The sequence below is a fragment of the Acomys minous genome (assembly GCF_964271855.1).
Source record: "Acomys minous genome assembly, chromosome: 9".
Lineage (NCBI taxonomy): Eukaryota > Metazoa > Chordata > Mammalia > Rodentia > Muridae > Acomys > Acomys minous.
In genome coordinates, this window is record NC_140490.1 from 55,451,365 (window position 1) to 55,593,131 (window position 141,767).

The 141,767-nt window shown below is 44.0% G+C and overlaps 2 protein-coding genes across 5 annotated transcripts; both read left to right on the forward strand.

The window, feature by feature from the left end:
* The first annotated feature begins 40,126 nt into the window (after positions 1-40,126).
* Positions 40,127-53,726, forward strand: EEF1E1 (eukaryotic translation elongation factor 1 epsilon 1). 2 transcript variants are annotated; one of them, XR_014781929.1, is made up of 5 exons: positions 40,127-40,263; positions 43,766-43,966; positions 45,024-45,119; positions 48,245-48,329; positions 53,149-53,287. XR_014781929.1 is itself a non-coding variant. In XM_084795898.1 (4 exons), exons 1-4 carry the CDS (start codon positions 40,177-40,179, stop codon positions 53,287-53,289), a joined length of 525 nt encoding a protein of 174 aa, XP_084652024.1. In that variant the 5' UTR covers positions 40,127-40,176; the 3' UTR covers positions 53,290-53,726. The 2 variants fall into 2 exon arrangements, 1 of the variants encoding a protein (XP_084652024.1); XM_084795898.1 differs by lacking the exon at positions 48,245-48,329 and having other exon boundaries at positions 53,149-53,726.
* A 14,988-nt stretch (positions 53,727-68,714) lies between these two features.
* Positions 68,715-120,204, forward strand: BLOC1S5 (biogenesis of lysosomal organelles complex 1 subunit 5). 3 transcript variants are annotated; one of them, XR_014781722.1, is made up of 6 exons: positions 68,715-68,881; positions 72,468-72,550; positions 86,922-87,051; positions 97,418-97,476; positions 107,037-107,919; positions 120,064-120,204. XR_014781722.1 is itself a non-coding variant. In XM_084795098.1 (5 exons), the coding sequence occupies exons 1-5, from the start codon at positions 68,770-68,772 to the stop codon at positions 107,214-107,216; spliced, it is 564 nt and encodes a 187-aa protein (XP_084651224.1). In that variant the 5' UTR covers positions 68,715-68,769; the 3' UTR covers positions 107,217-108,992. The 3 variants fall into 3 exon arrangements, 1 of the variants encoding a protein (XP_084651224.1); XR_014781723.1 differs by lacking the exon at positions 120,064-120,204 and adding an exon at positions 108,016-108,992; XM_084795098.1 differs by lacking the exon at positions 120,064-120,204 and having other exon boundaries at positions 107,037-108,992.
* Positions 120,205-141,767: the final 21,563 nt, after the last annotated feature.

The window sequence follows — 141,767 nt, forward strand, 5'->3', positions numbered from 1 at the left end:
GTTTTCCATGGCTGAAGAACTCTTGCTTGATCACAAGGGAACTTAGCAAGAAAATATGTCAAGTAGGATAAAAGAGAAATTGCAGAAGAAAAACAGATCAGAGTAAGCCTCAGATGAACTCCTCTGCGTCCAAGAACTAGTTAAATATAGAAGAAATATAAATCCGAGAAGCTTAAATGTGGCCAAAGCATGTTTAAAGCTTGAGTGTGTCTTAGGAGATGCTGAAGGCGAAGATGCCATCCGACAATAACACTGAGCCTGAAAAGGCAGGTTTAGGTCACCTCTCCCATCAGCCGACCTGGAGCTGATTACCCATGGCAGATACACGTAATTGCTCTAATCATCCCAGTGAGTCCTTTACCTTGTCCCAGCAAAGAAGCAATGCATTAGCCAGCTTCAGAGGCCAGGCACCCCAAACCTGACATCTCTAAGAAAGTCACGTCTATTCTAATGAAAGTACTCCTGGATGCCGTTCGCTGGGGAACAGCTCTGTAATGGCTCCAAAGCCAGCAGTAGCTAAGGGTCTCGTTAAATGAGTTGAGAATTTGTCTCTGCAGGTTGAGCTGAGACGATGACCACTGGGTGGAGGCTGATAACAGCAAGAAAGGCAAAGACATGTCGCCCAGAATTGTGTTAAGGATTCAGTCTAGCAGAGATCAGAGGATAATTAGGGCTTTGTGTCCTTGGAACTTTTCATGTCAACAACGAAGCACCCTCTCCCTAAATAAGAAACTGTCAGATCCTGTTGAAGGCAGAAGAAGTAGGGACTGCTTTCCAACCTGCACCTCCTCATTGGATATGACAACTTATTTTAGCAGGCTAAGCAACGAGGTGCAGTGTGTGTGTGTGTGTGTGTGTGTGTGTGTGTGTGTGTGTGTGTGTGTGTGTATTTAATGCAAAACTTTTTAACTCTTGAGAAAATCGTCTACAGCATTCCTTAGCATATAAACACTTGCTCAGATAATCTCGACAAATCCAAACAAGGCATTCTGAGCCTGAGCACGAAATTATCCAAGCAGCGCACATGATGACAAGGGATTTTTCACAGGGAAAGAAGCGTTATGGGGAAGGCTCTCCAATGTGGTAGACTAGTACTGAACCAAATAGAGCTAAACTCCAGCCACTGCTTCCATGTGACACCGGTGTCTCTTCACTGACATGCAGCTTTTTACCCACATGGAAATTAGCAGATCTTACTATACATACTTGCTTTATGTCCACCTCTCAGTGTAAAGCTGAGATGCTGGAAGGCTAAAAATGATCCACCCATTTTCTCCTTAAAGTCTAAACCCAGTAATGGCCACTTAACTAACATTGAACAAATGTTGTAAATGGATTTTTCTCAAAAGTCTGAATCAACTGCTGATAGTTATTTTAACTAAAGATGTTTTTTCTGAAGTAATTATCATTTTATATACCAGGACACCTATGGCCACTTAAAAATGCCCCCAGGTGGAAGCAGGCCATGTTGGAAAATGTTTACAAACTCTGCTGCAGAAAACTGTGCACACCTGCACAGAGCCTTTGCCTTTTCCCTAGGGCACATGTAGATCCTAGTTGCTTTTGTAGAGGAAAGGCCATGCGATTAAGGAAGGAGCAGGACCCACATTTTTATTCTGATAAATCACTAGCCCAGGAGGAAAGCTTCGCTGGGCCCTTCTCAGTTTAGCCATTCGCCCACCTACAAGGCAAATCTCTGCTTCCAAACTTTCTGCATCTTCCTATGGGGATTCACCTTTGGTGTCAACCTGACTGGGCTGAGAAACATCTAGAAACTGGTCAAGCATTAGTTGTAGGTGTGGCTGTGTTTCCAGAGATGATGGCATATAGGTCAACAAACTGAGAAAGCGAGAACTTCTCTGAATGGTACCACCCAATGGAACATAAGTTAGAAGGAGAAATCTTACACACACACACACACACACACACACACACACACACACACACCATGCATGCATGCACGGCTCCTCCTGAGAAGGTACCTTTTTACTCCTGATGCCAGTGGACATCAGACTACAGTTCTCAGCCTTTGAACGTCAAGTTACGCCAGACAGCTCTCTATGAAGCTTCTAGGCTTTTACCTTCTCACTGGATCCAAGGCTTGGTGCCTCTTATTCTGAAGTTTCCAACTTCCGGTTTCCGCACTTTTGCTCGGCACACCTCCATTGTGGGACTGTCCAGCCACTAACCATGAAAGCCAAGCTAATACGTCCCCTCCTCCGATTAGAAATATAAAGGTAAGTGATTGAGTGGAGTGCTTGCCTACCGTATACAAGGGCCCTGGGTTTGATCGGACTACCACATAAAGTGTATGGTAATTCACACCTGAAGTCTCAGCATGTAGGAGGTTGAGGCAGGAAGATCAAGTGTTCAAGGCCATCTTTGGATAAATAGAGAACCTGTCTCAAAAATATCCAAATGCTCTGAGTTCTATATGTGTATAGAATGCTGACGAATTCTTATCCCACTGCTCTTAGCCATGACTGACTATGGTGATCATGGTTACCATGGTCACTATGACCTTTCTTGACTTGGGCCCAGTTTCATTGTCAGGCTATATCTCTCTCTCTCTTTTTTTTTTTTAAATATATTTTTAACATACTATTTTTATTGATTCTTTGGGAATTTCACATCATGCACCCCTATCACATTCAATTCCCAGTCCTTCCATATCCTCCCCTCCAACCCTTGTGACTCCCCCAAAAAAAAGTAAAGAAAGAAAGAAAAAACTTTAAAAAAAAAAAAAGTCCAATTTGTTTTATCTTTATACACACCCAGAGCATGGTCAAATTCTCAGTGGCCTGCCACTTAAATAGAACCGAGCCACTCCCCTTCTGCGCCCTCGCTGGAAGCCATCAATTGTGGAGATAACCTCAGCATCCGTGTCTCATCCTTTAATGTCTCCATCTCCACCCACACACATCTTCCTCTGCCTGCCAATGAGCCCTCTCACACCTCCACATACAGAGATGTGCACAGGCCCCATTTACCTGTGGTCTCAGTTTGCATGATCTTAGTTACCCAAGGTCAGCTAACTGTCTGAAAATGTTAAATTAAAAATTCAGAAATAAGCAACTTATATGTCTTATTTTGGATAACATTCTGAGCACACTATGAGCTCTTGCACATTTCACTCTATCCAGAGTAGGACTCGAGTCACGCGTTGGTCCAGCGCATCCACACTGTACCAATTACCTACCTGTTTCTCTCTGAGTAGCCATGTTCCACACCAGAGCAACTCATGGAATTGCAGTGCTTCTGTATCAGCAGCCGGGTTTTCCCTAATAATGATCCCAGAGTACAAGAGTAATGATGCTGGCAATTCAGATGCTCCAAGTGAAGCTGAAAATACATCCTTTAGACAAAAAGATGGAATTTTGTGGTTTAAGAAGAGGCCAAAAAGTGGGGGGAGGGGTGCATGCTTTTAATCCCAGTACTTGGGAGACAGAGGCAGGCAGGTCTCTGTGAGTTCAAGACCAGCCTGGTCTACAGAGCAACTCTATCTCAGAGAGAGAGAGGGGGGGGGGGAAGAGAGTGCATCTCATGCTGAGAACTACAGTACATAAGAGATTCTGAAAGACTGAGGGTACACTCACATAAATTTATTACAGGATATTGTCACAATTGTCCTATTTTACTGATACTCTTACTATGCTTAAATCATATATTAAACTTTATCATAGGTATTTGTATAAAATGATGTTATCTGTATAATATACACATTATATGTCATATGTGAAGATTACATAATATATATTATATATCAACATATATATTACATACATACATACATACATACATACATTTCCATTCTAACCACAGCTTCATGCTCCATAGGGGCATCTTGGAATGTGTCTCCCATGAGTAGGGAGTATCCACTCTATCCATTGCCTGTTACATACATTCCTTCCTTCCATCACCAAATCACCAACTCTCAGGAAATTCACCATTCTTGGCTTGGCCAGCTATTTCCTACTTATCTCTCAGGTTACAATTTGAGATCAGTCTCAGAGACAATCTTACTCCGGGACCAGAATTTGGGCTCAGTACCCCTGATGTACACACTGATGTTTGGGAAGAATCTATTTCTCCCAGAATTGTCAAACTTCCAGAAGCAGCAAATTACCTACTATTTACGGAGCTTCGTGTTCACAGACATGGCTCTTATGCTCAATGTCCCCTCTGTCTGTACTCATGCACTTTATCCTCACCTCCTTTTCCATCATCTGGCTATTTCATCAGGCTCCTCTTTTGAAGCACTGGGGGAACCAATGGCCCTTGGAAGCTTCTGGAAAGATCCAGAAAGTACTTGGTATTCTGGGAGGATGTTATTCCCTAGCTGGCATTGGAAGGATGACCAGAAACCATGCAGGACCTAACATAGCATGGCACTTCTGCACTGGGTACAAAGTGACCAGGAAGACCAGAACATCTGAGTTCCCAAGATATTCATGAACATCTCTTCCCAGCTTGTCTTGGGGGAAAAGAATGGGAGGAGGAGAGAGAATTTGAAATTTTTTAATTGACCCAATTTGTCCAAAAGGGACCATTTTTAAAGAAAAAAAAAGACCATTATCTTTAGATGTCAAATGTAAGTCTTTTGAAAATCAATGGAAATGGAATTTCTAGAGTAGTGCATGTCCTAGTTAAAAGCTATAAAGAAAACTTCAAATTTTTTTGCACATCTCCATTATAATATATTAAATTGCCCTGGTTTTATCAATGAAACAAATTACTAACCCAACACCTCTGCCAAAATTATTATGTGTGAACATGATAGATATTTAGGGAGTCAGTAAATAAAAACTATAAGAAATATTTAGCATTCTTAGCTTAGTGGTGGCACATGCTGGCAATATAGCCATCCAGGCTGCTGGGGTTCAAGGACTGAAAGTTCAAGGTCAGCTAAGCCACATAAGAGGACCCTTCCCCACGTAAGAATTTAAACAAAAAGAGGCTTGAGAAATGGCTCGGTCTGTAAGGTGTTCACTGATTAAAAGCAATCTCAGGCACTGATGTAAATGTGGAATGCGATGGTGCGCATCAGTAGCCCTGACAGTAGGGCTAGGCGAAGCAAGGTATGGAGGCAGCCTAGATGAATCGGTGAGCTCCTGGTTCAGGAAGAGAATCTATCTAAAAACACAAGGTGGAGACAGATTGAGGAAAACGCCCAATTTCAACCTCTGCCCTCCACAAGCATACATACAAACACACCACATAGATAACACATACACAGAGAGACAGAGACAGAGAGACAGAGACAGAGACAGAGATGGAGACTTAAGCAAAAAAGAAAAGAACAAAAAAGAAACACTTAGAATCCCCCCAAAACAACAACTAAATCCCTTCATTGTGGTTAATCCACACATGATACTTAGAACAAATTACAAAAGGATAATATTTATGGAGTAGAGGCATTTTCATATTGTAAGGGAAGAATATTACACAAGGTTACACCAGAAGCAGAGGCTTCAAGCCTGTGTGTATTTCACTTCTCAAAATATTTATAACAAGACTTAACTACCTTTAAGTCACTGTAGTTAAAAAATGTATAATACAAGAATGTTCTATAAATATGGAATACCATATATAAATACATAACATTATTTCCTTTTTTGTTGTTGTTATTATAGTATGTAGGTGAAGCAGTCCCCTAAAAGGCTGGTCTATTGAAGCCATGACCTCTTGCAACCAATGCCCAGAGAGGGGCTTTGGGGAAGTAATTGTATCATGAGAGATCTGATTTCATGAAGTGACTGCATTGGTGGATTCAGATTTTTAACTGACCACTGGAACATAGGAGGTGCTGAGAAGCCGGCCATTGAAGCGTGAGTTTGAAGGGTTCCTGGTACTGACCACTTCCTGTCCCTGTACGCTGCCTCCTGACTACCATAGGATGAACAGCCTCATCCACCAGTTCCCGAAGCCATGATGTCTTTCTCCTTTAACCCACAGTCACGGAACCAACCTACCACCAACTGAAACTGTGAGCGAAAACAAACCCTCTCTCACTTAAGCTGATTGCACCAGATAGTCTGTCACAGGGGAAAAAAACTATCACAAACGTGCTAGAATTTTATAAATCAAAAGTGGAGCTATCTTACTCATTAGCTACATATCAGCTATGACAAGCAGAGATAAGTAAGACAGCGTGAAAGGGTTTATGTTGGCTCACGGTTCCAGAGATTTCAGTTCTCGCTTGTTGGAACTGTTGTTGGTTTGGGGCCCGTGGCAAAGCAAAACATCACAAGTGGGAGCACAGACCTTTCTTCCCAGAGAAGCCAAGAGAGAAAAAAGGACCTCAACATTCTCCTCGTGGGCACACCTCTTATGACCTGACTTCCTTTTTAACCAGACTCCACCTCATAAAGAGACCACTACCTCTCAAGCCCCGAAGACCAAGCTTTCACACGGGGCCTTTGAGAGATACTCCGCGTTGTATACTACAGCTACAACATCTACGTGACGTCAGGCATGTAATTTAGCCATTGGATTTCAGGGCTTCCTCAAACGTAAGGTGAGAGAACTAATTCTGACACCAAAGGAAATACCTCAAGCATAGTAAGGTGACAAGAATCTGAAGTCCCTTTGCCTTTGGTTTCCATATGGAAGTCTAGAGGGAAAAAAGGGGGAATTAAAGAGAATGGAGGTTCGAGGACTTTGTCCGAGAACAGGATGGCCGCCCCGTCCAAATTGCACGGCGTCTGCTCAGACTGTTGAAATGGTTGCTTCCAACTCAAAGAACAGTCTTTCCTTCATTTCTTCTGCTCTCTTCTCTTCGCCTGTAAAAGGGGCAACAATAGATCATGTCTTCCCCAATGGCTGCTCCACAGTGAAGCACAAAACACTAGAGTGATCCTGGCTGCACATCCCTAGAACTAGAGCTACACACACGGTTCTTCCCTGGTTCTTTCTGAGTCTTCCAGGTACGAGAACGACTGCACAATGGGTCCCTGGTCCTCGAGTAACAGGGAGTAGGACGGGGAGCAGGGGGAAGAACACACACACACTCTGCAGCAGAATGGTGCAGGAGATCAAATGCCGATGTTCCTGAACCTCAGCTAACAGGAAAGTGACGTTATCTGATCGTAGTTCACTGTGAAAAACATACGTTCCCTACACTTCACATCGAATTAAGCCGACGATGATTTAAAAAAAAAAAAGTGGTTGCGCAGATAATGTGAACCAAGCCTGAACCATCATAAATATGTGTCGCTGTTCTTCAGCACGTCAGGCACTGCCTGTTGGCGAGGATGCTGTCAGCCAGCGTTAATAGCAAAAAGAACAAGAAGACTTCTTTATGTACTTTTTAGAAAGGTATCCTTCAGGTTAAGCCAAAAACTCATTTTTCTTTAAAGAAAATGATCGTCAAGCAGGGCTAGGGTGCACACCTGATTTGCATTTCCTCTCCGCATTCCTGTACAGGTTCTCTTACACACGCCTGACTCCGGTACATACATAGCATCCTGCCATTTAATGCACATTTTAAAATTAAAATGAACGAGCCATTTTGATAGGTTAAATATGAATAAAGTTGTCTGGAGTTAAAGTTACAGTCTTTGCTCTTTCAAAAGGAAGATTTGCTTAGAAGATAAATTTGAACTGGACAGCTGTGTAATTTTAAAAAAAAAGAAGAACTGAGTAACTAATAAAGGCTGGGGAGATTGTTCAACAGTAGAGCATTGGTCTGGCTTATGCAAAAATCTAGGTTCCATCCATAGCATTGTGTGTGCAAACACAAAAAGAAAACAAAAACAAAAACAAAAACTCCTAGTAAGTATATTTAGCACTGCTAGACAGCAAAGTTAGTGGCCATGACTGCAGTGGTTTTAGTTAACCTGCACAGTCCCTGGAAGATGGTGGGATTGGCAGGTTACATTCCTTATTTTCTGATAATTATCTGAAACTCGTATCTTTTTAAATCAGTTATTTTCCCAAAGTACTGTTCCCATTAAAGCAGGAAGCATTTAGGAAAAATTATATTCTGGTTAAGCCTATGTCAGTCATTTACTCCTCAGGGTAAGTTCTCTCCTAAAAGCAAAATGTTGACAAGATGAATGTGTAGGGAGGTGAAGGCAGCAAAGATGGGGGAGTGGAGAAGGCGCTCATCCTTAGGCGACCTCTACAGCACTGGGAAGAAACCCCTCAAAGTCTTGCCTTCCCTCCCGAAGGCAACTTCTCTGACTCCAAATTCTACTGCTGAGTGACTTAAACAGCTCCCTGGTTACCTCCACAGGCATGTACAATCCCTTCTTTAATGTCTGTTTCTTTCTAATTCTTTGTATACAAATGATTAAAGGGCTCACGTGGTCCTGTCACACTAAATGTCACCCTTGATGGGTTGGGCAAGAAAACCAGAAGGAAGGAGGGGGGGAAGAAGAAGAAGAGGAGGAGGAGGAGGAAGAAGAGGAGGAGGAGAGGAAAGGAGAGGAGAGGAGAGAAGAGAAGAGAAGAGAAGAGAAGAGAAGAGAAGAGAAGAGAAGAGAAAAAGTATATGATCCACTCTCCGAGGGACTGGAATGCACTCTCTCTTCTCAGTGTTGTATTCTCAGCACCAGGAACAGACCTACTAGACAGCCCTGTGTGATCATGGGCTGGCCATATGAACACATATCAGGAGACCATCGTTTCTACTTTACCCAAATAGCCAGGATAAATAGGATTTAGCCGATAAAGAAACTGAGGCTGAGAAAAATTGAGTCCCCAAATTCATGCAGGAACTGTGTGGGAGAGGCAAGGAAAAATAAATGGGGTTTTCATTCTGTTGACTGGCCAAACACCTTGTTCTCCAGGTGCCCTGAAAATACAGGGGCTTGCACGGCTCCTTCGATGATATAGCTTGGTCACTTCTCTCTACATGATGCACCACCATACATTACTACCTTAGAAACTATCAGCTGGGACATGCACCTCGGTTTTGTGTACACTAAGAAGAAAACCATGCTCTCATCCTCACTAAAGGACCTTCATTTGATCTACTAGGCACAAGTTTTATCCTGTATCATACACATCTTTGTGTAAGCATTTTAAAGGCAGGAACTTAGTTAAGAGAACTGAAAACATTTGCATTGAGTTCCACCTGTCTGAATCAGTTTTTGATCTGATCACAGCTAGCTCATGATTACATTTTTTTGCACACATCATTTTTGGTCCCTTAAGGCCATCAATCATGCAGCACTTCTTAAAGCCATAAGAGACCACAATCCCAAAGACGAGGGGCAGAGTGGGCCGGACAGATTCCTGATAGCAGAAAGATGCTGCACCTTTGGGGATGTCATGGCTGCCACTTCTGTCCTCTAAACATTTGCTCATAGGGATCAGAGGAGTGCTTCACACTGTTGCTGGAATTTTCTTTCAGGATGCTCAGTGACCATCCTGAATGATCATATCTCATGGTTTGGGCAGTGCTCACTACAGATCAACAGTGATGTAAAATGCATTCCACTATCACAGAGTTTTTAATGTGTATGTATTTGAAATCGATACAGGACAATGTGCGTCGATTTTGCTATCTGTGTCCTGTGTCTCCCCACGGGATGCAGGGGCAGGTTTTTTGTCTGGTGTCTTCACTCCTCTGTCTCCAGTCCCAAACAGAGCTGAACAGAGGCAGTCAACTCACACTTACCACAAGCAAGATTAAATTAATTCATAAAGCCCATTGAGTTTCTAATTTGAGGGCCTTTGTTTACAGTTAACATTGTCTTCTCCAGGCTAGGGCTACACTATAAAGTGCTTACCCAGAATTCACAAAGCCCTCATTTCAATCTCCAACACTAAAATAAAAGCATGGGAGGAAAAACAATATTTAGAGGGTCAGTGTATATCTCAGCGATAGAGTATGTGCTTAGCTCTAGATGCAGTCTCTCTTTATCTCTCATACATGCAGAGAGACAGACAGACACAAAGGGAAAACAGAAAATAGGGTTGAGAAGATGGCTCCAATAGAAAGGTGTTTTCTCTGCACACACAGTGACTTGAGGTTAAGCCCCAAGAATTCATATAAAAATCTGGGCTTAGTAACATTCCTGTCATCTCAGCACTGGGGGAGGCAGAGACAAGTGTAATCCTTAAGACTCACTGCCCAGTCAGTCTAGCTGAATCAGTGAGCTCCAGGTCTAATGAAAGACCTTGTCTCTTGGGCTGGAGAGATGGCTCAGAGGTTAAGAGCACTGGCTGCTTTTCCAGAGATCCTGAGTTCAATTCCCAACAACCACATGCTGGCTCATAACCACCCTTAATGAGGTCTAGTGCCCTCTTCTGGCCTGCAGATGAACATGGAGTACATGCAGGCAGAACATTGTATACATAATAAATAAATCTTTAAGAAATAAAGAAAGACCCTGTCTCAATAATTAAGGTGCAACGGAATTGAGGAAAATATCTCATATCAACCTCTGGACCTCCACATGTGAGTATGCACACACAAACACACACACACACACATACACATGCACACATACAAACACATACACAAAAAGTAAATGAAACATACATTTAAAATAATATTATAATACAATCTCTGTCTTTTATAAAGTGTATTGATAACTAGATAGAAATAAAGAGGCGTGGCAGTGGTGATGCCCACCTTTTATCCCAGCAGTGGGGAGGCAGAGGCAGGCGATCTCTGAGTTTGAGGCCAGCCTGGTCTATAGAGTGAGTTTCCAGGAAATCCAGGGCTTCCCAGAGTAATCCTGTCTAAAAACCCAAGAAAGAAAAAAAGAAAGAAATTTAGTTCTATAGTAAATTATTCATAGTTGATTTTTCTTTTTATTTACCTTTACTTTCTACCACAAGCCTTATTGTTTATTACTTATAAGGCCATATTAGCTGCATGTTATTTAAATACATCTGCCTTGTTTTTTATGTGTCAGAAGGTCAAAGCTTCATACTACAAGCAAAAGCATCCCGTCAATTATTTTTGCGTTGACTTTTCAATAAGCTAATTTAAAATGCTTTCTACAGCCCTAAGATAAATGAGAAGAAACCAAGCTACCGTGCATTTGGACTCAAAGAAAAGCTTCCCACAAACCACAGGTTTGGGCTCTGGACTCCCAAGTTAAACCCTTGTGCAGAGGCCCTCACCAGGAAGGAACAGAAGCTCTCTCTGATCTCAGGACTCTGATCGGAGGCACTGTGGGCTTCGGCTCCTCTGCCTGTTTTAGGCAACTCACAAAAGCACAGCCAAGCTAGGAAAAGTGGAGATCAGCGAGTCAGTCAGCGAGTCAGCATCTCAGAGGGGTCACCTTCAATCTAGACTAGGGAGAGGGCTTTACCGGTTACTTGGTTAATTTTTTTTTTCCTTTTTTTTTTTTGTCACTGCGTCAACCTGTCTGACCGAAGCAACTTATGGGAGGAAAGGTGCATTCGGATGATGGCTCCACAAAGATCTCAGCTGTGGTGGTGGGAGGCAGGCGTGGCGGCAGAAGCAGCTCCACCTGTGGTAGCAGAAGTGCTGAGGGAGCGGCTTGTCACATCACGGTGCGCCACCAAGGGATGGATATACCTGCCCAGGTTCACCAGCAACGGCCCACTTCCTCCAACTAAGCTTTACCGGCGAAGATTACAGAGCTCTCATAGGCGCAGGCTAGGGGACATACATTTCAGAAGAGGAACCTGTAGAAAACAGTTTATATTCAAAGCGTAAAGGTGGGGGGCTGTTGTTGTTGTTGTCGTCGTCGTCGTCGTCGTCGTCGTCCAAAATCCAGAAGGAAGCTGGGTTTACAAAAGGGTCTGTAAAGAGGGAATTCAGCTAAAGTGAGCACCAGTGTGGACCTTCATCAGAAGCGATAGCACCTGTGCAAGGCGGGCTTAGGATACAGACACAGGGAGAAGGAAGACCACGTGAGGGCATGGGGAGATGGCCACCTATAAGCCAAGGAGAAATTAAGACTGTGGATACCTTGATCTTAGACTCTCAACCTCCAGAGCTATGAGGAAGCCACCGTGCCTGTATGTGGCACTTTGCTATGCCACCCAAGCCGACTATTAGGCATGAGAGCAAAGAGAGTCTCCGCTCATGTCTGGGAAGGCTCCTGGCACATCACATGACTCGGGAGAACATAGCTGTGTGTTGGACACCATTAGCGTTCGGAGTCGACAGGACCCTTCTTTTAACAGACTTTAAACACCAAACGGGTTGTCTGGTTCCCTGTGACCTGCCCCAGACGTTTGGCTTACAGTAGAGATCAAATAGGGAGGCAGTAAATTTGTCTAGGAAACATTAGTTTCAAAAGTCTTAGCCCTGCTTCAAGTGCCTTGCCTACCAAGGCCCTATAGTTGCTAGAATTTCCAGCTAGAAATTCTAAGGCCAACCATGGCTCTTCTGGTGATCTAAATAAATGAGAGACGGCAACAGAAGAAGGAAATCAGATGCCTGGAAATTATACCACCTTGTTAATTGGCCCTTTTATAACTGGTTCTGAGCTTGTGGTACCTTACAAGATGGAAATGAAAGTGCATAACAGAGGAAACGGAAACTGGCAAATGATTAGCCTGACACCCCCTATTTGCTATAGATAATAGATGCCTTACTTCAGACCCACCCCCCACCCCACCCTCACTTAGCAGTGTGGGTTTGATTGCCCGTCTTCCCTACAGGTAAATCTATCCACGAGTTCTCAATTTTATAAACTACGCAGGCAGGGAAAGGCATGAGGTCAGACAGCTGTAGGGAGGAAAAGGGTTATCTTTCCCAGGACTACAACACCAGGCCCAAGTTGGTTTAATTTTTAACCTGGATGTGGCTGTATTCATGGTCCCATAGTGACATCAGCTGGTCAGATCCCCAATAGCAGCCTCTGAGAAGAGGAGCTGGCTCTCTTGGAGCAATGCACTCACTGCACTCTCTCACTCTGTCTTTTTCTTTCTTTTTTAATATTTTATTAATTTATTCATATTACATCTCAATTGTTATCCCATCCTTTGTATCCTCCCATTCCTCCCTCCCTCCCATTTTTCCCCTTACTCGCTTCCCATATGACTGTGACTGAGGGGGACTTCCTCCCCCTGAATATTCTCATAGGGTATCAAGTCTCTTCTTGGTAGCCTGCTATCCTTCCTCTGAGTGCTGTCAGGTCTCCCCATCCAGGGGACGTAGTCAAATATGGGGCACCAGAGTATGTGTGAAAGTCAGACCTCACTCTCCACTCAACTGTGGAAAATGTCCTGTCTTTTGGCTAGATCTGCGTAGGAGTTTGAAGTTTACTGCCCGTATTGTCCTTGGCTGGTGCCATAGTTTGAACAGGACCCCTGGGCCCACATCTGCCTATCATAATGTTCTTCTTGTAGGTTTCTAGGACCCTCTGGATCCTTCTACTTTGCCATTCTCCCATGCTTCTCTCATCTAGAGTCCCAATAGGATGTCCTCTCCTCTGTCTCAGTTTTCTGGTAAATGAAGACCTTCATGGGACATGCCCCTTGGACTAATATGCAGATATAAGTGAGTATATACCATTTGAGTCTTTCTGCTTCTGGGTGAACTCACTCATTATGATCATTTCTAGTTCAATCCATTTGTCCACAAATTTCGGGAATTCCTTGTTTTTAATAGCTGAGTAGTATTCCATAGTGTAAATGTACCACAGTTTCTTTGCATTTTTCGATTGAAAAAAATGTGCTGCAGAAGACACAGGTATTTCTATGTTTGTGACACGTATGTGGCAGATTCTCAAATGCACAGCTCTTTGACTTTTGTGTCTGCTTCATTCCTCAAAACTTAGTGATACTGCTGATGCTTAATTGTCGACCAGCCTTTTTCTCCAGGACTACTCTACACTCAATTCTGTCTCCTGGAGTTAGGTCAGGAACGCTACCCCACACAGCCAGGGGATGCAGCTGTGAGACAGCAAGACCCAGGGGTTCAGTCTGTGTACAATAGGTGAAGAGAAGAAACCAAGCAGGCCAAAACATGTCTGGGCTCTCTCTTCAGTCTCAGGGCTACTTTGTCTCCAGAATCCTTTTCTTGTCTGAGCTCAAAAAGTGGCCTAAAGATTCCTCTACAAATGCATTCACTTTTGCACCCATAATCTTACAGGATAGGCTTTTTTGTTATTTTTTGTTTGTTGTTTGTTTTTTCTTTCTTTCTTTCTTTCTCCCTCCGACTGTTTAAGCTTTAGATTAAAAAAAAAAAATGAAATCCATGCTATAGCACTGTGTGGGCTGGTGTAGCTGTGGCTACTCTGCCCAGTGCTGGACTAGACACTGTGGAAAGCACGGAGAAAATCAGCTTTGTCAAGGAGCCGCAGCAGCACACGCAACAACTAGGACTTAATTGATGACCAGCCCGTCTGGTTCAGATGATAGACAGGTTATTACCTGGGAACTCGACAGACAACGATAGCAGAAGTTAGTGAAGAATCGGAGCGCCAGGTGTAGCGGTGGATTCCCATAACCCCAGCCCTTGGAAGTGGCGGGTGAGGATCAGGAGTTCAAGGTTACCTTCAGTACAGATTAAGAGGCCAGACGAAGCGATGAGAAAAGGTCTTAAAGTATATAATATAGAATAAAGTGCTGCCGTGAAATTAGGAGCAATAAGGAGAAGGAAGCATTTAAGAGCTTGAGTGGAAGTCGCAGAATGCTGGGGAAGAGGCGATTTAGAATAAAGCACAGAGCAACCTGGCGGCGGGGGTGGGGGGGTGGGGTGGGGTGGGGGGCGGAGCCAGGCTACATGTCGGAAGTCTGAATGGCATTGGGTTAAACGAGATGTGCCTCGGATTATTGAGAACCAGAGGAGCCTCTTGAGAATGTAGCCTTGAGTAAGCAATCTCAAGCTCGAATGACCTCAAGGATGACCAATGACACTGGGCACAACCCCCTACATTTTCCTAACAACCGAACAGTAGCAACATGAACATTGCCGTGCCATGAGAGGCTGATCCAGTAGGGAGAGTCGGACAGTGCCCTGGTCTTCAGTGTTAGCAGTAGCAGCGGGCGTCTAGTGGCCAGGTCTGAAGCGTCAGGTCATTAACCCCTCCTGCTGTACAGCGGAGTGGCTTATGCACAGGGACCGCAACCTGCAGCCTTCAGGAAAGGCCAGCAGGCGCTGTCTTCAGTGCCCGTGGAACATCACTTTAACTTATCACGACGCCCGCTCAGATCTCGGAACAGTGCACATTCCCAGTCTTCAAATACCTATAATATGTGCTGGAGTTTTTTAAAGATATGTTTTTATGTCTCCGCAAGCCCCTCTGGGCCCTGGTTAGTTGGCCCTGTTGGTCTTCTTGTGGAGCTCTTGTCCCCTGCGGGTCCTTCTATTCGTCCCTCCACTTTTCCACAAGACTCCCTACCCTTCACCCAATGTTTAGCTGTGAGCTTCTGCATCTGTTTGGATCCGCTGCTGGGTGGAGCCTCTCAGAGGACAGCTATGCTAGGCTCCGGTCTGTGAGCATAGCAGAGTATCATTTATAGTGTCAGGGATTGACTCCCTCCCATGGGGTGGAGGGACTTGCAGAGACTGAAGTACCAACCAAGGACCTAGCAGATGGGCCACTCAGGCTTCCTGTGGGCCCCCTCATAAGGGGGAGGAGACTGTCTCTGACATGGACTCAGTTGCCTGCTTTTTGATCACTCCCCCCCCTGACAGGGCCACAGGGAAAGAAGATGTGCTCAGTCCTGATGTGACTCCATGAGCTGGGAGCAGAGTTCCCTTTTTCTGAGGAATAAGCGGGAGGAGGGGGGCTTGGGGGGAAAAGGAGGGAGGGTGGGACCAGGAGGAGAGGAGAGAGGATGCTACTATCAGGATGTAAAGTGAATAAATAAATAATTTTTAAAACTTATTTTTACTATGTTTTAAATGTATGTCTCTGTGTGTGTGTGTGTGTGTGTGTGTGTGTGTGTGTGTGTGCGTGTGTGTGCGTGTGTGTGCGCGTGCGTGCGTGCGTGCGTGCGTGCACGCACCTCTGAGTGCAGGTGCCCACATGTGCTGATTATTTTTTAGTTTTTTTTAATTTATATATTCACTTTACATCCTAATCATAGCACCCTTCTTCCTCTCCTCCTGGTCCCCCTCTCACTCTCTTCCCCTTACCCCCTACCTTTCTCCTCATAAAAGGGGACGTCCCCCACCAACCCACCCCAGCACATCAAGTTGCATCAGGACTGAGCTCCTCCTCATCCACTGAGGCCAGGCAAGGCGGCCCGGCTAGGAGGAAGTGATCGAAAGCCGGCAACAGAGTCCATGTCATAGACAGCCCCCCTTCATCTTACTAGGGAACCCACATGAAGATCAAACTGCCCATCAGTTACATATGTGTAAGGGCCCTAGGTCAGTCCACGCAAGCTCTTTGACTGGTTTGCTTCCATCTCTGCAAGGCCCCATGGGTCTAGGTTAGTGGACTCTTTTGGTCTTGTGGGATTCTTGTGCCCTCTGGGTCCTTCTATTCTCCCCCTAAAGTCTTCCATGGGATTCCTTGAGTCCATATAGTGGTTGGCTGTGAGTCTCAGCATCTGATTCAATCAGCTGCTGGGTGGAGCCTCTCAGAGTATGGTTGCGCTTCCCTGTGCTTCCAGGGAAAGTACCCAGGAGCTGGGTAGTTTTTGTTGACTTGACAAACATCATCACCAGGGAGAGGGCAGCTTCAGCTGAGGTACTGCCTCCATCAGGTAGGCCTGTGAACACTGTCTTAGTTACTGTTCTATTGCTGTGAGGAGACACCACAACCAAGCCAGCCCTTATGGACTAAAACATTTAATTGAGGGACTTGCTTACAATTTCAGAGAATTAGTCCATGATCACCGTTGGCGGGGAGCAGACAGGCGTGGTGCTGGAACAGAAGCTGAGACCTTTACATCTGTAGGTAGCAGAGGGGGTAGAGAGAGACTAGAAAGTCTGATGATGGCTTTTGAAACCTCAAAGCTTGACCCTAGTGACACACCTCCTCCAACCAAGCCGCACCTCCTAATCCTTCCAAACAGTTCATCAACTGAGACTGAGCACACAAATATATGAGGCAACAGGGGACATCCTCATTCAAACAACCACATGTCTGTGATTCATTTTCTTGATTATTAATGTGGGAAGGCTCCGCCCACAGTAAGCAAAGCCATTCCTGGGCAAGTGGTCCTAAGTTGTATAAGAAAGTAGGCTGAGCAAACAAGCCATGGGGAGCAAGCCAGGGTGCAGTGTTCTCCCACGGTCCCTGCTTCAGTTCCTGCCTCTAGGTTCCTGCCTTGAGTTCCTCTCTTGATTTCCTCTGGTGATGGACTATAACCTAGAAGTGTAAGACAGATAAACCCTTTCCACTCCAAGATGTTTTGGTCAGTGTTTTATCACAGCACCAAAGAAGCAAACTAGCACACCTAGTGCACATCCATTGCCCAGCACGTAGGCAGATGTTTGCTGTGTGGACAGATGGATCTAGAACAGCTCACACATAATGAGAGGCTGGGAAATCTTCATGGGGATAGTTCTGATAGGTGAGAACCCATCTATAGTAAGGATCGAGACCACAAAGACATTGAGCAAATGGGACCAAGAAGAGAGGATGACCGTCAAATACTGGCAAAGGTGACCAAATGCCACAAAGGGAGGATTGCTGAGGCCAAACTGCCCTTCTCTGATTGGCTAAGGTGCCAGTCCTACAACCACCAAGGCCCTGCATGAAATCATGTCATCATTGGGCTACCTCTTGGGCCCAGAGTGCAGTGGTGAATGCATTAGTAGGTCCACACCCAGTACTCAGCACACAGTGGGGCAGTGTGCTCTGACCCATCCCATTAACTCTTCACCTGCCAGGCTCTGTTCTCAGTGCTCTGTATATATTCAAGCTTCTATACCCACGAGTTTCACACCCGCAGATTCAAGCAACTTTGGTTTGAATATATTCAGAAGAAAACAACTGAATCTGTACTGAACATGTACAAACTCTTTTCTTTTTTTTTTTAAATAATTTATTTATTCTTATATTTTTATTTTATGTGCATTGGTGTTTTGGCTGCATGCATATCTGTATGAGGGTGTCAGATCTGATGGAACTGAAGTTACAGACAGTTGTGAGTCACCATGTGGGTGCTGGGAATTGAAGTCAGGTCCTCCAGAAGACCAGCCAGTGCTCTTAACCACTGAGCCATGTCTCCAGCCCCACAAGCTCTTTTTCTGTCGATAATTTCTAAACAATAAGGTATGGCAACTACTCTCAAGGCATTTGCCTTGTACTAGGTATTACAAGTAATCTAGATGTGGCTTAAAATGAGCAGAAGGATACACAGAGGTTATGTGCAAACGTTAAACCCTAAGGGACCTGTTTGTCTCTGGATGTTGGTTTCCAGGCAGGTGAGATGTTGGATCCCAGGAGGCAACTGTATTAACTCCTTTGGTCCTTGTGGCTAATACTGTTTCAGAACTATCTCACTGTACACATGAAAAAAGCTAAGTGCAGAGATGGGAAGTAAGTTTCTCTGGGCTCCGTTCCTAATAATCAGCAGGAAGACTGTGAAGCAACATAAGTCGGATGCCAGGAAGTTATTTCCTAACACGCGAGTGGAGGAAAGTGTGGCACACACATGCAAAGGAACGCTACCAGCAATAAGAAGAAACAAAGTAATGATACGCAGGACAGCAGAGGTGAATCTCAAAGAATTTATGGGGAGAGAAAAAAAACATAGATTTCAGATCATTCTAGTTAGGTCAGATTCTAGCGAACTTTAATGTCTAGTGGCAGAAAGCAGATCACCGGTGGCCTGGGGAGAGACGTGGAGGGTGGGGAAGAGAGCAGATGAGAGGAGTTTAGGAGTGATGGCTATGTTCATTATCTTGATTGTGGTGATGGATTCATGGGCATATTCATATGTCAAAACACATCAGATGGCACCCTTTAAATACTCAAGATGCAGTGGGTGTCATTAGGCCTAGATAAAATGTTAGAAATGTTTTAAAGATTTCTTAGCATGCGATGGTGTTTGAGAAAGTTTCGGCAGCAGAAAAAAAATTAATAAATGGGGTTGGAAGTCCACACAGTGGTTGGCTCCTCTTGGGCTGAGTGACTGGAGATGCAGGTGTTGCCTCCCCATCCAGATGCTGCTGCCTAGACAGGGTGCTCTGTGGAAATCCATTGAGTTGAATACTTATAGTGAATATACTTTTCCATGTTCATGCTTTCCATCAATAGAAAGATTTTAAGAGCTGGAGATATGGTTTGGTGGTTGAGAAAACTTTCTGCCCTTACAGAGGAAATGAGTTTGGTTCCCAGCACCTACATCATGCCTGACAATGATCTGTAACTCCAGTCTGAGGAAATCCAACATCCTTTTTTGGCCTCCTGGGGTACCAGGCACACACATGATGCACAGACATACATATAGGCAGAACACCCAGACCTATACAATAAAAATTAAAAATTAAAAAAACAAGAAATGGAAGACGAGCAGTGGTGGTACACACCTTTAATCTCAGCACTCTGGGAGGCAGAGGCAGGCAGGTCTCTGTGAATTTGAGGCCAGCCTGGTCAACGAAGCGAGTCCAAGACAGCCAAGGCTACACAGAGAAACCCTGTCTCAAAAAACCAAACAAACAAACAAACAAAGAAAACAAAATAAAGGAAAGAAAGGAAGGAAGGAAGGTCCCTAGACAGTTTAAAAAAGAAAACATCACTTTTACAATTTAGTGTTTTTTCAAAGAAAACCCTATTTCCATCAATTGATTAACATGTGAGCATCACGTACCCAAACACAAACCAGTAGGAAACAAGTGAAAAGTTATTCAGCTACGAACCAGAGCTACAGGATTGAGGCAAGGATCACATTGAATCTTCCTCAGGTATTAAAACTGAACCTTAATCAAGAACATGGCAACATGTTTTGGATTTCACCCTTGTGTTCTTATGGTGTGTCTTTACCCTTTCTTTATAATTTAAATTTTACTTATTTGAATTTCATTCATTCAGTGTGTGTGTGTGTGTGTGTGTGTGTGTGTGTGTGTACACAAGTCTGAGGAAAACTTTTGAGAATACATTCTTTCTTTCCACCTTGTGGGCACCAAGGATCAAACTCACCCAAGTCATCGAACTTAATGGCAAGTGTCTTTACCCACGGAGCCAACTCACTGGCCCTCTTTTTAATTTTTAAAAATATCTCTGTAATATACTTAACATACCCAATTATACTGTTTAAATTGCACAATTTGATATGTAGCAATCATAAGAAATTAACATATACATCCTATAGCAGTCATTGCATGAGTCTTTGTCATAAAGATACCGTATCACTTCTTCCACTCTGACGGACTTAATTTCTGCCTTCCTGGTGCATCCACTGAACTCTCACCATCCTTCCCTGATGGTTCATGTATTTAAGCAGTTAGGTGCTGTGATGATTAACCTCATTATCTATATGACATTTAGAGTCTATGGAAACAAACCTCTGTTTGTGTTTGTGAGGGAGTTTCCAGATCACGTCAACTGAGTTGGAAGACGTACCCTAAAAATGGGCAGCACTATTCCATTGCCCAGGGTCATGGACTGAATAAGAAAGAAGACTGAGCACCAGCATCCTCCGCTCCCTACCTCCTGACTGCGGGCACAAAATGGCAAGCCTTGTGCTCCTGCCACCATACCTTCCTCACCATGATGGGCCATGCCTTCCTCACCACGATGGGCCGTGCCTTCCTCACCATGATGGGCCATACCTTCCTCACCATGATGGGCTGTACCTTCCTCACCATGATGGGCTGTACCTTCCTCACCATGATGGGCCATACCTTCCAACTAGGAACCAAATTGAATTCTTCCTTCCTTAAGTTGCTTCTGCTACATGTGTAGACACAAAAATGAGAAAACTAATTGTCTCTGTCCTCAAAGCAGACAGCTACTTTCAAGGGAATGTGGCTAGGCTGCCCTGGCAAGGGGGATTAAAAGCCACAAATGACTGAGGCTCCCTCTAGCCCTGTCCTCACCAATACTATTAGAAAGAATGTTACCTGCTATCAAAGACCTCTGATTTACAATGCCTATGCTTTGTCTCTTGACATCACGCAAGCTGATGCAGTGTTCTGTCTCCAGGAGAGAGAGCAAGAAAGAAAGTTAAGAACTAGCTTTTTATTACTTTCTATCATTTTTCTAAACACAGATTTTCCTGACAATAGAATTTTTGGTTCCAACAGAGGTTGGACCATAAAAAGCCATTACAATGAACTTCTCCTTTCAGAGCAAGCTAAGTTTACTAAGGATGCCTTAGAGGTAGACTGTTTTAAAGAGTCTCTCACTCTGAACAGACAGGTCTGTGGTGTCCTGCCCTCATGACCACTTCACCATTCCATGTTAGAAGAATGAAGTTCTTCTCACTAAAGAGAGAAGCTTTCACTCTCACCGCAGGTCATCCAATTATAATACATAGCTTTTTAGGAAGAGTTAGGAAGGACTGACCCTGGGAGAGACCCATCTCCACTTGGGCCTAGTTTAAATAATGGGTTCCTGGACATTGAGGAGGCACCTCAAATTAAAACAGGACTCAGCGTCAGGACAAATGCACTCCACATGTCAGCGCCTACACGCCCTTCTAGGGCCTTCTATCTCTCTTCTACATGATGCTGAGTGGTCTTGATAAATAGGACATGATAGAAACGTCGCTGTGAGACTTCTAGTCTGGGCCACTTTAGAAGCACAGTCGCTGAACTGTATAAAAGCTGCAACTCTCTTCCCCTACATAAAGCTTTAAGATCCCTCCAGGAAACCCCACCAGGAACAAGGACAAATGTAGAACATAACCATGAGCAGTGCTTGAAATGAAACAGAAATGAAAGGAAAGACTATGTCAAAGACAGATTTGGATATTCACCGTTTGTCTAGAATTGTGATCAAACTAGCAATGACAATAATTTCTTCCTTCATTAGTTCACTAGATCTACTTTCATTAGTTCAGACATCAGAGATATAGTCTAGCTCACTGATAGAGCATAACTTAATAAATAGAAAGATGTTTTCATGTAATGCTTTAGACAAGAAACAAAAAAGCAATTTTACTGTTGACAAAGCAGTAATAACTCTATAAAAGGTAAACAATATATTTGAGTTAACTGTTCAAAAATAAATAAGAATTTGCCCAGTAGGCAAGGGACAGTCAAATAAATAATGGCTAGGGTGGCTATCTAGGTGATGAAGAAGCATTCAACCCACCAAACAATGATAAATAACCAAAACAAGATAAAATGTATTATTCTGTCACATAGAACCATCTAGAACCGACACTGCAGCCTGCAATCATTAGCAAGCTAGGCTCCTTGTTTTCCTGCTCTGATCCTATCTGGATTTCTCCCATGTTCCTTTGTGGTTAGTCTAGTCTACATTTTTGTTAGCAGAAGAACAGGAAGTCAGAAAAGGTACTGTCACATTCTTTATATAACAGTAAGCCTAAATTCTATTCACTGCAGTTTAGCTCCCTGGAAAATGTACCCTTCGTTCTTTTCACTCATGAGTCCACATGAGAACCAATGGCTCTATAACTCAGGAGGAAGCAGGGGGAGGGGCCCGAGAAGGTAACATTGCTGGGAACTCAGCCTGTGCAGAACCCTATATGGGTGGGGATATTGGAGTTTTGGCAACTGGTCCTGAGCATCCTAGGGGCCAAGACATATTGCCATATTGTTGCCCAACTCTGTTTTCTTCAAGAAGACTAACAGATAAGTTTTCCTGCTAAGAGAGATGGCATTCACTGACAAGCACCTTGTCTCTTTGGCCTTCATCTCAATGCAGAGGCAATGGAGAAATGGCAGCCATCTTCCAACCATGAAGACAAGAAAGCACTGCTGCAGTGATGGGACTGGAAGGCAGAACTAGTCCAAGCTCTGAAGGTTAGAATGGCCATGAGTTGCTATGGACAGCACACAATAGGCTTCTTGCTACGTAACGAACTCCCCTGCTAAAGAGAGTGTTCTTGAGTTTCTGTTATAATCAACCAAATATGATCTTTCACGATTGAGCAAGCTTTCATAATCATACTTTCAATCCATGTGGACCCCTCTACACTTATTTCCCTACTACTGTTCATGTGCTCTGCTATCTCTTTCTCATATCATGTGGCTACTGCTGTGTTCATTTAAGATAAATGTCCAACTACTCATAAGCCTGCTTAAAGCTTCTGAGAGTTCCTTCATGTGCTGGGAATGCTCTACCATGATCTAGGACAGCGGTTTTTAACATGTGGGTCTCCAACCCCTTAGGGCTGCATTTCAGATATCCTGCATATCAAATATGTACATTACAATTCTTAGCAGTACCAGCATTATAGTTATGAAGTAGCAATGAAATAACTTTATGGGCGCGGGTCACCATAACATGAGGAACTGTAATAAAGGGTAACAGCATTAGGAAGGTTGAGAACCACCAGTCGCGGATGTCCTGGTCTTTGCAAATCACTCTGCACTCATCACCTTCCTCTCCTCTCGCTACTGTTCAGGGAAGAGCTGTTGTTTGACTGGAGGATTTTTGCTCACTGTGCCAAGGACTCTTTCTCAGAACTGGCTCTCACAGCCTTTGGGTCTCATTTCAAATGCCACTTCATTGGCAAGGACTTTCCCAGACCCACTTCCTGATTTCTTTATTTACAGCCATTGAGATATGTAAACGGTTTGCTTTAGCTTGTTTACTGTTTCTATCTGAAGACAAAGGCACAGAGATGAACTTACTGTTTTAAGAGTGAAGTTAAAGATTGTGTTTTACTTCAGAGATCCCAGAAGAAGCTTAGTCATAGACAAGTTTACAGGTAATCAAGCCTTTGAGTCACTCACTTCCCTGCCTCTTCCACGTATGGAGCTCAGAAGTTGTCTTAGCTAAGACATTGAAGAAGCCACTGCAAAGTCTTGTTCACTTAGGGACTTACAAAGATAGGTAAGTCATCTAGACATGAGCCTTTTAATGTATTTTTATTATAATTTATTCATATTACATCCCAATTGTTATCCCTTTGCTTGTATCTTCCCACCCCCTCCCTCCTCTGATGTTGGGGGGGAGCTTCTCCCCCTCCATCTGACCATAGTCTATCAGGTCTTGTCTGGAAAGGAGCCTTTTAAATCCATCTTTGAAAGACTTGGTAAGGCGAACTTGAATGCACAGAGTAGAGGCATAGAGATGGGCTAATGCTTCTCTTATAATAAACAGAGGCCAGAACTGAGCTGTTATCAGGTGGACAGGAAAACAGTACTTGTCTGTGTGAGTTTTTATCTGGGGCCACACATTCAGGTCCCTACAGAGGCCACCTAAGAAACAGAAATGGGAAATATGAGCTAGTGGGGAAGAAACATGGCAGCCAACCCCCAGCCTCAGCCATGGGGATGGTAGAGAGAAGCTGGGGGTATTGGTGGTCCAGGAAGAGGATAGTATCTTCCAAGGAAGATGGATATTTCCAGTTCTCTCCTTGGCTCAAGCAGGAATGGATGCTGCCCTCCAGGAAAGCTAGTCTGGGTTTTTTATGTTACACCCCTGGGCTGACAGTGAATTCAAATTTTTTTTATACTGTCTAGGCCAGTAGTGTGACAAATTAAATAGAAAATGGATGGATGGATAGATAGAAAGATAGATAGATAGATAGATAGATAGATAGATAGATAGATAGGATATAGATAGATGGATGGATAGATAGATATGATACAATACGAGATGGATGGATGGATAGATAGATAGATAAATAGATAGATAGATAGATAGATAGATAGATAGATAGATAGATAGGTCTGAGCCAGAGCCAGGCTCACTGGCTTCAAATTTCTGACACTCCCACTTCAACTCTACAACACTGAATCAAGATTTGATTGTTTATCTTTATAAAATAAATAATGAGTTTGCTTGCCCAGTTACTCATTGGCCAAAGAGGAGAGTGGCTGCACTGGGGAGATGGCCATGTCTTCCTTAAAGCCCACAACTACATTAGCAGCATGAAGCTAAAAATGGCATCAGTGTGGTGCCTATCCCCCAGAGTGATAGCCTAGCCTGGAGAATTCAGACTTGGAGAAATGCGCTAATGGCAAGAGGACAGCCCCAGTGACTATCAGCTGGGCTCTGGGACGGCCAGGGGAAAACACATCACAGAAGTTACAGGTAAGAAGCACACCTCGGGTACCTCCCCGTAAACCTGTGGGAGGAAGAGGGATGAGGAACTGGGAACGAGCTTTCCCACTTCCAGAGTGGAGACTGATGCTTTAAAAAGATAGAGAGTCTAACTCAAAGAGCCTTTTTAGCTTCTTTCTTTGTTGTCGTTTCTCGGTTATCCCCACTCCCTGGGAAATTCTGATGACATAGAAGAAGGCAAATGATCAAAGAGAACAGAAGAGGAAAGTGGTACCTGCCCCCTTCATCCCACCTCCCCAGGGACTGGAAAGAAGGAGAGAATTCAGGAATTACACGCACTTCTAGACAACGATCAAGAGTGGGACAAGAAAGTCTCCTCACTGAAGCTAGGAGGATGCGTGAAGAGGGTGGTGACTAAAAGTACAGTTAAATAAAAAACAAATCAAAACCTCCTACACTTTCTATTAAGAAACTGGCCCTTTAGCATCCTTTGGCAGGTGAATACAGAAAATGTGATCTATAAACAGCCGACTATTGCTTTGCCACAAAGAAGAAGGAGGTCCTGCCATTGGCTCCAAGATGGCTGAACCTGAAGAATACCATGCTCGTCCGCAGAGATGGCTCAGTGGTTAAGAGCACTGGCTGGTGCATCAGAGGACCCGAATTCAACTTTCAGCACCCACATAACTGCCTTCAGTCCTGGGGGATCCAATACCCTCATCCGGCCTCTGTGGACACCAGGCATACTTACTACCTGGACATATATGTGGGCTAAGCACCTATACACATAAAAATAAAATAATCAGTTAAAAAAGAAAAAGAACAACACAGCGTTGGATCGCCACACTTATTGAAATAGTTCGTGCACAGAAAACCAAACCCCTAATGATGTAACTTATGGGCGAAATCTAAAAAAGTTGAACTCACAAAAGTAAGGTAAGAATGGTGGTTACTAGTCACTGGGGTGGGAGACAAGGGCTGGAGGTTGGATAATAAGCATCAAAACACGATTCGAGGTAAGCTTTGGTGATATATAGGGTTCTTTTTTTTTTTTTTTCAGCAGTATTTGGGACTGACCTTTGAACCTCACATATGCTAAGCATGAGCTCCATTACTGAGCTACAATGCCAGTCTGATGGTAGTATAGACTTGTAATGTCAGCACTTGAGGCAAGAGGATTGCAACTGCAAGGTTGGCCAGGATTACATGAGTTCCAGACAACTGGCCTAACTGCACACACACACGCACACACACATACAAGCACACTCACACACACAAGAACATTCATGCTCGCACTCACACTGGGAGAAATAGGGGAAAAATATCTAGTGTAGCTTCAGAGCAATAGGATGAATGTAGTTTGCAATAACCTACTATAATCCTTTGAAGAAAGAAGAGCTTGAAGGCTGTAGACACTGAAAAAATATAAATGTACAAGGAGACAGAAGTGATTATTATCCTGATGTGGTCATTATACATCATAGGCATGCACTGGAATAGTGACACTGTGTTCTATATACAGATGCAATTATATATCGGTTAAAAAAGAAAAAGCAATGGCCGTTAAAATGGGTTAACTGTCACTCTCATCATAAAGCTGAATTGTGAGTAGTTTCTAAATTGGATTTTAGCTGTAGCACTCTCTGGATTTCTATTTCTTCTCTTACACTCTAGAAATCATAATCAAGTCTGATGAAGGATTCCACACTTTTGTACCTGATTTTTTTTTTTTGTTTTTGTTTTGGTTTTTCGAGACAGGGTCTCTCTGTGTAGCCTTGGCCGTCCTGGACTCACTTTGTAGACCAGGCTGGCCTCGAACTCACAGCGATCCGCCTGTCTCTGCCTCCCGAGTGCTGGGATTAAAGGCGTGCGCCACCACCGCCCGGCTTTGTACCTGATTTTTAAAAACTAATATGTTTTTGCTTTAAAAAATATATATGGATACACACACACACACACACACACAAACACACACACACACGAGATGCAAAAGACTAATTCCTCATGGAACCTTTGTGTTATTCCCTCTACTTCTCTATGTGTGTATGTTTTTAAGAAAATTCTTCTTGCTGTAGGTAGTTTATATGTGTGTAATAATATAAATGTATATGTAAAAATATTTAATAAAATATTAAAAATAAAAAACAAAAAAAGAAAAAGAAAATGCCCACAGTAAATATTTTCAAAAGTTATTACATTGACTTTTAATGTGCAAAGCAGATCATGTGCAGAGTTTAGTTTGTCAATCATCCTTCCAGTGTTTTGTATCCTTGCTAAGAATCATCTCCAAGAAATCTTTGGTGTGTGGTTTGCAGTTGCCTGAACACTTCTGATGTGTTTTGAAAGCAGCCATAGCTGTCTTCAAGAAGTTTATCTGGGTCCCCAAAATACCCACTTGTAACTACAAGAGAGAATGAGATGCTCCTTAATTCCATGAAAGTATTTTTGCCTCTTCATTTTATCTAGTGCCTTTTCAAATACTTCCACATAAACTTCAGAGTCTAGTCTTCTGCATCACATCAATGTGTAGACGCTGCAGAGTCAGCTAGCCATGTGCTAAGGGCTATGTTTCCACCCTCTGGGTTTAAAGACGTGAGCAAACTGTTTAAGCAAAATTAAGACACCTACAGGCAAAACCTGACAAAACACTGCCGCACACTAAGCTACATAATAGATTGAGAATTTTTTAATATCACGACACTCTCCATCTTCACCTGCCTGTCAGCTCCGCATCAGTTATTATTAATTTAACACCAGAGAGCCTGGCGAAAGCTGCGAGCTAGTGAGAGCTCACAAATCAGGAGCGGAGGTGGCGAAGCCTCCTCAGAGATTCTGGTTCACAAACTTTATGGGAATTTGAAAAATGCCCCTCAATTTGCAGAATCCTTGATGGGAAATCAAATAAAGATTGGAAACACAAGTTTCAGTTGCCAAATTTTAAAGCAGAAATCGCTTTAAGACATGGCCAGAAAGGTCATCTGTCGAGTTCCAAGCAGCAACACAGGTACACAGACCTGCCTCTCCAACTCCTGTTAGCATCACCCCCTTTTAATTAAAAGTCCCTTTTCTAGCATCAGCTCGTTCTAAGACACAGTCACCCAGGTGCAGCTGAGCTGGACAGATGGAGGGGGAAATGAATCTACTGTACTGCAAGCCAAGTTTCCATAGGACTAAGGACCACTTTGGGCCTTTCTATGATTTAAGCATGGATAGTGTCCCCCCAAAATGTTCATGTATTACAGTGTGATACTGTTTGGGGACAATATGATTTTTAAGAGGTAGAGAGCCTAAATCAGGTCTGGTGGCAGTCTCAGCCAGCACTCAGGGACGGAATGGCCATGTTCTTTCCAGCCACTTAGACATGGGTACTGAGTTTCTGGCTCAGGTCATGAGGCTTATGAGGAAAGCCCCTTTATTCACCAAGTCATCTTGCAGGCCTAGCTACCTAGAAAATCTTTCATTCTTCTAAGGGATGACTCTCTCTGGGACAAGCTGAAAATCTGTCACCCTTCTTTGAGTACCAATCTCCTCTTCTGTAAATGGAGATAATAATAACAGAATTTACTGCCTGGTGGTAGTGGTGACGCACGCCTTTAATCCCAGCACTCGGGAGGCAGAGGCAGGTGGGTCTCTGTGAGTTCAAGGCCAGCTTGGTCAGGACAGCCAAGACTATAAAAAAAAAAATCCTGTCTCAGAAGGGAAAAAATGATGATGATGATAACTATGCTAAATGGAATTTGTTTCCAAGCCTGTTCTGAGAATTGATGTGTTGATACCAATAAAGAATTGAGAACAGAATCCAAGACAGCAATGATCAATATGTGTTTGGTAAGCCAATGATAATGATGGTGAGGAAAAGGGGAAAGAGGAGGAGGATGGGGAAGAGGACCATGATGATTGTGTAAGCTGATGCATAACCATTCCTGAGTTCAAATGTAGTTTGAGTGATCCATGAGTGGCTAACTTGGGGGGTTGGTGGAAAGGACGAGTTCTTTGGTAAATTGGTTGTCAACTCCTAGCTTGTAGTTTTCTGAGACACTTTTGTTTGCCCTGCTCTACTTCCCAGGAAAATACTTTGTACTTTTGGTTTCTGTTGTTTACTCAAAGATAAGACTCAATATCTGCACAGTTCATCTCCTCATCCACTCGTGACTGTTCTGTGTCTTCCCATGTTTCCTTGTTCATTCAACAAATGGACTTACCTAGTGCCCACTCTGCTCCAAACGAGGTGCCACGTGCTGATGACTGAGTGACAAACAGGATGCTGTGTGTGTCCTCGGAAATGTATAAACCAGAGGCAGAGAGGCCATATAGGTGGTCTCAATGGATTTGGGAAAATGGATGTAGCTCCATGTGTGTCTGGAAGGCATGTTGGTCAGCTTTTCATTACTGTAACAAACACCTGAGATAACTTTCTTATAAAGTTGGCTAATTTTGGCTCTTTGGTTGTTGTTGTTGTTGTTCGGAGGGGGAGTTGTGTTTTGGTTTTTGCAGCTCAAGAGTATAATAGTCTGTTATGGTGGGGAAGTCAAGGCAGCAGATGCTTGACATAGACGGCCATGTTGCACCCACAGTTGGGAAACAGAGTGTTGAACGCACGCTGGCGTTCTGTTTGCTTTCTCCATTTTTAGTCAGTCCAGGATCTCCTGGCAGGGAATGTTCCCAGCAATAGTTGAGATGGGGTTTTTCACCTCACTTAATATCATCAAGATAATGTCCTATGGGCATGTTCAGGGGCCAGGCTCCCAGACGATTCTTAGTTCTGTCAAATTGACAAGCAACAGGTACCATCATAGTCAGTTTTTGTGGTTTTTTTTCTGCTAAAGAGTTCTCCAACAAGACCTGAAACATTATAGGAAAAGTGTTGTATAAACCTGCCAATATTTTGACAATTGGAGTTAATACTGTGGAAGCACACACATGTTAAATGGACAAAGGAGGGAACAAGCTAGAGACTGACACTGAAGCCATCCAAGAGAGGTCATGACTTCTAAAATGTGTGTGTGCATCTATACACAGGAATACTGTGCACGTGGTACATACCTATATGTACACATTTATGCACAGCTATATATATATATAAGGAAAACAACTTCATGTTAAAATCTTAAATGTGTTCTTTTAGGCCCAACTCTAGATAAGTACAAAGCCTTTCTAGTAATTATCATGGAGTAAAACTAAAAGTTGGCTCATCATTTCTACCGTGGGTTCAAGTCTGAGCAGTCGGTCCAGAAGGAATGAGTATGCCATGTGTGGGAGCATTGCCAATGGCTGCCATGACAACACAGGAATGCTGCTCTAAGAGAGGAATAGAGGAAGCTAGTCCTGGTGCAGAAAACATACATAGATAGTCCCAGAGGCCTGAGAGCACCTAACGCTTCCAGAAACTGTAAAAAGACAACCAGGACCGAGACAGAATGTGCCAGTCAGGAAATAAAATCACAAGAAGTAATATGCAAAAAGACAAGCAGGACCAAGACAGAATGTGCCAGTCGGGAAATAAAATCACAAGAAGTAATATGCCGCACAGTAGTGGCGCACGCCTTTAATCCCAGCACTCGGGAGGCAGCGGCAGGTGGATCTCTGTGAGTTTGAGGCCAGCCTGGTCTTCAAAGCAAGTCGAGGACAGCCATGGCTACATGGAGAAACCTTGTCTCAAAATAACCAAACCAAAAAAAAAAAAAAAAAAAAGAAAAGAAAAGAAAGAAAGAAAAAAGAAAAAAGTAATGCAAACTTCTTGATGAACTGCATAATCAAGCTAAGGTCTCTCAACTAGATTCTAAGCCTTATAGGGGAGCTCTGCCACCTTTTCCTAGATGAGAAATAGAACAGTAGATTGGTGGCCTGAGACATCTGGGTGGAAAGAAGACGGGAAGGGAGCATGGTGGCTACTGGGACCCTGAGAAACCACAGAAGAATTTCACCTATCCTGTGTGCTAAGGCACCAGCAACAAGTAACGGAGAGGTAGCACTAAGGATAGGTATGAAAGAAGTGTGTTTCACTACATTCTATTGCTACAACCAACACCTGAGATAACCAAGTCATCTGGCTCAGAAAACAACCAACTTCTAAAGAGGGGAGGTTCGTTTGCGTTCACGGTTACGGAGATTGCAGTATGTGTCTTATCGGACTTGTTGCTTTGGGTGTGTGATAAGGCAGCACATTGTGTTGGGACTGTATGGTAGAAGAGGCCTGGATACCTTGTGACAGGAGAAGATAGATAGATGATAGATTGATAGATAGATGATGATAGATAGATAGATAGATAGATAGATAGATAGATAGATAGATAGATATGAGAGAGAGAGAGAGAGAGAGAGAGAGAGAGAGAGAGAGAGAGAGAGAGAGGTACACATCAATGTCCAACCTCTCAAGAAGCTGATAAGAGAAAACAGGAAATTTGAGGCCAGCCTGGGCTACATAGTGAGATCTGCCTGACAGAAATAAACTGAGTGGGAAGGAGGTCCTGACAATTTTTTAAGGGCATTACCTCAAGTTTCCAATGACTACGACTAGTGAGCCCAACTCTTAAAGGGCCTACCACCTCCCAAGAGCAGCTAGCTGAGGATTAGACCTTTAAACTCAGGGACATTTAAGGAATATTCCAGATCTAAACTAGAGATGAACGACAAGTAACCCCAAAGCAGTGTGGGCCCAGACACAAATCTAACTTCCCTCAAAACACCTAAGCTTGACAGATGGTTGCTCATTCCTGTGTCTCCCATGCTTAGAACAGTGCCTCGTACATAGAGATGGCTCCATAAGCAATTGGGATAGATACAAGACATGCCCAGACCCAGCAGGTGCCCGTGACAGACACAGTAGCATCCAGAGCACCTGGACCATGCTCCTTCTATCTAGCCACACATCTGATGTCAGTTTGGCCCTAACTTTAAAGCCTAGCACAGCCTGAGACAGAAAAATAATCATGTAAGATGGAGCCTTGTCAGATGGCAGTGTTGCTAAGAGCAGCCCAGTGCAGGGACAGGTTCTGGCACACACAGCTCATTTTAACAGACACTGGGATGACATGCAGAGAGCTGTCATGTCTGCTTCAAGGAGCAAACCGTCCAGTTCGGGTTCCACTTGCCAAATTAATTTCATCTGACGTTTCCTTTGTATCCTAAGGTGCCGTGGATTTCAAACTTGATGGTGACAACGGCGCATTAGAGCAGCGTTCCATTTGGCAAAATCAATCCATCAAATGATCTTTATTATAAGGAAGGCTGTCCTGATCACCCCAAATCAAATAGACAGAGCAGCTAAAAATACATTTATTGATTCTTTTAAATAAAATATAAGCTTCCTTTCTTTCTCAGGCTTAATATTGAGTGAAGTAGAGCGCGCATCAATTCTCCATTACAAAAGAGAAAGAAAGCCAAGGAAAGCAAGGCTCTGTGGGCTTGAGAACCAAAAAACTAGATAAAAGTTCTAGATATTTTGTAGTGGGTCTCAAGTCTGGCTGTATATTAGAATTGGCTAGCTATTTTTTGCCCCCCTTAGGGTCCAAGCCTAGCCCCTGACTACATAAAATAAGGTCATTTCTCTAGGGCTGCATGGCATCTGCAGCTTGTAAAACCTTCAGGTGCCTTATGTACAGATCTATTATCTATGTGTGCTGAGCAAATAATTTAATGTTATTTATATAAAATGAAATATGGCCAATAGTCCATGTTATGGGACTGTAATATGGATCTAGAATGCATGCGCGCGCATGCATGTGTACACACACACACACACACACACACACACACACTCACACACTCACACATTCTATGACAAGCATGTTGCTGTCATAATGGGTAAACTAATATATATGGCTACCAACTTTTTTTTTCAATTTTACTAGTTTATTAGCATTAGAATTGAAAATAAAAATCAAACCAAATTAAAAGATCCTGTCTTAGGATTTCTATTGCTGTGAAGAGACACCATGACCATGTCAACTTTTATAAAGGACATTTCATTGGGGCTGGCTTACATTTCAGAGGTTTAGTCCATTATCATGATGGTGGGAAGCATGGGGGCATGCAGGCAGACATGGTGCTGGAGAAGGAGCTGAGAGGTCTATATCTGGATCTGCAGGCCACTGAAAGAGAATGAGACACAGGGCCTTGCTTGAGCTTCTGAGCCCTCACAAGCCCACCCCCTAGTGACACACTTCCCCCAACCACACCACGCCTACCCCAACAAGGCCACACCTCCCAATAGTGCCACTACCTATGAGCCTATGGGGGCATATTCATTCAAACCAGGACAGGTTCACACACTGTAATTCACTGTGTCCCTTATTACTCTCAATCTATATAGTATGCTTTCCTACTGTCTTGTTTTCTCCCTTGAATTTATTAGGTAAGACAATCAGAATGTATGCTTGTTTTCAATGAGTTAGAATTTCCTGTTTGCATCTCACTTAACATATTCCTCCTTTTATATGAAATTTGTTAGATGAAAAGTCCCGGGCAACCTAACCTGATGACTTGGGAGTCTTAAATGGGATGTCTTTATCAGGCCCCTCCCCTCCAGGCTCAGGGATCTATGCTGAAGAGGCCTAGAGGAGGAAGAACTGTAAGAGCCAGACAGACGAGGTGATGACTCAGAGGAAACAGTGTCTTCCAGACACACCAGGACAGAGGCACGTATGAACTCACAGAGATGGTGGCAGCACGCACAAGACCCGCACACATTCAAGTCAGAAGGGGGTTCTGCACTGAGAGGGGGAAGTGGACCCAGAGCCCCACTCGCCCTCCGACCAAGAAGCCATCTGCAGCTGACACACACTGGCAAAAGGACAATCAACTTTCTCCGAGCACTCTCAGAAGCACGCTGTGTTAGTCAGGAACGTCTGAGGGTCACAGCTGGCAGAATGAGCACGTGCTGAGCCAAGTGGTGGCGCAGCAGGTAAATGAGCCTGTCCCCAAGCCTTCCATGCTGAGTTCCAGTCACAGGTCCCAAATGGTAGGAGGAAAGAACTCATTCAAGAAAGTTGTTCTCTGACACCCACACAAGTACACCAAATATAAATACATACATACATACATACATACATACATACATACATACATACATACATACACATAGCATTAAGATGAATATATATTATGGGGTGTTTATTATGTTCGCATAAACAATACTGCTATCTGCAAATTAGAGAAGGTGGGCGCCCGGTGGCTGTTTAGTACACATGGCTGGATGCCTCAGCAGTCCCAATATGATGCTGACAGCTTGAAGGCTCCTCACCCCCCACCCCCACCCCCCAAAACCCACCAGCTTTTAGACCACAGGGGAAAGCTGAAGGAACTTGGTTTCCTACACTAGCAAAGCATGGCAACAGCAGAATAGTAGTAGATGCACTCACCAGCAGAGGGCAAGAGTGAGCAGGCAAAGCCCATCTCTTTCCTCTCTTAGAGTTTATGTATAGGCTACCTAGAGAGAATGCAAGCCCCCAAAGTGATCCTTCTATAAAGTAGTCTCACAGACTCTTCAGTTGATTGCAGATCCATCAAGTTGATAACCAAAATTAATCACCATACACATTACAGCTATCTGTGTTGGGAGTGTGGGGGGGGGGGGTATGCATGCATATGCATATAAGGAGTGTGTTTGTGCCCATGGATGCACATGCAGAGGCCATCAGAGGAGGCCAGGTGTCTTCCTCATCTCCTGCATTTCCTGCCAGCATCTAGAAATGGCCAGTCTCCAAAGAGCCCCCATACCTTCTTGTGGGAATGGCCCTTGAGCCCAGAATCTGGTGGATTGGGGGATGCCCTGTGCCACTAAGCTGTGTTTGTTTTGAAGCCCTGTGAATACACATAGCAATCCAGGAAATGCTTTTTTATCTTTCCTAAGACAAAAGCATCCTAACTTCATCTGGATCTTTTCATTAAAATTCAGGGCCAAAGAGTTTGATCTAACCTGACCTATCTGACACCTGCAAGTCAAAACCCCAGCATCCAATACCTACTCCATACCTCTTCCTTGGCTTTATCCCAGAGCGGACATGCAGTCCTGCCAGTACAACACCAAATGCCCTGACACTGTCAGGAGGCTGGACAAACAACATCAGCAACCAAAGGCAGAAACACTTCCCACCGAATTTGTTTCCTTCAAGTATATGCAATTAAGAGCGCACTAATGGGACTGGGGAGATGGCTCAGAGGTTAAGCACTAACTGTTCATCCAGAGGTCCTGAGTTCAATTCCCAAGCACCACATGGTGTCTTACAAATATCTATAATGCCCTCTTCTGGTGCCCTCTTCTGGCATGCAGGTGTTACTTGCAGAAAGAACACTGTATACACAATAAATACATAAATCTTTTTCTAAAATGCACTGATTATATATTTATAAAGTCAAACTAGACTTTCCCCTCACTCAGGGATGGAGAGATGGTTCAGTGATTACAGCCCCACACTGCCCTTTCAGAGGACCTGAGTTCGATTCCCAGCAGCCATAGCAGTAGGCTCACAGACACCTGTAACTCCAGCTCCAGAAGATCCGACGCCCTCTTCTGACCTCTGTGGGCACTGCACTCATGTGCACATATCCACAGACACATATATATACATAATTAAAAATTAAAATCTTTTTTTAAGGGCTTCACACTCTGCAATCATCTCACAATCTAATGTCCAATATATCTTGCTTTGCTTTTCTGGAGATTGCTTTTTCAATCTGATAAATTGATAATGCCAAATCTAAAAGAAAGGGTACAGCCTCTCAGCCTGGCTCTATTTCTCCTCTTTCCACCCTTTATAAAGGTTTTCATACATAGTTTGGTGTTGAAAACAGAAAGTGCTTATATTCACATCACACAAAACTTGCTTAGATGGATGGTATGCTGTAAATTCTTTCTTGCCTCGCTTTTTCCACTGGCATATCCTAGAGGCCTTTGGCCTCTGTCCAAGACACCTACACACACACACACACACACACACACACACACACACACACACACACACACAATTACAAACAAAAATAAAAGTTTCAGTCCATTTGAGGCTGGCAGGTAACAGCACTTAACTTCAAATCTCATGGCCTGAGCTTGATCCCCAGAACCCATGTGGTGGAAAGAGACAATAGACTCTTCAAATTGTCCTCTGACCTCCACACCCATTCTGTGCACTGGAGTATCCCCACACACTAAATAAATAAGTATGTAAACAAATGCCTCTGTCGAAAAAGTCTCTCTCAGGACTCGGGATATAGCTCAGGGTAGAGCACGTCCCTATAATAGATGAGGTCCTGAGTTTGCTCACCCCACACAAAGACAACAGCAAAAACAAACAAACAAAAAACATGCAATGTAACAGCTATATGGCACCGCTGTCCAGTTATGTAATTGCATTTTTGAAGCTTTATGCATGTATACCATTAGTCCCTTAACCAGTTAGCATAGGTTAAATTGGAGCATGATTTTTGAGACTCTACATTTAAGCCTAAGTAGTATCTTCTCTCCTTTAACTTCTTACTATTGACTTGCAAATACTGTTGTCCTGTTTGCTACTTTTCTGAATCTTCTTACTGTTTTGTGAATCCCCCCCCCACCCCCCATGAGTGAGTTCTCAGAATAGGACACTACACAGTCTGTTACTGGAGGAAGTTTGGCTTCTTGTTTCAAAACACGTGCTTCTGGCGATTATCTGCTTTGGTTACACACAATTTGGGGGGAAGGGGCTTTTTTTCTTTTTTTTTCTTTTTTCCAAGATAGAGTTTCTCTGTGTCACCCTGGCTGTCCTAGATTCACTTTGTAGACAAGGCTGGCCTTGAACTCACAGGGATCCCCCTGCCTCTGCCTCCAGAGTGCTGGCATTAAAAGGGTGTACCACCACGCCCAGCGGGTTGTAACACAATGTAACAAAGTGGGAGGCCAAGGGACTTACTTTGACAAGGATACATTAAAGATTTTTCCATTAAATAAAAAATAAATGATTATCTTTACTTTTTTAGGTTTTAAATTGCCATTTATTTTCTTTGCTGTGGGTATGTGTGACTACGCTGGGTGTGTCACATCGTCCATGAGAAGGCCAGAGGACAGCTTGTGGGTGTCATAGCTCTTCTTCCTCTATGTGAGTTCCAGCAAGCAAACTCAGACCATCAGGGCCCTGGCAACAGGAGAACTTCTCCTCTGAGCCATCTAGCCCCTACCTTTGCTTTTTAACTGACGGGGTTTCTTTTTTTTATTATTATGAGTGAGTCTTAAAATAATGTTGAGTGACTTTTCTATATCTATAGAAATGACTGTATTGTCTCTTTTCTTCTATTTATATGATGAATTATGTTAGGCTTACAATATTGAACTTTCTTGAGCACTCAAACTAAATTCCATTTAGTCATCATGTGTTCTGTGTTTAAATATGTTATTTGATTGTCTTTATTAATATTGTCCATATTTTTAATGTTTAAACTCTCTCTCTCTCTCTCTGTCTCTCTCTCTCTCTCTCTCTCTCTCTCTGTCTCTCTCTGTCTCTCTCTCTCTCTCTGTCTCTCTCTCTCTCTCTCTCTCTCTCTCTCTCTGTCTCTGTGTGTGTGTGTGTGTGTGTGTGTGTGTGCGCGCGCGCGCGTGTGTGCGCACGCCCAAGTACACTGAAAGCCAGGATGTATATGGAGGTCAGAGACAACTTGTGGCACCATAGTCCCCTTCCACTATACGAGTTCCTGGGTGTCTTAGTCACTGTTCCATTGCTGTGAAGAGACACCATGACCACAGCAACTCTTATGAAAGAAAGCCTTTGGTCGGGGGCTGACTTACAGTGTCAGAGGTTTAGTCCATTATCATCAGGGCAGGAAGCGTGGCAGTATATAGGCAGACACTGACACCTACATCCTGATCCAAAGGTAGATAGAGAAAAAGAGGGAGGGAGGGAGGGAGGGAGGGAGGGAGGGAGGGAGAGATACTCCGGGTTTGGTATGGGTTCTTAAAATCTCAAAGCCCACTCCCAGTGACACACTTCCTGCAACAAGGCCACACCTAATAGTGCCAGTCCCTGTGAGCCTAGGGGGCTATTTTCATTCAAACTACCACATTGTCCAATATCAAAACACTCTTCAGATCTCTAACTCCTTGAAGCTGTGTTGACTGCAGCACGTTTCTCTTTCTTAGGCTGTTTCCACAGCTGGTCTGCAATTTCCCCTGCCAGCTCTCTGACTCCAGCATCCTGGAGTCTTACACAATCCAAGCTTAATCTTCAGAGCTTCATGCAGTGGCCTCTCTGGGGCCTCCATGCAGGGATACCCCTGACATATGCCTGGCCTCTGTAGCTTTCGTTAACTACAGAGGAGATTCCAGAACCCCTTTCTTGTATCTTTGACTCTAAAGTTAGAACTGGGTGGTGAAGCAGTCACATTCTGCTGTTTGCTGGGCTGGAACTTGCCCCCCTCACTCAAATACATGTGCATCAGCTGTCTTTTTTTTTTTTTTTTTTTTTTTTACGATTTATGTATTCATTATATATATAGTGGTTTTGCCTGCATATACTCTAGCAGGCCAGAAGAGGGCACCAGATTTCATTATAGATGGTTGTGAGCCACCATGTGGTTGCTAGGAGTTGAACCCAGGACCTTTGGAAGAACAACCAGTGCTCTTAACCTCTGAGCCATCTTTCCAGCCGCCCCCCCCCACACACCCCTTTTATGGTTTTCATCATTGTAAGCTTTTCTTTATTTTTTTTTCACAAGTTGGAAGTTTAGCTGGGTGAGGGTGAGGGTCTTACCCTGAGGTCACCACTCCCTCTATTCCATTTAGCACCAGGCTTTTCTCTAAACTTTTTTAATCTTCTTGAGCACTGGACTTGCCTCTAACATTATCCATCCTGGTCTCCCTTTCTCCTCAAACTGTATCCTTTTTACTTGTCCTTGCGCAGCTTGTTCCTTTTCATCATAGATACGCATGAGCATGACCACATGACACAATCCATACTGGGCTGCCTTGACATCTCATCTGGCAGCGACATTAATCCAAAGTCTTCAGTTAGCTTCCGCCAGCTTCTTAGGGCAAGGGCACAAAAGGACGACATTCTTTGCCAAAAAATTAATAGCATAAGAACGGTCTCTAGGCCCCTTACTAACATTCTTCCCGTTTGAAACTTCTTGAGCTGGGCCCCCGTGATTCAAATCACCCTCATCCCTGTCTTCCGTGCTCCTGCTAGGATGGCCCATAAGCTCCACTAAGGCATCCAACCACACTTTTACTCCAAAATCCTCCGTATTCCTCCAACAAGCAGCATACTCAAGCCTGTCATAGCAGGACCTTGCTCCCTGGGACAACCTCTGTCTTGGTCACTGCTGTATTTTCCCGTGGGGGCCATTTTTATTCAAGCCACCACGTCAGGATGGAGCTTGTCTTAGTCAGGGTTTCTATTGCTATAAAGAGACACCATGACCTCAGCAACTCTTATGAAAGAAAAGATGTCATTGGGGCTGGCTTACAGCTTCCGAGGTTTAGTCCGTTGTCATCCCAGTAAGAAGCGCGGTGGCACACAGGAAGACGTGGTGTTGGAGAAGGAGCCAAGAGCTCTGTATCCAGATGGGCATGCACAAAGAAGAGTGACACTGGGCTTGGCTTGCACATCTGAAACCTCAAAGCCCACCCCCAGTGACAAATGTCCTCCAATAAGGCCACACCTACTTCAACAAGGCCCCATTTCCTACTAGTGACACTCCCTATAAGCCTATGGAGGCCATTTTCAATCAAACCACCAGAGAACCCAAGTCGCCTTGCAGGGTCACTGGCCCTTATTTATATTCTTCACTGAGATTGTTGTATAATTTTCTTATTTGGAGAACTCTTTGAAGAGTTTGGGAACGCATGCTTTCTACTCATGAAACAACCTAAATTTTTCTACTATGTTCTACATAGTTTTATAAACATTGCAATGATTCAGTCTTTAACATTCTGATACACTGTTCTCTGTAACTATCTGGATTTAGTGCTTTCTGTGGGCGGCTTTCACTACCCTAAAGAAGAAATTTGCAGCTCGCACAAGCAATCCACAGTCTCAGAACATTTTGGCCCCGCCCCCTGTCCTGCGCTGACCCCCGCCCCTCTGCGGAGGCGCGTTCGCGGTCCGTCCAGCCAATCGTGGAAGACATTTGTGGGGGCCGGACTTCCTGCTCAATCAATACCCTAGCAGTTCAGGCTCCGCCTCCTCCCGCCCGCCCCCCCCCCCACTAGGAACTGGGCCAGAAGATGGCGGCGGCCGCGGAACTCAGGCTGCTGGAGAAGTCTCTGGGCCTGAAGCCGGAGAATAAGTACAGCGCTCAGGGAGAGCGACAGGTGAGGCGCGGCGGCAGGAAAGCTGCGGGGTGGCGGGGTGGTCCCGGAGCCTACGCGACCCTGCCGGGACTCGAGAGTGAACCCAACTCCCCCACGTGCGTGCGGGGCGGGCCGCGTGTCTGGACCTCCAGGCAAATGTCATCATCCTCTCTGGGCGCAGAAAGCCAGTCCGTGGAGGCGTGGGCAGAGCCGTGGGTTGAGATCCCTCTAGGAGGCCGTTGGCCGTGACTGCTCCTTTCATTCAGCGACCACCTAACGAGCCGTAGCGGGAATGGGGCGGGTAGGCAGCAGGGGAATTGCCCTCTTGGCGGCTGGTCAGCCCCGGGCCAGTTGAATCGTACAAAGCGATTCCTGGAAGCCTCCTGGTGGAGAGAACACGGAATGAGCCCTGTTCATTCTGGGGACTCACCGACTTGGATGCGCAGTGTGCAGAGAATTGAGGAAGTTACCGGGTTTGGAGCTGTGGAATGCCTGGTGAGATGGAAGGATTCCTATTTCTTAGGCGTGGAAAAGGAATGTTTATCATTTGCCGTGGAAAGAATATACTAGAGAAAGAATGGTAGTGGGAAAACTACTATGAATGATGGCTAGTTCTTGTTTGGGCCCTATTGTTTTTTTTGGGGGGGGGGTTCTCCCCCGCGTTGGTACTGGCTAAATTTTTGTCCAAATCGAAGCAGTGTTGTAGGGTTTACGCTAACTTAACGTGACACCTGGAAAGGTTAAGCGACTTGCCTATGGTAGGCTGCAAGGCCAGCCTTCCCAGAGCTGATGTGCTTTGTCTTGGCCCTCGTTTGGCATAGGACAAACCTAAATCTTGCTTTCAAGGCTTTAGGATGAGGGACAGACACCAGCAATTAAGAGCCGAACAGAGCAAGCACCAGGGGAGGCACACCGTGAGGAGGTGTGGCACAGAGGAAGTGGGATTTAAACTTGAGGGAGAAACTGGTTGTCCAAGGGGTTAGACTTTGAAAGATGTGGAAAACCAATGAATTATGAAAGTTTGGGTCCAGTAAGTCACCCAAAACAAAATGCAGTAGAAAGTAAAACTCAAGTTCAGTTTGAGACCAAAACGTGAGGACTTTGGAGGACAGAGTACAGTTTTAGTCTTGTTTAGTTAAAATATTTTACAGCGAGTCATAGTTGGAAGTTTCTGTTTATGTGAATACAGAAAAAATGATAGGGATGAAATGAAATGAAGCTTTCATTGGTTGGAAGCTAACAGCAATAGACCAGCAGTAAGAGGTACTTATCAGCACTGCCAGTAATAATTACAGAGTGAAAACACTCCAAGGCTCAAGCCGTAGGAGGGGGATACATTAAATTATGGTACGACAATACATAAGAAAATTGCCCATTCATCCATTAAAAATGGCTCGTGGCTGGCTTGGGAAGCTGAGATAGGCAGATCACCAAGAGTTCTAGGCCAGACCAGGCTTCAGAGTGAGACCCTGCCCCACTCCCCCAAACAGGGTAACTGAAGACTATGGCACCCCAAGGTTAATGTGAAAATAATGTTTCTCTTATTTAAACTTGTATTAAGACTATATTAAAGTATATGGAGGAAAGAGAATGCCCTATTCAAACCTTGTGAAATCTGCAATTCCAGAGTTAATGGTTGTGAGTGGCCATGTGGCTGCTGGCGATTGGAACCAGGTCCTCTCAAAGAACAGCTAGTGCTCTTAACCTTCAAGCCATCTCTTCAGCCCCCATATTTATTTGTTTTGGTGGTTTGGGGCTTTGTTTTGGTTTGTTTATTTGTTTGTTTGTTTGTTTTGATTTTGGAGACAGGGTTTCCCTTGACTGTCCTGGACTCGGATTTGTAAACCAGGCTGGCCTCGAACTCACAGTGATCCGCCTGCCTCTGGGATTTAAGGCGTTCACTGCCACAGTTTGGCTGTTTTGTTTTTGATACAGGGCCTCACTGTTGAGCTTTGGGTATCTGCAAACTCACTATATAGACCAGGCTGGCCTTGAACACAAGGAGATCCACCTGCCTCTGGGAGTCCAGGAATTAAGAGTGCAACGCCACACCCAGCTCTTACTTAATACTTTATAGAGTGTGGGGTTATTTGGGGGGGGGGGGGGTTGTTGTTGTTATTGTTGTTTTCCTTGAGACTGGGTTTCTCTGTTGTAACCTTGGCAGTCCTAGATTCTTTGTAGACCAAGCTTGCCTCAAACTCACAGCAATCCACCTGCCTCCCAGAGTGTACCACCATGCCCAACAGGGTGTGGTTTTAATTTTCCAGAGGATCCAAGGTCACCTTTTGGTCTCCAAGGCATGACTGTGCTGCACAGACATACATGAAAGCAAAATACCACTATATATAAAATAAAAAGTTTAAGTTAAGAAAACAGACAAGTAGTCCTCAATCTTGTAGAATCTATAGCCTATAAAGGGGGGAAGAAATCTGATTCCTTTGTCTTATGTAAGAATTCCAGCTGAGTATGGTGGTGCACGCCTTTAATCCCAGCGCTCAGGAGGCAGAGGCAGATGGATTGCTGTGAGTTCAGGCCAGCCTGGTCTACAAAGCGAGTCCAAGACAGCCAAGGCTACACAGAGACACCCTGTCTCAAAAAATAAAAATAAAAAAGAATTCCAAAGTTGCTTGTATTCTCAGAGCATGTCTAGTCAGTGCATGAGGGTCACATTTCCCATAGCATCAGTCCTTGTAGTTCTGAGTGGCCTGAGTGAGTCCGGCTGCATGAAGAAGTGATAAGCCTTCCTTCCAGCTGGAAACATCTGTTTGCTGGTACAGGTATTTCAGGCGGCTAGTCCCCTGTTGTAGTTTTAAAGATGCTTTACGATGATTGCTACAGCACAGAGCCGGGATTGCTGGGCCACTGTTACAGATAGTCTCCTCAAACCTCCGTAGACTTTGCTTAAGTAAGAAGTAGACTTGTATGGGGGAAGGGATGTGGTTCAGTGCAGGGCCCTGGATTTTTACCCCAACACCCAAAAATCATGTATAAACTCACTTTACTAAGCCACTAAGAGTTTAGATCTGGGAACCTGTGTAATATAATTCAGCTACACGGGTATTGCTTGATTTATAGGTGAGAGCCATCTGTTATTTTCTTGTTTTTTTGTTTTTGAGGCAGTCTCCCTATATAGCCCAGGCTAGCCTGAAACTTATAATCCTCTTGCCTCAGCCTCCCAAATTGCTGAGAGTATAGGCATGGACCACAGCATGTGACCAAGTGTGGGGAGCCTTGAGTGAAATTAGTAAGATAGTGTGTTTTCTGTCTTTGCGTGTTGTATACTTGTGGTTCTGAATTACTTTGTAATGTTTAGCCAGGTTTTGTAGTGTTACTGCCAATTACATCACCCAGCAAACTATTAAATTATTAACTCTATGGCTGCTGTTGTACTAACTCTCGTTATAATTTAGTATCATAAGAATCTTTTCTAAAAATGAGGATTTTAATGCTTGCTTCCAGTGTACAGTCATGATGGTCTGTATTTTTCATCTTTTTCCTGAGGAATTTGTTTTTCTTTTTTAAGATTCCAGTTCTACAAACAAACAATGGCCCAAGTCTAATGGGATTGAGCACCATCGCGACCCATCTAGTCAAGCAAGCCCATAAGGAGCACCTGCTGGGGAGCACTGCAGAAGAAAAGGCAGTGGTTCAGCAATGGTTAGAGTTCAGGGTCACCCGGGTAGACGGACACTCCAGTAAAGAAGACACTCACACTCTGCTGAAGGTACCCCGACTATCTGTAGGCTGTTGTGCAGGAGCTAGGAGGCAGAGGCCCTTCCCCTCGGGTTTTCATCCCCCTTTGCACTGGGTGAAATAAGCGAGTCCTAGAACTCGGCACTCTCTGTGGTCCGTGTACATGAGGCGTCTGCATACACTGGTTACCAGCGCCTGGAGGGAAGGGCGATGGGGAGCCATTCAGTAGTGGCCCTTTAGCTTTGCAAGATGGAAAAGGCCTGCAGATTGGCTTGAAACTATGAACGTGTTTAACTATGTAGGCTCAGCCTTCCAGGTAGAGTCTTAAAACGGTTAGGTGGTAAATTTTGTTGTGTGTTTGTGTGTTAAAGTATTTATATATTATATATGTGTGTGTGTAGATAGATGTGCATATGTATATATAGTCAAATGTTTAAAATATATACATATTTGCATTTATTTTATATGTATTTATAGGTTTATGTGTATATATGTGTGTGTGTGTACATATATGTGTGTGTGTGTGTGTGTGTGTATACATGTATACACACACAATCTAGGGATCCACCTGTCTCTGCCTCCTCTGAGGTAGAGTTACAGGCATATACCACTGTGCCCAACTTTTTGTGGATACTGGGGTCTCCTCAGGTCCTCATGCTTATGTATAGGCACTTACCCACTGAGCATCTCCCCAGACAGGGAGCATGGTTTGTACAGGGTAAGAACAAAATGGTGCATTCTGATGTGGTCATACATGGTGCTTAGAATGTTGTTTCTGTTGTTATGTTTCATTTTGTTTTTTGGTGGGGGGTTGTTTTGGTTTTGTACTTTAGATGATTAGCATCTAATTTGTGATTTTTGAATGAGTCTTCGTTATTGTCAGTTTTTTGTTTGTTTCCAAGTCTCCTCACACTAGATCTCCCCCAAGTCCTCCTGCCTCACCCTCCCAACTTGTGTGATTATGTGAGCGAGGTTTATGAAGTGAAGTCTCGGTGCTTTCTGTCTGAGTAGCCTTCTAAATGTTCTAAGTTATATGCCACAGCAGCTTCATGTCACTGTTCCTAAAGTCAAACCCTTTCCCCCCCTAGGATCTGAATTCCTATCTTGAAGATAAAGTCTACCTTGCAGGATACAGCATTACCCTGGCAGACATCCTGCTCTACTATGGGCTCCATCGCTTTATAGTGAGTATTTACGTGGTGTAGACCTTTTTCTATAATATACAGGGTCACTCTTTTAAATGTTGTGAATTTTAATCATATTTACCTTTCAACATGTGAAATAAAAAATGAAAGTTATTTTAAAACAAGGCACTGTACGCAAAACTTGCCACACAGACTATTTGCAGAGTTGCTCTCTTCTGCTCGTGACTGCTGTTGTCAGCTCTGTTCTTCCTCCACAGCTCCTGCCTCTGGCTCTGTCGTCCCCCACCACCCCTGCCCCATCTTCTCTGACCCTTCCTACCCAAGCTCTTGCATCTGGTGTCTTGATTGCTAGTCACAACCTAATCTGATGACTCTCGTGTACTTAAATCCTTCCCTTGCTGTAAAGTATCACCCCATCCTGCCTGACTTTGGTCACATCTTACCGCCACCTTCAGCTGCCCTGCTCTGCTGTATAGACGCCACCATGTTAAATGCCTTCATTTTTGTGTACAGAGAGAGCTCTGTCCTAGGAATTCCCTAAGCATAGACTGCGCGCCTTAGGAAGTTCCCCTCTGATTGCAGCTAGGACGGCCTCCTTCCTCCCAAGTGCCTCTAGATCTTTATCCCTCTGACCTCCTTGCCATAGAGCCTTTCTCCTTCATAGTCTTCCTCCTCGTTAATGGGATTCTTTCATCCTCAGCCCACCTCCTTAAAAATCCTCCACCACCTCCTTTCCCATTTCTGATCTCAGAAGAGAATTTTCCCCGGCCTCTTACCTCAGCTCCCGTTCCCTGCTGGCCCCTTCGGAGTCATCTCCTAAACTGTTTTCTTTTTTCTCTCATCCTTCACATTCATCCTCTAAGTGCTTGGTTAGTCTCTACCTTTTTAATCATTAGGCATCCAGATGTATTTACAATTAGACACTCCCAGTTTCCTTCGCACTGCTCTTTATCCTGTGTTAAGTGTCAGCTTGTTACTCCTTGGCACTAGTAACTGAGACACATCGAGGTCTATCAGGTGTCATTGCTGGACAAAAGTCCAAATCCCAGGCAGTTTGTCTTGAGTTGATGCCTTCTTAGATCTTTTCCTCCGCCTTTAAGACTCTCTCAACTCCCCACCCGCCTAGCACCCTCTTCCACAGTGGGGCGGGTGACCTTATAGCATTTTTCTTTATTCTCTACTTCACGGATGCAGTCAGGGCCTGGAGTTTGCTGGGTCATCTCACCCCATCTCTTCCTTCCTGCGATCCTGAGTGGCTTTTGCCTGGTTTCTTATTATCTCTAGACCATATAAAGAAGATACAAATAATGTGGGCTATATGAGGTGAGCCTGGTGGCCACTGGGCCTTCTTTCTTAAGGTCAAGCTTTTTCCTTCTCAATAACTGAGCAGTTCCTTAATCCCAACAAGTGTAGATTGCTCACATGGAAGTGCTTTCCTCTGGCTGCCACTGCCCTTGCTGGCTTTGTCCCCACCTCCCTTCCTAAGCTGTAGCATCTGAAGCCTGGTAGATACATGGCTCCTAGGCTTTTCCTGCCCATGTCTGTGCATCGCTCTTCTCTGTTGCATCTCGGTCCTTGCCTTCCTGCCTCTCAGATTGCTGTATTTCTCAGACATCTGTCTCTGCTCCAGCTCTGACTTCTTGCTTCCGGCTGTCTCAGACTCCTGAAGCTTGCTGAAATGCTCCTTTCTGTTTCTCTTTGGCCCTTGTGGAGGACTTCCTTCAGCTTGAGTTTATTTTACTTGTACTGTAATTGCAGTTTGAAATTTTCTGTCACAAATTGCTTACGTCATATATGTAGAAGTCTCTTTTCTGTCTGGCATAATTCCTGGCATACCCTATACGGTCAGGCTTCCATAATATCAAATAAATGTTTTGAACATTATTGTATACTCTTCAAGAAATAGGATACATAAATACATGTGTAGCTATTTTTACAAGGACCAAGGCAGACCTTTACTATGTGTTTTAGTGTGTAGAAAAGCCTTTGTAAACTGTAAGCTACCACATTAAGAATTGATGCAGTTAGATTCTGCCCTCTACATTAGCAGGTTCCTTATTACCAGACTGAGGAATGGAAATGCTGATGGCACTCACATCTGCTCTGAACATGCACAAACATCCCTTGTCCTTGCCTCACAACTACCCTGTAACACATGTTTACATTGTATTAGCTAGCTCAACCTCCTGCAGGAACTATGGAACTATTATATTGTTGGTCCACCACTTAAGCCATACTTCTCAATTTGGATTTACTTGATGTTATTAACAGTTATTTCGCAAGTTGAGTACAGTGGCCTTTTCCCAAAGTTTCAGCACTTGGAAGGCTGAGGCAAGCCGGAACTACATAGTGAGAGACAGGACAGGGGAGGCTTTATTTTCCCAAGTGGGTGCTGTCAGGCTTCCCTAACACCCTAACACTGCAATTCCCTAACAATTGCAGTGGGTAGTTGATTAGCTTAGCACAGCACTCCCTGTGGTACACTTACAGTTATCAAGAGCCTCTGTGTGTACTCACGATTCTGTATGTGAGGGGGACTTACAATGAACATAATCCTTTATTTCCAAGGAACTGCTGATCTCATTGAAGAGATAGGTTGCTCTACACAAAAATAACAAATTAGAGAAAGCGGGACCAAGTGCTGATTTCTGGTCAAAATAAAAAGTGATGCAGGGAAAGACTCATTGACAACTATATACAGAATATGACTGTCCTTGACTAACCAAAGGATTTGTTACTGCTATCTAAAGTTTCTGCATTAGCTATAAGTATTTCTAACATGTAGAATGACCATATAATTTCTCATCAAAAAGCAGCATGTTTAGCTGGGAAAGGTGTCTTCTCATCGCTCTGCTAGTGCAGTGATACAGAGTGGGTGAATGGTCCCTGAGCTTAGGAGGAATAGACTCATTTACACAAAGCCAGGAAATGGTGAAGTGGTGTCTTGTTTCTTTGTCCGCTCCTGGTTTCTTCAGGTGCAGGCTTGTGAGATAAGCAGTGTTCGGTGTTTTTTTACCCGTGTGTGTGTGTGTGTATAGGTTGTGTATCTGTAATAAATGTAGTTTCTGTTGTGTTCTTCAGTGTATGTGATGTATTTGCATGTGAAGAAAGCATCACTGGAGCTGAACCATCAATCACAGCAGCCTCTTTCTATTCCATTCTAGGTTCAGTATGTCTTAGTAGCTTTTTGAACTTAGAATGATGACGTGGCACACCTTACCTCATTTCAAAACGAAAAAAGCCTCCAAGGTAAATAGGATTTGCTGCTAAGGTATCCTAACATCTCTCTGGTGGCAAACATTCAGTGTTTCAGCTTGGGGGAGCCCCTGACTTGGCCTGAGCAAGGCTGCAAGGGCGCTTACAGCTCAGCAGAGGTGGTCACTTCACATATTTAACCATGGCATATATTTTGGTGTTATTTAGTATTAAAAGCTTAATACTGGGAGAAATGTGAGGTGACTATCAGCAAGCTAGTGATTGTCTGCAGGGCTTCTTACAGTGTGAAGCTGTCATTACGGAAGATTTCTCCATCTAATTCAAAAGAAAAGATGGTAGTAAATTGTATGGAACTCATGCGTTTCCTCTGCTGGCTCCTGTAGATCCTAGGCAGGAACCTGTGCAACATTGTTCTGCCAGAGCAGCGAGCATAGTCAGAATTGTACAGTGCAAAATACACCTGGTTCCAGCTGCAGTTACTTATGTCAGGCATCTTGGAAAGCCTGTGGCTGTCAGGACTTAATCTGTTTCCCTCAGCTCTGAATACTCAAGTCAGGGCTGTCTTAGTCTTTACTGCCCATTTGTACCTACTTACTATGTTTTTTACCTGTTGTGACTGTGGTGATTAAAGCTTTGTTGTGGTTATCATATGAGGGTTTCTCTGAGTAGTCCTGGCTGTCCTGGAACTTGCTCTGTAGACCAGGCTGGCCTCAAACTCAGATCTGTCTGCCTCTGCGTCCCAGTTGCTTGAATTAAAGGAATGCACACCATCACCCAGCTTACGGTTATCATTTTCAAAGCAACACTGAATTAGAATAATTCCTAAATCTCTGACCATTGCTTTGGGTTCATACAAGTCAAAGTATGTGTCCTCTCCCAGTTGAAGAGCAGGAAGACATTCACAAGCCAAAAAATCTTAAGGAATTAGGCCTCAAACTCAAACCCTACAGGGCTGCACCATGGTGTTGAGTGACATTTGTGTTAATTGATCTGAGTACTCACAGGCGTGAGAAAGGTGCCCGGCTAGGTATTAAGTTTGAGTACAGAGATGCAAAGACTGGCTTAGCCACCTGCTTGTGTTTATCAGCTGTTCCAGCATTGTTCACTTTAACATGTATTGACACTTGCCCAACCCTCATTCCTTCCCTTACTCTTTTATGTTGTTAGATCCTTACTCTGTAATCAGCACAATGTTCGAAACAAAGCCTTCAGTAGTCAGGGAACCTATGGATCATCATCAGCTCCTAGATTGTTCTATTGGAAGCCCAGAGTTACAAGTATGTCTGAGAAGTTCTGAGATTGCGTGTGACGTAACTCCTCTTGGCATGTTATATTACACTTCGTCAACAGTGCCAGTCACTGTGGCTGTGGATTCCAGTACTAGTGACTGATTGCGTTCTTCAGTGATTCCACTGAGAGACAGTCCCTTAGAAGCAAACTGTGCCTTGAGATTGTTGGAGTCCTTTGTGATGCTGTGACTGGTCCCTAAGAATGTTCTGAGCTGAAATGCCTGTGTTCTGAGGCCTGGAACACCAGTGGAATATGGGTTCTTTGAGAAGAAAAGGGAAAGAAGAGCCTATGAAAGAATCCCAAGAACACCTACCACCTGGACAGTCCAGAGACAGCCTGGTGTCCCTGGCAGGGTAAAACCAGCTCTAAGGCCAGGCTGCAAAGAGCTGACTTGAGTGTTGCCCGTCTTAGTGGAAAATAAGCAAGTCAGAATGGTATCTATTTGGCTTTAAGGTTCAAAGTAATTACTGAGTTCCAATATAAACAAAAATGAGTAAGTAGAAGAAAAAGCTGGCACCACCAGAGACACACTGATGTCTAGACCAGTGAGAAGCAGGAAGCAGCATTGCACTGTGTTCCCCCTTGTGGGGTGGGGGTAGTAAGATAAAATAACTAGGAGGAAATGTTGGAAAGCCAGTGTTATAAATCAGAACCAGTTTTTTAAAATAGTGAGTTTGGTAAAGAGAAAAGTCTCTTGCTTAGTTTGTTGACAGTAGCTTTATATGCAAAATGTTTACCGAAATAAATAAATAAATAAAATAACAGAGACAATGTGCTAAGTTCAGTCATCGTTTTTCTCAATACTCAGAGGGACAAATTCAAGGCCAACATTAAAACGGTGTTCTGATCCCTTCAGGAAGCCGATGTGTTTCTAGCAGTAGAGTCAGCTTAAATCAAATACTGGAGAATACTGGACAGATCATCTACCCAATAGTTGTTGGATTAAATTTAAAAATATTAGGAAATTTAGAAGCTATTAGAGTTAAAAATTGCTTCATCCTTAGGACAGACTGTAGTATTTAGAGACTCCAAGTGTGAAGTTTGTAGGTTGGAGAATATTTTGGTTTACTTCATCAGTTATTGTTTTAAATAATAGGCCTGGTAGCAGCAAATACTAGTTCTGTTCGTTAGCAAATGCTTCACAATATTAATAGGAAATACATATATTTTTTTCTTGGTTCAAAGTCTCAGTGCACAAGCTAAAGACAAATAATTATTACTGTCTAGTGTTTGGAAGTGTATTGCTCATATTTTTAGTTCATCCTGAAAAACAGCGTCCCATGAAATGGCTAAGTAGAGGTTTGTTGCAATGAAACAGCTCTAAAATTCCCAGGTTATTGTTTATTCTTTCATTTTGTAGTCAGTATTGGCAAGGGAACCTGAGCCCAGCTAGACAGTGCATTCTGCCTGGGCGACACCCCACCTATCCCTAAACTTGTCAAACCTTGCCTTTAGGAGCCTTAGAGGCAACTGTCAAGGCCCCATAGACACGCTTTATCACAACCAAACAACAAAAAACAGAGCACAATTTTCTCTTGAAGTCCTTGGAGATGTTTCTAATATATTGGTAGAGTTAGCATGAATCTGTTTACGAAGTAGTTTCTGAGGACAAACTAAGTTCTACAAGTGACTGCCTCATTCTCTTCTGTGTAATGTGTCAGATGCTCCTTTTATTTGAAACCTAAGAATCAGGAATGTGTGAAACCATAAATTCTCTTGTAATAAAAAAATTGGTCTGTACACTAAAAAGACTTTTGGTTTTCTTGGCTAATACTTAGGGCTTTTTAAATCTCTATACGATGAATTTGTTGCTTTGAACAGTGATGATTAGGTCTCTGTGATAACTAGCCACAGACCTACTCTTTGATAATGTCTTCAGTGTGTGCAGCTCCCGTGTGACAGAACAGTGATGCTCTGGATGATTTAAGTAAACTGAGTTGACAAAATGTCAAGTAGGAGGCGGTTGACTTGTTATTGTTAACATTGAAGTGTGTTTTATGAGTTATTGCACACTAGTTTGTTCTTCTCTTTGCCAGCTCCTGTGGCTTGGCAGGCCTTGTTTCTAGGCACACCTACACACAGCTCAGGACATCATCTGGCAAAGAGTGCCTACACACATGCAGACCTCTGCTTGCGTGTGGACCTGGGAAGCACAAGCAGTGTCCATTCTTATTTTCTTTATGTTATAGAGTCCTTTAAATAAATGGTGAATTAACTACGGGTGAAGGGGCTTCACTACCCCCACATGAGGTAATGCTTCTAGTCTCTTCCCTGTGTGGCTTCCTCTTTACTGAACAATTAAATTCCAAAATTTGTCTTAGAGAAAAACCTACTTTAGAGTCTGATCCCAGGGGAATGATAAGCACCTCTGTCTTTGCATCCTAAGTGATGTGAATGCTGCTTCATCCACTAAGGCATAATCTTTACTGCCCACAGATTGAGATGTATTGTGTATTCAATCAGCTCCTTTCTAAGTCATGTGCCACTAAACACAGCCTTTTTATTTAAAAAAAAAATTATTATTATGTATAAAGTTGGTCTGCTTTCATGTACACCTGAACACCAGAAGAGGGCACCAAATCTCATACATGGTTGTGAGCTACCATGTGGTTGCTGGGGATTGAACTCAGGACCTTTGGAAGAACAGTCTCTTAACCACTGAGCCATCTCTCCAGCCTTTTCTTATATTAAACTATAAGCACTTAAAGCAAGTTGCCAGGCATGGTGGTGCATGCCTATAATTCCTGCACTCGGGGAGGCAGAGACAGGTGGATCTCTGAGTTCAAGGCCATCCTAGTCTATAAGCCCTGTCTCAAAAAAACAAAAACAAACAAACAAAAAGAAGTAGGTCACTATCTTGGTGGTGGGTGGCCGGGGGAGGGGGGGTTCCTCTGAAGTTGAGAAGGAAGGTAGCAATAGTCTTTGACTCCCCCCCCCCCCCCCCCCCCCCGTGTGTGTGTGTGTGTGTGTGTGTGTGTGTGTGTATTAACACGATATTCTCTTGTTATGAGGCCAAAAAACCCTCATTTTTGAGGTTTGCTAAGAACTCAGAAAAAGATCCATATATGTTAGTTGAAAACTCTTAACTCTGGGGGTGGAAAGATGGGTCAGTGGTGTAGAGCACTGACTACTCTTCCAAAGGACCCGGGTTCAGTTCCCAGCACCGACATGACAGCTGACAACTGTCTATAACTCCAGTTCCAGGGGATCTGACACCCTCACACAGACATATATGCACATTTTTTAAAATCTTTTTTTAAGCTCTTCTCTCATTTTCTTTTTCCAATAAAGTGAAAACCCCTTTTATATTAATATCAAGTTTTATATTTATGGAAAGCTTGATATTTTCTTAGAAAGCACATCTGGTTTTAAACTGAACATTAAAATATTAAACAAATGTATTGCTATCCCAGCTGTCTGCAGCTTTCACTTTGTGTAAATATGTTGGCTTTGAAGACCGGGGGATTAGGTGTTTTTCAGTTTCTGTCAGTTCCCTCATAGTGTTGACAGCTCTGCTTATGTACAGTGACTATTGTATGTTGTGTTTTTAATCTCTACTTAGGTTGATCTGACAGTTCAAGAAAAGGAGAAATATCTTAATGTGTCTCGCTGGTTTTGTCACATTCAGCACTACCCAGACATCAGGCAGCATCTGTCCGCTGTTGTCTTCATCAAGAACAGACTGTACGCTAACTCCCACTAGAAGCCCCTGCCGTGCAGCAGCCGGATTCAAAGGATAACAGAAAATGTATTTTGGACCATGGTACTAACGTAAATTAATATGATGTTATTATTTCTTTGTTAATGTTGGTGGAATTTTTAAAGTGTAAGCTCAAGTCTGAATGTTTTATTTGTCCCTTAGTTGAAGTTTTGTAATTTTTTAATGTAAAAATTCAACTGTTATCCAAACAGATCACGATCAGATTACAAATTGTCTCATTTTTAGGCGAAATGGAGTCACTATCAGTGGTTCACATCCAGCTACTCACCATTTTCATGTTTTTAGATTTCATTCTCTTAGATATTTATAGTAGTTTATTAATAATCATGATAAATTATGCTGAGGATTCAGAAAGGGAAGGTAGATATATTTGTTCTCAAAATATTTATGTGAGCTAGTAAATGTGGTTTTAAAAATCACCTTTTTTGCCTGTTTCTTTCTTTCCTGTAGTCACTATTTACTGAGGTGAACCGAGCTGCTGAGCCCTTCACCGAGAGGGAATTAAATGCATTCCTTTTAAGCCAATGGCGCCTTTCTTTTGCTGGGCCTATTGAAACAAGTAGTGACTTAAACTGGGCCTCCCCCTCCCGTTGCTTAGCCGAGAGCCAGGGGGCACTGATCAGTCTGCGTTGCAGCCCAGGAAGAGCAGAGGCGCTGGAGCCCACGGCTCTGTGCATGCTGTGGCTCCCAGGTCACTGAGAGTTAAAGAGCTTGTCTTTCCAAGTAAGAGAAGTAGAGTCAGGCACGGCATGGCCTTGCATGTTCATGACCCAGCTACTGTGGCTGGATCAAAAAGAACCACGGGTTCAAGGCCAGCCTAGACTACACAGGGAAACTTGGACTCAAACAATGAAGGGCTGGGGTGTAAATCAAGGGTGAGTGCTTGCCCACCATGAGCGCTCCTGTGTTCAGTCCCTGGCACAAGAGAGAGAAGGGAAGGAGTACTAGATAGTATGAATCAGAGTTCTGGGGAAAGGGCAGGCAATTGAGAGATACTCAGCACTTCGGGTGAGTCCTGGTTTCTATCATTAGCATGGATTTTAAGCAGAGCAAAAGCCCCACTTCCCCTATCTACCCCACCCTTGGTGTGGTTTTCAAGACATAGTGTCTCTGTGTATCCTGGACTCACTTTACAGACCAGGCTGATCCACCTGCCTCTGCCTCCCGAGTGCTGGGATTAAAGGCGTGCCCCATCACCCTGGCAAAAGCCCCACTTCTAAACATTACTGCAACGGAAACCAATCTTTCGACCCTTGGACTCTTAGTTCCAAAGCATAAGTGTTCAGTAAAACGAATGTATTTAAATGTTTAAAGAACAGATGAAATGGTTGCATGCTTTAGCAATTACACTAGAAGAATTCTAGGTCATAAAGTAGTTTAATAAGTCAGAACTGGCCAGACCACTCTCACCCTCGTAGCGTTGATGAAACCCCACTCCTGAAGCAGAGGTAAGCATCACTGGTCTTGTCTCACATTTTATGATAATCATAAGAACTCCTCGCCAGTCTCTTCCCACTGGCCGCTGTCCCTGCGATGCCAGCCTGCTCAGTGTGGGAAGCCATCTGGGATAAGACAAAAGGCTGCAGCGCACCATCTAAGAGGAAAAATCAAAGTCACGTTACCACCTTTATCGTCCATCCTTGTTTCCTTCAAGATGTTGACCAAGAGACTATGCTGTTGTCCTTGCCTTGTCTGTGAGCACTCAGATGTGTGCTGTTCCTTTTAAAAAGCAGGTGCCTCTTTCCAATCATTTCTGTCTGTAATGCCCTAAAACCTGTTTCACTGACCGTTCAGTAATTGCCCCAAGTGTGAGTTTAGCACCTGCCATAGATAGGCTTTAAGAGTTGGCCATAACCTACAACACATTCTTGCCCTCAGAGAATCTACAACCTCCGACCTGTGAACAGGCCCCTGTGACAGGGCACACAAAGCATACAGAACTGTCTACTGTGTTCTGGGCTCGTACTGGGAACTTCCTGTTCACGCATGCAAACCTACAAAGCAAGGAGGGCAGACTGCTACATGCCAAACAGCACCTCAGACCATGATGGAATAAATGGGAATTGTACAACCTTTCTTGGCCGCTGGTGCTGCTGCCCTGATGAGTTTGGCGTCTACTCCGCATGCAAACGTCAGGATCTGATAAAGAATTCCATTGCTCATTCTTTAGAATAAATATAGCCTAAAATAATAAGGAAGCAATATCAAAAAAGGCCATTCGTTCATAGCCATTGTTTTACGAAATTCCTTTACTGTGAGCTCACTTCCCTGCGAAGCACATCATCCAGTTAATGGAGTCTTTCAGGAAGATTTTTACAGGCAATATTCGTCCCCCACCTGCTGGCAGGTAGACCCTAAGAAACTCCAGCTGATGACTGGCGCTTTTTCCTGTATATTCATGTGTTTGATGGAAATTATAAATGAGATAATGTAAAGGACAAATAAAGTAACATTGAGCGGTGATAACAGTAAGTTTCTGCCATGACAGTTTTCCGGCAACCAGGATAGCTACCGTCCCTCAGGTCCCTTTTACATGTGCTCCCACTGTTCGAATTCTCACTAAATATTTACAGACTGCACTTGACAGTGGGTAACGGGAACCATAGAAAGCGAAGCCTTTTGTGGCGTGGGACTGCTTTACGTGGGAACTTCCGTTTCTTACCCCCTGATTTCACCTCTTTATATCTGTAGTTAGTGTCGGAAATGGGCACCATACAGGTACAAGGCGACAGCCAAATGAGTGGAAAGGGTCGCCCACTGCCAGCACAGCGTGTTCATTGTGCCTTACAAGTAAATCTAATTTATGAGATCCTTGCTTAAGTCTATCCAGAGTAGCTTCAAGAACTGATAAAATTTTAAACAGATCTACATCACTCCAAAAGATAAAGTACACAACTGGCAAGTAGTCGCATTAGAGTCACTGTGAACTGCAGCCTTTTCAGTTACATTTTTTCTTAACATTTGACTTCATTTCTTAAAAAAAAAAAAAAAAAAAGACAAATGTTACGTGAACTTTAATATTAATCTAGCTTTGCCAGAGATGTGGTGACTTAATGGATTAGAGCATTTAGCTTTTTTACCTCAGAGAGCAATATTTCTTCTCTCTCCCCATAATTCGATAATCTGCTACTACCCATTACCAGGGCACTAAATTTCAAATTCTCTTTACACCTGAACAGGCTGCTACATATCTGGCCATCTTAATTTTAGTCTGGATTTATAGACACTGAATTACATTCCTAACCCTTCCTGGAGCTCTGGGTGAATTTTATTGCAAAAGCAATGGGGAGAAAAGTTACTACCATATATCTCTTGCTGGGCAGAGACACGAGGGGCTCCACATCCCGCAGCTCTGCAGCTTTCGTGGATTGATAACACTGCTTCGCCCAGCCCTAGGGTTACACCCCGCATATCACAGAGGAGACAGAGAATTTGGGTTTTTTGCAGTAACGATTACTTGTGGGGCCCAGATTCCTGCAGGCTCTGCCTCTATTCCCAATACCGCCGGTGAATAAAACTAATTCCTACTGCTTCATAAGTTAGCAAGACTCGTCTTTCACTGAGCAGAGGGAGGCTGAAAGAAGGCTGATGGAGAGGCAGGAGAGTCTAAGAGGTTGGCTGTTTTTTGCTGTTATGTCTCAAGGGTCTCTGCCTCTGCGATTATAATTCCTTTAGGAATATTGTGGTTTTTTAAGGTTTTCGTTGGCTTGTGAGTGAACAGGAGCCATGAACCTTTTCCAGCCCAGTGGGTTAATTTGATAGCTCCTTCGTGCTGTCGTGTCTCACTTCGACAAAGCCAGGTCCCTAGGGCTCGCCGGTTGTATTATGGATCCTACAGATTTGGCCTGCCGTTCCTGCTGAGTGTCATCTGTCCTTGCAGTCTTGCCATGAATAAAATTTATTCTCCTTCACGTCATCTGCTTGAGAAATCTGTGCCTGGCAGGCCTGTCTGTCCACATTAAGTTTGAGCTATGGTAGCCATATAAGTAATTTGACAAGGCGTGGCTTTAAATAATAAGGCCCCAGGCTTGCTTTGACCAAGAAGAGAAACTTCCAAACCCCAGATTACAAATTCCAAAGCTCGCTTGGTGCAGTCTCTGAACTGGGCTGTTGTGTGGTGCAGGCTGCCTGCACAGTGCCATTCCTCCTGCTGGTCTGCAGCACTTACATGCTGCATCCTGCAGACTGATCTCTCCGGTTCGTTTTCAGCATTTGAGCCACATCTGTTGGATTAAACAAATCATTATAGGAGTGTCCCTTATCTATAGAGGATATGTTCTGAGACTTCTAGTGGATGCCTGGAACCCTAGGTAGTGTGTATGTAGCTTTCCATTACACACAACGAAATCCCTAGGATCAGTAGTAACGCAAAAGACAGAGTCACTGGGCTTTCACAGCATTGGGAAATCTGGTCCATGGCCACTTGGGCCCTTTGCTCCCTTTACTTAAGCAGCTGGGGTGAGGCAGGGTATCAAGGCTGGGAACAAGTGAGGCAAGCTGCTCAACTCATGGCCAGAGGGGTGGAGTGTGGTGGTGAAGACAAGGAAAAGAGGAGAGGCTGTCATTCCAAAACTTACTTCAAGGACATACCACCAGTGACCTAATGATGCTCCCTAAGGCCCCACCTTTTAATTTTATTTTTTTAAAGATTTATTTAATGTATATGACTACTCTGTCTGCACACCAGAAGAGAACATCAGATCCCATTATAGATGGTTATGAGCCACCATGTGGTTTCTGGGAATTAACTCAGAACTTCTGGAAGAGCAAAACAGTACTCTTAACTGCTGAGCCATCTCTCCAGCCCAGGCCCCACCTTTTAAAAGCTCCACCATCTCTAAGTCGCACCAAGCCAAAGTCTGAGTCCTTATTTTGTCAACACAGGCATTTGAGGGACATTCCAAAACCTAAACTATAGCAGTACTGTGGGACAAGGGTACCGTGGAACCAGAAGGAGCTGGTCCAGAGCAGGAATGTCCAGCCCTGGAAATCTCAAGTGAGGACCACTCCCTCCTCTGCCCCAGGCCTGCATGTCTAAATACACAGAGTCCTGTGCTCCCCACCTTTCCTCCCAGAGAGTCTCAGCCAGGTTAAACTTCTCCTCACATTATAAGGCCATGGCCAGCAAGCACCTGGAGTTCCTCCTCATGGAAATAGGTCATTCCCAGCACCTTAGCTCCAGCCAATGATGTACAGTTACCCGAAGCCTCTACCAACTACCCCCAAACAAAGGAGCTGCTCAGCGAAGCCTGCATCCCAAGGGTCTGTTCTCACCCACCACCGAGGTCTCCATCACCCCAGCCATCCTGCCCTCTGCGTCCTCTCAGTCACTGGGGAAGTGGAGCACAAATGGACATAGTACCATGTTGAAGTCCAAATTATGAATTAGGCATTCCTAGTTATTTTTCTGTTGCTGTGATAAAAAATGCCAAGGCAAAGACTATTTTAGCTTATGGTGTCAGAGGAAAAGAGTCTTCATGGTGAGAAAAGGCATCACATGAAAGCAGGAACAGGAAGCTGGCTCGGCACATTTTTATCTGCATTCAGGAAAAAGAAAGCAGGTAAGGCTCTAAACACACACACACACCTCCCAAATCAGTGAAATACTTTCTCCAACAAGGCTGAACCTCCTAAAGATTCCATAACCTTTTGAAATGACATTACCAACTGGGGACAAGTGTTCAAATACATAAGGGGGGGCACTCAAATCATCACAGGCCTGGTAAGAAATTAATAATAACTAAAAATATAAAATATTAAATTACTTTAAAGCATGAGCTATTTGCCTGCAGGACTTTCAGTTTTATATTTTCAATCTGCATCTGGCGTCAGGTAACTGAAACTAGAGCAGCCACAGATTTTTTTTTTTTTAAATTGTCTCAAGACCCAGGTATTCTACTCCTTGGAATATACCCAGAAGATGCTCCACCACACAACAAGGACATATGCTCAACCATGTTCATAGCCTTATTCATAATAGCCAGAACCTGGAAACAGCCTAAATGTCCCTCAGTTGAAGAATGGATAAAGAAACTGTGGTACATTTACACTATGGAATACTACTCAGCTATTAAAAACAAGGAAATCCCAAAATTTTTGGACAAATGGATGAAACTAGAAATGATCATACTAAGTAAGTTAACCCAGAAGCAGAAATACTCGCATGGTATATACTCACTTATAATTGGACACTAGCCCAAAAGGCATGTCCCATGAAAGTCTTCACTTACCAGATGATTGGGATAGATCTGAGATCCTACTGAGACTCTAGGTAAGAAAAATATAGGAGAATGAGGAAATAGAAGGACCCAGAGGGTCCTAGAAACCTACAAGAAGAACATCATGACAAGTGGATCAGGGCCCAGAGACGTCTGCTCAAACTACTGCACTAACCAAGGAGTAAACATTGAACCCCTACTCTGATCTAGCCAATGGACAGGACATTATCCACAGTTATGTGGAGAGTGGGCACTGACTCTGGCATGAACTCTGGTGCCCCATATTTGACCACGTCCCCTTGGTGGGGAGGCCTGAGGGCACTCAAAGAATAAGCAGGCTACCAAGATGAGACTTGATAGCCTATGACCATATAGTGGGGGAAGAGGTCCCCCTTGGTCATAGACCTAAGGGAGGGGAATAGGGTGAAAGCAGGAGGGAGGGAGGAACAGGAGGATACAAGTGAGGGGATAACGATTTATATGTAATCTGAATAAATTAATAAAAAAAGAAAGAAAACACTCGTCAACTGTCACTATGCGATGCATAGGGAGTGAGCCACAGCCTTGGCACCAGCAGTGTTCTTCTGGCTTTGGATGCAAGGAGCCACCTGAGGCTTCTTCCAATGGATTTCTAAGCTCTCGTTCAGGTTTTCAACTCACAAGATCTAGCGTAGGGCTTGGGCATGTGGATATAAGTAATGCTGGTGTGAAAACCTTTCTGTGAGGGCCTGTTATTCTAGCCCATAGAACTGTCAGACCTCAAGGTAGGCTGCCTAAAACTCAAGCCTTCCTCTTCATGGGTGGCTGAGCCAAGTTAGCTTGTTTGTTTGTTTGTTTTTTCTTTTTTTTTTTTCTTGTGTAATTGGGATAGTTTTGTGGCTTTGTTCCTATGGAGCAGCTGTCACAGGAGCTTCCGCACAACTCACACAGCATCCTCTGAATGCTATTGTGTCACCAGAAGCCTCTCTCTGGGGGAACTAGTGTAATTCAGGACAGAGAAGGTTCAGTGTGAGATCGGTGGGATTGCTGCCACCGAGAAGTGATGCTCTCTCACAGCACGCGGCTTCACACCATGCTGGCGCTCACACTGAGCATGCCATATGTGTTTCCTAACCTTCAGGAAGTTAATACATACAAATATATAGGCTCTTAGCATCAAGACTAAAAATCCTCTCGTCTCTTCCCTTGTGTGTGTACACAATGCAAGCAGAAATATGACTAAACAAAATGTAATTTTGACATGTTCAAAAATATGTATAGAAAGCACCATTTATCCAGAGACAAGAAAGACAGTAAAATCCCCTCAGGGGAATGTTAGAGAGTTCCTCCATTGTGCTTTGGATGTGTCACATGCCCTCCACACTCCTGTACTGAACACTTGGCCCCCGGGTGGTGCTGCTCTTTGGGAGGTGGTGGGAACATTTAGCAAGTGGGCTCTGGCTGAAGGAAGCTGGTCACAGAGATGCAGATTTGAAGAAAGAGTATATGTAGTCCCACTCCCTTCCTTGCTTGCTGCCTATCTCCTCCTGTCTGTCACGATGTGAGAGATGCCCTACAGGATATTTGATCCCAATGTGATCCCTGAGATTGAACTGTAAATCCCTGCTTCTTGTGATTGAGCCCTAACACACACCTTTAATCCAAGAACTTCCTGTTTATTGTAAACAGGTGATTAAGATGTGGTTCAGCCAGCCTTATACACACCTTTAATCCAAGAGCTTTCTGTACACAGGATCTAATAGAGTTAACCCTAGGTCAAGAGGCAGGGCAAGGCACCAGCTGACAGGGATTAAAGAGCAGGAGGGGCATTGAGTTGAGGGCTGTTTAAGATGGCGTGTACAAGTAAAAGAGATCTTTGGAGCTTTTAGCTCTTCAGCTTTACTCTAGGGACTTTAGCTTTTAGCTCTTTGGCTCTTAGCCCTCCAATTCTTGAGCTCCTCAGCTCCTTGGTCTTTGGCTTTTTGGGCCTTGAGCAAGCAAGCCTTTGGCCTTGGGTTTTTTGGCCTTTTCCTCCTGGGCTGTCAGCTGAGCTGGTGAGCCTTTGGGGCCTTCTCCATTGGGACTTGAGCCAAGTAGGAAGATCAGCTGTGTGCTTTCTCTGCCTCTCTGAGCTAGCAGGTTTTTCACCACAGCACCTGGCTCATCAGTCCTTACTGGTAAAATAGAATGATCAGGGATTTTCAATTAAAACAACACTATACTGTGTCTTCGAATGAAAAGTTTCTGCAAAGTGGAAGGAAGGCACAGAGGCATATGCAGATCTTGACCATCCCAGAAAACAGTACAGCTCGACGACATAGTAAAATCTGACCTGATGTTTACATGTCAGGCTGATCATGAGGCTTGGGGCATCAGAACTGCGGGAAAGCAGTATGTTCACACTGTGTGTTGTCTCTACTGGGAGGCTGAGTGCTCCATGAGGGAAGAAAGAGGTGAGATCAGCTTTGGTCACCATTCTATTTCAGCTCTCAACATGGTATTGAGTACATAGCAAGTGTTCAATACATACTTATTATGGAGTTATTTTTTAATAAAAACACGGAGTGTTTATATGGCCTTTTAAAGTGGGTGTGTTTTCTGTGTTCCTTCTTCCTTAGTCTCCCCACCATCCACCCACTCCTCACCCGCAAACACACACACACAACTGCTGAAGTAGTTGTTGCTGCCACATGCAAGTCACATAGTTATTTAGCCTCTTTGTATGTAAAGTGAAAAAACTGATACCTACTTCAAAGGAGTGCCAGACGATGAAAGGAATTCATATTTGGAAGGTGCTTACCTCAATATCTGGCAGGTGGCAAATGCTGTGTGAATGTTTGCTCAGTGGTGATGCAATTCGGACCCTGTCTATCCAGTGTTAGCAGAGACTTCTGAGGTGCAAAGCATAGTCCTCCACAAATTCCTCATATTTTAAATTGGAGCCACAAGCTCCAGGGTTCCTAAGCTACCCATGGATTTGCTGGTTTACTAAAATAACTATATATCTCGGGAAGTTGCTATATTTACACTGTTTTATCTTAAAATTTCACTGGATTAGCAGCCAAATGGAGAGACACATAAGGCAGCTTGGAAGAGTGCCAAATGTGTAACTCGGGCATCCTCAGGAAAGCATCTTCCTCTTGGCACATGGATATATGATTGCCAAACAAGAAATCTACTTGAGCTCCAGTGTCCAGAGGCTTTATTGGGGTGCCTTTGAAATGGCACAGGTGATCAAGTCACTGCCCATGTAATTCAACTCATTCCCCCTCTCTGTGCCCTCTTCAGAAGTGGGACAAAGCGTGAGGCTCAAAGCCTCATCACCACCACCTACCACCCCACCGCCTTCTAGTCACGTGGTCAGTCCTTTCCAGTTGGTGTACGAGCCCACCTTCAGTCACCTTGCTAGCATACAATCAGGTGGGTCCTGGGTTCATGAATAACAAAGACACTGCATCACTTGGAAAGATATAGAGATTTATGCGATTATCTTCCAGAAAAGGAGGAGAAACACCTATACATTTTTTAAAATTAAAGTTTATATCTATGGGTGGTTGCCTGCATGCAGGTTCTGTGTACCACATGCAGGCTGGGTGCCCAAGCAGGGTAGAAGAAGGCGTCAGATCTCCTGGGACTGGCATTACTGACAACCGCGAGGCACCATATGGGTGCTGGGAATTGAAACCAGATCCTCAGAAGAAGTAGCCAGAGCTCCTAACTGGTGAGTCATCTCTCCAGGCCCCCAGCCAAATTCTTTATTGTGCAATTTAGTTGGTGAACTGAATAGGTAGAGGGGAAAAAAGAAAGCATCTCAGAGAGGTCAAAGGTTAATAAGAAATGTGGGGAAATGGCACAGTTGGAAGACCTCCTTGCCGACCTCAGTAACAGGCTTTACTATTTTGAAATCTTCTAGTGAGTCATGACTGCTGCTTAGACCTAGGATCTTCTATTGACTGCTCAAGAATTTCTTCTTCTTCTTCTTCTTCTTCTTCTTCTTCTTCTTCTTCTTCTTCTTCTTCTTCTCTCTCTCTCTCTCTCTCTCTCTCTCTCTCTCTCTCTCTCTCTCTCATATGCATGCATGTGCACAGGCCACATACACATAGTTTAAAATAACAGATGCCCCCCCTACCCACCCCCACATACAATATGGAGGGTTGACCTGGCAGTTTCTGTCACTGCACACAGGTCATGTGACTACGTTTGGCTGACTGACTGGTTGAAAAGGTCTCCCTCCCACCTTTGGGCCAAGAGTGGGGACTGTTGGTGCACCTCAGTTCTCACCCTTGCACCCTCTCTCTACATATATCTAAATTAATATGCTTCTAACATGATGGCCACACTCCAGCAGGACAGCCTGAATGTCCTGGCAAGAAAATGAAAGCAGGATGTTGCTGGGTCCCTCGGGGTGCATTTATAAATACAGTGTGTTCTGCTGGTCAAAGCAAGTCACAAGGCCAGCCCAAATTCAAGGTGAAGGGAAGTAAATCCATCTCCTGACAGGAGGTGCTGATAAAGCTGTGGGTGAGAATTAGACCACTACCAAAATGGAGCCAGATTGAAACTAGCTTTATTAAATATAGCTAGCACAATGGACTCTGGTGAGGTTCGTACCAAGGATTTCCAGAGTGGCAGTGAATTACATTAGTCAGAGGCTTATGCTGTAGAATATTTGATCCCAATGCGATCCCTGCCTGAGGTTGTGAACTGTAAAAGCCTGTCTTTGATTCCAATGTGACTCCTGAGATTTGTGAACTGTAAAAACCTGTCTTTTGTTTGGTGTGGTTGAGCCCTAACACACATCTTTAATTCAAGGATTTAATGAAGTTAACCCAAGGTCAAGAGGCAGAGCAAGAAACCAGCTGGCAGAGATTAAAGAGTGGGAGAGGTCGGGCATACATCTTTATTCCCAGCTTTTCAGTGGCAGAGGCAGGTGGATCTTTGTAAATTTGAGACCAGTCTGGTTTACAAAGTGAGTCCAGGACAGCCAGGGCTATTACACAGAGAAACCCTGTCTCGAAAACCTTAATTAAAAAAAAAAAAAAGAGTAGGAAGGACTTTGAGTTGAGGGGTATTAAGGACAGTGTGTAGAAGTAGAAGGGCATGTTAGCTTTTTAGCTTTTAGCTCTTTGGCTGTTAGCTCAAGTGTTAGCTCTCTAGCACTTGAGCCCCTCAGCTCCTTGGCCTTTGGGTTTTGGGGCTTTGAGCTAACAAGCCTTTGGCCTTGTTGTTTTGCTGTTGTTGTTGTTTGTTTGTTTGTTTGTTTTGTGTTTCATTGTTTTGTTTTGTTTGCCTTTTCTTCCTGGGCAGTCAGCTGAGCTAGTGAGCCTTTTGGACCTTTACCATCGAGACATGAGCTGAGAAGATCAGCTGGGTGCTTTCTCTGCCTCTCTGAGCTAGCAGGTTTTTCACCACAGCATCTGGCTCCTGAGTCTTTATTGGTAAAATAGAATGATCTTGGGTTTTCAATGAAAACAATGGGCTTATAAAGGCAAACTGTACAAGGCTGTGTACTTTCCAGTCAGGGGCAAACATATATCCTAATGCACTTTCTGCCTATGTCCTGCCCACCTATGTGTGATCAACCATATCCAGTGCAGTCTGGGCAACCAAGCTTGTTTAAAGAAGCAAAAACATGTGGCTTATTATCTTGTATGAATAACATCCCCCCCCCAGGATTCCAGAAATTTATCTGTCCTTGGACAAGTGGGGCTTACAGGTTTAGAAGTGTTTTATAGATCTCTTAAGCACAGTAATTTAAACTTAAACCATAACTTTAGCCACCACAATATATTATGTGGCATGTTTCTACAGATAAGGCAGGAACTGTAGTGACCCATCTGACCTTAGGTCTCCTCATCTGAAAATGAGGATTTTCATAAGTCAGCTCTTCTTCTATTCTGCATCCACAGATTCAATCACACAGAGAAAGTATTTTTTAAATGTCACATTGTTGATGGCATGTATCATATAGTTAAGCCTATAATGACTTCAATCCGTACTAAGTATTGCTCTTTTTTTAATTTATTAATTTATTATGTATACAGTGCTCTGGCTGCATGTACAACTACCAGCCAGAAGAAGGGCATCAGATCTCATTATAGATGGTTGTGAGCCACCATGTGGTTGCTGGGAATTGAACTCAGGACCTTTGGAAGAGAAGCCAGTGCTCTTAACCTCTGAGCCATCTCTCCAGCCCCAAGTATTGCTCTTTTAACCTAATTGTTATTAGAGAAGTAATAGAGTAGTGATGAGAGCAGGAAATATAAACTGGTGAAATAGGGCAGGGATCCTAAGGTAGTGATTCTAAGAATGTCCTTGCTGGAGGGCGAGAAAGATGGAAGGTAGCTGTTTCCTGGTTCTTTGCTATTGCTGCCCCTTTCCTGGACACTGTACATGAAGACCAAAATGAAACTGAGTAGAGACACCTGGACAACTCAGTTGGGCCAACTGGACTGACCAACCCATGCCCATCCATGCTTCATTCCTATTTCTACTATTAAATCCTTTCAAAAATCCCAGACTAAAAGTTCAGTATTACCCAATTTCTTGGGACTGTTCTGTTACATAGGAGCTGTGTACTCTCCCTCTCTCCTTCCCCTTTCCCTGGCCCTCTCTGCCTTTCCTTCCCTCTCCCCTTCTTCTTATTTCCCCCTCCGCTCTCCTCTGAATCTACAATAAAATTTTCTCTGAAAATCACCTTCTGTGGTCCGTGAGTTTTCTTCTTTGAATTTCAGAGAAAAGAACCTGGAGGTGACTGACGTTGGAAGCTCTGTGTGACCATGAGCATCTTATGAGTTAAAAGCCCACACAAGAGCCAAGGAAGTTTCTGCTGTTCTCAAAGACACCCCAAAACTTTCCCATATCAGTGTAATAGCTCTTTATAGAGCACTTACATTGTATAACCATTATAAGCAATCTGGAGATGATGTAAAGACCACAAGAAGTTACGTGCCATTTCTGTACAAATATATCATTTTCTACAAGATATTTGAATGTCATCCATCTCCATTCTTCATGGGGATTCTGTAACTGGTCCTTAGATCCTTTATTAGAGATTAAGGACCAGTTTAGGAAATATAAGGTGTGTGATGGAGTCTTATATATTTTAACATGCTGAACAAATAGAAGATATTCTAGTGGTGGTGATAAAGAAAGGTTAAGCAGAGGAGTTGAAGTAGATTATACAATGTCCTAAAAGCAGACAGGTGCCTTGAGTTATGGTTTGTACCACAATCCTAGTACTTGGCAGCCAAGGACAACAGAATCAGGAATTCAAGGACAGCCTCAAATACACAGCAAGAGAAAGTTTGTGTCCAATCTGAGCTACATGAAACTCTTAGAAATTTTTGTAATAAAATATTTTTGAGGTTTATTTATTATGTGCCAGGCATTAGAGCAATTGTTTTGTATTATTATTTTGTTGTTTTGAGATTGGGCGGGGGGGAATCTCATGAGCTGGAATTCCTGATCCATGTGTTAGCATCACAGGATCATGGCCTTACTAAGCTATATTATTTTTAACTATCATAGCATCCCCAAAAGATGAATACATTCATGACAAACAGAGAAGTAACTTGAAAGTGGCAGAGCAAGAATTTGAACCCAATTCTGTTTCCAAAGTGTTAACTATGGCAGCTAGAATTTCTTTTATCATTTATAAGACAAAATTGGCAATCTAGAATCAACATTCTTTTTTTTCCCCTCAGACATGGTTTCTCTTTGTAGCCTTGACTGTTCTGGACTTGCTTTGTAGACCAGGCTGGCCTTGAACTCACAGCAATCTGCCTGCCTCTACCTCCCAAGTGCTGGGATTAAAGGTGTGCTCCATCACTGCCCGGCTTCAGAATCAACATTCTTTACACAGCCACAGTAATGTAAGAAAAGCACTCAATTTTAGCATGTTGTAGTGAGTCTTCACAGGGTTTCAGCAGGCCATGGTCTTAAAAGAAAATTATATCTACAGTGCAGAAAAAAATAGATTTCTTGAAATTGGGGAGAATAATAAGTGCTTTTGAGAACTATGCTTTCTACACATTGATTAAAAAGCAAGGCAATGAAGTTCTGTATTTGCTCTTGCTTTGGGGTTTATCACTTCTTCTGCTAGGAATCTCCTAATCTCTGCTTCACCCAGCCATTTTCTCCACATTCCCATTACGTTTCAGGCCTGGAGACAAACTCTTGCCTCTTCTGGGAAGTCCTTCCTGATCCCCTCACCTGCCAGTGTCCATAGGTAAGCAACACTGCCCGACCGCCCCATCCTGTCCTTTACGTTGCTTTACATTCCTCCTTCAGCAACAGGCTGAGATCCTTTAGGATGATGTTGTTCAAAAGAGAGGAGCAAAGGAAGGCAGAGGTCACAACTGAGTCCTTAGAAAGACCCCTGGGTAAACAGATGTGTGCATTGATCTTTGTAAAGTGTGACATTTGTTGAGAAAAAGAACATTATGAAATTTATCAAATGTCAGGAGTTTGGTAAGTGGCAACTGGGTGCTTATCTCTTCATTTTTCATCAATTCAAGCAGTCAGTTCTTTTCATAGTTACACATAGTTTTAGTCCGATTAGCAAATGGTTAAAATTTTGTAAACAGGAAAGCCACAGCAGACCTTTTTTTTCCTTCACAAAAATCACAGTGAACCTGGTGAAAATAAAGCACGGAGGCATATGGCTGTAATTCCGGCTAGCAGGAGGCTGAAGCAATAGGATCCTCAGTTCAGCTAGCCAGGATGCCGAGTGAGTCTAGTTTAGGGAGGCCATCTCAAAAAACAGAATAAACAACAACCAAGAAAAGCCCAACTCACCAACCAAAACCAAAACCAAAAGTGTCACTTAACCTCTAACCACCTCGCTTCATTTGCTATAAATTATGTTCTGTCCCCTCAGGTTGCTATTATGACCTTAATGTGACCATTCATGCCAAAATGCTTTATAAAGTAGTGGTGGCCATAACAGTGTAGAAAATATGTATATATGAGAACTAATGATATTTTTCTGCACTCCGCCCCTGCCCCAACCATATGTGAGTTAGTTCCTCCAGGAATAGGAAAGAATTAACAGAGAAAGCTTTAATTTTCAGGCCCCTTCGGTACTCAGATCATCTGCCCTAACCCAACATGGCGGCATCGGCTACGCTCTGAGCGCCTTCCGGGAACCCAACCTCTCCGACGCCCTGTGATGACGTAAACACTCCGCGCGGCCTGGCTCCCACAGGAGCCTCCGGGTTTGCGCCTGCGCCGCGGAGGCCCCGGGTGGGCGGAGCTGGTCGGAATGAGTGGCGGAGGGACAGAGACCCCGGTAGCGTGCGAAGCCGCCCAGAGCGGCGGCGGCAAGAAGCGAGAGTCGCTGGGGACTGCGGGTGCGGCGCACCTCATTATCAAGGGTACGGAGTGGAGGGCGTGGTCCTCCGTGTGAGGTGGGGTCCCGGTGCTCCCCGGTCCCCCCGTCGCCCTCAGCCGCCTGGCCTGCCTCTGTCTCCGCCTCAAGCCGAGGTCCCAGCCCCCACGACCCACGTAAATGCTATGGGCGAAGAAGGGTGACCCAAATTGGGACTAGGAACTAGTTTAGGCTCCACATAGTCATGCTGTAGGGTGACGTCGGTCCTTTCCCTTCTCTGCCTTTGCTCCTGGGTCGTGTCAGGAAGAAAGGAAACCGCTTGGGTAAACGTGAGACATTACACACAATGCACCGATCTCACCTGTCTCCTCTGAGCCTTAGAAGGCTGCGAGCTAAATTATCACTGCAACTCAACCAGGTTTAATCACTAAACCTCAAAAATCCCTGTTTCCCGCGGAAAATTGCACTTTCCACTGCTTCCCTTAACTCTCTGCTCAGCCCGCCCATCCCACCAACTTTCAGCTACTGTCCTGTGCTGTCGGAGGAATGGTGTCTTATCAGTGCGGTTTCCGCTGTCATCTTAAGGGATCTGTGGGCAGTCCCAGAGGAGCTGGCTGTGACTGTTAATACTGTGTTTCAGGTTGTCTCTTAAGTTTAATTTGGGGTCAAGTATTATTGTGTGTGTATTAAGACTAAGTTAGAATTATTTCTACGTGCAATCTTAGTGAAGAATTTAGTCGTTTTATGACTGTTGCTGGGCTACCATCCCTCCATCCTCAAAAGTTTTTCATCTTGCAAAATTCTGTACGCTTTTATTTTGTTTTGTTTTTCGAGACAGGGTTTCTCTGTGTAGTCTTGGCTGTCCTAGACTGGCTTTGCAGTAGTCAACTTGCTTTTAGAAAAAAAATGTCCATTTAAGTCCTTTGTTCATTTAAATGGATTCTGTTATTGAGTTATATAGTTCTTGATATATTCTTGGAAGGCAGCTATGCTGGCCACTATACCATCAATGATGTTTTATATATATCCTTAGTGCTCTTGAACAGGAGTTTACAGCGATTTCCCCCCGTTTGCCTGGCTGCCCCTCCTTCCGTTGGTTGTGTCTTTTGTGGTAGAAGTTTTAAATTTTGAAGTAGAACTGTTCTGTTGTCACTTTTTTCCCCTAGTACTGGAGATCAACCCAAGGGCTCCCACATGCTAGACAGGCACCATAGCACTAGAGGCTACCCCACCAACTCCCTTTTCTCTGTTTCTTCTTTTGAGACAGGTTCTTGCTTTCACACTCAGGGCCTAAACACACAGCACTCCCTTTCCTGGGTACTGGGAGAGGTGCAGTTCTGTGTCTTTTCATCCAATAGGCTCGTCAGTCTTCCATGGGTCTTCCATCACCAAAGCCTCTCTGTATCTTTATGAGGAGGTATTTGTCTAACCTTGACATTGGGTTATGAACATGTAGACATCAAAAGATTATATGTTTCAGTGACTTTTTAAATATCAAACAAAAAGAATGCACACAGCCTGGCTAGAGTTGGATTTCTACAGAAATCTGTATTTTACACATTTACCATAAAACTAGAAACATTTATATTTAATATTTAGGCTCTTACAAACCCTGAACTATTGTAATGGTGTTTTGTTACACTATCACTAGGTAACATTGTAGCTTCTGTGGTGATGTGTACTTTCCACAGTTGAGGCTTTGGAAGTGACTGATAATCTACTTCTGTGTAGAAGTGAATTATCTGCAGTCTCAGTGAGCGCCTGTTATACCATCAGGCTGCAGAAGCAGATGGCGAAACCAGCAAACCTTAGCTGCTTCTCAGTCGTGTGGAAGGAGACGGTAACTGCTGAGTGCTGCGTAGGTAGCACAAACAGCTTGCTCTAGGAGGGGCTCGCTGGGGAGAGGTACCTTGGGGGCTTTGCGGTACACGGTAGGACAGAAGTAGAAGTTCCTGGTGCTCCAGGAACACAGCGTGTGGGCTGTTCTGAAACCCAGGAGGAAGCTGGTGAGACTGGAGGGTGATGCCAGGGAAGAATGAGGGCCTGGCAGTTGGAGAGGAAAGTGGGCAGGAGCTGAGATGAGTAGTGGGCTCCAGGGCTCCAGGCTGTGGCTGCTGTGGGAGCTGCATCGAGATGCACGAGGCATCGTGGTGTGTTTAGAAAACCGTGCCTGGTTTGGAATGGAGAACCTTAAATGGACTTTTTGGAGCCAAACTGTATGTATCCTGTTGGCCAGTCCTCGGGCTGCAGATTCAGGCTTTCTCTTGAGAGTAGATTGCACAGTGTCCGTAAACGCCTCTCGGTCCCGCTTAGACAGCCATAACTCTTTGTACACTAGAGCTCCGAGATCTGAATAAAGAACTCTGCATCCTCTGTTGCATACCATGGTTCTCAATAGAACTTCCTGCATTAAACTCCAAAGACCGCCTTAGAGAAGTGATGTCGGTAATAACCTACCGAAAGAGTTAAACAAAAATTGTCCTTCTGTTTATATTGTTTTCTTCTTAGCATATTAACAAGATAAATCCTAATAAAACTTATAAAAATGAATGAATCTCATTCACTTTAAATATATATATTTGGAGACAATTACCAGCACATGAATATAGGGCGTATGTATGTTAATTTGGGCATTTAATTTCTCTAGCTATTTTGGAGCTTATATCTTAAACTGGTTATTGCTAAGAAGAATAAATAGGCTCACCCATCCAAGCGGTTAAAATCTAGAATTCTTTCGAAGCTATGGCTTTTTCAGATTTAGTATAAAGTAAAGATGCTTAAAGCCAACACTTCTCACCTACCTTCACAGATACATCACTAACAGGTCTGCTGGAGACATTGAGAATAAAGCGTGGTGGTAGAGCACTCGCCTAGAGTGTGCAGGGCCACAAGTTCAGCCCCTAGTCCTTAAGAAGCCCCACCATGCATCCTGCCCCGCTTAACTGTCATCGACCTCTCTGCTGTCAACCTCCATCCTGAATTTGGTGATTTGGTGTGTCCCAGAGGAAGTTTTGTTTTGCATATCTTTTTGTTTTGTTTTTTGAAACAGGGTTTCTTTGTGTAGCCTCGGCTGTCCTGGGCTTGCTTTGTAGACCAGGCTGGCCTTGAACTCACAGAAATCTGCCTGCCTCTGCCTCTGAGTGCTGGGATTAAAGGCGTGTGCCACCCCAACCATTTTGCTCATCTTTAAAGTTTATGTAGATGGATTTATTCCTTCCAAAGCTTTTGTGAGATGTACCCATGTTACTAGGTGTCAGTCTAGCATGTATATTTTTACGCCCTGTTCACAGCATTTCATTGTGTGACTGTTTAAAGTGTTTCCCTTTAATTGTTCTTTGGAAGTACACGTATGCTTAGCAAACATTTACAGATTCATGTCCATTTGTGTACATATTTTTTCAAGGTTATATATCTCAGCATGGAATTGCCAAGGGTACGAATCTTCAGCTCTTTAGATCCGTTAGGTGGCTCTTGGACGTAGTTCTGCCAGTTAACACACACTGGAAGTGGGGCAACTCCCTCCTGATCTGTGGTTAGACTGGACTTTAATCTGTCTTCACCTGTCCATAGAGAAGGGACGAGGTTGCACCCATGCCTGTGAATCAATCCTCGGTTCTGCTTTATCTTTCTAGATCTTGGAGAAATTCATTCAAGGCTTCTGGATCACAGACCAGTCACCCAAGGTGAAATTCGCTACTTTGTAAAAGAATTTGAAGTAAGTGTCTCAAATTTCTTTGTTGAAAAGCATTGCCCTAATTGTTAATGACCTGCTACAGAAGGGTAATTCCTGAGGTTTAAAACCTGACTTTATTTTATGTCTTTGTTGTTTTTTGTTTTTGTTTTTGTTTTTGTTTTTTTTGAGACAGGGTTTCTCTGTATCGCTTTGGCTGTCTTGGACCTCTGTGTGGCCTGTCTGCCAGTCTGCCTTTGTCAGTGTCCATCTGTGTGTAACCCGCAAGCTGGTGTGAGAATGGATGCCTCCTGGCAACTGTCTGCCTAGCAGTGTGTGTGTGTTGGTAAATAAAACATGTTTTGGGGCTGGAGAGGTGGCTCAGTTGATAAGAGCAATGGGTGCTTTTCTAGAGGTCCTGAGTTCAATTCCCATATGGTGGCTCACAACCATCTGTAATGGAATGTGATTCCCTCTTCTGGTGTGTACAAAAACAGAGCACTCATATACATAAATAAATAAGATTAAAAAAACATTTTATCCATCTGTGATCCCTCACATTGCTGGGTGCTGGGATCACAGGTGTGTGTGCCACCATGCCCAGGTATTTTTATGTCTCCTTAAAATACGTGTAGTTAAAAATTATGAAAAGATAGAAGTACTTGCTAAATGCAAGAGCAGGCAACAGGAGATAGTGGCCACATTCTGGTACCTGCTCTAGACTATTTAGTGGTTGTCAACTGCAAACATTTTATTCCTCCTTTGAAATCAGATAGAGTTAAAAAAAAAAAAAAGAAAGAAAGAAAGAAAGAAGGAAAGAAAAGAATTCTTAGCGATTGACGAGTCTGAGTTTTCAGATGCGTTTGTTATATTTTCCCCTTGGTTGGAGTATGAACAATCAAGCTGAAACATGAAAACTCTGCCTCTTCCATTCTGTTCATACCCATGACAGTGACCGAGCCTTGTACGTGGGGCCTCATCTAGGACTTTTCATTGCTTCTGATTGTCGTTCCTGTTCAAATTCAGTTTTCACTCTGCCTGCCAGAGTGACCCAGCGTAATTTCACTATGTAAAACCCTTTGCCAGCCACAGGATGACACTCAAGCATTCTTCTGTGACTTGCCCCTACTCTGGCTTCCCCATCTGCCACTCCTCACCTTGCATGGGAGAGTGTGCGGTCACCTTAGTCTACCTCTGCCCGGGCATAAGTGATCTCCTGTGCATTACGTAGTAATTTCCAGAGTTACTGCTAGACTGCGACTCTGCGGCAGTTGAGGTTCTAGCTTCAGATGAGACTTTGAACAAGAATGTCTGAACCTGACAAAAACAAAGGCTCTCCCAATAAGCCCTTACAACCACAGCAAGTCTATGAGGCACAGCCCTTGAGATAGGCCTGCAGCTCCTGACAGACAGTTTTGCATTCAGTAGGCCCTGTAACCCAAAACTGCCTCATGCCCCACAAGACTTTGAAGTTTAAAGACATGTGTGCCGTAGGATGTTGTATATTACCTGGTGTATAAATTGCTTTTCTCGTCACTTTGACCAAATCCCTAAGAGAAGCAGCTTAGGAGAGGAGAAGTTTAGTTGGCTCACAGTTTAAGGAGCTGCGTCTCAGCCTGGAGAGGAAGGCAGGAAAGCAGGCTGAGCAGGAGAGACTCCTCACATCTGGGAGCAAGAAGCACAGACAGGGCTGGAAGCCGGGCCAGCTGTGGAGCTCCAGGCTCAGCTCGGTGAACAGCTTCCCCCAGTGGCAGTCTGTCTTCTGTAGGTTGGAAACCTAAAACAGCCCACCAGCCCAGGACTGAGAGTTCAGACACATGAGCCTGTGGGAGACATTTCATACTCACGCCATACACAGAGAAACTCTGTCTCGAAAAAACAAACAAACAAAAACCCCCAACAAAACAAAAAAGTTTAAAACGAACTGAGTCCAACTAAAAGAAACAAGTCCAAACACTTCTTATGCCAGCTCACCAACTCCCTCTCCCCTTCCCACAGCTAACAATGTCAGCAGAGTGCTATGCCACTGTGTACAAAACAAAACACCTGAAGCCAAAAGGATGCCCACTACAGTCCCGGCACGCCCATGGTACACTCCATGGGTTGTGGCTCCCCAAAAAGGCGTCTTCTTCACAGTCTCCATGCCAAGCAAGGAGCATCAAGAGTTTGTCCTAGCTGTTTTGTTCTCTTTAGGAACTGTAGATATGTGCAGCTTGGGATTTCTATTCTGTATCCACATAGTTACTACCACCTTCTAGAAATGCCAGAAACATCTTCAAATGCCATGTCACACCAACAGTGAAGTACACAGACTGAGGGCAATGGGAGTGCCTTTTTATTTTAAGAATATTTTGGAGAGTCTGGAGAGATGGCTCAGCAGTTAAGAGTACCTTCTGTTCTTGCAGAGGACTTGGGTTCAGTACCCAGCACCAATGTCAGGCAGCTCACAGCCACCTTTAACTTCATCTCTAAGGGATCCAATACCCCTTCTGCCTTTCTCAGGCACTGTATTTATATGCACAGACACAAAGACATACTTTAAAACAAAAAAATAAAAGCAAAATAAAAATGTTTGGAGATATGTATAACTTTGATAGTTTTAGGGTGCTCTGTACACTCTAATCCAATGACTTTTTGAGAGACTACAATATGCTCATGATCACTTTTGTAATTAAACCTAACAAGGGTAATAGACGTACCTCAAATAAGATATGTTTTCCTACTCTAAGAAATTCACAAGGAGACAGAAATATGGTTGTTGGTATTGGCAGTGTGTGTACATTTTTAAGTGCAGCTTCTTTCTTCTTTTAATTTTCCTCTTTTATATTTTTCTTCTCAACTTTAGCAGGCCCCTTGGCACCATCACTTCCCTTTAAACCTGTAGTTTGCAACATCTGTCTTCAGCTTTGTGGCCTTGGTGATGTGTGACTGCTCTGCACCGTCCGTTAAGTGTCCCACATCTCACTTCAACTTTCTGCCACACGTTCCATGGAGATGTCAGGGCTTGTGGCGTTGACCTTGGGATGGAACTCTGAGCAGAATAAGGACCATGTGGACCATGGCTGTTTGGGGCGTTAGTGTCTTCTTTTTCTTTTCCTCCCTCAGCTGTCCTGTAGTCCTTCCTTTCCCAGCCACACTGCGCTCTATCTTCTTTGCTGCTTCTAACTGTGTATCCTTTTTGCTGGACATTGTCATCCACCTCTTAGAGCAGTATTTGGAAAATTCTGCAAAATTAACAGAGACCTCTGGGTTTTTCCTTTTTGTGTTCTTCTTTTTATGTTTGTACAAAGAAGGTCTAAGCACATAGTCTCGTTAGCTTTGTCAGCTTGTATCACCCCACTATGTAGACCAGGCTGGTCTGGAATTCACAGAGATTCTCCTGCTTCTGCCTCATGAATCCTGGGATTAAAAGCCTGTGCCACCATGACTAGCTTGTGTAAGTACTCTCTTAGAAAAATGTTTACCAAAGGCCTGCAGCCAAACCTCACAACTTGAGTTCTATCCTCTTACCCACATCACATGGTAAAGAGAGATCTGCTTCCTCTGAGTTGGTCTCTGACTTCTGTATGAATGTGTGCACACACAATAGATATGACCATATAGGTAGAGTTAAACAAAATATGCTAAGCATTTGTGTAAGTTACATATTAGGAAATAAAATTGTATGGTAAAAAAACAGACACATGGTGACCCACCCTCCAGGAAGTAAGTCTTTTTTTTTTTTTTGAGACAGGGTTTCTCTGTATAGCCTTGACTTCCTGGACTTGCTTGTAGACCAGGCTAGCCTCGAACTCACGGAAATCTGCCTGCCTCTGCCTCCCTAGGGCCCAGCAAGAAGGTTCTTTAAAGGACCAAGAAATTGAGTATTGGCTGTGTTTGACAAACATGAGGTCTGTTCTTTTCACGTGCTGACCTTCTTTGTGGGTCCTTCCAAGGACTTAGTGTAGTACAGAACTTTTCCTGAGTGTCAGAACCCTCCCCTTCTCTGTTTGCTGTTCCACAAATTAGAAGGAAAAGGCTGGGGTGCGTGCGTGTGTGCGTGCATGAGCTTTAGCTGTAAATAGGTTTTACTGCTCTTGCAGAGGACCCAGGTTCAGGTTCTAGCATCCATATGGTGGCTCACAGCTGTCTGTAACTCCAGTTCTAAGGGACCTAATGCTCTCTCCTGGTTCTATGTGTACCAGGAATGCACATGGTGCACCTGCTAACAACATACAGGTATACACTCAAACATATGAAATAAAAATACATATAAAGAAAAAGAAAGGCTGAAGACAGTCAGAGACTGGAGAGTGCTGCTCCATTTACAGCGGTTGCACAGACTGTCGGCGTGCTCAGTAGCACTGGTCTTCGTCCAGGGTGCTATCTCAGTCAGGAAGGACACAGCAGAACCAGCCTTCACAAAAGTCTTCTCTCACTCAGCTGGAGTTCATTTAGAAGAGCTGAAGAAAAGCTCTAACTCTTTCTACAAAAGGGGGAGTAAATGCCACATGGTGGCAGCATTTCTCAAAATTCCTCGAGTGCTGGTAGACTGTGACAAGCTCCGTTTTCCTTGGTGTGTAAGAGCAGTTTGCAGCCTTTCTCCTAACGCTATACAGCTTCTCCCTGAATTCCGGTGCACATTGAGGGTAAAGCTTAGGGAGGTTAGCAGCCTCCTCTGGGCACATTCCCACTCCAGCGCTTGCAGTGAGGAGCCGTGTGGCAGTTTCCCAGGGAGAGGCATTGCCTTCTGAGTCATTGTGTTGCTAGCTGTAGGTGAGACATCATGGTTTCTCTAATGGGAGGGGTAGAGAAACAGGTTTGTGAGGGGCCTGTAGGGTGGGTAATCCTTTGTGTTATTAGGAAGGGCTTGCATACTCCCTTCAATGCTTTCCTGAGTACTTACCAAACACCCAGGCATATCAGTGGAATGTGTTTAGCTGCTAGTCACAGATACATGGAAAGCAGGCCGCAATAAGGGCTTGTTTTTCTTACTTAGTCCTGTGACAGACTTGGAAAGTCCAGGGCTGGCATGGTAGCTCCATGATGTCAGCTGCTTCCAGCCTCTACCTCCTTGGCACATTGCCCTTACAGAGCCTCAGTCACTGTATCTGTACTGTATATCTATAAAAGAGAGGGCAGGCAGGAAGCAGGCAGCCTCTGTTAGAGGCGCGGGACTATCGCAGACAGTGCGAGTGCTGGTAACGTGGAAGAAAGAACGACGAGAAGTGTCCGTCTTACCAGACGTGTGAAAGTGAGTGAGGAATAAGCTGTGCAGCCAGGAAGCTTCCGAACGTGTACCAGGAGCAGCAGCTGCAGATCAGGAGCTGCCCTGCCGTGGCGTGATAAATAAGCAGGCCGGTCCTCCAGGAGCTTAGCAGGAGGCGTGACGTTTGAGCAGAGAGAGAACAATAGGTCCTAGGGGCAGACAGAGAATTGGAACATGAAGAGCCCTCCAAGTGTGGCAGGAACTGGAAGGAATTGTGTTGACAGGCATTGAAACTGGGTGGCGGATATGGTGGTACACTCTGTAATCCCAGAACTTGGAAGCAAGGCAGGACGATTGATTTGAGTTCAAGGCCAGCATGGAATATATAGTGAAACTCTGTCTTAGGAAGACAAATAAATAAATTCAAATGAGATATGACCCGTTCAATGAGATACGACTTGGTGCCGTAAAGACAGCACCAAGTAGAATTTCATAGTGTCCTAACCTTTAGCTCTCTGGGGCTAGCTAGTGTTGTGATTGAAAGATGAATATAAACTATAGTTGTTGGCCTTTTTTCCTCTAATGTCATAAAGTTACGTCTCTATTATAAACATTACTGTTACTATAATATTATTAATAATTACTAGCATTGACTGCTAGGCATTGTTTTAAGCATGTTACATAGGACTTGCTATTAATTTCAACTTGAAGAATTAAGGAATTAAAGTCTATATAGTCTTATGGGAGGTTACACGTCATTGTCTTACTGATGCTAGGTATCGTTCCAGGGATTTTTACCCTGGGAATAAGATGGACCTTTAGTGCACACATGTTACTATAGCTTTCCCTTTTGTGATTGAGGTAGATAGACTCCTCAGTCACATATGTCACGTTAAAAACAAGCATTTATCAGGCTAGTAATCTCGGAGAAGAGACCATTTATAGCACCAAGTGAAAGATAGGCCACTTCCATGGTCCTCATTGTTTAAGCTAATTTTTATCATTAGTGGACCAAGCCAGGAGTGTAGCTCACTTGGCTCTTGCCCAGCATGTACTTGGTCCCCAGGACTGCATGAGGATCGGATGTTCAAGGCCATCCTCTCCCACAAAGCAAATTCAGGGTTAATCTAGCCTACATGAGACCTGTTCTCAACAACAACAACAACAACACAGGATGTGGGATGCAGAAGGATAAGGAGTTTAGAGTCATCATTAGCCCCTTAGTGAGGCCAGCCTGGTTCTGTGAGACCCTGTCTTCAAAAACAAGAAAGAAGGAATGGCAGGGAGGGAGAGAGAAAGCAGGCATCAACCTAGAAAGAAACAGAAAAATACGTAACAACAACCCACTGGCTAGAGAGTGATTGCCAGTCAGTTGTTCGGCTGTATCTCCTGGGATCCTGTTACCCTGACCCCCACCCCACCCCACCTCCCGCCAAGTCTCTCATGGACGAAGAGGAGCCCGTGTCCTGTCTACAGAGCTCTGCTCTTTTACCTTAGATGCCTTTCTTTCTGCATTGAGGGAATATTCCTCTGCCTAATAATGAAGACGTTGATTTACTGTAAGGACTGAAATATTTCCCCTAAACTTGATTCTTCCCAGTTCCAATGCCATGTGGAAACAGCAGCATTAGTGGCATCATTTTTAATGGCCTAGTTTTTTTTCCTCCTCAAATCTTGTTTGTGAGAACAAGCAACAGCAAAAATAAAGCCAAGTGGTGAGAGAGTTCCAGAATAACAAGTGGCCAAGTCACCCATAGCCTAGAGGCTTCAGTGACACCAGAAAGGCCAGATGAAGTGGAGGCACAGCAGAGGGGCGTGGGAAGACCCCGAGTGCTGTAGACCCTCCAGGCCCCTCAAAATTCCCATCAGGCCTTTTTGGAAACCCTGATAGGCCATTTGGAGAACAGCAGAGCCCAGCAGATGGAACCACAGGCTCCACCTCCACAGAGTGAGCATGGAGGTCAAGGCCACACTGAGGAGAAGCTATAGGATCCGAAGACTTGAATGAAGGGTGGTCAAGTCCTTAAGTCAGAAGCTGCTACCATCCCTCTTGCACAACAGAGGAAAACAAACTCCACTGAGAATTGAATGGAGGCCGAGGCCTTGGAGGATGCAGCAGAGTAACAGTCCTTGTAGAAGTAAGAAGAGATGACACAGGATGGGTAGAGATCTTAGCCTGCAGTACTAACAAGCTTAGGGGCAGAAGAAAGGTATAGAAAACCTGTAAGTCAGAAGCAGAAAACTGTCCAGATGATTGGATAAAATGAAACAGTAAAAAAGTGATAGAAAGAATTTGGGAAAATAAAATTTTTGGGTTTTTTTTTGTTTGTTTGTTTTATTTTGTTTTTTTTTCAAGACCGGGTTTCTCTATGTAGCCTTAGCTATCCTGGAAATTGCTTTGTAGACCAGGCTGGCCTCAAACTCAGAGATCCGCCTGCCTCTGCCTCCAGAGTGCTAGGATTAAAGGCATGAGGCATTATGCTGACTAGAGAAAATAAAATTTAAAAAATTTTTTTGGAAGTGAGAATTAAACAAAGCCCAGGAATGAATGGACAAAATGGTCCTAAAATTAGACTGAAAAAATGTAACATTGACAAGAAGGGGACTCAAAAGGAAGGAATGCATGTTGGTCACGAGTATAGATGACCCAAGACTGTGACAAGCCCGTGGAGGAAAAAAGCACCAAAAAGAACAAAAGAGAATTCAGGAAAATCTCCTGAAATTGTTATTGGACTCATACTGAAGTATGTACTACTTTCTGGGAAGATTAACCCGGAGTAGCCGATGTTTCAGACCATTTCTGAAAGGGGGAAAAAAAACCCTAAAACCACCTTGGACTTTATAGGGGGAAAAATCCAGGCTGAATGAATAGGCCCTTTGTGAAGGGAAGAAAATCCAAGTGTTAGCAGATTTGTCTGTGTTATGCTAGAAAACAAAGGAGCAATGGCAGTGGGCTTTGTATCTGGCCCATCTGCACCCTCGCTGCAGAGATGACAGACACACAATTAGGGCTGCGCGGGGCTCCGGGAATGTTGTGCAGGTGATCTTTCCTGAGGAAGCCTTGCCCGTCAGAGTGCATGTCAGACAGAGTTAGCAAGACTCTTTCCTACCAGCATTAAAGTGCACTTAGTGTGGGCACAAGGTGTCATAGTGGGTCCAGGTGTTTGCTGCCAAGCCTTGAGTTTGATCCCTGGAACTCATGTGGTGGAAGGAGAGAATTGACTCCTTCAAGTTGCCCTCTGGACTACACAGATGTCTGTGTGCCATACACACATGCAAGCGCGCGCGCGCGCGCACACACACACACACACACACACACACACACACACACACACGCACGCACACCCCCCCATGGCATGTAAGTTTCATCTCACCAGTAAATAAATGAAAATGTAATATCTATGTAGATATACTTATGATTTTTTTGAGACAGGGTTTCTCTGTGTTTTCCTGGCCATCCTGGAACTTGTAGACCAGGCTGGCCTCTAACTCAGAGGTCTGCCTGCCTCTGTCTCCCAAGTGCTGGGATTAAAGGTGTGTGCTACCTCTCCTGGTGATGATGGCGATGATGATGGTGGTGGTGGTGGTGGTGGTGTTTTTTGAGACAGGATTTCTCCATGTAGCCCTGGCTTTCTATGTATATTTTTTTACGTGTTTAGTCATAAACTTATGTTAGTCATAAACTTAATGCTAGGCAGCATAGCTAGCTGGCTATGGTACTGCAGGCCTGTGACCTCAGCACTGGGAGGGAGAAGCAGGAGGCTCAGAGCTTAAGGCAGCTGCTGCTACCCAGGGAGTTTGAAGCCAGGGCTATAGAAGACCTTGTGTCCAGCAAACAAACAAACAAAAAAGAGATGGAGGGGGGGTGAGGTGGGGAGAAGAGCGGGTAATGCCTCTGTGGGCAGAGTGTGGGATATGAGAGTTAGAAGGGAGATGGGGAGACCTGTGAGAAGTAGGCTGTCTTTCCTCAGTGACCGCCTCATGAGTAGCAGCAGAATTTCAGAGTCCATCCTGAGGAAGGAAAGACTACAGAAAACAAAACAAAACAAGACCTAAGTGCCTTGAGGTAGGAGAGGAGGCGTCCCCTTCATGGGATGGTAATCAGAGCACTAGCATTATCAGCCCAGAGAACCAGGTTGCCAGCTTCAAAATACAGTTTTCTGGGCTAGAGAGATGACTCTGAGCACATTCTTATCTTCCAGTCCCCAGCGTCCACACCAGGTAGCTCACAAGTGTCCACGACTCCAGCTCCAGGGCATCCAGTGCACTCTTCTGGCCTCTAGAGCTGGCTGCACACGTGTCTGTATACTCACAAGCACACATACATTTTAAAAAACAGAGATTTCCGCTTAGTGTTGTTTGCTATTGAAGAGGTGTGTATGCAAAGCACACTGAGCACTAACCACCATAGGAATGTTTTGGGTTGAATCTTTTCTCAGTCTAGTGATCTGAGGACCAGTCCTATCTTGCTGTGCAGGTAGCAAAGGAAGCTCCAGGTCAGCTGCAAGATGGTTTGAGGAAAAACCTAAGCTGAGGGCCATTGTGTTGCTAAGATAGGATGTTTGATGGCGGCAGGAGGATTAAATACACCTTTATTTATGTTTTCAACTTTGTATGGGTTTATCAGGAGTTAAAACCTCATCATAATTTCAAAGCATCTGAGTCATTCAGAAAGTACCAGAAAAGGGCATAAGTAGACCATGCAGAGAGCTATATACATTACAGGTGTGCTTTTGAGTTTTGGTAAGGGTTTTCTTTTTTAATTATGTGTATGTGTGCCTAGACAAGTGCATACAGTTCCTGCGGTGGCCAGAAGAGGGCGTGCAGTGCCCTGCAGCTGGAATTACAGGGTGGGAGTGTGGGAAATGTGGGGGAGGCGTGAGCCACCCAGTGTGGGTGCTGGCAACTGAGCTCTATCTTCTGGAAGAACAGCAAGCACTCTTAACCACCAAGCCATCTCTCCAGCCTTGTGCTTATAACCCTTACTCATGAATGAAACATCTCTATATCCCATTCTGTTTTTAAAATAATTTAAAACTATTCATATATACTCAGGTGTGTGTGTGTGTGTGTGTGTGTGTGTGTGTGTGTTAAACACATGAGTCTAGACAGACCTGCACATCAAGATATATATGTCCTTATACTTGAACAAATGGTTAAATACATTAAAAAAAAAGTATTGAATGGGAAAGTATAAGCCAGGATAGGGAGAAAAGCTAGGCTTCTCCAGATACATATTATTTTACAGATATAATTTTGAAGCCATGTAAATATTTTATGTAATTTGAAGCAATACTGAATTTCAAAGAGCAGTCTCAAAAATCAAGTCACACATAAAGAACTTCATCTGAGTCTCTGAGTGGTGATAGTGTTACTCAGACATTATATAAGTAGCACTGAGTACAACAGCTTGGCTGGTGTGGAGATGATGTCTGTAGTCCCAGAGTCAGGAAGTAGACACAGGAGGATTGTGAGGTCCAGGACAGCCTGGGCTACATAGCAAGGCCTTGCCTTAGACAGACAGACAGTGATTTGATTATACATTTGTAGTGTAATACACCTTCAGAACAAAAAATCCTTTTAAAACATTTTAGTTTTTAGTGACCATATTGAGTATTTGATTAAGTGAAAGAAAAGGGAACTGAGTAATTGTAGAAACTGGAAAGAAACTGAATAGATAAAAGCAATTTGAATTTGGTCAGTATGACCTCAACATGTAACTTTTCTATATGAATAATTTCGTAAACCAGGTAGCTCATACCTGTAAACCCAGCACTTGGGAGGCGGCAGAAACAAGAGAATCCAGAGTTCAGGTCCAACCTGTTCATAATGAGTTCTGGCCTAGCCTGGGCTACAGAGGTAAATCCTGTCTCAAAAACGAAACAAGAATATTTCCTGCCTTTTTCCCTGGGGGTTAGACTTGGTGGCCCACCCTGTAGCTACTCTAAGTTTTGTCTCTTAATGCCAAGCTAAGAGGGAAGTACAGGTGAAATGTGGCCATATGGTCATACCAAAATGAAGAGCCTAATCAAGAAAGTTAAAGCTCACTGAAGCCATCACAGCCAGTTAGAAAAAAACAAACAAACAAAAAAACAAAAACAAAAATCTAGAGCACTGTAAAAGCTCACGTTTGGAAAGCCTGAGTACCAATGGAGTGTCTAACGACTGAGAAATTTCAGCTGTGTTTAAACCTGTGGGATGTGTGTAAAGTCTCCTTCTATTGCCCTTGGACGCTTACTAGTGTTGCTACTCACAGTACCACTGAATATTGTCTCATTTAGCCCAGGCTGGCCTAGAACTGCAGCTGAGGATGCCTTTGAACAGAATCCTCCTCTCTCCACTTCCCGAGTGCTGTGATTTGTAGGCATGTGCTACCATGCCCAGGCCAACTTATTTTTTATTTTTTATATTTTGTTTTTTCAAGACAGGGTTTTTCTGTGTAGCCCTGGCTGTCCTGGACTGCACAGTGATCTCTGTAGACCAGGCTGGCCTTGAACTCACAGAAATCACTTGCCTGTGCCTCTGCCTCCTGAGTTCTGGGATTAAAGGCATGCGCCACCACTTCCCCGCTCATTATTTTTTAAATTTGCAAATAAGGGAAGGGAGTTGAGTGAGGGTTTTTTGCTATTCTTATATGAGTGTTGCTCAGAGTAATCAAATCACTGACAAAAGGCAGTCTTCTCTTTCAGGAGTATCCCTATTAATAAATGAAAATGAAATACCACCCCCATCCTGTTGAGAGAGTGGACATCCGCTTCTGAAAACTTCATGCAAACTGATTGCATAGTTAGTTCTAACTGCTGACTTACAGGAAAGGGAAGAGACAGCCAAGGCTGCTAAATTACACCATGGAGAGTCATTCATTAAAACAGACTGTGGGAAACTGCAGAACAGATGACTCGCTGATTGAGTGAATTACCAAAGAAAAATGTGATAGAGGAGCAATCTGTAGACTGAAAACATATTAGCCAGCTGCAGTGTATGACTCTTATTTATATTTTGATTCAAATAAGCGTGGGTGAAAAGAACACTTACAGGACATTTGAGGGAGTGTGAACACAACCTCTATTTAATGATGTTAAAGAGCTGTGGCCTTTGTGTGTGAGAGACTCTGATTATATCTTTTCTTTTTAATTTTTAAGATTACTTATTTTATCCCTATGTGTATGCACGTGCTTTTCTCTGTGTGCATCATGTGCATGGTGCCTATGTGTCCACAGAGATCAGAAGTGGATGCTGGTTCCCCTGGCACTGGAGTGACAGGTGAGTATGAAGCACTTGTGGGTGCTGGAAACTGAACCTGGGTCCTCTGGAAGAGCAACAAATGCTCTCAGCCACTGAGCCACTTCTCCAGCTCCGTGTCTTGTTCTAAGGAGGTGTCTATCTTATAAAGGCGTGTGTTGAAATGTTTACAATAAAATGCTATACTGCGTAGGCTGTGTTTCACATGCCCTGGGAATGTGTGCTGCATGGAGTTTCGTAGGGGAAACAAGTCAGCATGAGTGGAGCGTTGCTGGGGCTTGGTGATGACGAGGGGCACCATGTCCTTCTTTCAACTTTTGTATGAGTTTTAAATTTTTCATTACAGAAAAATGTGTAAAGTATACGAAACTAGCCACAGCTGCTTCACGAAGATTGCTCAAAGCTCATCAAAAGCCTCAGCATTATAGCTAATTTGTTAAATTTTTTTTTACAGCCAAGCTTAGCAGCCTTCTGTTTTAGTTAACATTTTGTTTTATATTAATTTTAGATTTCCAGAAAACTGTCAGTGTTCTCTACAGTGTTCTCATGTACCCCTAACCCATTTTCTCCTTCTAATGTCTTCTACCATGTTTGTAAAAACTAAGAAACAGCACTAACAAGTTGGAATTAATAAAACAACAGAGTTTGCTTGGATTTTACCAGTTTTTCCATGATAACGTTCCTCATGTTCCAGGACCTACTGCAGGGAACCACCTCGCATCTCATTATGTCCCTGCTGCTCTGTGCTTTGTGACAGTTGCTAGGCTTCCCCTGTCTTTCCTGACCAGCACGGGTTTGAAGAACAGCCTCCCCACCTGGTTGGTCTGATTTTTCCTGTGATTAGCCTGCGCTGATGGGCTTTGGCAGAGAAAACACGGGGCTAAGGTAGCTCAGGTCACATCACACCCTGCTCCTGCCCTCAGGATTTCACTACACGTTAGCCCTGCATTGCTTGATGGACAGAGCACTTGCAGCTTCCTCCACTATGGGGTGAGGTGCTTCACTTCCCTGTGCTGAGCTTCGGAAGCCGCTGAGTAGTCCAGCCCACACTCAAGCTGGATGGGGAAGGTGGTAGAACTTCCCTTCTGATGGGACATTGAGACCACACAGGTTCAGTGATTGAAACCCACAGGACTTGGCGTGGGGCTGTGTGGGAGGCTGTGCTATTACAGCTGAGGGTTCTAAGCAGTGAACAGGGGAGATGTATAGGAAATGGCCGGAGAGAAACTAGACAGAAGCTGCCGAAAGTCCTCGCTCCTGGGAGAGTAGGCCTCCACATCAACAACTATGACAATGTTTGGAAACCATAAATGACCCAAAGCTGCTTGAGTAGAGGAGCACAGAGGTGTCCTAGCTGCTTGCACAGACACCTCTGCCTAGCATGGGCCACGATTGCACACACCTACTGAAGCAGACACTGGCATTAACCACATTCTTAGCACGCGCACCTTAGGCTCACTAGACTACATTTCCAGCTCACGGGCAGACTCATGTCCGCGTAGAAACCTGCTTCCCGGGCAGGTCTTCAGCCTTGCGGGCCAACACAGGCCTTCCTAAGGATAGCAGGCTTTCACTGCTCACTTCTCAGCATGGTGAAGTGTCTGTATATCACTTTGACCACCATTGTTATTTTGAGGAGGAAAAAGGCGGTCATAAAACCTGCAGCACACAGTAACGGAAGCATTATGACAGTAAGAATGATGAAATGAATGTTAAAGTCACAGCAAGGGCTGTTTCTAATGAACTATGTGCCCATGTAAGCATTTCTCCTGTCCGTTCCTGAACACAACTATAAAAATATTACTCCTTCTGCAACCCTTGAAGCGTTTGATCATTAAAATGCCACCAGGTTTTGACCTCTTCTCCCAGAATAAAGCGTGTGCATTCAGTAGTAAAAATTTAGCAGCATCACAAGCCTACCCACTTGGACCTACAGCCAGTCACTGCTGAGACGTGAGATACTAGTCATTTACTTTCTCTTAATAGGAAAAACGTGGTCTTCGAGAATTGCGAGTTCTTGAGAACTTGAAGAATATGATCCAGGAAACGAATGAGCACATGCTTCCCAAGTGCAGAGACATGATGCAGGATGGCCTGGAGGAGGCGCTGCAGAGCTGTAAGTCTGGCTGCTCCTGCAGCCTGGATCTCTAACATTCCCATACCCAGCTGTGCTCTCCTGGATCTTACTGGGGCAGGGAGGAGAGCTCCTGCCTGGGGCTTACTAGCAGAGGAAGGCCAGCCCCAGACACTGATTGCCTGGTGTAGTCACTGACATTCTTGGCATTGGTATCCAAAGTGAGATGTGTGTACAAGCATCTCACAAGACAAGCCCTCTAGGATGGGAGAAAATTCATGCTTTTTACCTTTAATAAATTTAAATTTTTATCCATAAGAAAATATATGATGACCAGGAAGAAATGAATTTCTTTTTCAAGTGGACGGTGTCCTTTATAAGTGTTCATATTTTATCAGTTTTTTCATTAAGCAGAATATTTTAATGAGAAGTAGCTGACAAAAAAAACCTGTTGGTGTTCTTTAATATTAGACTTTAACATAAAGAAACTCGTTGTTGCTGTTTAATGTTAACATATCAGAACATCGAGGCTTCTCCTTGGGTGTCTACACTACGAATTTGTAGCTTGCCCAGGGGGGGATAACGACTGATGACTGAGACAAGCAGAACCAGCCTGGGAGGGAGGGGACAAAGCCAGCCTGGGAGGGAAGCAGGAAAGAAGCCTTTGTTAGAGTCTTATAGAGTCATGTGCACTCTGATGCTGAAGGAGGTTGACAAGGCTAAACCTCCCAAGATCACATTTGATTTCTTCATGTAGAAGGGCAGGAAAAAAAGTAAAAAATAAGAACTGACATTAGGCTTTTGTATACTATTTGTTTGTTCACACTGCCACAACCCTAATAGGCCTGGCTGTCCTGGAATCACTCTGTAGACAGAGATTCACCTGTCTCTTCCTCCCAAGTGCTGGGATTAAAGGTAGGCGCCAGCACCACCTGGCTTAGGTAGTATGTTTGTGTGTGTATGTCAGGTGCACATGTGTGTGCATGGAGGCCAGAGGTCAACTCGGGTGTTGTTCCTTAGATGTCCACGAAAGCTCTTGAGAGAGTGTCTGTCACTGGGACCTGAGGCTCTTGGGGTAGGGTAGGCTGGCTGACCATCAGGCCACCTGGATCCTCGGTGTCTGCCTCCCCAGCACTGAGACTCAGGTGAGCATCCATGCTGAGGACCAAACCAGTCCTTTGTGCATGTGTGGAGAGCAGCGTACCCATGGAGCCCTTAGGCAACCCCTGATAGTCTCAGCTGGGCTGCTGAGAAGAACTCTGAGCCTGGGCGTGTTACTAAAGCCGTGGAGACGACGAGCAGCTGTTTGACTGGCTGCAGCTCTGATGCTGGCAGGCTTCCTAATGATGTCAGAAAGCATTGCCAGTAACTGAGAATCGGAACCAAAAGCATGGTGCCTTGAGTGGAAGAAGTATGTTCTAGTGACTGGGATGCGGCCTCTCAAGCATGCCGGGGTGTGTTGTTGGCGTGAGAAACTGGGCAGTGGCCTTGGAACGTGTTCTCCACTAGCAGCAGGAGAAGCAGCTTCTGGAGACCTCCAACATGAGGGTTTGGTACCTAGTTTGCTAAGCCCTGTGGCTGTAATGGGTACAAAGATGACCCTGCAAACTGAGGTTGATTTAAAATTAACCTGGTTCCAGCTGTAATCCTTAGCAGATTTTATTTTTAAAGCTTGACATTTTAAACCTGTTGGGTTGTTTGCTTTCATTTGTGTAAAACCATGAAAACAAGCTTCAACATGGAGTATTTTTTTTAATCTAAGTAGAACATGAAGAGTGATGAGTTGTGGACATCTGGGCCTGTCTCTAGTTATCTCCTGGACTCCATGGTTGAGACTGGGTGCAGTCGGTGTCTCAGAGCCCTGCAGACACAGACCTTACTCACTTGGGCAGACTGGGTATGCAGAGGCTTTAGAGCCAAATTCCTCCGATGGCATCAAAAGCCAGAAACAGAATGAGATTCTCTCGGGACACAAGAAGGCATTCCCTGAGGGTCAAGCATCAGGCATCCCATTCTGAGGACACAGTATTTGTGTCCTGCTCACCAGTTACCGAATAGGCGTCTACATTTCACCAAGTTTGAGTGAGGAGATTTCCCCTTGGAATCAGGGTTCCTTGGTTTTCCAGTGAGGAGGACAGGGAGCCTGCAGGTTACCTACTCATAGAGCCAACTGTGGCTCGGGAGTATTCTCTCACCCATCTCTCTTGTTAAGCATGGTGAGTTTATTTTTATATTATTGAAAAGCAAAGAATATTTTCAATAAGACAAAGAGAAAGCCAGGCATAGATGGTGACTCACAACTGTTATCTTAGTATTTGGGAAGCTGAGGCAGGAGGATTGCCAGAAGTTTCAAGCCAGCTTGTGGGTACATAGTGAGTTACAGGCCAGCCTGATATAAAAGTCAGACCCTGTTTCAAGGGAGAAAAAAAAAATGAAAAAGAAAGAGAGAGGGGAAGGGTAGAAAGATAAGTAGTGTTTTCTTTGGTAGGATAAATGTTTTCTTTGGTGTTAAGGCTTGAGCTATGCTGTGGATGTACTTACCAATAGTACATACCAGCCAAGGAAGCTTTAAAAGAAAAACAAAAAGAATGTAATTGCATAAAATAACCGTTGCTTTTTAACTGTGGTGAACTTGGCTCTATAGACATCTCATGCATAGCAGAATGGAGAGGTGGCTCAGTGAGTGACAGCTGGATGCTTAGAGATAGAAGTTGGGGTACCTATTGGGGGGCATTTGATAGGAATGGGATGCCTACGTTTTAAATTTTTATTTACATTTTGACACAAAAACTGAGGTAAACCCAGCAGCAGTAACTGAAGACCAAATGCCTTTAGAGGACAGGCCGTGGTTACTAGAAGCTTGTCCTAAGGAGCACAATGATGAGAATCCTCTAGAAGACGCAGCCATCTTCTCCCTGTCTCAGCTGCTGGCAGCGTGCGTGAATGCCTGCCCAGGAGATGACTGGTTAGAACTGAGGGCTGGCTGGGCCAGGACCTTGACCACCGCATGCCTCTCTCTGCCCACCCTCCTGCCATGGCGTTCAGCTCTGTGCAGCCTGGCAGTGCTGGCTTTCTGCCTCACAGTGGTCAGTTGTTCTTGCTCACACTACTCAGTCCCTTGTTCGTTTTGGTTTGCTTTGGTTTGGTTTTGTTGTAAAGACAGGGCCCAGCTGGCCTCAAGACGGTGGCGACCCCTGTGGTCCAGCCTCCTAAGCTCTGAGTTTACGCTGTGTACAGTTGTCTGGACCCTGCTTTTCTCCGCTTCATTTGCATGTATAATGGCACTGCTGGTCTCATGTGGGTTTTTTGGTTTTTTTGTTTTGTTTGTTTTGTTTTGTTTTTAATCTGTGCAGCCTCATATTCTCTTTTATTTGTGTTTTACCATCACATTTGGTCTCTTACTAAAACAGTGTCCATTGACACAGCAAGGAGACCATGGGCGTGCTGTTGATGTTCTCTTCTTTGTTTGTTTTAGAACAGATACCTTACCTTGCTGTCTCTCATGTCCTGCTCTCTTTTCTCCCTCCCACTTGTTATTCTACAGATTAAAGCATCTTAAAGCTCTAAGACAGGAAAGGATTTAGCATGTCATCTGGTGCTGAAAACAAGGAGGTCGCCTTGTTTTCTCTAACTTAATTTTTATGGGTGAGTTCGGTAGGGTGCAATCAGCAGTCTCAGTTATTTACTAGAACTTGCTCTGTAGCCCAGGCTAGCCTCAGATTCTTCATCCTCTTGTTCTCCCTCCTGAGTGCTGGGATTACAGATCCGTGTCACCACGCCCATCACTAAAATACTCATGCTCATAGGCTTCACTTATTGAAATCATCACCTGCCTTTTGTTTTGTTTTACTTTGTTTGGTTTGGTTTTTCGAGACAGGGTTTCTCTGTGTAGCCTTGACTATCCTGTACTCACTTTGTAGACCAACTTGGCCTTGAACTCACAACAATCCACCTGCCCCTGCCTCTCAAGTGCTGGGTTAAAGGTGTGCGCCACCTACTTTTGAGATAGGATTTGGTTGTGCAGCCCAGGCTAGCTGGAACTCATTAACCCTTTCTCCTCAGCCTCCTGGCTTCTGGGATTATAGGCTATAATGTCAACTAAGCTAACACAGTAAAAAGCATTTATTATCAATTCTACTTCATTGTTGAGTAAACTAAAATGTGTAGTGGTTTAATGTCCATGGCTCTCCCATGATCACAGGCTTTTCTGACTCCCAAATTCAAGTTTAACTTTAGGATGTCACTTTGTCAAACATTTCCCCCAGGATTTCATATAGCCCACTGTGAACTTGAACTCACTGTGGTAGCTAAGGATGACCTTGAACTTCTGATCCTCCTGCCTTCACCTCCTGAGTGCTAGGACTCCAGGCATGTGCTGGCGTCCTCAGTGCTGCGGATGGCACCAGGGCTCTGTGTGCTAGGCAAGCACCCTGCCAGCCAAGCTCCATCCAGCCCCTCAGAGTGCCACCTTCCGTGCATCTGAGAACAGCAGCCACCTTTTCTTCTGGCTCATCACTCTTGGTTCCTTCCTCCAACACAGGTTCTCTTCCTTAGTCTGCTTCAGCAGTTCCTATTTACAGCCGACTAACAGCTACTTTTAATTTTTTAATATTTATTTTGTGTGTACGTGCATGCACATGTGTGTATATATGTACCTCCAGCATGTATGTGTGTGCACCGTGTGTATATAGGAGCCTTCAGAGCTAGAAGAGGGTATCGGAACTGGAGTTGAAGGTGGCTGTGAGCCATTTGGTTGCCATTTGGTTGGTGCTGGCCACTGAACCCAGGTCTTCTATAAGAACAGCAAGTGCACTTAACTGCTGAACCATCTCTCAAGCTCTGCAACTGACTTATCACTGGAGTGTCCTGTGCCTCCTCTGTGTCTATTTGCTCATAATCACAGTGTCAAGTGTCGTCTGTTCCACTCTGAGGACACACTCTATCTGGACCACTCACCAGAATGCCAAGGTGTCAAGACAGGCACCTCTGCATAACACAGCACAGCCGAAGTTCAGTTCCCAACTCCATTCTGCTTTCAGAGTTGACATCACTACTCACCTAGCTGAAATCCTTGTTTCTTACTAACCTTCCTCTCTTGCCTGCCTTCCTTTGTTAGTGCTCCTGCTCCAATGAAAGGGTGTCCTGGGACTCAGGTTCCCAGGAACCACACCGCTCTGAGGTGGGACAGTGTCCCATTGGAAGGGTATCCTGAGACTCAGGAGCCCAGGATCCACATAACCCTGAGAGGAAGTCTTCTCAGCAGAGGCGGTGAAGCCCTGAGGGAGCAAATCCAGAGAGGCTGTGGTGCTATAGTGTAACAGATCTGCTTAGCCCCCGGGGAAGGGTACCTCCTGCTGAGCTGAGGTGCTCAGGAGAGTGGAGTCTGGGCACTCCTGTCTCTTGAGAAAATGCCTGTTAGGGCCACAATTAGGGAAGTCTGGGGTGCTGGGCCTGGCTCCTGGAGCTCCTCAGGCAGGGTGAGGGCACACTTTTTCCTGCCTTGAGGGTTCAGTCAACATCAGGAAAGGCTTTCCCTGTCACACTTTGCCTTCCTCTGCTTATGTCTTCACCCCTTCACTGTCTCCCTCCTTCCCCCTGCTCTCCCTAGCTTCATGTTTGCTTACTGCTGATCTCCCAGAATCCCAGCTTTAAATATCGTCTATATGCTAGTGATGTCATACTTGTTTTCAGCCTGATCTACACCCTCCTCCCACCCTTGAGTATCCCGGACTCTGTATCCAGCTGCCCTGCATGCTTGTGAGCCTCTCCAGGCAGCCTGTCCACAGCAAACGCCAGACTGGCTCAGCTCTGAGAGTAAAGCAGGAACATCCTGCCCACTTCACTGTGGCAGCTCCCACCCTGGCGTATGTCGCTATCACATCCTTCTCGTGGCTTCTTCTAGTAGCTTCATGACTCAGCTTCACTTCTTCTCTTCCCTCCCTGTAGGCTGGTCTCCACATAGATGTAAGTCAGTTTTCATCTGTACTGTGCTCAGAATCTTCTCATCTTATGTAAGATAAAAGCCAGAATTCTCATTCCCTGGAAGTCTCTGCATTGGTCCCCTGCTCTGTCTGTATGCCCTACCACTTCCCCCCTGCCCCCCCCCACTGTGTTCTGGCCACACTGCCTCCTCACTCTTTCTCTGATGTGCCAAGCACACTTTCACCACAGGGCCTTTGCACTTGCTGCTGCCCCTAGGACATTCTCTCAAGTTTCCTGCAAATCTCTGTTCAGGCATCAACAGACCTTGCTTGGCCTCTGTGACATTCCCCATACTCCTCCTTTTGGCATTCCTACACTCTCCGCCTTGCATTCGTAATGCATACGTCTGTCCCCAGATGACATGCTAAATCCTTTCCTGTATATCCATCCTCCCCACCATGACAGATCCATGAGCTCAGGACCTCTCCTGCACCATGTAGCCGCCAGTCTGTGCTTAGCACCTTCTTGCTGCTCTCTAGTTACCTGCTTGGAATCAAGGGCTGAGAGCACAGCTTTCATCTGCTCTAGTTCTAGGCTGAGATGTTGGTGCTGTGTGGTGTTGAAGCTCACACATAGACTGGTAGAATTTGTTTCTCTTTTACATGAAACAAATCAAGACATTGTTAGCTAAGTGCGGTTTAGTAATTATGCAAGGGTGCTCATCTCCTTCAGTAACCTTTTGGAAAAATTAAAGGAAAACCATTTACCCTATGTAGCACATGTACTTGGCCATCAGCACAGCACTCAGAGGCTGGCTAAGGCAAGAGTGTCAGGAACTTAAGGCCATCCTTGGCTACATAGTGAGTATGAGGACAGCCTTGGCTACTTGAGGCCCTATCTCAGGTGGGGTCACTTGATACACTACTGTTATTTTTCACAAGGCAGTACAGCCCCCTAGCACAGTTAGCAGAAGAGAGTGCTTCCTGCTGAAGAGGGCAGCCAGAAATTGATATGAAGTGAGGGGAAGCCTCTGCAAAATGGGTCTTCTCTTGGTCTTACTGACCATTAGGGAAAGGAATGTTTGGAGTAGTCAGGTGACTGTTTGTTTATTTGAGATTTTAGAAAGGCAAATTTCATAAATTCAGAGAAGCCCTTTCTCAGCCAGGTGTGATGGCGCATGCTTTTAATCCCAGCACTTTGGAGGCAGAGGCAGGCAGATCACTGTGATTTCGAGGCCAGCGTGGTCTCCAGCACAGCCAATACACAGAGAAACCCCGTCTGGGGGGAGGGGAGGAACGAAGGAAGGAAGGGAAAAAGGAAAGAAAGAAAAGAAAGGAAAAAGAGAAAAGAAAGGGAAGAAAAAAGCCTTTTCTGAGCTTGTGAGATGGCTCAGTGGGGAAAGGTGCTTGCTGCTAAGCCTGACAGTCCTGAATCCCACATAGTGGAATGAGAGAACTAAATCCAAAGTTGTCCCTTGACCTGCTGGAGCATATGTAAATACAAAATAAAATTTACAAAGAAGAGTCCTTTCTGTCCTGTGGCTTCATGACAGGAATGTGGGTAACTTCCCAGGGAGTCAAGCTCTGAAGAGGGATAGATGCTCTTTCTAACGTCAGTACAGCTCTGTAGAGGGACAGAAGTGGAGGCTAGTCATGTGCAGCCCAGGAAGCTGTTTTGTTGTTGTTGTTGTTGTTTGTTTCTTGTTTTTCGAGACAGGGCTTCTCTGTGTAGCTTTGGCTGTCTTGAAACTCACTCTGTAGACTAGGCTGGCCTTGAACTCAAAAGGGATAAGATCTGCCTGTCTCTGCCACTCAAGTGCTGTGATTAAAGGCATGTACCACCACACCTGGTCCCAGGAAGTTTTTAAAGGCTGTAACAGCCCACAGCTAAGTGTGTTCTTCACGCCTCATCAAAGAAACTTCTTTTTACAATAGACAGAGACCACCACAGAAAGCCATAACCAACCAAATGCACAGTTGTAGAGTCCAGTCCCAATGGATACATCTCCATAACGCTCCTGAAATGAGCCAGAGGCTCATGGAGTTTGCGGTGAGACTGTGTCTCCTAGTAACGTCAGAAGCTACACGCATAAAGTCTCATCAACATGACTTCCCAAACATGAGCTGAGCGTGGGCAGTACCAGCACACATGCACAGGTGGATAGGGGAAAGCCCCCAAGGCCTCAACCGTGCACACTGAATTACAGGCAGCTAAGGAGCGCTGAGAGTGAGTGGGAGAAACAGTCTTCCCACAGAAGAGCACAGCAGTTGGTTATTCAACACCAAATGACCAGCCCTGAAAACATACGTGTAAGTAACATTATACAGACTGCACAGGCCATATTTAGGAATATATATGTCTATCCATATATGCTTTTAATAACAATGAGCAAGAGGCTGTGGATTTGAAAGAGAGCAAGGAGGGTGTTTGGGAGGTTTGGGAGGGGAAATGGGGATGGGGAATGACATAATCCTGGGTGGGGTGCTGTGACAGGTGGCCGTAAAAGTGACATGGTCCTTCAACTTTTCTTCTAATTGTACTCAGGATAACCCAAAAATGCAAAAGACCTGAGGACAGAAAAGCAGATTTTTAAGATCTGTTCAGAGCCAGGAAGGAAAAAAGAAAAACAGGAAATGATAGCACCACACTTAGGAACAATGATCTCATACTTACGGCCACAAGAAGAAGGCGGATCTAATCCACTCCTGTTTTGTTTTCGTACTTTTGTTAAGAAAAAGAAAATTGATTGAGGTGCTAATCCTCAGTTCTTAGATGTCATCTGTGATCTAGGAAAGTTTGGTAACAGTCGCTGAAGACTCAGCTTTTGAAAATGAGACGCAGGGCTGGCTGTATCCGGGAGGGGGAGGCTTCACAGGTCTCTGAAAGAGAAATCACTGCCCTGCCCCGGAGTAGACCTGGTTGGGTCAGCCCTGGCTAGGGGAAGGAAGACAGACAATTAGATGACGTCCCACTTCAGCGCCTCTAAGAGATATAATCCTGTAGGGGAATGCCTCTGCTGAAGGAGTTCCACAGTCACACCACTGAGGAGAGGGCAGGAGGAGAGGGCACTTTGTGTGAGGCCAAGGGCGGGAACAGGATACTCCACACACCATTACTTGGTGCTGCTTGTGTGTGAAGAGCTACTGTCTTGTTTTGTCTTTCTGGTGGCTAAGGCTCATCTGGAACTCTGTAGACCAAGCAGTCCTATGGGTCTCTCATTGAACCTGGGTCTTAGCATTTTGGCTAGACTGTCTCTGCCTTCAGTACTGGACTTGGAGACACAGTAGTTGGAAATCCAAGTTAGGTCCTTAACACTAGCCATCTCTCGAGCTTGTTACACGATTCTAATTAATATTTAATCTCTTATGAGGCATGTTTATTATGCTTTCTCATGGTCATATCTAAGGTCCTGTTGGCAGTTCCTCATTTGTAAAATGAGTGAGACACCTGGGCAGACACTTGCAGGAAAGTTGAGAGAAAAATGTTTCAGAGGAGCAGAAAGTACAAAAACCCTGCGGTGGGAGTGTGCTTGGCACGGTGGAAAAAGCAAGGTCCCTGTGGCCAGAACGAATGTTAAGATGGAAAGGTAGCACTTACAAGATGAGGATCTGAGGGGGGAGGGGCACAGCAAGAGCAGAGCCTGGCATGTGGCAGGGCTCCTCAAGCACGTCAGGAACCATTGGGCCATCAAGAAGGCAGCAGAGCAGCCACAGATGGCCAAGGCTGGCTGTGAGCCTGCAGACTCATCACCTGGTAGAGCAGAAGGAAAGTCCAGCTTTAATGGGAACTGAGGATTCACATCAGCCCGGGGCGTGGCTTTGTGCAATATTTTATGACCTGAGTCTTTCCTGAGACCCATCACATGAGATCTGGTGTGGATGTTTCTGTTTGTACCATCATGCCAGCACTCTGAATGTTTTAGGTTAGAGCACTTGAATTTGGAGATGCTCACCTTATATTAAGATTTGTTTCTTAAGAAATGGAAACGATGTAGTGAATTTTCAGGCTGGGCAGAGGTAAATGTAGCAGCATCCCAGATGAGTTAGAAGACAGGAGCAGAGGCAGGATGAGTGATGGGAAGCTGCAGAGGCCATCTAGATGTCAAGCCTGGCCTACGAGAACAGCAGCATGAGTGAGAAAAAGGCAGGGGCTGAGGGCTCAGACCATGGGCTTAGTGATCTAAATGTGACTGTAAGTTCATCTGGCATTTCCCCTTCTTAGAGAGTGTGATTGAGGTGGTTGTTGCCAACTGTCAGTGGGTTTGTAATTCTGTCCTCTTTGGATTACAGCTCAGAGCTGAAAAGTGGTGTCTTTTCCAGCTCTACATCCTGAATGTGTTGACAAAATAGACTTTTCCTCCTAGCCACCCCTCCAGCTTGCAACTAATATCTATTCTGAATATACTCTGTTGAAATCTAAAGAATCCTAATAGGTATGTTCCTGGTCAGAAGGTGCTATTGACATCCTACTGTCTGTTTTATTTCAGTGCAAGCAGCTAACGACTCCATCTGCAGACTCCAACAGAGACAGCAGGAACGGAAAAAGGTAAAAATGGGTAACTTGAGCAAAGGGGCATTTAATTCTTGGCATCTGTTATTATACTGTTAGCAGTTACTTTTATTCCAAAAGCCTTTGAATTCATTTTCTATGATACACTGACTAAAAAACTGAAAGATGGACCTAGAGAGATGACTGAGCAGTTAAGAGCACTGGCTGCTCTTCCAGCAGACTCGGGTTCAGTTCCCACCACCCACATGGTGGCTCCAGCTGTCAGTTACTCCAGCCCCAAGGGATCCTGTGCCCTCTTCTGGCCTCCTCAGGCACTGCATGCATATGATGCATAAACATATGCAGGCAAAACACTCATACACATAACGTATACAGAGATGAAACAAAAAAGATTTAAAAATGGCTAATACATTAAGACATGTTGAAAACATAGTGGTGCTATCATCTTTTTTTAAATGCTTGTGTAGTGAGGTGTGCAAGTGTGCTTGTGGATATGTATGCTTCTGGAGGCCAGAGGTGGACATCTGGTATCTTCCTCAGTCCCCTCTGCCTCACTTTTGGAGACCTTAGGCTCATTGATTTGGGTATATTGCTGGACAGTGAGCTACAGGGATCCTCCTGTCTCTGACTGCCCCCAGCCCCCACCCCCAGCTGCCCCCCTCTGCCCCCGCCCTCAACCCATAGTAACCGCTTCCTGCTTCCACTCACAGCTTTTACCTGGACTCTGAGGTTCTATGTGTAAGTGCTTTACCAGCTGATTTTAATAATTCAAATATAGACTTTTATTTTCAGCACTTCCATAGTCTCTCCAAAAGCGTTGTTGGTCTCACAAAGCAAAGCGAAAGAAGAAAAATAACCTTGCCTGTGAGCCTGAAGCATATTCAGTGTGGCATTGTGTACATCCCTTTAGAAAAGGTGGCAGGTGCTCAGGGGACAGTCCCAGGAGGGTGTAAGGCCTTAGCTAGGCAGTGCTCTGCTTAACTGCATCACAGCTCCTGTGGAAAAGCAGGGTAGAAATGCGAGTTTATGAGATAACTTGGAGTTTTCACCTGGAAATGTCTTAGTGTTCCTTTAATTTATTCATTGCTCTAAATTAATAAAAATGCACCTCACATTTACTAGTACAGATGTTGAAACTGCTGGTCACTCTGAAAGCGATGCCTTTTTGCATGTGTATTCTCTAATTAATTGAGGTCGGCCACGGCATACATAGATAATAGAATGAGCCTTTCCAGAGTTGTGATTTTATGCCCTTTGTCTATTCTGGGTCTTAGTAGAGAGTTTTGAGGCTCAACAATTCGATGATGTAAACCTTACTGAAAGGACCTGGCGTTCAAGCCAGATGGGTGGGCTACCTCGGTCCCAGGGCCCTGCTCCGGAAGCAGAGCTTCCTTGAGCACAGAGAAAATAACAAGGCAGTGTTGTGGTCGGAGACCTGTGTCGGGCGGGACGCCAGCACGCTGCTGAGTGAACTGAAGGCAGGGACCTGAGTGGACATGCCAGCATGCACAGCAGGTACATTTTAATCTTGTGTCGTACCAACTCTGCCACCAGGGGTAAAAACTTGCTTGTTTGTTGAGGTTAAGGCAGTTTCTAGACCCAGGGTACTAAACTCCTGGTGTCTTAAACCATGAATCCTAGTAGAAAAGAGGCCAAAGTGTACACTGTGGTCAAGTTCAGGAGTCTCGTGTGATCTTAGCAAAAGGAATGATTAGGAAGAAGGCATGGCTGTCCATGCCTGACTCCAGTTGGAAAGGAAGAGTTCAGTTGCTGGGGCGTAGAAGTTGGCTGTGGGAGAGTGAGGAGAATGACATAAGCAAAAACAAAAGGTAACAGCCAGTGAGCAGCTTGTTAGAACATCCAAAGACAACTCTGGGGTGAGTGTGGAAGACCCTGAAGCCTCTGTGGCACACTTTTTCCCTGGGCACAAGAACATTTCTGTTTGTGAGAAACAATATCGGGTAGAATGCCGGCTGCACATGTTGTTTGTTTTTGAGACACAGTCTGAAACAGCTCGAGCTGGCCTTGTACTTGCTCTGTAGCCTTGAACTCCTGGTCTTCCTGCTTCTAGTTCCCAGGTTCTGTGATTTACAGCTATGCACCATGCCTGACTTTAAAAATTAGTGGTTTTGAATATGCTGAAATGCCGTTTCACCAAGAATTAGTGTAGAGTCACTGGGCCTTTCTTTTTTGGGGGGGGGGGGGCTTTCTTTTATAAGGAACTACTCTGAAGTTTTCTTTTCCAGGTAGTGTAATAAATTAATAATCTTGAAGCTATGAAAGAAATGAAAATTCCTTACATTCTTATTGGGATAAACCTTTAGTCTAAGTCCTAATTTTTTCAGTTTTATACTTACTTAATTATCAGAGGATTGGAAGTGTGTGGCTACAGGTCCTTAAAGTTGTGCGTTTGATTTTACTGCCACCCTGCCTCCTTCCAAAAGTTTGACTTGGCTGAGGTTTTAGTAGATGCGGACACAGTCACACAGACATAGACACACACAAACACAGACACACACCATATAATATGTACACACAAGCACACACATACATATACATACACACACCACACACATACACACATACACACACATACCACACACATATATACACACAGCACACATACACACACACACAGGTCACAAAGGCAAAGCTTAGCTCCTTGTACAACAAGTATGTGCAGATGTAAACCAACCCCAATTTGCACTTCACTGCCTAGTATTAGTTGTTGCCTTGGGTTGTCCAATTGGCTACACTTTGAAAGGCTCTCTGAACAAAGAAAGATGGGAGTAGTAATGGAATAAAATAGACTGTTACCATTAATCACTAATTCTTTTATGTTAAGACAATTTGTGGAATTCTGTGGGAAGTAAATTGATAAGCGTCATTTGTCCAAATCACATTTCCCACAATTGATATCTAAAAGCACATTCAAAAGAACAATATATGCCCACTCTGCCGTTGTTAGCAGCTCTTAAGAACTACCCAAATCCAGAGCTGTGTTCTGGCCAGTAACAGAATAGTGAACTGAAAATACAATTGGCTTGTGAGGTCCACTTGCTCTTCAAAACAGGCCATAGAGAGCCACTTGCTCTTAAAAACAGGCCATGGAGAGATGAGGTGGCCAGGGACAGTGGTCAGAGTGTAAACTTGGCCCCATGTACACACATCTCCTTTGGCAGCCCTCTCCAGCCACCCCAGTGACAAGAAATCAACTGTGAGAGCTTCTGTGTCATCTTGGCCATAGTCACTAACTTTAGATAGCTTCCTTTATGATGTTGTCCTGAGACCAGTGACATCACACGAGGCCGTATTGATAGAGTTTGAATACAACCATTGTTCTTGATAGAACTAGAAAGTGCAAAATAACATGAGTCCATATGGCTCTGTGTAAAATAATGAAGATAGTTTTAATGCGCATAGTTCTTACCCAAGCCATTTCCTTATGCCTGTGTAAAGCTCATGTGAAGTTAACATGATGTGTATTACTAACACATGTTGTGAATCTTTCTGATGCAGGATCTCACCAGCACCCTTCAGGCTTGCCTTAGCCTCCAGATGCTAGCATTACAGACATTACCCATCATGTTGACTTCACAAAGACCTACCCAACTTCAGTTGGCCTGTTCAGAATTTTCCCTTAGTAGAGTTCCCCAGCCGTGGTGCTGCTGTAGATGGATGTGCAGTAGTGTCTCCATGGGGCTGTCCTTGGCATTGGCTTCTGTCTGCTAGATACTAGTAACAGCTCTCCCATCATGTGTTCCCATGCCAAACATCTCTTCAATGTGAAGAAAACTAATGGCTTAGACTGATACAGGCAAAAATGTTTCTCCTGTGTGTCCAGGCTTCATTCACAGACTTGGTTCTAGATGTAGTTTAGTTTCAGGATCATTTTCTACTTAAATGTCTCTATTGTGGTACTAGTGAAAGCCAATTTATTATTATTCTTACCTTCCCTGCTTAATTTGCTCATTTAGCCAAGCAGCTAGAAATGTTATCATTATAGCTGTTGCCTTTGGCTGCACAATTGTCACCCATTGACTAATTTCCAAAGTCATGAAACTCAGTACTTGTTAACACTCCTCTACCCTGTGCCTGGTGTCGAGCATTCTACTTCCTGTCTGTAGGAGTCATACTCCTCCAGATATGTCATGTAAGTGTACTCGGATGGACCTTGAACTCACTATACAGTTGGGTGTGACCTTACATTTGATGTGTGACAGAGGATGACCTTGAACCTCTTGATCCTTCTGCCAAGGATCAAGAGTGGTAGAATTGCAGGTCTCTGCCTTCAGTCGACTTTTTTGTTTGGTTCTTACTGGTTTGGTTTGCGGTGGTGGAGCCAGGCAAGCACTCTACCAACTGAGCTGTTTCTCTAGCCTGAGATGGCTTCTTTCTTCAGAATTCGGTTTTCAGGGCTTGTTCATCTGGTAGTATGCTGCAGAATTTTTGCCATTTTAAAAGCTGACTAGTACACAGCCATGTAGGTCTAACATACATATATATTCATCCACTACATTTGTGTGTATATGTACACACTCACATATTCTATACTTTATGAATCTGTATAGCTGTCTGTGGACACCTGGCTCACTTCACCCATGACTATCCCCAAAATACTGCTATTGACATGGCTTACAAATATTTGTTCATGCCCTTTCTTTTAACTCTTTTGGGCAAATATCCCAAAGTAGAATGACTGAATTATATGGTTATTCTATATCTATTCTTTTGAGATGCAGCCATTTTATATATGTGTGTGTATATGTATATATATATGTATGTGTACATATGTGTATATATGTGTGTATAATAACATAAACCTTATGTTTTTATCTTTAAGCATAGTACTTTATAGATTTAATTATCTTTGGTGGTAGTCTTTAAAAAATATTATATGCCCTTGTCTGTTTTGAAATATTACATATTTCAGATTGATTTCCTGTAGAATTGAATATTATTAAAATATTAAAGTTTATATTATAATGAGTATAATATTTACCTTAGCAGAAGACAGAGAGGCAAATTTTGTGAAGTGTTCCATGCCAGAATCTATGGGGGTCCCATGTTGGGGTGTTTGCTCCTCTCTTCTCCTGCTCATGACGTTTCTTCCCATCTCATTGATGATTCCTTTCTCCTTCTGTTTAGCAGCTAGAACATGTGTGATGTTGGACACTTTTGCCCAGGATCTTCTGAAAATGGCAGTATGTGTAGATAGACTGCGTAGCTTCTTTTTTTTTCCTTCTAGTTTACAAGTCATAACCTCAGCTAAGCTTCAGTGATGACCTTCCCAGTTAGCTCAGTTTCATTTACATGTGTGCACTGAGAGTATTGACAGTACATGAGCATGTAACTAATGTACCAGAAGCAGGAGAGTAAGCAAGGGTAAGTAGAGGGACTTCAGGGCCTTGGTAGGAAAGTCACAGATCTTCATTTGCGTTGGGAGTTGTCAGCTCTAACTTAATGGTCACCTGCTTGTAACTACAGCTCCAGGGGATCTAATGCCCCTTTCTGTCTCCATGGGAACCCCCATACACATGGCATACACTAATACAGATACACACATACATATAAATAAGAATAAATAAATTTGAAAAGAGAGAACATATACCATGCTTGTGGAAGAACAGTGTTCAATTCCTATCTCTGACATAGTGCTGCTCACAAGCTCTTATAAATCCAATTCCAGAGATCTGATGCCTTTGGCCTCCATGGGAACTGACTTCATACACATGCACACATGCACACAGAGTTTTTTTGGTTTTTTTTTTGTTTTAATTTATTTATTATGTATACATTGTTTTGCATGCATGTACCCCTGCATGCCAGAAGAGGGCACCAGATCTCATTATAGATGGTTGTGAGCCACCATGTGGTTGCTGGGAATTGAACTCAGGACCTCGGGAAGAGCAGGTGGCACCCTTAACCTCTGAGCCATTTCTCCAGCCCTGTTTTTGTTTTTGTTTTTTTAAAGAATAGAAATGCTGGTCTTTGACGCTGGCTTTACTAAGAATCTTTTCTAAGGGTCCTGTGGCTGACAGTGGCTATGTCAGGTGGAATGAACTGAACACAGGTGGGAGGGCTGTGACTTCACCTGAAATACCTGTGTTGTTGAATTATTACAAAACCCTATTGCTAAAAACTGTGATATTAAAATGAAGAATAAACATCTACCTGGTAGGGCTAGACAGTGGGGTGGGGTGCTTTTTAGAGGCTTTTGTGACTTGTATGGTAATATTACCGTTTGTTAAGTACGTCAGGCTCTGAGCTGGGAGCTTGACAGGCATTACCTGCAGTCTTCATAAGCTTCGTTTATGGGGATGGTTTTCTTCACTTCTTTACGCTGAAGGAACTTTTAACTTGCTCGGTGTCAGCATGATGGGTGAGCCTAAATTTGAACTGAGGCTCCTGGACCTCCTCCCAGTCTGTATTGCTCTCCATTGAGCTGCACTACCTGGTAGGGAGGGCAGCCTGGGCAGCTGCCTTATGGAACAAATCAGAAGGCCAGCTAAGCCAGTTACGGCTTTTCAGGTACAAAGAACGGAGAAAACTGATGTCTGGGCATGTTTAGCCCAGTTAATACTCCCTGGATTTATTAAAAACAAAGATTAGGGTGGGCAAGGTCACAATAAGCAAATAAATCAAGTAGAACAAGATGCCATTTTTGTGAAGTGTGTCGACTCTCAGAGGTTTTGTGGTTTGGTTTTGTTTTCAAAACTATCTTTAAATAATTTAAAAAACTTCATGTTTTGTTCAATTTCTGGAGAATTCTAACCTGTAAGACTAACAACTTAAAACAGTAATGTGTTGTTAAAATGGGTGTTTAAATTGTTTCTCAAATGCACTGGCTGCTGCAGCCCTTGTGTAGCCCCTTCCTACCTCCCTTCCCCTGCTCACACCCCAGTGCTCTGTGCAGCATATTTTAGGGGAACATTTAACTAAAACCACTCCTTTTAATCCTCATTTGAAAACTCTTGGTTCTTGAAAATGTTGAAAAACTTGGCAGAAAACTTATAGCTAGGGCTTTTCCCCCCTTGTAAAAGAAATGTTTAGCAGCCTGTGTAAAACTGCCTTTCCAAAGACCTTGGTAGGAAAGACCTGGGTCTCCATGCTAAACAGCCCTGAGTCTGAGCCAGCAGCCCAGCTCCTAGCTGAGAGACAGTGAGAGGCAATGGCGTGGGCTTCAGCCTTCATTTATTCGTCTTCAAAACCAGGTAGTATGATCTTATGAGAGGGACTTTAAGAATTGGGAAGCTATACTAAGCAACTACTTTTGGGGTGCATTTCATGGGCACTGAGAGCATATTGACCCCCCAGATCATATTGACTGCCAGAAACAGTTTCACTTTTCCCTAGTTTTGGAGTTGGTATTCAAGTTCACAGTCTAGGAGAGATGGCTCAAAGGTTCTTCCGAAGGTCCTGAGTTCAGTTCCCAGCAACCATATGGTGGCTCATAACCATCTATACTAAGATCTAGTATTCAAAAAACAAAAAGTTCACAGTCTATTCTCTGGCCTCCTTTTTAATTTTTAAATTTTTTTACTTTTACTATTTTATTTTTGGGAGTGGGGTTTCAAGACAGGTTTCTCTGTGTGTAACCCTGGCTATTCTGGAATTTGTTTTGTAGACCAGGCTGGCATCAAACTCACAAAGATCTGCCTGCCTCTGCCTCCCAACTGCTGGGATTAAAGGTGTGCGCCACCACACCTGGCTTAATTGTTTTTTAAGTTAAAATATAATTATACTATTTCCTCCTTTCTTTTTCCTCCCTCCAACCCCCTCAGTCCCTCTCAAATTCATGGTTTCTCTCCCGCCTCCTCTGTGTGTCTGTGTAAATAAATAAATACAATTTGCTATCTATTTACTGCTGATTTCAGGGCTGACTGCTTCGTATTGAACAGCAATTAGGAGGCTCATCCCTGGCAAAGACTAATTCTCCTACTCTCAGGTGTCATTAGTTGCCTGGAGTTCTTTGTCTAGGGCCCTGGAGTAGGGCCCAATGAGATTTTTCCCTTCCATGTTAGCATGTTAACTGGTATTATCCTGTTCAGGTCTCTTTCAGGTAGCCATATTGTTGAGTTTCATGGGCTTAGCTTTCTTGTCGTTTCTAGGAGGCACAGTCTCTCAGCAGACATTCAGGTCCTGTGGCTCTTACAGTCTTTCCACTTCCTCTTCTGAGATGTTCTCTGAGGCTTAGGTGTAGAGGTTGTGCTGTAAACAGATTAATTGGAGTTGGGCACCCCATGATCAATTGTTCTCTTCATTTTGACCAGTTGTGGGTTTTGCTGCAAAGACAGCTTCTTAGATCAACAGTGAGAGCCACACTTCTCTGTGGTGATAAGGATAAGGTAGACAGCTGTTGGCCACTGCCAGGATAGGAGAGCCACTCCTGCACCTTCAGGCTGCCTTGCCCTGCTGGTCATCGCTGTGGTTCATAGTCATCAAATGCTTTCCTTGTTGGACAGTTTGCATAGGACGTCTAGTAGACCCCAGGAAGGAGGCTTTCAGGTCAGATACAGCTCAAATCTCCAAAGTCTGTATCTGATGTATGTGGTGTCTTCAGCAATTCAGATTTACCTTTATCCTCTGGGAAGCAACTACAGGCAACAACAATAGCCTGTATTAGTTTGGGAGGCGCTTGGGCTCTCTGGAGTTGGTGTACAGGAATTTAGAAGGACTTCACATGTTCTGTCCATTTGCCATAGGTTCTGCAGCTTGTTTCATAGAACTTAGTCTGAATCCAATCCTTTTCTACAATATTTTATCTGTTTTTTTTTTTACTCAACAGAAAGAAAACCTTTATTTGTGTAGAAATGTTAAAAAGCCATCTTGAAAATAACCTAGCTATTTGACATAAGATGGTGATATCACTTTAAAAACTAGACGGAACCAGGAGATGCCTTGAGTTCTCTAGCAACTGCTAACCTGTGATTCTTCCGTGTGTGTGTGTGTCTGTGTGTGTGTGTGTGTCTGTGTGTGTGTGTGTGTCTGTGTGTGTGTGTGTGTAAAGCTTCAGAAAATGTAAGACAGTTGTTTTAACTTCTTACAGTGACTTTTCAGCATAGATTTTTAGACTTGATTAAAGCTATATGTAATTAATCAGAACTTTGAGAGAAATAAAAGTGTGAAAATGACTTGAATTTTTGTCACTTAGTGATACTGGATGCCCTAGAGACAGCTGGGGGGAGAGCTCTGGGCTTTGGGTTCAGTCCCTAGAGCCAGTTCATATCACTAACACTGTAAGACATGGAGCATTTTGCAAAGTGTAGAAATGTGAGTGTCCATGTTCATTTATAGTAAGAAAAGTTGTAAATGCTTCTAATATCATACATTTGTTTGTTGGTTTGTTTATGAGGCAAGATCACTCTGTAGTCCAGGCTGGCCTTAAACTCACTGTGATCCTCCTCCAGCCTTAGCTTCCCAAGGATGAGGTTACAGGCCTCACGCATCAAGTTCTAATGGATATTGAAACGGCCATGCACTTTTAGCGCTGTGACTATCTGGTGATTGTTCCAGTAACTGTTGATAAGGTTCTGTTGTGTCATTGTGCATATGTCTGGAAGATGCCATGCGGCTTTCATGTTTTCTTTTCACAGGTGATTAATGAGCACTTGGCAGCCAGTGAGGCGCAGCGCCTGCTCCAGTGGGAGGAATTCATGAACGGACAGCCACAGCGGCGAGCTGACGTGGATGATGAGCACAGAAGAGCCATGGAGAGGCTCAAAGAGCAATATGTCGCGATGGAGAAAGAGCTAGCAAAGTTTTCTACCTTTTAAGAATTTGATCTACAGAGAGACAAAAGAAAGCACTGCCTTTCCCCCAAATCCTCCCACAACCACGCAGCCTCTTCTTCAAGTTCAGCAATACACTCAGTGGCACTCTTAGGTCTGAAGAGAGAAACTGCTGGAGCCAGATAAATGTCCAGTGGAAGAAGAGTGCTTCTGTGCCTAAATGTGATCATTGGGAGAAGAGGAGGGAAAATAGGACAACTTTATCACTAATCACATTAGGTCTTTTCAGTGATTAGCCTAGAGAACTGTGTGTTAAGAGTCCACTTCATTTTCACCAAGGGTAAATGGTTTGTCATTGTGGATGGAACAGCAGTGTGACAGCTGCTCTGGGAAAGGGTCACAGCACCCCGGGGAAGGGTCAGGACAGTGCGCTTTGAACAACATGACTAGAGACACAAGATCTTGCGGTGCCACACAGTGCCATGTGTTTCACTGGCTGACAACACATACATGATTGGTGGCCTTGGAGCACTTAATATTTTCATCTTTTAAGCTCTACTTAGGAGAAAAGTCTCTCCAAAATGCATTTTGACTTTTTGCCTCTCCAAGAACTGTTATCTTACACATAGTACTTGCCTTGGCTTGTGTGATTTTGCTTTGGGAAAGCCTGCAAGGAATAACAGCTGCTCGTGCTTCAGCTGCTCAGCAAGCAGTCAGCAGAATCTGCCAGGAAGTCCCCCCAGGCCAGGTAAGACCGGCTCTGGGCAGGCCAGAGCTGTTCACTCACACAGCAGATGGCCTTTGGTAGAGGCAAATCCCCTTCGTATTAACATCTGTTCTCCAGCAGGTGTGTTCAGATGGAACACGCCGGCCATCACCACTGTGAACTCTACGCACCCGCTCTTAATCGCAGGAAGAACCACATGGAATTGCATTTGCTGTAAATTAAACAGAAGCTCATGCACTCATTTGAGGAGATGCATAGCCAGTGGATTTGAGGCACAGATGAATCTTTCTAGTATTTTCTGTTGCTCTTCAGTAAAGAAAGGCAAAAAAGAAAATACCTAACTCTCGTGTTATCTCAGTGTTCTTTCTCACGGCAGAAAACTGACAATGCTTGCCTGTGTAAATGTATGGCTGACTGTGAAAGCTTCATTCTTGGCTCGTGCTGAAATGTGATTAAAGCTAATAGAAGAGATGAAATAAGTATTTGAGATTTCTTTCAGTTACACTGAACTTCTGCCAACGTTCTCTGTCTGCTACCGTAGGCCTGACAGGGTCATCAATCATCCTGTGGTCCTGGACTGAAAGAGCTCTTGCTGACACAGGAGCATGCAGGAATTTTCTCAATTCTCTTTTGGTAGATGGAAAAGCACACTTCCAAAAATATCCCACACGTGAAAGGGGAAGGGAGGGGCTGCAAGTAAAAACCCCCTTTGTATCACAGGCACTTTTTGGAATGTTGTTAGTGACCAGCACACCATTAATAGCTGCTGTCACCAAGTCAGAACTCTGTGTGGCAGTGGGCGTGTGCTGTGGTCACTGCACACACAACACAGCAAACACTTGTATGTGTGTGTGTGTGTGTGTGTGTGTGTGTGTGTGTGTGTGTGTGTGCGCGCATCACACACCGATAATAGATACTTTACCTCTTAAATTTGTATATAACCTATACCTTTCTAAGGAGTGTAGACCATGCAGTTTCTAAGCTTTACATGCTGGCTCACAAAGCTTTGTGTGGCACGGTTAATTTCTACAAGAGACAGTCGGTTTGCCTTCCTGTTGAGTTCAGTGGTGACCCCCTCCTCTTGTTTCCCTCCTCTCTAATCATGTTGTTGCTACATATTTTATATAAAAATTTCAGTTGCATACGTCACATTTGTGCTGTGTTCAGCAGACACTGTGGGTTATGTGTGGCTCACAAGAGTATAATGATCAAACGACATAATTTTAAACCATTAGAAAATGTTGATTTGAGTGTATTTTTCTGGCTTTAATTGATTTCTCTTTGACATGTGAGGTTTTCTTTTCCTAACATAATAAGGATTTTAAATTTTGTTTTTATTATTGAACCCTCCTATAGTTGAAGTCTAAGCAGAGAATAAGTACATAGAAGATTGAATTGTTCAGATTTATCAAGGTTTGTGTTGTAGTGGAGACATGGTCAGTTTTCATACCTGTATCATGGTGATTGGAAAACAGGCACTTCCAGCTGGGGTCTGTTGGGGCAGGATTTCTGATTCTTTTTCTTCTGGATGATCTTTTGTATTCTGTGGTGTTTTAGAATTTCCTTTTCTACTTGCTTTACTATTTTATCCCTAAAACTATTAATTTTTGTTTCATGTCTCTTTCAGCCCCAACTAGATGTGTTTCAAAAAGTAAACTGGGTTTTTTTTTTCCTAGTTATTTTTAGCTAGTAAGTATAATCCACTTATACCTCTTAAAACTACTAGTATATTGAGGTCTATTTATGTAATTTTAAACTATTTGACATTTATTGATTTATTAGGGGAGGTGTTGTAGTAAGTATAAAAATATCTAGTAGTATTTATTAGTAAAAAAACAACTATTATTATTATGGTGGATTTATTTAACCCACTATCAAACAATAAAAGACAGAGACACCTGATAGATTTTAGATAAGCCTTATTTCCCCCGGGGCTGGGCAGATATTAACCTCCTACACTACCCCGTTACCACCCAGCCCCACACCCCATGCCGGCTGCCTTGCTCATGTCTATCTGGGCTCCTTCCCACCCACCAGCACGTAAGTGCGCTCACGTGCTCTCCATCTGGGCGCTCCTCTCCACGCCATTCTCAAGAGCTCCTCCCAACCCACGTACTTCTTCACCTAGCCCGTGGCGGCTCTCCTCCTCTCTCCTCTGCCTGTCTCTCTCCTTCCCATGATCCTTCTGTCCTCAAAGCCCAAGAACCTTAGTTCTGCCTCTCATTTCTCCCTGCCTGGCTGTGTAGGACTTTTACTTAGCCCAATCAGCGATAATTTTGGAGGCAAGGTTACACAGCCACGTTTGGGGTATGTGATAGTTTGCTCATAAGAGACAGCAAGCACACCTCGGGGAGCAAAATAATTAACACAAAGCACCAGAGCGTGCTATTACAGGGATACAAACCACCACACATGTGGACATCAGAGGGTAATTTGTGGGAGTCAGTCCTCTTTTCTGCTGTATGGGTTCTGGGGACCAAACTCAGACTTATGTTATTTTATTTTGTGTTTTGTCCCCCTCTCCTGCTTTTTCACAGTCCCGTTTTTCCATGTACTTCTCTTGTACTAGTTTTGAAGTTGAATACTCAATCTTTATCTTTCATGCTCACTAGAAAATTTAACATGAATTAGTAGACAAAACTTAAATTTCCTGTTCTTCCTCCTGCTAACCAAAAGCTTTTGAACAATGTCTGATTTGCTCCGTCAGCTTACAAATCTAGAATTTTAGCTCCATCTTGTTTGACTCCCAGAGCAGTTTTGTGCACTATTTGCTCAGCCTTACCCACAGCCTGTGCTTATTTCCATGGAAAGCTGGCAGGGGCAGTTGGAAGGTGATGGGTATTTTCTTCCTCCCTGATTCCTTCTTATTTCTGAAATGACAGCTGTCCCTGTGATCAACATACCTTTGTCCTTCTCAGGATCTTTCCCCTTGGTGACAGTCAGACTTTCCCAGCACCACCGATTTCTCCCTCATTACACTGCGAACCCTGGACCATTTCAAAGTCAGTTTCCTCTCCAGCCAGTCTTCCACTCTCATCCGGTGCTGGGGTTTGAAGCTCTGTCCTAAACCCAGGTATTGTGATGACAAGACGGCCTGGGATTCTCCTTTGTATCTGTATGTGGAGTGAAGGGGCACACAGGTGGATGCTTTCCTGCCACCTGCTGAAGACTTTTTTGGGTTCCTAGTCATGTCAGTCCTCCAGCGCAGTCCCTGTTATGGACAAACTCGAGTCCTCCCTGAAACTCAGCAGCTGGAGCTCTAATCTCAGTGTGACTATATGGGAGGGGGGGTGTTCTGAACACAGCAGGCCTCTGTCATCACCGTGGGCGTGTTTCTGGGGAGCTTGCTGCAACTTGTGGGCATCATCCCCATGTATATCAGTACCCAGGTAACTGGCCTCTTCTAGACAGTCTGCTTCAGCATGGACATGGCCGTCCTCAGCCTGCCGCTCAGGCTTTTGTCTTGCTGCTCTCTCTGTCACCTGTACCACTGCTGATACATGCTCCTATTTTGATCATTGGACCGTCTCAAGGGCAGTACTTATCAAGTGAATGATGTGCTACAAATGCCTTCAGAACTTTGCCAGGCCCAGGGGATAAGGGACCAAGTCACCCCCCCGCACCTGGTTCCTGGGCCTGCATGACTGTCTGTCACATGACAGGATACTCTCACATACATTTCCTGGACCCACAGCAGAGTGTCTTTAATCTCAGAAGTTACCAGAGTCAAGTACTGTAGTAACTTGGGAGTTCTCCAGGGCTTCCTAGCTATAGGAATATCTGTTTGAGTTAAGTTTCTCTTGCTGTGATAAAACACTGACCAAAGGCAACTTGGGGAAGAAAGAGTTTATTGTAAACTATATCACCCAGGGACATTGGAACAGGAAGTCAAATAGGTCATGGACCTGGAGGCAAGAGCCGATGGAGAGACCATGGAAGGATGCTGTCTACTTATGCATCCTGCTTTCTTACACTATGCAGGACCACTTGCCCAGAGATGGTACTGCCCACAGCGAGCTGGATCCTTGTGTTGTTTTTATTTCCTCAGATGAGGGGATGAGATGAGAGCTGTTCCCAAGCTGTTCTAGCTCTTTCTAAACTCTCACTGGGTGGTTCAACTCAGCTGTTCTGGCCCAAACTCCTCTCCAAGTTGATTGACTCAGTTTGGCTTCTCTCAGCTTCTGACTGAATTGTTCTGCCTGTGCTGAAACTAAATCTGGCAGTGTGCTCTAATCTTCTGGCTCCTCGTTCTCTGGCTCATTCTGTCTTCTCCTGTGTCTAGTTTGTTCTCTCTGCAACCTGTCTCTGTAAAACTGCCCAAGTAATCAACTCTCGGTAAAAACTCTCCCCCTCTCTCCCTGTGTTGCTCTTAAGCCATCTCTCTTTCTGTCCTGTTCTTTTGAGACTTGGGTGTATCCTATCTCTGACTCATTCTGTCACACCTTTCTCCGCTCATCACTTTGTCTGCCTCTCAATTAGATGTCACTTTCAGGCATGCTGCTTCCTTTTATAAGCTAACCTTACCTTCACTGTTTGGGATTAAAGGTGTGATCTAAGGGTTTGTCTGCATTCCAGCCAGATCACATAGGCCTCGAAGGTCTTTGGATGTGATCCCTTCAGAGCATTTTCTCAACTGAGGTTCCCTTTTTCAAAATGATTAGCTGTGTCAAACTGACATAAAATGAGTCAACACAATATCCCAGCCCTAATTATCTGAGGACCCCTCTTTTTCAAGGCACCCTTCTTATTGGTTCACAGTCTAGAAACATGGTCACTTTTCTCCCACACCGTAGCTGTGCCATGCAGGTCCCAACAGAGGTTTCCTGATTGTGCAGGGAAGAGCCTTGAGGGTCCATAATGACATTAACTCCTCACCCTTGTAAGTTCTCACCTGTCCTACAGAGGACCAAGATCTGATGCCTCTCATTGCCTGATTGATTGATTGATGCCTGAGGATCCAGGCACAGAAGAAGGGGAGACTTGAGGCTCCAATATCCACTGTAGCCTGCTGCCCGTTCACAGCCCTGGCATGAAGGTTTGATCATTTTGTAACTAAAGGAAAGAAAAGGAAAAATACTAAAGTCTGTAGAAGAGGAGGAGACACCAGAGCAAGTGTTCTTGGCTTTTGGGTTTTTTTTTTTTTTTTTTTTTTTTTTTTGGTTTTTTTTTCTAACCCTGTGAACACAGGGAGAAAGGTCACGTGAGGGTATTGTAAGAAGAGAGTCTGGCTATCTGATAGCCAGGAAGGGGAACCCCACCACAGCGTTTGAACCACTCCATCTTGGACATCTTGCCGCTAGATCTTGCCGCTAGAAGAGTGCTTTCCTTTAGTTGAACCACCCACCCTGTGGCAACCAGAGTAGACTGACACCGTCCCTGCCTTTTATTCTTGTCACTCATGTAGACATGGCTGCTGGGAACACAGACCCCTCTAGACAGAAAGGATGGGGACACTTTTAAGGTGGCTCCAATACCAGAGCTAAGTTACCCTGTAGGATTGTGGTGCCTCCCAAATCCGCTTCAGTTGTTTTCATTAATTTCCTATGAACTCAGCTATGAATAAAGAATACAGCTTAAGTCATTCCTTGCAGCATTTTGGTGGGTAGTCCATAGCCAGAGAGATCTCTATGTATGGAAACTGCTAAGGAAGTATGTGGTAATTTTGCTACAATTTCCTACAAAAAGAATATGTTCATTTCTTTTGATATTTGTGCCAAATATTTTCTATTATTTTCCCTCTTGTGCATGAACAGATTTGATTGTATCTATTTCTTCTGTATTTTTTAAACTATTCATAAGCTAATGGAAGTCAAACTGAGTACAATAGTCTTATTCTAAGTCTCCATAATGGGCTGGTGAAATGGCTTAGCAGCAGGGCGCCAAGGCCTGAGTTCAATCCCCAGGAACCATAGGGTAGAGAGGGAGAACCAACTCCTGAAGTCATCCTCTGACCTGCACACACACACACACACACACACACACACACACACACACACACACACACACACTAAATAATGTGATTTTTAAAAACATGTTTTAAACCCTTTCTTGTGGTTGGAAAAAATGCCCCAGGCTACTACCATTGATAGACACAGAGGCAAAGGGGGTTAAGTCTATACCTAAGTACACCACAAAAATACTTAAAGCTTTAATTCATTCATCCAGAATGTATGAACTGTTTGGTTGTTGGTTTGGTTTGGGGTTTTTGTTTTGATCCAAGGTCTCATGTAGCCCAGGCTGGCCTGGAACTCATAGTGTAACTGAGGGTGGCTTTAAGCTTCTGATCCGTTTGCCTTACCTTCCAAGTTGCAGGTATAGCTGCTGTCATTGCTAATATGTATTTTGTAGCCATTTGTCCTAATCCTTTGTAAGCTTTGTTCTGTCGATGTACTGAGACACGTGTAAAAAAACAACTTAGGGGAGAAACTGTTTACTTCAGCTCAACTCCAGGTTCCAGCCCACCGTTCTGAGCCAGCCACATTATATCTGCAGTCAGGGGCAGAGAGGAGTGCAGCCACAGGACCTGCTTGATTTCTTCACTCATATAATCAGGGCCATGCTGAAAAACAGCACAGACACAGTCAGGCAAACCTGCTCACGACAGTTCCTCCCAAGTGAGCCTCTTGGTGCTTCTACTTGTGGCAAGAACATTGACAACTAAGCAAATCTGAGAGAGACTTAAGCGTTGTCTCGGGAATGTTGACAGATGCTTGACTCCATAGAGCTCAAGGTCTAGCCATGGAGGGGAGAGGGGAATTTGCATCACTTGCTGCTGCTGCTGTTTCTCGGGCTTGTGCTAAGAACAGTGCCTCCCTGGGACTGCTCTAATGACAGTAAAGCAACATTCTGATGCTTGCTGTTGTATTCCATACACAGGAGGAAAAGGCGTAGGTCTTTAATTGCGTTGCTGTCATGGGGCAGTGACTCTGGAGGTATACTGTATACTAATGTTCTGTCCCCACTGAAACTCAAGGTTCAGGTAGTCTATGAAAGAGTCAAAACCAACTCATGGTAAGGGATACGGTAATTGATTTGTATAGTAGCTTCAATAACTTTCCAGTGCCTTGTATGTAATTTCATCTCATTTCATCCTCACAACCAGAAAGTACTCAATTGTTTCATTAAATAAAAACAACTTACCTCCTTCTGGTGGAAGAACAAATACCATGTCAGGTAGACTATTTATTTATGCTTTTTAAAAAAATAAAATTTAAAGTTTAAAAAATTATATAAGTTATATCATAAAAATCTCTTTTACCGGTGGATCTAAATTTTTCCCTCATAATAATATAGCTTTCATGAAATATATGTGTGAAGTTTTGTTTTTCTAGAACATTCTACAATATTAAAGGTGTCATATTAAGTAATGAACATGTTAGTAAGCCAAGTTTGGTCATTCTACAGCATTCATACAAATATCAAAATGTGTCTGGCAAAGAGTATAGCCTCGGTTAAGAAACAGTTTGGCCCAGCACTCAAGGAGGCAGAGGCAGGCAGATCACTGTGAGTTCAATCTACAAAGTGAGTCCAGGACAGCTAAGGCTACACAGAGAAAACTTTAGGCATCATGCCTGGCCACCTAAGATAAGTACCTGGGACCACATGATGGAAGGAGAGACCTCGACTTTCACAGATTGTCTTCTCTTCCACATGTGTTCTGTAACATGTACAAACCACACACATGCACCAGGTAAATAAATAAAGATTAAACAGAAGAGAACAAGGATGTGTGCTTTGCATCACTCCTTGCTGCCACCCTCTCTTAGATTTAACAAAAAGCTTCAGAGAGATCAGGTATGATTGTTCACCAACCACCAGAGCACATGGCAGCACTGTGTGGAACTGAAATTTCACTATAAAGGAAGTCAGCGTGTGAGGCTTTCTAGACTGAGCTTCAGCTTGCACCACGTGGATCCAATTCATGGCTGACACAAGGGTCTGACTTAATGAATTTGCTCACATTGCTAGCATTAACTTCATGGTTGCTTTTGTTGTGGTGCTAGGAAATCTAACCTAGGGCCTCACGCACACTAAGCAAGTCCTCTACCCCAGCTCTATCCCCGGCTCCCGACATTAAATTATTTTTCCCATTTTTTATTATAATTTATTCATACTTACATCCCAATTGTTATCCCATCATTCGTGTCTTCCATTCACACCCTCCCTCCCATCCCCCGATTCCCCTTTCTTAGACCCCTGCTTATAGGGACGGTTCAATATATGGAGGTCCATCAATGTAATCCACCATATAAACAAACTGAAGGAAACCACATGATATTATCATCTCCTTAGATACCAAAGAAGCATTTGACAAAATCCAACACCCATTCATGTTTAAAGTCTTGGGGCTATAGGGGATACAAAGCACATACTTGAACATACTAACGGCTATAACAGCAAGCCAATAGCCAACATCAAATTAAATGGAGAGAAACTCAAAGAAATTCCACTAAAATCAGGGACAAAACAAGGCTGCCCACTCTCTCCATATCTCTTCAGTATAGTACTTGAAGTTCCAGCTAGAGCAATAAGACCACAAAAGGAGATCGAGGGGATCCACATCAGAAAGGAGGAAGTAAAATGATCGCTATTCACAGATGATATGATAGTGTACATAAATGACCCTCAGAATTCCACCAGAGAGCTCCTACAGCTGAAAAACACCTTCAGCAATGTGACCGCATACAAAATTGACTCAAAAAAGTCAGTAGCCCTCCTGTATACAAATGACAGATGGGCTGAGAAAGAAACTAGGGAAAGCACACCCTTCACAATAGCCACAAATAACAAAGTATCTTGGTGTAACTCTAACCAAGCAAGTAAAAGACTTGTATGAAAAATATTCAAGTCTCTGAAGAAAGAAACTGAAGAAGGTAGAAGATGGAAATATCTCCCATGCTCATGAATCAGGAGGATCAACATAGTAAAAATGGCCCTCTTACCAAAAGCAATCTACAGATTCAATGTGATCCCTATCAAAATACCCACACAATTCTTTGCAGACCTTGAAATATCAATTCTCAACTTCATATGGAAAAAGATTAAACCAAAATAGCTAGAACAGTCCTGTACAATAAAAGATCTTCTGGAGGAATCTCCGTCCCTGATCTAAAGCTGTGCTATAGAGCAACAGTAATTAAAACGGCATGGTACTGGCATAGAAATAGGCTGATTGACCATGGAATTGAATTGAAGACCCATATATAAACACATACACCTGTGGATTCTTGATTTTTGACAAAGAAGCCAAATCCGTACAGTGAAAAAAAGATAGCATCTTCAACAAATGGTGCTAGTCTAACTGGATGTCAATTAAGTTCTTAAGAGAAAATATTCTAAAAATGGTAAGATTTCATTTTTTCCCTAACATAGAATTTGTAGAGAATTTGAAAAAATTCACAAAATTCATATTTTAAAATTTTGATGTCATCATAGCCTAAGCACCATTTTTGGAGGTGCGTGTTTATTTATTTATTTTATTTGTATGTGTGCTGATGTTTTACCTGCATGTATGACTGTGTGAGGGTGTCAGATCCTCTGCACCAGGAGTTAGAGACAGCTGTGAGCTGCCATATGGGTACTGGGAATTGAACCTGCATCCTCTGTAAGAGCAACCAGTGCTCTTAACCACTGAGATGTCTCTCCAACCTAGAGGTGTATAGTTTTAAAGAAAATGGTTTATGTAGTTACAGTGAGATCATTGTTTGTAAAATTTAGAAATCCTCCATGATATTTACATGGTATCGTCTGTGGAATATTAAAGTTTTAAAAAATTTACTGTATGTCAAATAAGCTATTTTTTAAATTATTATTTATACAGTATTCTGCCTGCATGTGAGCCAGCAGGCCAAAAGAGAGCACCAGATCTCATTATAGATAGTTCTGAGCCATTATTTGGTTTCTGGGAATTGAACTCAGAACCTCTGGAAGAGCAGCAGACAGTGCTCCTAACAGCTGAGCCATCTCTCTAGCCCTCAAATAAATTATTGAAGTAGAAAACAATGTTTAGATGTTGTTAAGAAGATTTTCATTTTTAAGTAATTTTAAAAAATTTTTTGAGATTATAATTACGTAAGTTCTCCCTTTTCTTTCCTTCCTCCCATGTGTCCCTTCTTACTCTCTTTCAAATTTGTGATGCTTTTTTGGTGTGTGTGTGTGTGTGTGTGTGTGTGTATTCCTAAATATATAAATACAATTTGCTCAGCCTGTATAATGTTACTTATATGTATGTTTTCAGGCTGACCACTTGGTATTAGATAACCAGTTGGTGTGCTCTTCCCTGGAGAAGACTATGTCTCCTACTCTCAACATCCCTTAGTTGCTTGTAGTTTTCTATGTAGGGTTGAGGCCTTGTGGCCGTGTCATTCTCTGCTGCTACTCTTCTTAGCATATCTACTGGTGTTGTTTTGTATGTTTGGTTTTATTTTGGGCAAAGTCTACTGTATCCCAAGTTGGCCTCAAACTTGCTACATAGCTAAGGGTGACCTTGACTGTCTGATCTGTTGCCTCCACCCTCCAAATGCTGGAATTGTGGGCGTGTACAATATGCTCAGCCTCTAAGCAGTTTTGACACCAAAGAATGTCTGTCCTCCACTTAGCATCTGAAAGGTATTCGCTAAGACCAGCAGGTGTCACTGTGATAAAAGATTTTCCCTCTTCTATTGGCAAAAATGTGTGTAAGAAATAATAAATTTATATACACATAGCTGAATAAAGGTAGAAAAATGTAGGAACTGATGTGTAACCTGGATAGTTAGGAGCATTTTTAAAAAATTGTATTTTCCGCTAATTTTCTTTGTATCTTTTATTATGGTGTTGATGTCAGAGTTTTGTTGGGGGGTGATGGTTAAAGGCTAAAATATTTTCTGGACTTTATATTAAAGTTAATAAAGTACACATATTACAAGGCTCTAGTTTGTGTAACCAAATCTGAATCAAGAGCATTATTCATAATGGCTTACACAGACTCAAGAAACCCTTAGTGCTTTCTTTCAAATTAAGGAAGAATTAGTGTCCAAAGCATCAGTCAAAGATATAAAACTGTAAATGGTAGAATATGAAAATAGGAATTAGAAGGCTAGTTGTTGGTGTTTTATTCCTCTCTCATATGGAAGCCAGAGTCAAATTTGACCCACAGTGTTCACTGGAGCATCGAGCTGAGTCAGGATTAAGTTCCAAATGAAATCTAGGCAAGAACTGCATTCTGTCATTAAGGAGTTTTCAGTTGAATTAAGTCCATATAGAAATAAAAGAGAAAACAAAAAGTACATAGCAATCAATGACCAGGATCAAACATGTAGCATGTGATTAAAATAAACAAACTCCACGTAGAACTATCTTTGTGAACTGTGATTAGGGAAACCGTGAATTCTACCGGGTGGAAAGCAGTACCCCAGTCCCACTTGCCAGCAGCATTCTGGGAATCTTTCTTGGTTCTTGATTCATCCTTCCCATTTAACCCATGTGTTAGCCAAGCTGGCACTGGCTTCACAACCACCACTTCACCAGCTCCTCTCCCTGAATCCCAGGATGTCACCTCATAACCAGATTCCTTACTTTTTGGCTGTCTCCCTCTACCTGGCTTTACACAACAGCATAAATCTTGCAGTGGGTAGCATTTGCTCTCTGAAAACACTCCAGTGACTTATCCCACACCATGAAGCCTGGCTGTCTTATTCCTCTCTCACCCAGACCCTTGCTTAGGTTTATTTAGCTATACTGGCTTTCTTTTATATTATTTTGTTTTTTTATTTTTATTAATTCATTCATATTACATCTCAATTGTTATCCCATCCCTTGTATCCTCCCATTCCTTCCTCCCTCCTGCTTTCACTCTATTCCCCTCCCCTATGACTGTGACTGAGGGGGACCTCCTCCCCCTGTATATGCTCATAGGGTATCAAGTCTCTTCTCAGTGGCCTGCTATCGTTCCTCTGAGTGCCACCAGGCCTCCCTATCCAGGGGACATGGTCAAATATGGGGCACCAGAGTTCATGTGAAAGTCCCCACTCTCCACTCTACTGTGGAGAATGTCCTGTCCATTGGCTAGATCTGGGTAGGGGTTTGAAGTTTACTGCCTGTATTGTCCTTGGTTGGTGCCATAGTTTGAGTAAAACCCCTGGGCCCAGATCTGCCCATCATAATGTTCTTCTTATTGGTTTCTAGAACCCTCTGGATCCTTCTATTTTCCCATTCTCCCTCAGTTAGAAGAAAAAGTGGGGAAGACCCTGGAACACATTGGCACAGGAGACAACTTCCTGAACAGAACACCAACAGGCCAGGCCTTAAGGTCAACAATTAATAAATGGGACCTCATGAGGCTGAGAAGCTTCTGTAAGGCAGGAGACACTGTCAACAGAACAAAGCAACAGCCTACAGACTGGGAAAAGATCTTCACCACCCTACATCTGACAAAGGTCTAATATCCAAAATATATAAAGAACTCAAGAAATTAAACACCACCAAACCAAATAACCCAATTGAGAAATGGGGCACAGAACTAAACAGAGAATTCTCAACAGAGGAATATCAAATGGCTCAGAAACACTTAAAGAAATGATCAACGTCTTTAGTCATCAGAGAAATGCAAATCAAAACAACTCTGAGATTCCATCTTACATCCATCAAAATGGCTAAGATCAAAAATTCAAGCGACACCACATGCTGGTGAAGATGTGGAGAAAGAGGAACACTCCTTCATTGCTGGTGGGAATGCAAACTTGTACAACCACTTTGGAAATCTATCTGGCACCAGCTCAGAAAAATAGAAATAGGGCTTCCTCAAGACACAGCTATTCCACTCCTTGGAATATACCCAGAAGGTGCTCCAGCACACAATGAGGACATATGCTCAACCATGTTCATAGCAGTCTTATTCATAATAGGCAGAACATGGAAACAGCCTAAGTGTCCCTCAGTTGAAGAATGGATAAAGAAATTGTGGTATATTTACACTATGGAATACTACTCAGCTATTAAAAACAAGGAATTCCTGAAACTTGTGGACAAATGGATTGAACTAGAAATAATCATAATGAGTGAGTTAACCCAGAAGCAGAAAGAGTCAAATGGTGTATACTCACTTATAACTGGACTCTAGCCCAAGGGGCATGTCCCATGAAAGTCTTCCCATATCAGGAAACTGGGATAGATGTGAGGACATCCTACAGGGACTCTAGGTGAGAGAAATATACTGGCTTTCTTAATCTTCCAACATTCTTGTTTGCACTAGAGAGGCTCTTACCTCTCAGGTTCCTCCCCCAGCTTCTATCAAGAGTCCCTCTCTCACTTTCATCAACTCTCTTTACAAATGCTACCTCCCCAGAGAGCCTTCTCAGGCCCCCAGTCCTCCTGTTTTTAATGTTTCGACCACTAAAATATAAGCTATATGAGCAGCTTGTTTGTCTTAATCACTCTGGGTTCCCAATGCCTGGGATACAGGACTTATTGGGTGGGTGGATGTCAGGTATGTGTGTGCAGTGTAAGTGGATGGATGGACAGATGGACTGATGGATATATGGGCACATGGGTATTTAGGTAGATGGGTGGGTGTTGTATTTTTTAAATCTGCTTTATTGGGTTCTTATACCTCTACCACCCTTCCAACCTTTATTTCACACTAATCTTTTCCAACCCCAGAGGGGTAAGGGTCTGTAGACCTCTATAGGCTACTTCCTGCTGATTAAGGACATGGAGTTCCTTGAGGCAAGTCATATCTTAGTCTCATCAGGATATCTCTCTCCCCACACACACCCCCCCCCCCGCCCCTCTTTTCCTCTCGACCACTTGACAAACCAGCAGGAGCAGGCACCAGCAGGAGGAACAGCCACAGCTCCTCTCTTGAGGGTGCTGATCTTTTTATCCCTCTCTGGAGTCCCCAGAATTAAACTCTCTTCAGCTGGCAGAATCACGCCCCTGCCAGAGCATGCATGAGGCAAGTAGTCTGCTGCTGTGGGCAATCTGAAGCAGCCCCATATCTCACACCTGGGATTCAAACAAAAACATGTTTACATAACTGTGTTTTTTAAAGACACCAACCCCCTCACTACAGATGGGTGACTCAGTAGGCAGGTGAATAGACTGATGAGTAAATGGATGGGTACAATTTGCTGTCACCCAGCATTCTTTTCACCTAGACACCTTCACCTCTGCTATTTTAAGTGTAATACAAAAGAACTGAGGCATTTCTCAATAGCCTGACTACATTTGGTAATGGGTTTTTAAAAGCACAGAAAGATAATACATTAGAACATTTAAAGATAAACTGTTGAGTGATAGTTTTAGGCATAGATACTTAAAAGCAGCCCTTTCAGTAGTGAGGCAGATAGATCACTTGCCAAATAACACTAAGCCTACTGCTTGAGGGAAAACAGAACTTCCCCACAGCAGTTGCATATGGAGCCGGAATAGAACTGTACTGATTCTATTAACAAGTAGTCTCTAGAAAAAAAAAACAGTACTTTTCATTTCCTGACAAAACATACAGTTAATGGCCTTGGCTAAGAGAATATTTGACTATCATATTATAACTGAGTTAAGACAAAACTGTCTGAGAACCATGAGAGATGATATAGCAGAAGAGATCCCATGAGTGGGAGCTCAAATCCCAGCTCTGTTCCTTGTTGGTGGGGTGACCACGGACAAGTCACGTAACCTCTCTGTGCCCCAGTTTCCTCATTCGTACACTTGAGTCGGTGAAAGCACCAACATGTACATCATACATTTGAAAATTAGATGAGTTAATACAAATGATAAGTTGAGAGGGAGCTGACCATGTAGGTGTGATATTTAGTGTTTGTTCGATAACAATTTTATCATCACTATCATCGATTCCCAGTGCCCATTTTGAAACGACTTTGTAATAACTATTGAAAGGTTGATAGGTCATAGCAGTAAGAAGTTTAAGCTCCTTAAGCTGAAGTCTGTAACAGCTCCCCTTGGAGCACTTAGCTGGATTAGACTGCTTTTTTGCAGTCTTAAAATACACATTAAAGCCAAAGAAAGACGCGTTTTCTAAATCCTCCGATGGCACACCCACACAGCTGGTGCCACAAATGATGTCACACTTCAGGAAGAGCAGCTAATATATTCCATAGGATCAAAGGTATTTCTCAGGACAAAACGTGTTTTGCTTCTAGTTCCCAGGCTGACTTTTGATTCAGACCCAAATGAGAAAGAAGTGTGGCCTTCCAAGTAAGTTTCTGCTGAAGCCATTTTGATAGCACTTCATTACCACGTGTTTTTATGACCACACTTGATAATTTTAGTGAACCTTCTCATTCCCAAAACAAGTTGTGCTTACACCCTCTTGAAATAATGAGGTTGGTCTGTGGTCGACTTGTCTGGGGCTGTCTTATCTGCAAGCCAGATTCAGAAGTCCAGATTCAGAGTTCAGTGTCATGACTACTCCTTGTCCCTGGCTTTGTTTTGTTTCCGTGCGCTCGCTGTGTCTGGCTGAACCACACCACCTCCCCCCTCAGGAACAATGCTGCACACATCACTTCCTGAAGTAATGGAGTTGGAAGGCAATTATCTGCTCACCAAACAGGCTGAAACAACAGTTCCTGATATTCTCCTCAAATACTTGAACTTCCCCAGGAATCCGGAAAAAATAATTCCACGGGACAGTGTTATGAATGAAGGCATGGCATTCCAGTCTCCCTGACCAGGGTCCAGCGATGAGAGCTCCATCACTCCCCATCTGGCGTGATGGAGAGGGGCTCCGGTTGGGCGGGTGGCTGCCTTCTGGGGTTCTCTAAGAAGAGGGTCTGCGGTTCCTTTCCGTCCACCTTTGGGAACCATCCAGAGATGACTTGCTGTTTCTATGACAGCATTTATTCTATAACAGTGTTTTCCTTGTTTCTAGAGAGAAGTCAGGACTTCTGTTTCAAACACTCCAGATTTTTAAAAAATTATTTTAAGAAAGAATAGACATCTCTTTCAGTCAAACAAGTTTTATAGCCGTGTGGGAGGTTTTTGACCTCTTTGCCTTCCTTTGTTTTGAATGTAGACTAGACATTATGCCTGAGAGCCGTCTTCACTTTGACCCTTCACAGTCTCCAATGCTTTTTCTGTCACCTTGACACAGTGGGGGGCGGGGGAGCAGCAGATCCCTCGACATACCTGTGAGGGTTTCTAGATTGAGTCCCCTGAGGTAGAAATACCCACCCTCAACGTGGGTGGCACCGTTCCAAGGGGTGAATTGGATAAAAAAGAGAAAAGTAACTTAGCATCAGCTTCCATCTCTCTCTGCCTCCTGACTGTGGTTGTGTTGGTGCCAGCTGTCTCCTCAAGCTCCTGTCACCATCACTTCCCTACCATTGATGACTGTACCCTACAACTTCAGGCCAAAATCAGCCGTTCTGTCCTAAGTCACCTTTGTCAGACACAGTCTAAACATGGCCACGTAGCTATGGTGCCATTGCAAAGCAATAATGAGACAGCTGATGGTAACACATTGGCCTCTGGAGTTCTCATCCGAAGGAAAGCAGGCATAGTGGATACTTCACCTGGGATGCAGAAAGCTTCCTTGTTGATGTCTTTAGAAAAGGCTGGGGGCAGTCATTGGGTTCTGAACACTGCCAGCTCTGGAAGCTCTGAAAACTTGCAGGGGTTTGCTGTTTAGGCTTCATCTGAATGTTTGGCTGCGTGTTGACACATCCTCCACCCCTAGCATAAGATCTAAAGTATGAAAATGTGTGTATGTGTCACAGAAGAGGATCCTGAACAGAAGGAAAAGAGCCAAGACTCCATGGCACTACGGGATGGGGGGGGCGAGCGGAGGGGGGGGGGAGGATCGGGCTTTCCTCAGAGAAAGACCATCTCAGCTGCTGGTACTGTGTCCCCGGGCGTTCCATCAGTGACCTGCCACACCAATCAGCCTCCCTGCCGTTCCCTCTGCTAAAATATGTAAATGTGTAGTGTAAGGTTAGTAATTTAAAAGGCTTCTCTGTGTCTGTATCAGAAGTCAACCAGTTGTGTTTAAGTTGTGGATGTGATTTCATAGTTTCTATGAATGTCCTCCAAAGTCGCAGGTGCTGAAAGCTTGGTGCCCAGGGTTGGTGCTACCGGGAGGAGATGGGGTGTTCCCGAGATGGGGATTGGCCTGAGGCCTTTAGCTCATCAGTGTGTGTCCTGCAGGGGATTGTGGGACTCTGGTCACCTCAACTTTTTCTCTTTTGCTCCTAGAGGCGCACTTTTGCCATAGCAGTTGGTCCTGAAAGAGACCAATGAACATTTTCTCTTTATAAAGTAATGGTATTGTGTATTTTATTATAATGGTGGAATGCTAACAACAGTTGGTTTGAGGATTCCTTTAAGATATCTCTCCATTTAGCCTTCAGAACTTGAGAATGAGCCATGTTTTTATTTGGCTTATTTTGTATCAGTGGAGTAACCATTGGCCAATTCTATAAATTTCCACTGCCTCTCTGAGCTGCCCCAGGAGGGACTAGCTATGAACAATCAAAACCTACATCTTTCTGTTATGTTGGTTGCTTTTACCATTTAATTTAATTTAATTTAATTTAAGTTTTGAGACAGTCTTTCTATGTAGTCTTAGCTAGAACTCCCTGTATAGACCAGGCTGACCTTAAAATAAATGCTGAGATTAAAGGCATGTGCCTACACACTTGATCAAAGCTCCTTAACAGCCTACCACATAGATCAAGGCAAGCACATGTTTTCCAGTATAGATGATATTTCCATGGTAATGCAGAAATTCAAGATATAATGGTATAGTTTTTAATGTAAATACCAAGAGTCTGTTAACTTCCAACTAAAAGGTACATCCTAGGCTATACACAGGAAGACAAATAAGACTTTTCTCCTCACTTTTAATTCATATTCTTTCTGAGTAAATAGATGTACCATGTACCTATTTATAAAATGGTAAGATGAAATGGATTTTTTCTAATGTGAGAGATAATTGCAGTTTTATTCAGGGGCCTTTCTCCCTACACTAGTCAGTATTTGTCTAGATATTTCCATGTGCCTTTTAAAATAACATCCAATCTAAGTAGGGTATGACATATCGCTGCAACCCTGTGAGATCCTTCTACTGAAGAAACCATGAAGGGCTAGAACACAAACACCTGGGAAATGGTTGAAAACCACAATTTGAACTTTTAGATTTTGTAAGAGAAGAAATCTCTAGGTTAAAATATGTCTTTGTTTCCCCCCCCCCCAGACGCCTCTGTGGAACAAGCAGAGTGTAAGAGATAAGTGTGCTGCAACTGGACAGAGATGAAAAGAGAAATACTCACAGAATCCCCCTGCGAATGCCAGGGTCCTTGGCAGCCGCCCCACGCACACACTCGTGCTAACCTGCAGAGCCGACTCTGGGTCCTTGCACAAACACAAAGCTCGAAGGAATGGAGACAGTAAGTAGTTTGTTCGTGGTTATTACTCTGTGTGTATTATTGGATCCAAATTCCAGACAGCTCTGAATTTTGAATCCCAGCTCCTCTCCTGAGTGACTACCCCCTCCTTTTTTTTTTTTTTTTTTAAAGAGTCTTGTGTAACCCAGGCTGGCCTTGAACTCACTTTATAACCAAGGATGACCTTGAACTCTTGATTCTCCTGCCTCCACCTGCAAAGTCCTGTGCTCATGGGTCTGCATAACTACACCTGGCGCTATGTGGTGCTGGTGGCTAAACCCGGAGTCTTATTGCATGCTTGGTAAGTACTCTGCCAACTGACCTACGCTAAAAGCTGTGCTTCATTTCTTTGAGCTTCGGCCATTTCTCCATACTGGGAGAAGTAACAAGAGCTACCTTAAAGGCTACGAATAAACTACTTAATGAGCAGAAGAATAAGGCAGTTTCTGATATCCTACAGCCACTCAAATGTTTAAAATACTGTATATAGTTAGGTCTGGAGCAATAGGCCTGTGTGTTCAGCCACTTTGGAGGCTGAGGCAGGTTGACTGAAAGTTCAAGGCAACTTAATGATACCCTGTCTCAAAATAAAAGGGAAAGCCATCTGGGGACATAGGTCAATGATAGAACTCTTGCATAGTACACATAATATTCTGGATTCAACTGCCAGTACCAAATTGAAAATGTCTAAATACATATGTGTATGCACTCGTGCATGCACACACACACACACACACACACACACACACACACACAAGAAACTGGAGCGTTGTCAATGACTTTATGTATGACTCATGTATATGTGTATATGAGTCAGCACTCCCTCTTCGCTGACATAGCAGTCTATGCCCTTTGCATCGTGTTACTCTGCAAAGAGACCAGGAGAGTAAAGAACATATATGTAAAACATATGGTCAGCTTTGTAGGAATGAAGTCTCTTTTGTGCCCAAAGTGGAGTATGCAAGGCAAGCATAGTCCATGAACCTGGAGGCGGCTTATGAAAGTGTCACCGAAGGTAGTGTAAGAGGTGCTGGGATGAAACTCTGCTTGACCCCCATTTAAACACTCATGTGTTTGAATGCTTGGTCCATAGGGAGTGGCACTATTAGGGAGATATGGCCATGGGGGAGTAGGTGTGGCCTGCTGGAGGAAGTGTGTCACTGTGGGGACAGGCTTTGAAGTCTTCTGTGCTCAAGTTACATCCAGTGCGGCACACAGTCCCTTTCTGCTGCCTTTGGATCAAGGTATAGAACTCCCAGCTCCTTCTCCAGCGTTGTCTGCCTGCATGCTGCCATGTTTTCTACCATGACGATAATGAACTAAACCTCTAAAACTGTAACCCAGCCCAAATTAAATGTTTTCCTTTATGAGAGTTGCCTTAGCCAGGCATGGTGGCACACACCTTTAATCCCAGCACTTCGGGAGGCAGAGGCAGACAGATCTCTATGAGTTTGAGGCCAGCCTGGTCTACAAAGATGGTCCAGGACATCCAAGGCTACACAGAGAAACCCTGTCTCAGGGAGAAAAATGAGTTGCCTTGGTCACAGTGGGCTCTTCACAGCAATGGAAACCCTAACTAAGATGGCATCAGAAGACAAAGCACCAAGTGGCACCATGGTTCCTGAACGCATTGTTGTGAAACCAGACTTCCATCTGGAAAGATCCTGATAAAACATCAGAAGCGCCCAAGTCTGACAACTGTGAATCATTATTGTATGTTTGGCCAGTCACTGGAATTTAAAACATAGTTATTTCAACAATCATAGTAACAGTTGTGTCATTCACTAGGAAAATGGAGACCTAATCACGGCACCCAGTCCTAATCTCCCTCTGCCCTGCCTGTATAAATTTAGCCTGTTACCTTATCCTCTGTAAGTCTCAGTTTCCCGACTTGGCAGCCAGTATCTGGTGCCTCATGGGGCTTTATAAATGCTTATTAGCACTCGGCCCCTCACTCGGGTTCACAGAAACCTGCTCACTTAGTTCCTTTGAACTCCTGAGAAGTAGGTGAGGATCCTGTCATTATCCTCATCTGATGCTGACAAATGGGCTTCAAAGAAGAGTCAAGTAGACCAGCTAGGACTCCAAGCCCTAAAGCTCTATTCTCCAGACTCCTCGCTGCACTATCCCCCACAGTTAACTGGGCAGTGAAGGCCAGAGCTGGCAGTCCTCTTGTGTAGCAGTGTGTGGTGATGCTCTGCACAGTCACCTCCAGTCTCGGGCTGAACAGTGCTATGAGGAGTCAATGCAGTGAATTTAACATAGAATTACACTTATCCAACTCAAAGAACTATCTTTTTCTCCCAGATTTGAGCTTTCCTGCCTCTTGTACTAAAATAATTGTATGAAGTAATGACGAGCATGGCAGCTCAGCTTTTCGTTAGCATCTATACTTAATGGTAGAACTCTGGAAAAATCAAAGTGGATCACCAGTTTTGTTTTGGAAATCTTGTAACCCAAACTGTGAGAATGAAATTGCTTTTGCACATGCCAATAATTCCAATCACAATGTTTAAAAGATGTAGGTAGCTTTGCTATGGTCAGCCTGAGCTATATACTAAGACTCCGCTCTGAATACAAGAATAACAAGAGAGAAAAAGCGTAAGTGACCCACAGCAAATTGTTATTCATCTAGTAATAATTTAAGCTTACAATGTCATTTAGTTTGTCTACATTAAGCTTAAAATTAAGTATTTGTATTTTTATGCAGTTGAAATTTCACCTCTCATTTTTTTTTTATCATCCAGGCCACCAATTTTGGGAGTTTGTTGTTATTACTGTTGTTTGTTTGATTTTGCAGAAGTCATATACCATTCTGGGAATCTGGTACAGTCTGTACATTTCTTATCCTACTTCTACCCCTAAAGCACATACACAAACAATTGTGTGTTCACACTGGCTAACTGAGAAGTTGGTGACGCTTGTCCATGCAACCCTTTGGTCTATGTGTCCTGAATATGTTTCTCCATTAGACTTCAGATTTTATGTAGGTCAGGTTGGGGTCTCAATAGACTAAGTGGAAGATTCAGTATCAAAACAGAGGACTGAACTTTGATCCTGGGACTCAAGCCAGCATGTGCAACCACCGTGCTGCACGCCCAACCACAGGACCCAACATTTCTTTGGTTACACTTACTCCTTGTATAACCATATTGACTGGGGGCAGAATCAACATATGATAAATTGTGAGGTGTTATTAGAGTGCACTGTGTTAGCTAGCAAGGAAGTGAGGACAACGAAAGTTTCCATCCTACCAGTGATATGTTAATTGTTGTAACTCTTTCAGTGAGGGGGGCACTACAGAAACATCTATCAGCATTTAAAATGCATATACTTCATTTATATGTGAAGATGTGTATAAAAGCTCAGTATGGTAGCTAATGCTTGAAATCACAACAAGCTGGCCAGGCAGGATACTGCGAAAATTTTGAGGCCAGCCTGGGCTAATAGTGAGTTAAAGGCTAGTGAGATTCTGTTTCAAAAGCAAAACAACACCAGAAGAGGAGGAGGAAAACAAGATATTTAGGTGTGTATGGTAGTGTGCATCTGTAATAGCATTTGGGGGGTGGAGGCAAGAGGATCAAGAGTTCCAGGCTAGCCTAGCTTAGGTGAGACCTTGTACTGGAAAAAAAAAAGAGGCAAGAGTACAACATTTTTAGTACTTTTCACATATGAGCAAAATGCTGGGTACAACAATGCCCACCTATCGATATAAAACTGATGGACTCAACTGTGATATACTTAAGACAAACTATTATATAGACAGAGAAAAGGACAAGGTTACACTTCAGAAGGTATGTAGTGGCTTTCAATATATGGAAGAAAAGGTCAGTCTTGGATTACTGGATTTGGATACTTTTGGAATGTATACCAGCAGTTAGTACTAACAACTGCTTAGGGGTGAGAGTGGGACACTCAAGGGTCTACAGGGCTGCAGTGAGAAATAAAGCTTGTTTGTTTTGTTCCTTATAGTGTCAGTTCTTTGTATTATGCATCTGAATTTTTAGAGGCTAGCTTTTAAGTGGAATTTTCCAGCACAGGCTATTGCCACTGTTCTTAGTTGCCCACAGAACTTGTTGGAGAACCTATCACCAAAAACATCACATACATTGGTCACATAAAGAAATCAAGTTGATATTGACCGGAATGTTCCGTCCATTCTGGATAGCTTCCATGACACAGCTATGTAGTCTACTAAGAGAGAAAAGTCGTCAAAAGTCTTGTCTAGCTGTGAACCCTGTAAACCACAATATGCTCATCAGTGCAATTGTGGCACTAGTGTTATGGAGCTAACCAACCACTTTCTGATTAGACTTAAGGCTCACTCCATAGGAGAAAACATGTATGGTACTGTAAATGTGGCTGAGAATCCATGGCAAGGAAATAAAGCCTACTGTTATTCTACTAAATGGACATTGTAGCAAGATGCCCTCTAAATTATCATCTCCAGATCCATAGACTAGTATAGCTTTTAGACCTCATCAGAGAAGGTGTGTGTGTGTGTGTGTGTGTGTGTGTGTGTGTGTGTGTGCATGTGCACGTGCATGCAGTGGGTGGTTGTTAATGTGGAAAGCCACAAGTGGACAAAATATGGTAAGTGCCAATGGAGTGCTTAGCCACAAATGAAACCTCCATCTCACACACACACACACACACACACACACACACACACACACACACACACATGACTTTTAAGAGACAGAGGTCAGGAGGACCTAAGAGAAAAGAGAAACAGTGTCTTTTGGATATTACAGGACCTCATGAGATTATATCAGATGTGGTTGCCTCCACAAGACCTGTACAAGATGAAGCCAGTCAACATACATGGAGGGGGAAGGGATTTATAAGCCCTCACTCCTGACTGAGGAGCTATGGACAGTTAACAGCTTCTGGGGAAGGGAGAATCAGTTTTCTTCAAGGGTATGGCTCCTAGTAGGTCAACCACACCCCATTGGGTACCCACGCCCCAAGTCCTGGGGAGGACTTAGGAAAAGAGTAAGAGGTGAATATGATAAAACTTAAAGAGTTAACAAAAAGTTTTTTTTTAAGACAGGGTCTCTTTGTATTAGCCTTGGCTTTCCTGGACTCACTTTGTAGACCATGCTAGCCTTGAACTCATAGCGATCTGCCTGCCTCTGCCTCCCGAGTGCTGGAAGTAAAGGCATGCGCCACCACACCTGGCTAACAAAGAGAATTTTTAAATGTAAGCTTTTAAATGACTACTGTATGAGAAAAAATTAGAGAATATTTAGGTTAAATTTCACAACAGAAACCTTGAAAGAACAATTCTAAACTTCATATGGAAAAACAAAACAAAACAAAAACAGAATAGCTAAAACAATCCTACACAGTAAAAGAACTTCTGGCGGTATCTCCATCCCCTACTTCAAGGTATATAACAGAGCAATTGTAATAAAAACTGCATGCTACTGGCATAGAAATAGACTGGTTGATCAATGGAATCAAATCAAAGACCCAGAAATATACCCACATACCTATGGACACTTGACTTTTGACAAAGGAGCCAAAACCATAAAATGGAAAAAAGAAAGCATCTTCAACAAATGGTGCTGGTCTAACTGGATGTCTGCATGTAGAAAAATGCAAATAGATCCATATTTATCACCCTGCACAAAACTCAAGTCCAATTGGATCAAAGACCTCAATATGAAACCAAGTACGCTAAATCTAATAGAAGAGAAAGTGGGAAAGAGCCTTGAGCTGATTGGTACAGGAGACAACTTTCCTGAAGACAACACTAACAGCTCAGGCTCTAAGAACAACAATTAATAATAAATGGTACTTCTTGAAAAGCTTGTGTGAGGCAAAAGGCACTGTCAATAGAATGAAATGGCAGTCTACAGATTAGGAAAGATCATCAATCCTAATCCAACAAAGGGCTAATATCCAAAATATATAAAGAACTCAAAAAAATTAAACATCAACAAACAAAATAATCCAATTAAAAAATGGAGTACAGAGCTAAAAAGAATTCTAAACAGAATAATCTCAAATGTCAGAGAAGCCCTTAAAGAAATGTTCAATGCCCTTAATCATCATGGAAATGCAAATCAAAACAACTCTGAGATTCCATCTTACTCCTAGAATGGCTAAGATCAAAAACCCAAGTGACAACACATGCTGGCAAGGATGTGGAGAAAGGGACACACTCCTCCATTGCTCATGGGAGTGCAAACTTGTACAACCATTTTGGGAATCAATCTGGAGTTTTCTCAGAAAATTGGGAATAGCTCTACCACAAGACCCAGTTATACCAACTTCTGAGGAAATACCCAAAAGATGCTCTACCATACAACAAGGACATTTGCTCAACTGTGTTCATAGCAGCCTAATTTGTACTAGCCAGAATCTGGCAACAACCTACATGTCCCTCAACCAAAGAATGGATAAAGAAAGTGTGGTACATTTACACATTGAACTCAGCTATTGAAAGCAAAGAAATCATGAAATTTGCAGGCAAATGGATGGAACTAGAAAAGATCATCCTGAGTTAGGTAACCCAGACCCCAAAAGACACACATGGTATGTACACACTTATACATGGATATTAGCCATAGAGTACAGGATAAACATACTACAATGCACAGACCCAAAGAAGATAAGTAACAAGGAGGACCCAAGGAAGGGTGCTGAAATCTCACTTAGAAGGGGAAATAGAATAGAAAGCAGTAGTGGGTGAAGAAAGGGGACAAGGCAGGAGAGCAAACACAGAGAGAAATGATGGTGGAGAGCAGACCTGGGGAGAGCAGGGGTGTGGGAGGACAGGAGGCCTGCAGAGAAAAGAGAAACTGTGGGTGGGGACATCTCTATGACAAGCTGAAGACCTAAGTCAGGGTAGGCTTCTGGGAGGATGTGAAGGGGACATTATCTGAGATTCCTTGTAGCAGGAGCCATGGAGACTGTAGAGGGAGGGGAACATTAACTCACTCAAAAAACTTTGTCCCCAAAATTACCCTGCCTACAAGACATGCAGGGATAAAGATAGAACAGATAGAGCAGAGACTGAGGGAATGTCCAGCCAATGCCTGGCCCAATCCAAGATCCGTGCCATGGAAAAGAGCCAACCCCTGACACTATTGATGATACTCTGCTATGCATGGAGACAGGAGCTTAGCAGAGTTCTCTTCTGAGAGGCTCCACCCAGCTGCAGTTCAAAACAGATGCTGAGACTCATAGCCAGACATTGGGTGATATGTAGGGAGTCTTGTGGGGAAGTGGGGGGGGGGGCAGGGGAGAAAAGGACCTGGAGGTGACAGAAGCTCCACAAGGAGACCAACAGTGCCAACTAACTAAGTCCCGGGGGGCTTGTAGAGACTGAAGCACCAACCAAGGACCATGCATGGACTGGACCTCGGTCCTCTACACAGATGTAGCCAATGGGCAGCACAGGCTTCATGTGGGTCCTCTAGCAAGGGGAGCGGGGGATGTCTCTGACATGGACTCTGTTGCCTGCTTTTTGATTACTTCCCCCTGGTAGGACTGCCTTGCCAGGCCACAGGAGAAGACAAATTCAGTCTTGATGAGCTGGTGGGGGAGGGCTTCCCTTTTCTGAGGAATAGAGGAGGGGGGAAAGGAAGAGGGGGGGATTGGGAGAAGAGGAGGGAGGGGGCTACGACCAGTATGTAAAGTGAATACATAAATAATTTCTTTCAAAAATTTCACAACTGAAATGGTACAGGGAAAGGATGAACTTTCCTTCTCCATCTCTTCCTTCTCCTTTCTCTAATGTGAGAACTGGGAAGTGAACAAATGAAGGGAAATAACTTTTCTACTAGCATGCAGCTACTCTGTAGAGTTACTACCACGGGTACTCATGGCACCAAATATTGTAGCTGGAATTGTTTCTTGAAAGTCTGGTCACTATGACATTCACAGTTAGGTAAGAAAAGATTGGGACAATAAAATCTAATGGGGTGAAGTAAAAAACCAGATCACTCTTCAAAACAAAGGAATTGCTCCCAGCCCTTTCAATCCTGCCTTCTCCCAGCACCTCAGAGTAACATTACATAATTAGCTCGGCCTGCTTTGAAGAGCTGGTGCCTTTCCTCTGAACGATGGCCGCTATCTGTGGCCAAGGGAAGGACCGCAGGCCAGTAGAGCCATGGAGCTCCTAAGTCCTTCTGTACCACAGCCATGGTCTTTCTGCTCTGAGCTTTGCACTGTGGCAGGAGACAGCCTCCTGCTGACGGGCTCCCGAGCCACTTGGAAAGAGCACTTTAAACAGCACAGTGGGCTTCAGTTTTTCCACTGCTGAGCTAGCAGTGTCCCCGCCCACAGACCCTCGCCCTCTGAGACTGAACAAATAGGTAGGCAGTTGCCCATGGCTGTTTTCTGTCTCTTTCCCAATTTAGCTTTACCCAGTAACTTCTATCTACTCTGAGATGGACAGAAGACACAGAGAAAGCAGTGCTCCTGTGGCAGCTTTGGCTCTCTTAGCTCCTCTCATCATCGTTGTACGCCATGGAGCACCGTGCCCACGTACTTTTTTCTGTCTTCTGCTTGAAAAAAACGAGAGCAGGATGTGTCAAATGGCCTTCTGTGGGAACAAGTCATTCACACATAGACTAGATCTCTGTGTCCACATGAGCAAGATGAAATTGTACTAACTAAAGACCAACTGCACGTGGACAGCCCCAAGATAACCAGGTGTCCAACTGAGGCAGGCCAGGAAGAGGAAATTAAGGGACACGGGAAGGGGGCGGAATCTGGCTAAGGGTCAGAAACCTCAACCTAGCTGACAAAGCCAAGGCTACCTACAGAGACCCTGCTGTCTTCCTAAAGACATCTCAAACAAGGAGGAGAAAGCTCTCTGCCGGCTATGGTCAGGGTGCCTGCGGCACTGATTGCAGAGCATTAGAACATCTCATTCTTCCCTAAATCCAAACTGTGTGCTTGTAATCCCATCTCTGGGGAGGGGGGGGGGCAGAGACAAGAAGATCCCTGGAGCTGGGTGGCCAGCCACCCTGGCTGTTCTAATTAGCAAGTTCCAGGCCAGAAAGAGACCCCATCTCAAAAACAAAGGTAGAGGGTAGCTAAGGAGCATCAGTCAAGGTTATCCTCTGCCTTCCCACCCATGTGTTTTTACTGTGACTTTAAGTTTTGATTACATGTCTTTGTAATTAGCTACAATTTCTCTCCTTTGCCTTCTAAACCCATCAGCTCTGCGTTCAATGTCTGATCCCAACTCTGAGCCTCTGTAAGAGACTCTCTTCTATAGGAACATGGTCCAGGAATGAATTCACGTGAAGGGAATTCTGAGCGCCAGTGAGAACACTCGAAGAAAACAAGAGTTTTTGTGACCTCAGTTTCTTCAAAACATGGAATTACTGGAATGTGTTTCCGTGCCCTTTCCGGGTGTAGTGGATAGGAATGATTTTACTTCAGATTACTCCTTATTTCTTGCTGGTGCTGTTCAAGTAAATGTTTAAATGATCCTTTATATGCCTCTATGGGAAAACATGTTTTTGTCACCCACGTGTAGCTTGTCCTTGTGATTGCATACAACTTGAACTCATGAGGACTTTACTCAGGTGACTTTTCTTAACCCTGAGAGTATAAATTGTCTGATGCTCTGAATAAAACTTGCTACTACATGAGACTTTTGTCCACTCCATTTATTGGCTCCATTCTCCCAGGCCCCACTGTCCCTAGAGCAGTGACACGTTCTGGACACATTGTCCAGTCATATTTCTGGAATGGAGGAAATGTCCTGTGCTTGTGTCGTATAGTATAGAGGCCACTGGCCACATATGGCTGCTGAGCAGCCTGCCTGAGGAACTGAGTTTCTCATTAACCATAAACAGCAAAGCACATCAGCTTTGGGTTTGCTTATTTGTTTGTATTCCCCTTTGAGATAAGATCTTGGAAACAAACCCTGAAGATCCTATAACTTATTATGTAGCCCAGGTTGACCTCAAACTCAAAATAGGCTTGCCTCCTGTGTGCTGCGACCATAGGAGTGGGACACCACCCTGGCTTCACCAGCTTGTTCCTCTTGAGCATCTAACAGACATGCCCAAGCAACAAAATGATTGTTTTCCTTCTTAAAGACCATTGAAAGCAGCCGGTTGTGGTGGTGCACGCTTTTAATCCCAGCACTCGGGAGGGGCAGAGGCAGGTGGATCACTGTGAGTTTAAGGCCAGCCTGGTCTACGAAGCAAGTCCAGGACAGGCAAGGCTACACAGAGAAACCCTGACTCAAAAAACTAAAAAACAAAACAAAACGAAACATTGAAAGCAACCCCAGAATGTCATTTTGCCACCCTTCACTCAGCTGTTGGAAAAGTGGCACTGGCTTCTTCTGTAAGGAGCTAGTTGCTCAGGCTCTCTCCTGGGGCCATGGTAATAACCTATGTCTCCACCAGCATTCTCACCCTGCAGCAGTCATGAGGTCTTTTCCCCTCTCTAAGTAGCACAACCTATCCCTTTTTTGATAATAATAACATTTCAAACATCTAATTTCTGCACAGCCAAGAGCAACACGGGAACTAGGAAATGCCATCAGTGAGCCAAACAGCTTCTTGGCGGCGGCAGTCGCAGCTCGTTATCTGTTTCCTAGCTAGTTTTCTTAGTTCTTACCACAGGGTTTAATAAGCTCTCCTCTGGATGGGTGGTTTAGGATAAGAACAGTCCAGTTCTGTGTCTCAGAGTGATACTGCTAAGCACCACAGCAGAAGTTTGTCCTTAAAGTGCCAAGCACCCTGGCAGTAATCCACATGAGAAAATATGTTATGGAAACACACACTATATGCAGTTGTGTCTTAGATTTGTAAAGCAAGTAATATAAAAACTGTGAGCTCTGGCAGGGAGTGTATCTCACTGGTAGAGAGCACTTGCTCTAGCACTCAAGGTCCTGTGTTCTAGCCCCGGCACCAAAAACACCAAACCCTTCAGACTCAAACGCTCACTTGACTACCCTGTGAAAGACATGGTGCTGTGTGTTTAAAAAGACTATGGGCTCAGAGAAAAGAAAGGAACACCCCCATCTCCCAGAAACTTGGGCTTCTACTGCATCCGTTAGTTGCAAATAGCATCACTTAGTCCTGGCCGTTTTTTCCCCTCTTGTCCTGATCCTCACCAGTGCAGTGGTGGACAGGTCGTGTGGTCACTGCTGCTCTTACCATTACTGTTGTCAGGTGCTTTATATTAAACAACCCACACCCCCCATTGCTGCTTAAAGATGACATCGATACTTCAACAACATCTGGGATCCACCCATTTTCCTCACTGCTCATCTTACATGACCCACCTAGTTCAGCCCCACTGTTCAACTTGTAGCTACTCGGCAGACCCTAGGATCCCCAACACTTTAGCCCCACTTCTTGCTACTTAAAGCACAACTGAGGCCCCAGGTCATGGGTAGATACCGCAACCACAAACCCATGGAGGAAAGAGCTTGGTATGTCTTTAAAAGATATGTCTTTAAAACCTCTGTGTTTGACCCTGGACTAGTTACTCTACCTTCCTGGGGCTTGATTTCTGCCCTGTGAACTGTCAGGACAGGGGACACAGTTGCTTTTTTAAATGCTGTTATTTTTGTTTCTTTTTCAGATTGGGTCCCAAGTACCTTAGGCGGGCTTCAAACCTGCTTTGCTGCAGAGGAGAACTTGGAACTACTGCTCTTCCTCCCACGTGCTGGGATGACCTGCAAGTGTCCCCATGATTGGCTCCCTGGAGCCTCCCTCTCGTCTGCCCTCTTGCGCTCCCTTCTTTCCCTCTCCTCCCCTGCCCTGGACCTCCCTACGTACTCAAAACCTCCCTCAAGCTGCAATCTTCTTGTCTGATCTCCTTAGTGCTGGTAACAGGTGTGTACCAGGACACCTGGCTGATCCCCAGCTGTTCTCAGGAGTGTTTGCTGAAATGAAAGCACAGGTGGTTAGTGGCCCTAGAGTGCAGCTGTGCTGTTGGTACCGCTGGTGAGGAGACCATTTATCACCCAAATGAAGGTGCCTTTCTGAGCATAGAAGAGAAGGTTCCCAATACGGGCGCTGGGTTAAAACCTGCTTCCTCGAGGAAACATATAGTCATCACGTATGACTCTCACTACAGGATTGGTGTGAGGCATCCCAGGTCACCCCAGACAGCACTACTCAGACTTTGGCTGTTCTGTAACGTTGCTCTTAATCGCTCTTATTGACTCAAGATCTCTGGGTAGGAAGATGATGTGGAACTGTGGCGCGATCCCTCTCCCTGCAGTACTCCCAGAATCCTGAAGGTGGCATAGCATTTTCAACAGTTGAATTTGAAATCTCATGGGGCCCCTTGGTTCCTGCTTATATCGTTGAGGAGTGGCATTTGACCCACCCTGGGTGGCTCTCCTACGTGTTGCATAGCAGAGGTGTTGCAGAACTTGGCCAGGGGCCAGGGTGCAGCATCTTGCAATGTCTGCAGGGGGCATGCGTGACACAGATATCTCCACGTAAGTGTGTCTGCCTCTGAGCCACAACTGCTGGTAGGGAGGGGTTCCACTTTGCTGCTGCCCTTTGAGGAGCACCCTGGCAGTTTGCCCTTCCATGAGGCCACAGTCTGGAGGTTCCCCGATGGCTTGGGGAGACAAGAAATGTCTTAGTTGACTGGGTATTTCCTAGACTAAGGCCTAACAAAGACGTGAGCGGCAAACGTTTGCAACGAACAAAAACAGTACCCTCCGCACCAAAAATACTTTCCGAACTATGTCAGCCAAACATAAACATTACCTCCGATCTCCTGCTGATAAACCCGCTCACTTCCCTGCTTCTTCCATAGGAAGGCTGTGGAGTGAGATAAAGCCGGGTAGCATGACCAAGGACAAACATCTCAGCATCCAATAAACTTGAGAATGTTTCTCTTTTTGTTTGCAAGGCTGGTTGCTATTTCCTGCATGCCTCGTGTTTATTGACGCGCCGGCTCCTCCGGTGTCCAGCAGCCGTTTCCACACCACAGTGATGGGCCTTGCACCTCTGCCAAGTGGAGTCGGAGCGAGAGATAACAGCCAGTTACAACAATGGCCTTCCTCAGACCCCGGCCAAGAAAGCCGCTGGCACCATGGCCTGAGAATCCCTTATCGGCGTGTGCCCTGGAAGGCTCGGAGGTTTTGGAAGCAGAGTGGTGGCTTGCCAGACAGTGATTAACAGGCGGGTGCCACCAAAAGCCAGACGCCGGACGGCCACTGGACATCAAGGCCCCACCTGGCAGACAAGGAAAAGGAAAAGGAGAGTGAGTTGCCAATTCACTTAGATTTCTTGGTTGCTGGGACCACACTGTCAATACAGTTGGATGCCCCTGTGCTAGCCAGAAGGACTATGTTTATTTCTGGATCCTTAGGAAGTTAATGTCTACAGATCATCTTGAGAAGAGAATGTGTTTTCTGTTGCTCTTAGAAAAGGCACATGAGCTGGGCTTGATGGTACAGGCCATTAATCTAAGCACTCAGAAGGAGGAGGCAGGTACGTCTCTGTGCTTGAGGCATGCTTAGTCTATAGAGGGAGTTCCAGGCCAGCCAAAGCTACAGGTGAGACCTTGTCTCAAAGAAATGAGAGGGGAGGGAGGGAGGGAGGGAAGGAGGGAGAGAGAGAGAGAGAGAGAGAGAGAGAGAGAGAGAGAGAGAACATGATTGTATAACAGGTGTGAAGATTTTTATATTTTTGTTTTTTAAAAAACTTTATTATTAAAAACAATTTTTTTAAAAAATGAAAACATCACACATAAAAATTAACCAGACCCAAAGTCTGTGCAACTTAACTTCATATGGTTCAGAACCGAACTGAAGTTGTGAAGTTTCACATTAAATTTTACACTTTCTGTATGGAATATATTTTATTCACTTATGCATTTTAAACTGTTTTTTTTTTTAAAGCCAGACATCGTGGCGCATGCCTTTAATCCCAGCACTCAGGGAGGCAGAGGCAGGCAAATCTTTGTGAGCTCAAGGTCAGACTGATCTATAAAGTGAGTCTAGGACAGCCAAGGCTGGCCTCAAACTCACAGAGAACTCCAGTCCTGAAAAAAATTAATAATAATAATAATAATAATAATAATAATAATAATAATAATAATTTATTGTTTGAGAATTTCAAGCATACATCAGATCCACCCCACCCTCTCCCCTTCAGTTCCTTCCTAACCTCTCCCCACATTTTCCCCTCCAATGCTCTTTTCTTTTAAACCCACTGAGACCACTTAGGGCTGCCTATACGTGCATGGGTGTAGGACAGTCTGCAGGAGCACAGGTGACTGCTCAGGGGCGGCATTCCTAAAGACAACTTACTCTTCTCCCACAGCTCCTCAGATGGGGGTGGGATTTCATGAACCTTCTGTCCTCCCTGCTAGGAGTGTGGCCGGCTTGATCATATACATGTCTTGTGAATTCAGTCCCAGCCACCGTGAGTTTCTGTGTGCAGTGTCTCGATCACGTCCAGCAAACACTGTTCCGCTGCAGGCCATGAAGGATTCTGCTCTAAACAGGCCCTCTATATAGAAACCCCATCCCCCCAGGGTTCGGGATCATCAGGAAAGAGAGAGCAGAAAGAACAAGAAGCAATGGGTACCTGCTTTTTATTTTCTTGTGACAATGTAACCCAGGCTTTCCTCAAACTCGCTATGTAGGTGAGGCTGGCCTAGAACACCTAATCTTCCTGCATCCAACTCCAAAGTGCTGGGATTATCGGTGTGTGTCGCCATGTGTCGCCATGTCTAGCAAAGGTGAAGCTCTGACAGTCATCTAAAACCATCCTCGGAACGACTGACACTCTTGATTCTCGCAGGGATGGATTTGATCGTTCGAATACAGGAGACCAGCCAAGTAAGTTGACATGCGTGTTTTGAGCTGCCGAAAGAGCATTTCAATGAACACCCACTGTTGGCCGAATTCACAATTTACTGGGTGTGTGGATCTTGAAATGTCCATTAAAAAGCCATGTCCTTGGTCTGCAGAGTGGTGCTGTTGAGAGATAAAATAACCTTTAAGGGGTAGAGGCTGCTGGGAGGATTTTAGCTCTTTGTGGGTATTAACCTGAACGCAACTGTGGGAATGTATTCCTCTCTCTCTCTCTCTCTCTCTCTCTCTCTCTCTCTCTCTCTCTCTCTCTTCCTCTACTGTGCCACACAGCACCCTCACTAAAGGCAACAGGTCCACCTGACCACAGACTGAAACCTCCAGAACTGCGAGCCAAAGCAAACGTCTGCTCCTCATAAGTAGCCAATCCCAGGCGTTGTCCCAGAGCTGGAACAAGAACAGGTGGAACACACTGGTTTGCAGGCATCTTCAGCTCACGTCCTAAGTACACAGATAGGCATCCTCTTTGGCAGTGTTATGTATCACTAGACACTGACACAGATGCCCCCCATGGTCTCAGAGCACCGTGGACTCATAACTCATAACAGAGACAGCTCTGTTCCATCAGGTGTTGGAGTCACACAGCCTGTTCTTAGCAATGACCCAGAGGAACCTAGCCTGCTGAGTTGTCCCATCATGACCCACACCTAGTTTTTGAG

Coding starts and splice junctions, on each gene's coding strand:
- EEF1E1 (XM_084795898.1), top strand. CDS start 40,177: ATGGCGGCGGCCGCGGAACTCAGGCTGCTGGAGAAGTCTCTGGGCCTG. Junction 40,264..43,765: donor GCGCTCAGGGAGAGCGACAG/GTGAGGCGCGGC, acceptor TTCTTTTTTAAG/ATTCCAGTTCTACAAACAAA. Junction 45,120..53,148: donor ATGGGCTCCATCGCTTTATA/GTGAGTATTTAC, acceptor ATCTCTACTTAG/GTTGATCTGACAGTTCAAGA.
- BLOC1S5 (XM_084795098.1), top strand. CDS start 68,770: ATGAGTGGCGGAGGGACAGAGACCCCGGTAGCGTGCGAAGCCGCCCAG. Junction 72,551..86,921: donor ACTTTGTAAAAGAATTTGAA/GTAAGTGTCTCA, acceptor TTCTCTTAATAG/GAAAAACGTGGTCTTCGAGA. Junction 87,052..97,417: donor GGAGGAGGCGCTGCAGAGCT/GTAAGTCTGGCT, acceptor GTTTTATTTCAG/TGCAAGCAGCTAACGACTCC.